Source organism: Nicotiana tabacum, chromosome 11, assembly GCF_000715075.1.
Source record: "Nicotiana tabacum cultivar K326 chromosome 11, ASM71507v2, whole genome shotgun sequence".
NCBI lineage: Eukaryota > Viridiplantae > Streptophyta > Magnoliopsida > Solanales > Solanaceae > Nicotiana > Nicotiana tabacum.
Genome location: NC_134090.1, coordinates 180,527,944 through 180,672,122, shown reverse-complemented (window position 1 = coordinate 180,672,122; position 144,179 = coordinate 180,527,944). Strand labels below are relative to the sequence as shown.

General features: G+C 36.7%; 8 protein-coding genes and 1 non-coding gene across 14 annotated transcripts; 4 read left to right on the top strand and 5 right to left on the bottom strand.

The window, feature by feature from the left end:
• The first annotated feature begins 22,473 nt into the window (after nucleotides 1-22,473).
• LOC107828721 (calcineurin B-like protein 4) lies at nucleotides 22,474-32,058 on the top strand. The gene is made up of 8 exons (XM_075224586.1): nucleotides 22,474-22,552; nucleotides 24,736-24,818; nucleotides 25,166-25,225; nucleotides 26,002-26,098; nucleotides 26,254-26,306; nucleotides 30,890-30,964; nucleotides 31,054-31,150; nucleotides 31,863-32,058. Exons 1-7 carry the CDS (start codon nucleotides 22,474-22,476, stop codon nucleotides 31,123-31,125), a joined length of 519 nt encoding a protein of 172 aa, XP_075080687.1. The 3' UTR covers nucleotides 31,126-31,150; nucleotides 31,863-32,058.
• A 1,486-nt stretch (nucleotides 32,059-33,544) lies between these two features.
• Nucleotides 33,545-37,945, top strand: LOC107828726 (calcineurin B-like protein 7). 5 transcript variants are annotated; one of them, XM_016656092.2, is made up of 9 exons: nucleotides 33,545-33,804; nucleotides 35,836-35,949; nucleotides 36,025-36,107; nucleotides 36,238-36,297; nucleotides 36,484-36,565; nucleotides 36,690-36,742; nucleotides 37,278-37,358; nucleotides 37,457-37,569; nucleotides 37,792-37,945. In XM_016656092.2, exons 2-9 carry the CDS (start codon nucleotides 35,871-35,873, stop codon nucleotides 37,844-37,846), a joined length of 606 nt encoding a protein of 201 aa, XP_016511578.1. In that variant the 5' UTR covers nucleotides 33,545-33,804; nucleotides 35,836-35,870; the 3' UTR covers nucleotides 37,847-37,945. The 5 variants fall into 5 exon arrangements, with proteins under 5 accessions (XP_016511578.1, XP_075081919.1, XP_016511574.1 ...); XM_075225818.1 differs by having other exon boundaries at nucleotides 33,546-33,799; nucleotides 36,457-36,565; XM_016656088.2 differs by having other exon boundaries at nucleotides 33,547-33,804; nucleotides 36,457-36,565.
• A 12,894-nt stretch (nucleotides 37,946-50,839) lies between these two features.
• Nucleotides 50,840-55,301, bottom strand: LOC107761452 (E3 ubiquitin-protein ligase SINAT5). The gene is made up of 3 exons (XM_075225817.1): nucleotides 54,762-55,301; nucleotides 52,105-52,491; nucleotides 50,840-51,416 (listed from the first exon to the last, which is right to left on the bottom strand). Exons 1-3 carry the CDS (start codon nucleotides 55,014-55,016, stop codon nucleotides 51,054-51,056), a joined length of 1,005 nt encoding a protein of 334 aa, XP_075081918.1. The 5' UTR covers nucleotides 55,017-55,301; the 3' UTR covers nucleotides 50,840-51,053.
• Nucleotides 55,302-61,312: 6,011 nt separating this feature from the next.
• Nucleotides 61,313-63,648, bottom strand: LOC107760823 (cyclic pyranopterin monophosphate synthase, mitochondrial-like). Of its 2 annotated transcripts, XM_075225815.1 has the most exons (3): nucleotides 63,505-63,648; nucleotides 63,162-63,297; nucleotides 61,313-62,367 (listed from the first exon to the last, which is right to left on the bottom strand). In XM_075225815.1, exons 2-3 carry the CDS (start codon nucleotides 63,264-63,266, stop codon nucleotides 61,771-61,773), a joined length of 702 nt encoding a protein of 233 aa, XP_075081916.1. In that variant the 5' UTR covers nucleotides 63,267-63,297; nucleotides 63,505-63,648; the 3' UTR covers nucleotides 61,313-61,770. The 2 variants fall into 2 exon arrangements, with proteins under 2 accessions (XP_075081916.1, XP_075081917.1); XM_075225816.1 differs by lacking the exon at nucleotides 63,162-63,297 and having other exon boundaries at nucleotides 61,462-62,367; nucleotides 63,505-63,638.
• Nucleotides 63,649-63,722: 74 nt separating this feature from the next.
• On the top strand, nucleotides 63,723-63,794 carry TRNAQ-CUG (transfer RNA glutamine (anticodon CUG)). The gene has a single exon. It is a non-coding gene; the product is annotated as a tRNA-Gln (tRNA).
• Nucleotides 63,795-64,475: 681 nt separating this feature from the next.
• Nucleotides 64,476-70,953, top strand: LOC107760831 (uncharacterized). Its single transcript, NM_001324703.1, is given in 4 exon segments — nucleotides 64,476-64,885; nucleotides 66,394-66,499; nucleotides 69,118-69,208; nucleotides 69,350-70,953. Coding segments are annotated over 4 exon segments (1,785 nt in total). The 5' UTR covers nucleotides 64,476-64,498; the 3' UTR covers nucleotides 70,551-70,953.
• A 16,523-nt stretch (nucleotides 70,954-87,476) lies between these two features.
• Nucleotides 87,477-90,030, bottom strand: LOC107760838 (transcription factor MTB2-like). Its single transcript, XM_016578947.2, has one exon. It carries the CDS (start codon nucleotides 89,490-89,492, stop codon nucleotides 87,669-87,671), a length of 1,824 nt encoding a protein of 607 aa, XP_016434433.1. The 5' UTR covers nucleotides 89,493-90,030; the 3' UTR covers nucleotides 87,477-87,668.
• Nucleotides 90,031-99,148: 9,118 nt separating this feature from the next.
• LOC142166159 (secreted RxLR effector protein 161-like) lies at nucleotides 99,149-99,811 on the bottom strand. The gene has a single exon (XM_075224585.1). It carries the CDS (start codon nucleotides 99,809-99,811, stop codon nucleotides 99,149-99,151), a length of 663 nt encoding a protein of 220 aa, XP_075080686.1.
• An 842-nt stretch (nucleotides 99,812-100,653) lies between these two features.
• On the bottom strand, nucleotides 100,654-103,478 carry LOC142166158 (uncharacterized). Its single transcript, XM_075224584.1, has 6 exons — nucleotides 103,313-103,478; nucleotides 102,771-103,219; nucleotides 102,312-102,704; nucleotides 101,970-102,155; nucleotides 101,636-101,867; nucleotides 100,654-101,096 (listed from the first exon to the last, which is right to left on the bottom strand). The coding sequence occupies exons 1-6, from the start codon at nucleotides 103,476-103,478 to the stop codon at nucleotides 100,654-100,656; spliced, it is 1,869 nt and encodes a 622-aa protein (XP_075080685.1).
• Nucleotides 103,479-144,179: the final 40,701 nt, after the last annotated feature.

Here is a 144,179-nt window from a genome sequence, read left to right as displayed (position 1 = left end):
AGAGCGACGTCCGACCTCGCTCGAATCGACTCACATTCGTCCTCGTTCGAATTAATTAAGAGTCAACATTCGACCTCACTCGAATCAATTCACATTCAACCTCGTTCGAATAAATTGACACTCACATTCGACATAGTTCGAATTAGTTAAGAGTGACGTTTGACCTTGCGCGAAGTAATCAAGGACACTCGATCACGATCGAGCTAATGCCTACCAACACAATCTTTTAATGAAGGCAGTCAATTGAGGAAAATATTCAAGGAAAAAACAGGAGACTCAAAGATAAACAGCAAAAGTAGCATTCCAAAAGGTATTTTACAAGGGCCGAATAGACGCCCACAAAAATAAAAACAAAGATTATAAAAAAATACTACTCGGTAGCATCGCCCCCACCATCGTCCCCGCCATAGTTCTCGTCATCGGAGTATTCGTCATTATACCAAGCACCTGATTCAAGCCCATCCAAATCATCTTTGCCATCACCGGCCCCCGGTATAGAATGATCATAACCATATGCGACCCGAGCTGTGCGCGCCTTAGCACGAATATCTTCAAACTCAGCCTTAAAAACCCTCTTTGTCGTCATCAAACCCCTGAATATGTCTAGTTGAGCCTCGCCATGAATCGATTTCTCGTACAAATCCCGTGGAACATCAAGATAAGTGGAAGCATGAGATGAAGACGGTTGAGCCAATAACTGCACCTTTTTGGCCTCAAGAACGATGATCTACTCATTTAAGTTAGAAATCTCTTTCTCAAGACCACCAATCCGTTCGTCAAACCTCGCCTCCCTGAGCGCGGCCATCTCCACATCATTCGCTCGCTTAGATTTGAGGACACGGATGGTATCCTCCAATGCCTCTACCTTCGCCAAAGCCGCCGCCTTGGCCTCCTCGGTCCTCTCCGACTTTGCCATTCTTTCGATCAACTCGTCACTTAGGCCATTAGCTTTGATCGAGCTCTGCTCTAGATCGGCCTGTAGGGATGCCACTTGAGCTTGAAGGTCAACACACTTAGCCACGACCCCCTTGATCACTTCGAGCTCGTCTTTCTTGGCTCTAAGTGCTCCCTCGAGCTCGTTGCATCTGCCGATGACCCTCACGAGCTCATCGTCCTTCTTCCCCAACTCATCTCTAAGGGACTAGAAATTACCGTCCGTACTGAATCGGGCACACATCTTATGGTACTTGTCACGATACTTGCATACTTCAAAACCATTTTCTTGAAAACAAACATCCGCGACTCCTCTCGACGGACGTTCTCTGATAGGTTTTCAATGTCTTTGACTTATGTTTTGATGATCTAACAAACTTTGTCAAGAATCAGATAGGGAAACTGACATACTTGGGTTGCACTACAAGTTAATAGATTCCAGCTCAATATGAACTGTTATAGCTTCAAGGGATAGAGAACCAAACAAGGACCTAATACCCTTGTTTTTCCCTCATAGCAGTGCGAGGTCAATGGGACACAACTGGAAGACGTGACTGCTTACACTGTTTCTGCCTGCACTGCACTGCTTCCAGTGCCCACTTATTCCCTGACCAACTAAAGTGTTTACATCATTTCAAGTGATGTCATCAAGATGTACCAACAATGAGTTTATATCAAAACATCACTTGAACATATCTATTTCTCATTCAAGCCTTTTGCAAAATAGAGAAATTAATTCTCACGAGCTTGAAGAACAAAGTTAAACGCTACTACGGACCAGTTCCTAAAGTTAGTATTTTGTTGTCCTTAGTTGAGTTGTAACTTTGTGATGGTTCTTATTATATCTCCTAAACTGCTTAGCTAGAGACGTAGATTAGGAACTCTCTTGTAAAATCCGTAAACTCTCTGAGTTTATGTTGTGACTAAGTTTAGTCATAAGTTAAAGTCTTTGTTACTAGAGAGTGACAAAGTGGCTTGTGGTGAGAGTATCACAAGTTAGTCAAAGTCTTTGTCACTAGAGAGTGACAAAGTGGCTTATGGTGAGAGTACCACAAGTTAGTTGAGTTGAATCTTTTGTAATAGAGTTATTACAAAGTGGCTTGTAATAGGTGTTTACAAGTTAGTAAAGTTGAAAGCCTACAGGTGTAGGTCGTGGTTTTTGTCCCCTTGAGTTGGGATTTTTCCACGTAAAAATCCTGTGTCTCATTTACTTATAGCTTTACCAGCATTCTCAATATAACCTCATAGAGGACCAGGTACTCAACTGTTTGGTGGACTCATACAAACTAACAATTGGTATCAGAGTGGGTTCCTCCTATCAGGCTAACACCTAGGAAGGATCCTTATGGCTGTTCCACCAAACTTTGAAGAAGGTCAATCTACATACCGACCACCCAGGTTCAATGGACAATACTATGGTTGGTGGAAGACAAGAATGCATGATTTTATCATGACTGAGGATTCTGAGTTATGGGATATCATATGTGACGATCCTTATGTTCCAACAAAGGTACTGGAAGAACTTCCATTTTGAATGCTAAAAACCAGTAAATATTATACCGACGCAGATAGGAAAGCTGTGGAGAAAATATTTCGTGCCAAGAAGATTCTGGTATGTGAAATAGGACCTGAAGAATATAATAGAATCACTGCATGCGACACTGCTAAGGAGATATGGGTAGCTTTGCAAACATCTTATGAGGGAACCACCCAAGTAAAACAGTCTAAGATCGATATGTTCACTACTGAGTATGAACTCTTCAGGATGAAGGACGATGAATCTATTCAAGATATACACACAAGATTCACTTCCATCATAAATGAGTTACACTCACTTGGTGAAACCATTCCTACAAACAAGCTAGTGAGGAAAATCCTCAGTATTCTACCTAGCCCTTGGGAAAGCAAGGTGAATGCCATTACTGAATCAAAGGATTTACAGGAGCTGACCATAGAAGAGCTGATTGGAAATCTAAAGACCTACGAGATGAAGAGGGAGATAGACAGTCAAAGAAGAGAACCAAAGAAAGAAAAGAACCTGGTACTCAAAGCTGATAGCAATGACACAAGTGAGGAAGACAGTGACATAGCCTACTTAACCAAAAGATTTCAGAAGATGGTCAGAAGAAATGGAGAAATACTAAAAAGGGGCAGTTCTAGCAAACCAAAAACCCATGATCTCTGTCATAAGTGTGGAAATCCTGGACACTTTATCAAAGACTGTCCTCTCTTGAAGTAAGATTTCTCCCAGAACAACCTTGTAAAAGCAGCAACGAGGAACCCGGTTCCTTTCAAGGACTTCAAAAGAAAGAGATCTGCTGACAATATGGTAAAACAGGCTCTTGCAGCATGGGGAAATTCTTCTAATGAGTCTGAAGATGAAATTAATGCCGGTGATATCTCTATGATGGCAGTTGAAGGCAAGGAAAATGAATATGACTCAACTTTTGCTTTGATGGTCCAATCAGATGATGATGAAGACGAGGACAATAAAGAGTTAAATTTCAGGGATGTTCAGAGAAATCTGAAATTCTACTCCCATAAGAAACTTGTGTCTTTAGCTAGAATATTGATTGATGTCTATCATAGTCTTGTGGAGGATAGGGATTCCTTGACCTTAGAACTAGGAAAAGCTGAACAAACTAAAGATGACTTAGTGGCTGAAGTTATTGACCATAAGAAATCCATTGAAAACTTCAGGGAGGAAAGAAATGATCTCTTGGCAGTAATTGCATACCTAAGGGAAACAATAGAGAGACCAAGGATTAAGTCCAAACTTGGAAAGTCTAGAAAAGGAAAAAAGATAGCTAGTGAGGAATACATTAGGCTTGAAAATGAGTTGAAAGCTGTGAGAACTAGGATGTGTGTTGAAACTGAGAATAACAAGCACCTCCTAACTGATCTGGAAAGAGTAAAAAATGATCTTGAAAAGTCCCTAAAGTGGACCTAGTCCTTAGAAGCTATCACTACCTTGTACACTAATAATGGTGTTAACATGCAGGGAATATAGTTCCAAAGGGAGAAAAACCCCTACAACTCTCATAGTAGGTACGTCACTATTTTTGATAACTGGCTTTGTACCCACTGTGAGAACAATGGGTAATTCAAAGAAAATTGCCAGGCCAGGGTTCAATCTGTTCAGAAAAACAAAGTGTTTGCTGAAAAAGTGACTACAAAAGAAGGACCAGGTTCCACTCACAAAAAGCGCACATTACCTGCATGGACTAAGAGAGCTCTTATTCATCCTCTTGCCTATTACAAGGGACCCAAACTTTCTTGGGTTCCTAAAACTAACTCTTGATCTTCTTGTGTAGGGAACAGTGAAATGAAGTGGTCAATAATGGTTCATGGATAGTGGGTGTTCAAAACACATGACTGGGAACACTATGGACTTTCTTTCACTAAAAGCCCTGCAGGGAGGGAGTGTATCCTTTGGCAATGGGAAAAAGGGGTACATTCTTGGAGTTGGAAAAATCGGTAAGTCACTCACTCATTCTATTGAAAATGTGTACTATGTCAATGGCCTTAAGTACAATCTCTTGAGAGTCTCTCAGCTCTGTGATAAAGGAAACAATGTGGAATTTTTGTCCAAGATATGTACAATTACGAATTTGGTAATTGGTGAAGTGGTACTTATGGCCAAGAGATACAAGAACATCTATGTTGCTGATTTTGAGTCCTTACAAAGTGGTGATCTGAGTTGTCTGAAAGCTTTTGATGATGATGCTGAACTGTGGCATAGAAGACTAGGGCACGCAAGCTTTTCTCTTCTGAACAAACTAATTCAGAAGGACCTGGTCCATGGTCTGCCCCATGTCAAAGTTCAAGGTGCAAAAGGTTTGTGATGCCTGTGCTAGAGGAAAACATGTAAAGTCTTCTTTTAAGTCTAAGAAGAATGTAAGCACCTCAAAGCCACTTGAGCTTCACATACGGACTTATGTAGTCCTATGAGAGTGCAAAGCAGGGGAGGAAAAAAATACATTTTTGTGATAGTGGATGACTACTCCAGATTCATATGGACTCTGTTTCTTAGAACTAAAGATGAAACCTTTGGTTGTTTGTGGCCTTTGTGAAGAAAATCCAAGTGAAGATAGAGTCTACAGTAGCATGCATTAGATCAGATCATGGAACAAAATTTGACAATGTAAAATTTGATGAGTTCTGTAATAAAAATGGCATCACTCACAACTTTTCAACTCCCAGACTCCCCAGCAAAATGGAGTAGTAAAAAGGAAGAACAAAACTCTGGAAGAGATGGCAAGAACAATGCTAATTGACAGTGGAATTGCAAAGAACTTCTGGGCTGAAGCGGTCAACACTACCTGCTACTTGGTGAACAGGTGCATGATCAAATTCCTTCTAAACAAAACCCCATATGAGCTGCTGAATGGAAGGAAACCCAAGCTGACTCACCTAAGAATATTTGGGTGCAAATGTTATGTTCTCAATAATGGAAAAGAGCAGCTTGGTAAATTTGATGCCAAGAGTAATAAAGGAATATTTCTGGGCTACTCTTCTCAAAGCAAAGCATACAAGATATATAATAGGCGGACTCAATGTGTTGAGAAAAGTGTTCATATTATTTTTGATGAGTCTTATTCATCCTGTGAGAAAAATGCTAAAGAAGATCAAGATGGAGAACCCTTACTAGTCCCTGGTGAAGTCATTGACATGGCAAATGGAAAAGCAGATATGATGAGTCAAGTAAAAGAGCTGAGTGAAGACAATGCTGTCTCATCTTCAATGGAACCAGGTATTTCAATTACAACCACTGAAGCTGAAAAAAGAGTGGTTGATGCAGTTCGGCGTACTCCACTAGCACCTGAGAAAAGAACTCAGGAAAACCAGTCAAATGTACCCACACTCTCTTTAAATGAACCTCAGACATCTAACTGGAGATAGAAAAGCTCTCATCCTCTTGACAACATAATAATCCCTCTAGATTCTGGAGAATAAACCAGGCCAAAGCCAGAAATTCACTTGCCTTCTCAGCCTTTTTCTCCCAAAAAGATCCCAAGAATATCAAGAAATCCTTGAAAGATGAATATTGGATTACAGCCATACAAGACGAGTTACATCAGTTTGAAAGGAACAATGTCTGGCACTTGGTACCCAGACCCTCAGATCAAACCATTATAAGAACCAGGTGGGTATTCAGGAACAAGCTTGATGAACATGGGAACACTACAAGGAACAAGGCCAGGCTAATGGTTCAAGGCTACAATCAGGAGGAAGGGATTGACTATGATGAAATATTTGCTCCGGTCGCTCGCATGAAAGCTATTAGAATTCTAATCGCTTTTGTATCTCATATGGAATTCACCTTGTTCCAAATGGATGTCAAAAGTGCATTCCTGAATGGACTTCTTAAGGAAGTAGTCTATGTGAAGCAACCTCTAGGGTTTGAATGTCATGAACATCCTAAGTATGTGTTTAAACTGGACAAAGATCTGTATGGGCTGAAGCAGGCTCCTCGAACTTGGTATGAAAGGTTGTCAAAGTTCCTCTTGGAAAATGGCTTTAAAAGAGGGAAATTGACAACACCTTGTTCCTAAAGAAACGGGGAAGGAACCTGCTCATTGTTCAGGTCTATGCTGATGATATCATATCTGGGGTAGTAGCTGATTCTCTGTGTGAAGAATTTGCAAAATTCATTTGAAGTGAGTTTGAAATGAGTATGATGGGGGAACTGAACTTCTTCCTGGTTGTTCAAGTAAAAGAGTCTCCAAAGGGTATATTTATTTGTCAGCAAAAATACGTCAGAGAGCTCTTGAAAAGGTTTGACATGGAAGCATTAAAGGTGATAGACACTCCCATTGCTACGACCACTCGACTGTACATGGATGAAACTGGGACTCCTGTGAATCAAACCATGTATAGAGGCATTATTGGGTCTCTTTTCTATTTTACTGCTAGTAGACCTAATATTGTTTTTAATATGGGGCTATGTGCAAGGTTTTAATCAAATCCCAAGGAATCTCATTTGAAGGCTGCCAAAAGAATTCTAAGATATCTTAAAGGAACATAGGACCTGGTTCTTTATTATCCCTCAGGTGACAGTTTTAATCTCATTGGATATGCTGATGCAGACTATGCAGGTTATCTTGTGGATAGGAAAAGCACTTCCGGAATGGCCCACTTCCTAGGTTCATGTCTCATCTCTTGGGGCACAAAGAAGCAAAACTCAGTGGCTCTTTCAACAACTGAAGTAGAATATGTAGCCGCTACATCCTGATGTGCTCAACTTTTATGGATTAAGCAATAACTAGAGGACTTTAGGGTAATCACTGAGAGTGTGCCCCCTTCTATGTGATAACACCAGTGCACTCAACATGGCTAAGAATCCAGTTCAACACAAAAGGACCAAGCATATTGATGTGAGGCATCACTTTCTGAGGGACAATGTGGAGAGAGGGTTGATATGTATGAAGTTTTATAGCACAGAAGACCAAATTGCAGACATCTTCACCAAGGCATTAAGTAGGGAACACTTTGAAAGAAACAGAGTGAAGTTGGGGCTTTTAAAACCTAATTGAGAACCTGATTCCTCATTATTTGGCTAATGAAAATCACCTTCAGGAAAAACTGGCTAAAAGTGTTTTCTGGCCATGTCTAATTTACTTCAATACCGTTGTAGGTAAACACGCATGATGAGTATAGAAATTGTAGATGTAGTACATGGATGATAAAAGAAGATTTGATACTTTCAAATAATAGGTCAAGAACCTGGTTCTTGTACCAAAAGTTAGTAGTTTTGTGCATTCTTTAATACACATCTTAAAAAGGGTACAAAACACAACTGTCATGTCATCCAACTTTTCAGAATCTGCTGTCATGTGTCTTCACTTCAAATCATTCCATCTCCCTCTAAAACATTGCACTTCTCCACGCCCAACTACCGTTTCAGAACCGGTCCCTATCTCTCTCTTCATAATTATCCATTCTTAATAAAAAAAAACCTATGTTCTACCCAAACCATAAGTCCTTCATTAGAACTTCCCAAGGCACCTTCATTCCATCTTTCCATGGCTGATACAAACTTCGACCTCCCTGCCTCAATCATACCTGTTACTGAAAACCCTATGGAGTCCTCCATCCCTTCGGAGTCTTTTATAACCACTCCTACTCTTCCTGCTGAACTCATACCTCACCCAAATTCTCCATCTCTTTTTAATTCAGAAAACCCTAAAAATACTGATATGTCCTCTCTATCTTCTGAGATACCTACTAATCAATGAACAAGTGGAGAACAAAGTCAAAGGCATGAGGTCGTAGAGGGTTCCTCCATTGTTGCTACAGATTCCATGATGGTAGTAGTGCCGATTGAGAAAGACAATGTTATAACCATCTTTGTGGTATTTGTTGACGGTGTTCTTCAGGAAATAATCACTCGAAAAATATGGTACATGGTATGGGGGGGAAAAGGAGATAATGCTATAGTGCCAGTTGAGGACGCTGCACTAGCAGAAGCTACTGGGCTCTCACATGAGGAACCTGATCCCTCTCTGGAGGACCCAGGTCAGGGTTCTCATTCCCAAGACAGTTCTGCTCCTGCATTTGATGTTGTGCTTCTGGAAATTCAAGCTCCTGAGATGAGGTCAAGTGATGAGGAGGATCTAGATGACCTGGATCTCGACGCATTCATCGTTAAGCAGAGGGTTGTGTCCACTCCTGAGTGTTTCACCAAATGACCTACTACCAGGTTGCAAGCTAAGGTGGCCTACAATTCTACCCTTCAAAAGAGCAGAAAAAGTAGTAAGAAGCAAAGGAGGAAGCTGGTGAAAGATAGTGTGCTTGTAAGTGATAAGGCGATCCCTATGATGGAGGTGGATGAGGAAACACCGGACTGGTTAGACGGTCTCAGAAAAGGAAGCAGCCTGCTTCAGTAGAGAAGGTTTCAACCTCTAGTTCCCAGTTGAAGGATGTTGTGAGTGGGTTCTCGATGTCTGATGAGGATGTGTTAGTCAAATCCAAGGGAAAAGAGAAATCAAGTGGTGGAAAGTCCGGCAAAAAGTCTGAAAATGTTCAGGAACCTGGTTCTGTGAAGCGGATAAGAAGTGAAGTCAGCTTTGGTTCAGAACACCTGAGGCACCAAAAGGTTCTGCTGGGTCGCACATTTGACCCAGCAATCTCTGAGATGGCTGGTATGCGACAAATTCTTAAAATGGTTGAGTTTCAACGATGGGGGCATCTATTCCAAATAGATGCACCCAAGGCATATGAGGATGAGGTACAAAGCTTCTTTGCTAGCCTCTTTCCCGTTGAGACCGACCACATCTGTGCTTTGGTGAATGGAATAGATATAGTGTTCGATGTAAAGTTGCTTGGAGAAATTCTTAAGGTTCCTACAGTTGGTGTGTCCAGTGTATAAGATGTGTGTCAGTTTAACTTCATAAATGTTGTGGTAAAAGTCAATGCCAACCAAAAGGGGGACCAGATCCATAAGAATGCATTACTCCTTGTCTATCAGCTGCTTTTAGAATTGGTCAACAAAGTTCTATTGCCTCGTGCTGAAAGGGGGTCTGTGACTTTTAAGTCTAACCTGTTCTTGATGGAGCAACTGGATAGCTTTACTCCTGTAAGCCTGCCTGCTATTATGATTGAACACATGCAAAAGGTAGTCACCTTCAAAGATGGTAATCATGGCCTTCCCTATGGTTTCTTGCTTACACGAGTGTTTAAGTTTTTTGAGGTGCCACTGGGGCAAAGCAAGTTGGGGACTAAGAAGCAGACTTTCTCACAGACAACATTGGAAGAATGCGAGTGCATAGAAAAGAATGGGGGGGGGGGGAGTAAGTACATCAATCGTCTCACAACTTATTAATGCTCAGAACAGTGCAGCAAAAGAGATTCATCGGTTGAAGGCCAGGAATGCTATCCGGGAAGGTCAGCAAGCCCAAGGGGTTCCGGTGTCAAATGATGAAGTAACTCATTTGACAAAAGAGAATGCTGATCTCAGGGCGCAAGTAGAGAACCTGAAAGCAGAACTTCTCAATGAACAAAAGTCGGTCAATACTCAAATAGACCTTATTCTCCAAACACTTGTTGTAGCTTCCAAGCCCTCTACTCCTAGTGCCTCCTAATTACCCCTCAGTGACCAATTTCTGGAAATGTCCTTTAAGTTCTTTTTTGGCAGTTATTTTTTTTTTGATGTGATTGTGATAAAACAGTACTGCTCCCGTCTTAACAGTCCAATGTTGCCTTTGCTGTTTAAGCAAAGGCATATTAAATTTTATTAATATTAAATCTATCTTCTTTTATTATCTCATTGCTTACATTCTATGTTTCTCTTCTCTATCATGTTGTGTGCACATATGTGGCATGAGTTAGTTTGGATAGACTTCTTTATGTTGTTTATCTGTTTGTGCCTTTTTAATGATGCCAAAAGGGGGAATAAATAAGTTAGGGGGAACTATGAGAAATAAGGAAGGCATAAAGTCAGGGGGAACTTGTGAAACTTGTGTTCTCCTGTTACTTAATCTGGTTCATTTTGCTCTAAATAACAACGTTATCTATTTAAGTTTGTCATCATCAAAAAGGGGAAAATTGAAAGGTTTTTCAATGTTTTTGACTTATGTTTTGATGATCTAACAAACTTTGTCAAGAACCAGATAGGGAACCTAACATACTTGGAATGCACTGCAAGTTAATAGATTCCAACTCAATATGAACTGCTATAGCTTCAGGGGATAGAGAACCAAACAAGGACCTGATACCCTTGTTGCTCCCTCATAACAGTACGAGGTCAATGGGACACAGCTGGAAGACGTGACTGCCTACACTGTTTCTACATGCACTGCACTACTTCCAGTACCCACTTATTCCTTGACCAACTGAAGTGCTTATATCATTTCAAGTGATGTCATCAAGGTGTACCAACAATGAGTTTATATCAAAACATCACTTGAACATTTCTATTTCTCATTCAAGCCTTTTGCAAAACAGAGAAGTTAATTCTTACGAGCTTGAAGAACAAAGTTAAACGCTACTACGGACCAGTTCCTAAAGTTAGTATTTTGTTATCCTTAGTTGAGTTGTAACTTTGTGATTGTTCTTACTGTATCTCCTAAACTGCTTAGCCAGAAGCATAGATTAGAAACCCTCTTGTAAAATCCGTAAACTCTCTGAGTTTATGTTCTGACTAGGTTTAGTCATAAGTTAAAGTTTTTGTTAATAGAGAGTGACAAAATGGCTTATGGTGAGAGTATCACAAGTTAGTCAAAGTCTCTGTAACTAGAGAGTGACAAGTGGCTTGTGGTGAGAGTACCACAAGTTAGTTGAGTTGAATTCTTTGTAATAGAGTTATTACAAAGTGGCTTGTAATAGGTGTTTACAAGTTAGTGAAGTTGAAAGCCTACAGGTGTAGGTCGTGGTTTTTGTCCCCTTGAGTTGGAATTTTTCCACGTAAAAATCCTGTGTCTCATTTACTTACAACGTTACTAGCATTCTCAGTAGAACCTCATAGAGGACCAAGTATTCTACTGTTTGGTGGACTCATACAAACCAACACTCTCAATCTCCAAAATGAGAGTCTAAGGGAAGAAGGAAGAGCCTAAAAGAGTCAATAAAAATAAAAAGAAGAAAGGACGTAAGGTACAAGAACAGCAAAAATAAAAATACCAACTCACCCTCAAAGCCATTCCAGATATGCCTAACGTCAGATCGACATCCTTAAATGACCATAAAGTCCTGTTCTTGGGGCCAGATATGAGTGTTTAACGGGTGGGCCGGTCCGGTCCGGATTTAGAAAAAAGGTGACCGACCGGTTTCCAATTCAGGCAGGTTACCAATTTTTTCAAACCGGGCTTAACGGGTCCGGGTCCATCCGGGTAAAAAGTAATCCGGCAAGGTTACGAGTCCAAGGGGCCGGACCGGGTTAGTGTTATTTTTTTATTTTTTGTGTATTTTGTATAACTATCATAATTTATATTAATATAAAGTAATAATATAAAACAAAAAAGCAATCTTATAGAAAGAGTGTTTGAATAAAAGGATGCAAAGGCTTTAAAATATTTATATTTGAAATTTTGAATATTTTATTAAGAATTTAAGATAATAGAATACAATGAAGATGGAAAAAAAATTGCACTTATAATTTGCAAGTGCGTTTTTTTATTTCAAACTTACAAATTGAAGTTTACATTTAACAACAAGTAAATTAACAAAAAAAGAGTAAATTCAAAGGTTTGCATTGCCTTAGTAAGTTCTTCATAATCAATATGAACTTCTTGGCCATCTTCTGGAGTGTTAAATTCAGATGGGTTACCATGTGTTAATATATCTCCAAGTTTCTCGTCTTCTGGTCTATCAACATTTTTACGTCCCTGATTTCTTCGTTCCGATCTAATCCAATCTCTGAAACATACTAAAACTTCCAAAGCACTGCTTCCCAATGAGTGACGGGTGTCTTCAAGTTGTTGTCTTGCTTGACTAAATGCACTCTCTGATGCAATGGTTGAAATTGGCACATTCAGCACGTCCCAAGCCATAACGGAAAGAACAGAAAATTACTTTTCATTCTCATGCCACCATCCTAGCGGTGAAAATTCCTTTATGCGAGGCTTTTTTTGAATTAAGTAAATCAGAGGAATTGGAAAGAAATATTTTTTGAATTTTGCTTGCATTTTTTCAACAACATCCTTATATTTTTCTTTCTTCTTAAATTCAGAGAGTAGAAAAGAAATTTCAGCTATATGTACTAAAGCCATAGTAACAGTAGGGTAATATGCTCCAGAAAACTCAATAGTAACTGTATAAAATTTATGTAAAAATTTAACAACATCATTAATAGCCTCCCTAGTAGTAGTTGTTAACATATGGTTTAGATCAGTACAATGCGCATTAGCAATTTCATTTATTGGAAATCTATATTTGTAGCAAAATTTTAAAAATAAGTATGTATAATTTCATCTAGTAACAATTTCGTCTAGCATGAATCTGGGGTTAAGGTTATGCTCGGTACACTTATTCTTAAATTCCCTAATTCTAGATTGTCTATTATTTCCTTGAATAACACCAACTGCTCTTCTAACATGAGTAATCTCAGTTGAAAATAAATCAAGGCCACTTTTAACAATTAAATTGTAAACATAACATGCACACCTAACATGAAATTTTTTGTCAAATGGTGGATGCAAATGCAGTTTTAATATTAAAATTGCGACATTATTGTTAGAAGCATTATCAAAAGACATACACAACACTTTTTTCTTAAGATTATAAAATTCAACAACTTCGCAAATAGTAGTACTTATAAACACAACAGTATGACTCTGACCTTCATCATATTTAAAGCGATAATATGTTTTTGCATACAATAATTATCATATATTCAATGACATGTAATTGTCAAATAATCATTTTCATTAACAGCATGACCAATATCAGAAGTTAGAGAAACTCTATAAGGAAGGTGGTCAAACAAATAACATATGTATGTTTGATATTATCCATGAAGTCTAAAGATATCAGATCTACAAGTACTTCTAGGGATACCTTTAAATAAAGGATTATAAATCCTTTGTATATATATAATAAGATATGATGAAGAAGCAAAATAAAAAGGTAGACAACCCAAAAAAATCATTTTTGCTAACTCCTCACAATCCTTCTTTTTATCATATTTCATAAGTCCTCCAGTACTAGGGTTTAGAGTTCCTTGATTTTGATATAAATCAGAACAACATTCTATAGGATGCTCAACTCTCATATGTCTACTAAGTGTCCCAGGCCCCCTAATTATCCTCCAGTCTTATGTTTAAAATCATCTTTACAAAGTCTGTTCTAACTCTATCAGTATTCTCTATTTCGTCAAAAAAATTTCAAACCTTACTTCTTTTTCTCCGATTAGTAGTCGAGACCACATGTGGTCTATTACTAGCACCACGACCACCACCACCGCTACCAACTCCAACGCTACTAGGTGTAAGTGATGTCTCATCTTCAATTTCTAATTCATTATCTTCTATACCGAAATCTTCCAGTAATTGTTCATAATCTATATTATTATCAGGTAATGTTTCAGAAATATGTGTAGAATCATTTAAATTACTACCCGATGTTGAAGTAATACCTCTTTTTCTATTTCCCCGATTACCTCGATTAACAACCTTATTACAAACTCTTTTTGCAGCATTAAACATATTGTAAAAATTTAACTACTAGCAAAAATTAAATATGCAAATAAAATAGTAAATAATAGAAAGACTTGGAGGGAGTGCACCGAATTCGGCAATAAATTGAACACTTGATAATTTTGCAACTCCAATTGAACACTTAAAAGAGTTTGAAGTTCAATTGTTCAAACTTCAAATAATAAATAATACGATAAATTAAATTCCAAAAATAATGAGAGCCAAATAATTGATTGCACTTTAGGTGAAGAATGAGAGAATGATAATTGAGAATATGAGTTTGAGAAATGAGAGATGAGTGAAGAAATAAAGAGGGAGGGGGGTGTATTTATATTTTTTCAAAGTAATTACAAAAAGTGTTATTTTTTTTAAAAAAATGCCCAAAAGGGGCTATTTTTGCAATCCACCGATTGGGCAACGACATTGAAGTTGATCGTTGCCAACGCTCATTTCACTTAATTTTTTTTCCAGATTTATAGTCGTTGAACCAGTTCAGCCGGTTAACCAATTCAACAGTAATTTTCGTTGACCGGATTTGGCTGGTCCGGTTAATCGGATTTAATTTATTAAACAAAGCAACCCCTTAACCCGGCCCACCCGGCCCCCTAACTACCGGTCCGGATCGGTCCGGGTTTCAACCGATCTGGAAACGGGTCAACCCGACCCATTTGGCAGGCTTAGCGCCAGAGCAAAGAGGGACTAAAGAAGGGACTGCGCTCTCTGTGTTTGTCAATAGGTCGCAGTTCAAGGGAATGACTATAGAACGAGTAAATCCCTCTATTCTCACCTTCACCCAGGTAAAACTCTCATCGAACATACTTTCCTCTTCGGGGTCGACGTCGGAACCGAACTCAAAGTCATCTACGGCCACACCTTTTTCCTTATCCTCGGCAAAGGAAGGAATGTCGGCCGGTTCTGACGTTGACGGATACTCCTCAGAACGACCTCCGCGGACTCTGATCGCCCCCTCCTTCCACGACAACTTCTGACAAGGGAGCAATCTCCACATCTAAAGGAGACACAGTTCTGCGACCAAATCCATGCCACCCACGGGTGCGACTGTGGCCGGCTCGGGATCGCCCCTCGTTGGCTCTTCGTTCCTTACCGCCTCGCTGTCGACCTTCACTCTCCGCCTTTTTAGTGGAACAGTTTCCTCCTCGCTCGGCAATTTCTCGTCCACTAAATGCAATATAGGAGAAGTCGAAGTCTTCGTTGATGGGGCAGTAGGCAGGGTCGAGGCCTGAGAAAGAGCAGCAGTCTGTGCGGACTCGCCTACAGCCACCAAGAGCAGAGACCCGATCAAGGTACCCAATTGACGAAAAGTAGGGGTGGGAGCCTTCTCTTTCCTCGGAACCCTCAGACCTAACAACAAAGAAAAACCACAAAGTGAAAAAAGAAGACGGTATTAAGGTCGAAGTAACTGAAGATCGAAACTTGACTTTACCGGTCGAAGAAGGTTTACGTCCAAACTTCTTGTTGAACAATGACCATTCACGGATTCCCACCATTTGGGAAAAAGCCACCCAGTCACGAATATAGGCAACAAACATAGAGGCTCTTTCTTAGCTGCACAGAAAGGAAGAAGAACGATTAAGCCACCGAAGAGAGAACAAACAATCAGTTAGCGAAAACACTTACGGGCGAAGTTCCATGCCTCAGGGAATCCATTGGGGTTCGCCACCACTTGCTCGGTTTTGATATAGAAAAAGTTGAACCAAAATTGATGATTCGTCTTATCGTCCATTTTCACTACCAGTCCTTTGGTCCCACGGTGGCGGAGATGTATCATCGCACCTTTGTGAAAGCTTGGCCAGCTCCGCATACTTTATCAACATAACAAAGAGTTTGTAAATATAGGGGGAGATCTGGGCCGGACAGATGCCATAGTAACGACAGAATTCCTCCACCAACGGGGGAAGTGGAAGAGAATATCCCACTTGGAACGGGTATGTGTAAAACACGTAATATCCAGGATGATGAATCTTGATCACGTCGTTCCTAGCTGGGACCAGATCGATGTGGGAAGGGGTATTGTACTTGGGCCTAAGCACCGCAAGATGGGTTCCTTCCATCTCGGATTTTGCAGGCTCAGGCTCGTCCGCAGGTGACTTCGAGAAGTCTGACCTGGAGCTTGAATTACGAGGAACGATTTCCTCCACCATAGGAAAGTTTTCATCCTCTACAACAATGGCTTCCCTTTCATCAGAACCGGGTCGGAGGTCCACTCAGGGTTGAAAGATGCACTAGCCATCTTTCGTTATGTGTATGCGTAGTAATTGAAAGTGTATAAGAAGTGGTGATGGTGGAAGTTGATGAAAGTAGGAACACAGAAAGAAGAAGAAGAGAAGAAAAGATGCAGGTTCAAAAGATCAAAAAATGTAAAGGTTTATTCAAAGGGTTTCTCCCGTTTTTATTTATATAGAACATCGGCGCTTGGATCGAGACAAATAACCGCCAAATGCATTGGGATTGAAACGACAGGGACAGAGGAAACAATGCAATGTATCGGGAAGGTGCGTAACTATGATGCGTGAGGCTGTGACGTCATTCTGAACCAACGTCATTAAGCGTGGCTCTCAAAGCGCCACGTCACCATCTCGGCCGCGATTCTCACTACTCGACCTCCCCATCCAAATTTTTCAAACTGTGACTAATGAAGTCCGTTCATTGAGGTCAACCAAAACGCGACCTCGATAAGCGGATGGACTAACTGTATGGGTCAAAATCCGACCGAGGAAATTTAGCACGAGGAGGCGATTATCGTAAGAACTGTAACTTATCATGGGCAGTTTGGCTGAGGTCGATCAGTGTCATTTCCACCAGATCTGAGAAATTGTATAATATTCTCTCATATTCTTGCCATTCATCATTGTCAGAAGAAAGAATCATTCACCTATTTCATTATTGGGTGAATCTTCCTCTTTATTTACATTTTGTGTCATTTATTGTTATTTATTACTTATTCTCATCCCATTAATAACAGAACACTTATTGCATATTGCATTAAATCTACTTTAATGTGGTCCCACATTATCCACATAAAATCGATTTTAGATCTAGGGTTATTATCTTTAACTAGGATTAATCCTTTATCCTTTTATTTAATTAGTTTAACAAAGAATTTCATACTTTTTGGTCAAACAGTAACGAGGAAAAACTAAATCCTCGTAACTTTAGGGAAATACGATGTATAACAAGTTTATATTTTGAGTTTGGAAAACTTGCACTTTTAATCTAAAAAATATGGAAGATATTCTAATTTTGATAATTGTGATATCCGACTAAAATATAATCCTTAATTAATTGAAATGTGCATGTTTGTTCGTTCTGTTTGTGAACCTTCAATAATTTAATATGTATCATTATATTAATTGATTAATCATTAGTATTAAACTTGTACTGTTACTCCATATTTAAAGGTAATATAACTTTAAAAATAGTCTTTTTTTCTTTTGACAAAACAGGGAATATATATTATAACTACGGAATATTGTTTGTTACATCACCATAAAAGCTAGTCGACTTAAGGACACTAATATTGCCTAAGTTGGGAAGTTTACAACAGACATCAGTTAATAGAGACTTAACAAAATAAACATAGTCATCCCTATCTACATCAAGCTTATTTATAACATAAGGGGGTGGCCTATCTAGCAGAAGATGGTACTTTGGATTCTTGAGAGCTTCCTTTGCTAGATTGTGCGCTACTTGATTTTCATACCTGAAGTTATGCTGAATTGTTGGATCCTTCAACTGGTGTATTAACCACCTGCAAGAAGAAATAGTCATGTAGTTAGATTCACATCCCTGATGCAACGCCTTGATTACCTCTGTTGAGTCAGTTTCTATAACTAATGGAATAAGCCCTTTTGTCATGGCTAAGTTCAGACCCTCCTTGAGTGCTTCTAATTCTGATTGGAGTGCGGATGAGGCTGGACATTGGTGTTGGAAACCCATTATCTAATGTCCGCTGCTATCACGAATAGTTCCTCCTAATCCTACCAAATTATCTTTTTCACGAAAGGCACCATCAATGTTGAACTTAAGAAAATCTTTATGAGGTTTGTGCCATGCAACGTTGATTGCATGGGTGTGAACACTCAATATTTCCTTTTGAGTGAGAAGCTTATATTCAGTGGCTAACTTAATAGAACTTCAAGGGAGAATTTGTTAGAGGTATTGTCAATATTGTTATTATTTCGTTTAATCCAAATATTACAAATGATAAAGGGAAATAGATCTATCCATGAGAGAAAAGGAGATAACATGGGAGTATTGAGGTCTCTTATACTAGTGAGAGGATTTCTAAGAAGGGAGGTATTAAAACCACTTAGTTCCCAGATTTCATGCACCGCTTTGCATTTAATAAAAATGTGCTCAGTTGATTCATTTTTAGTTTTACAGTCAGGGCAAATTGGGTCTATGTTAATACCAATGTATTAGAGGTAGGAATGAGTAGGAAGTTTGTTATGGAGACATTTTCACAGAATTTTTTTTTTATCTTATTAGGACAATGGAGATTCCATATCCAGTTGAAAATCAGGGTAGTTTGGATCTTATGGTGTAATAAGTTTGTAGCATGATTTTGACGTAAATTTTCCATCTCCTGTTGGAGCCCAGGTAAGATTGTCTTTGTGACAATACTTTGGAACAATTGACAGAATGTTATTTGCTAAGGGTTGAGGTAAGTCAAAGGATATTTTTTGGAGAACCCATGAGTTGTTAACCCAAATGTCCCTAATGGTGAGGTTGTTGACTTGTTTTGTAATTGGCCCTTCAATGGTTTGCTTAAGATTTGAAAAATTTGGAATCCAAATGGATTGCCATATGTTCATTTTTGAAAGGTTACTGAGGATCCAATAGATTCCTTTGTTGCAAATTTTCCAACCCTTCATAATGCTTTTCCAGATAAATGAGGTGCCTTTAAGATTTGTATTGGAGCCGTAAATGGAGGATAGGATTTTGACCCAGGGGGAATGAGTGTTGTGAATTAGCCTCCAAGAAAGATTTGCCAAATTGACAATATTTTTATCTTTGGCAGCATGAATGCCTAGGCCCCCACTACTTTTTTCACTAGTGATGGTTTTCCAACTAATGAGGTGAAGTCTTTTTTTTTTGTGATGGTTGTATCCCAAATAAAATTTCTTTGAATCTTGTTAATATGCTTGAGGATTGTAATGGGGAGGAAATTGTATTACATAATATGATTGGACATACTATTTAAAATAGAATTTGCTAGAGTAGTTTTGCCCGCTATATTGAGAAAATTTGATTTCCAAGATGCTAATCTCCTGAACATGTTATCTAGGATGAATTGATAGTCGGATGATTTAGGTTTTGTATTGGTGATTGGGAATCCCATATATTTCCCAAAGTTTTTGCTGATTTTAATGCCAAATAGTTTGGCTAGATATTTGGAGGTAGCAATGGGACAATTCTTGGAAACCATGATTTTTGATTTAGAGTTACAAATTTTTTTCCCCGATAGGGAGCAGAAACTATTAAGGCATGAGAGGATTGTAGTAGGGGAGTTACTATCAAGGTTACACACTAAGGTAAGATCATCCGCATAAAATAGATGGGATAGAGGGCAATTATTTTTCCCCATCCTAATGGGAGACCAACATTTAATGTCTATATTATGAGATATTTGGGTTGTTAGCATATCCATACAGAGAATGAATATATAGGGTGACAAGGGATCACCTTGTCTAATACCTCTGCTAGGTTTGAAAAACTTGCTTCCATTGCCATTTATTAGAATAGAGATTCTACTAGTGGTAATGCAATTCATTATTAGTTTGGTGATCTTAGGGAGAAATTTGAAGTGGCAAAGGGTTCTATAAATAAAAAACCATTCCAAACGATCAAAAGCTTTTTCAAGGTCGATTTTTAAAACCATGTTAGCTTTCTTACCAAGTTGTTTGTCCATTTTTAATATGAGTTCCTGAATGATAATAGCATTATCACTAGCCCTTCTGCCCTTTAAGAAAAGCTAGCTTGTTGAGGACTGATAATGTTAGTCAGGTGGGATTTTAATCTATTTGCAATCAATTTGGTAACCACTTTATAGATGGTATTGCATAATCCAATGGGTCGAATTTTTTTTAGGTTGTTAGCATTAGGTATTTTTGGTATGAGACAGAGGTAGGTATCATTGATTTCGTTTAGGAAAGTGGCTGATTCAAATGCCTTTAGACAAAGATTGGATATAAAGGGTTTAATAATGTCCCAGTATTTCTGGAAGAAAAAGGGGTGTAAACCATCTGGGCCGGAAGATCTAAAAGGTTTGAATGAAAAAATTGCATCTCTTATTTCATGAGAGGATATGGATTTGTCAAGAGATGAAAATCAATACATTTGTGACTAGGTGGGTCAGATTTGATAGAGCTCCAGTTTGAGGTATCATGACTTGTGGTAAACACTTGTTGAAAATATGAGTAAGTATGATCCATAATTTTTGATGGATCATCAATCCACTTTCCATCTAAATCCTTAAAGGAGATAATTTTATTAGTTTTTCTTTTATTGGTAGCAGTTAGGTGGAAAATTTTTGAGTTAGAGTCACCCTCGTTTAGCCATTGAACTCTAGCTCTAAGTTTCCAATAATCTTCCTCCATCCTAATGCAATTATTAAAATCTTTTTTGAGAGAGTCCTCCAGCTCATGTAGGAAGTGACTATAACCATAAACATTAGATTTTTGATTTCCATTTAGCCTAGCTAGTAACCTTTTCTTCTTTTTGAATATATCTTCAAAAGTGTCATTCTTCCAAATAGAGATCATATCTTTAAAAATATTGGAAGCGGTTGTAAAATCATTATTCAACCAACTGTTATTGACTATAGTACTAAACTTCGGGTGTCCACACCAAAAGGATTCTAATCTAAAGGGTTTAGGAAATACATTTTTCACTTTTGTAATTAATTCTAGGAGAATAAGGTTATGATCCGAGTATGTTTTAGGAAGGTGAATAACAGAGGCTTTAGGAAATATATTAACCCAGGAATCATTTGAAAAGATCTTGTCAAGCCTTTCCATGATAAGATCAGATCTATATTTCCTATTGTTTGATCATGTGTATTTACAGCCTTTAAAACCTAAGTCCATTAGATTACAATAATTAATTTTAGCCAAAAGTTTAGCTACCCGTCTCTTGTTAATAGGGTTACTTCCAAATTTTTCGTTGGCTTTCCAAACGTCATTAAAGTCTCCTCCTAAATGCCATGCTCCTTTATAGTTATCAAATATGTTAGTAATATTATCCCACATTTGATTCCTATATGTTATGTTAGTACTAGCATATATAGAAGAAAAGAGCCAAGGGTGACGAATAAGGGGTACCTCAATTAAGGCATGGATTTCATTGTTCCTCCTTACAAAATTGTTGACATTCACCAAGCTCGTATCACATAAGACATCCATACCACCAGATTGTCCCTCCTCTGGGACCTCGATCATATCCGTAAAACCAAAGTCGTTCATTAGATTGCCATGGCTAGTCATTCTAGTCTCCAATAAAGTGACCATGCATGGATGGTGAGTATCAATCATGTCGTGAAAATTTCTCCTAAAATCTTTATTGTTCCCTCCCCTAATATTCCAGAATATAATATTTTTAGCTTGATTCATTGATTGGGTGTGAGATTAGTTGAGACCATTCACTTGACTTCCTAGGAAAAAAATTGGATTCCTCCTTAGACTGGGTACTAGGATCATTGCTAGTTTCCCCACTGTTGGGTCCTGGGGTGGACGGATGTCCATTGTTCACTTGAAGAGTGAATTTTGGCAAGCTATAATATGCTTCTTCTCCCGCATATCCTCGAATAGAAATATTTTGATTTCGTTTAGGTTTGAGGATTCCACCATTGATTTCCCTATTAGGTTGATGTTCCTCCATTGGATTTCCCACCTCCTGGGGTACCGAAGCTTGAGGTTCCTGATGGCCCATATTTTCTACGTTTACTGGAATATGGGCTTGCATGGGTTTTGGTACCCATGGCATCAGTATTGGATTGATAGCAGTTATCTCCTGGGGAGGGAAGAAAGGGAGATCCAACCGCATGTTTTGAGGTAAGTATAGATTTTGGTGCTTGGACTAAGTTGTTGTTCATCCCCAGAGCTAGTGGTTGCATTATATTATTTACCCAAATATGATTCATATAGTTGCTCATTGCTAGATGGAGCCCCTCGGATACTAGCTGGGCTAGGAATTGAGGATTTTGGATTAGGATTATGGTCACTTGGCCATTGATATTGAGCTGACGAGAGAAAGCTCTCCCCATTAGACCCAGCTCTATCCAAGAAGTTGGATGATGGTCATGGGGTAATGGAGGTTGAGTATAGATTACTGGAAGATTTGGTTGTTGTGGAGGAAATGGGGGAAGGTTGTTCATCGTTAGTGATCGATGGTTTCTCAGAATTCAGATCAATCTGAACCTCCTCCAGGGATTGAGAGGGATTCTTGGCATTTTGGGAGGGATGAGGGTAGTGTTTTAATGTGTTAGGGATTGGAGAAGTAGGTATGATTGCACCTATTTGCATGCTATCTGAGAGGGTTAGCGTGCATGTCTTATTAGGGGATTTTGCACGTCGCCCATGTCCAGTGACATTTGTAAGGAGGTTTCATTTTGAGTGGTCGGGTAAGCCATAGCATGCAAATTTATTTTGGTAATTGATTGGTTGTTTGTGTTAATATGAGTATTAGGGTCATTATTAGATCTAATAGAATAGTTGGCACTAGCATTAGTGTTTTCAAGGGGGTTAATTAATTTTTGGACGTTTGTGGTTACAATTTTGTCTTCTAGTGGGATTAGAGGTGCATGAACAAAATTTATTTTTTGTGACCGGTTCATGCATACTTGATTAGTGGTATTATGAGTATTGTTGTTAGTAGTTTTTTCAAAAATTATTTGTTGGCTATCCAAGTGGATATTTGAAAAACGGTTTTGTGTTTCAATGTGATTTTCATCACTATAGTTCATAGAAGAATTTTGTGCAAGATTAATAGGGGAAGTATTGATTTTCCCAGTACTAGTGTCCTTTGGAATGTATTTAAATTTTTTAGCATCAATGTACTTACTTGTGGCCGTGTTAAATAATTTGACATCAATACGTGAACTTAGCTTTTGCTACCTGGCTGTTGTCCTGTTAGTGTGGGCATTATACTTTGTTTTTTGTTTCTTGTGAATGGCACTGTATGCCAACCATCTTCTTGAGCTGGTGACATGCTTTTATTGTTATCTTTAGGAAAATCCATATAACTGGCAGATGGTTGAATATCACCATCAATTTTGTATTAGCACATTTTGGTTGCATGACCCAATCTACCACATTGTTTGCATAAGTATTGGTCTGCTTCGTAATGAATTTGTTGTTTGTGTATTCCAATATAAATAAACTTCACAATCGGTTCCTCCATTGGAAGTTCTATGCATAATCTGGTATATCTTCCCCGTAAAGAAAATGATGTGCATGCATCCACTTTTAGTAATCTTTCTACGGCTCCTCCAATTTTTTGAAGTATTAAATCATCATAAAATTCAGTAGGGAGCTAAGGGAGTCTTATCCATACTGCTGTGAAATTTTGCACAGCCTCCATTGCAACAAAGTTTGGTTGCCACCTTTGTACTGAAAGAAAGTTTCCATAGATAAAGTATGGTCCCTTTTCGAGAATTTGGTTCATACTTTCTTCTTTTTGTAATTTAACGGTAAAGTAGTCATTTCCAAGATATATAAGAGGAAAATTTTCGTTTATTCTCCATAGATCTTGAATTTTTTGTTTCAACAATTGATGAAGAATTCTTTTTCCTTGGTGAGAATCTTCATGGGTGGTATATTCTCTGCCTGTCTTCCAAGGATATATGGATAGTAATGGGGTATTTGCCGCTATCGTTCATGGGTAGGGAATTCATATCACAGTCTTGAATATCCATATCCATACGCAGGGTAGGAGATGGTGAGGGGTCTGTGGTAATAATAATTGCATTATCTTGTTTCAAGAGTTTATCCCATTTTTATTTTGAAAGCAACACAATTGACTTCAACTACCTACTTGATTTGTCTTCATCACATTTGATAACGATGATGATGTTTCTTCTGTTCAGAAAAGCCGAAAGCATTGACTTGGGACCCGACTCACACCGCACTTTGAATCTCCTCTTTTCATTCTCCTTTTGTGCTTTAATCCACTCACATATTCTGCGTGATTCTTCACTGGTATAGATATTCTCCTGCTTCTGGTTCTTTATTCATACAAGTAAAAATTGCTCCTTTTCTATTATCAAGCAGTATCTAATTGCTTTTCTTGTTTATCTTCTCAAGTTGAGTCTTTTTTATTCACGAGCAAATTGCCATTTACGTCCATCTTTACTTGTGAGCAAATTGCCTAATTTTCTACATATTTTCAACAGCATACACCTACTAAGATCGTGCTAGCATTGCCGTTACGGGTTGCAAAAATTCTAAAAAAGATAGGGTAAGATCTGTATTAGCAGATCCTGTTGCACTTGCTTCTGAAACAATTTGTAAGTTTCTGACTTCTCTTAGAATAAAATTTTCATGCAATGAGAGTTTGCTTCCAAGTGATAGCATTGTGTCCATTTCTTGTTTTTCTTCTCTCCTTCAATGAATTAGCTAGTATAATAATCCGAAAACATTTACCTTTTCAGTCACTGTCAGTGAAGTAGAAGCTTTACTGAATCTATACAAGAAATTGAGCTGCTCTATCACTAACGATGGGCTGATCCAGAAGGTATCTCATCTGAATACGAATGTCCATCAGAAAGCTAATCTATTTAATCTTTATTTGTCGTCCCTGTCTTTAGACAAGAGGGGTTGCTCTGATGGTAAGCAACTTCCACTTCCAACCAAGAGGTTGTGAGTTCGAGTCTCCCCAAGAACAAGGTGAGAAGTTCTTGGAGGGAAGGATGCCGGGTTTCTATTTGGAAACAGCCTCTCTACCTCAGGGTAGGGGTAAGGTCTGCGTACACACTACCCTCCCCAGACCTCACTAAATGGGATTATATTGGGTTGTTGTTGTTGCCGTCCAATTTCTTAATAGCAGCTGTGACTGATTTTTCCTTTGTCGCCTTATTATAGGAAGAACTCTTGCTGGCACTTTTCAACAACTATAAGAAGAAAAACCTTTTTGCAGACAGGGTATGTTCTTTTACCAACTTCCGAACCCCCGGAGGAAGGAAGAATGGATATACTTAGGTTCATGGTCAGGGGCGGAGCTAGTGTCCAAATGGAATTATACTAGGTTGTTATTGTTGTTGTCGTTCCTGTCTTCTGTCCTTAGATTTTCAAGCTAATTTCTTAATAGCAGTTGTGACTGATTTTTCCTTTGTCGCCTTATTATAGGAAGAACTCTTGCTGGCACTTTTCAAGAACTATAGTGTGTGGGTTACGAATTCGGCCGAGCCCAATAACTTTGGTTTAAATCCTGTATTTGTCTTAAGAAATCTATTGGATATGTACAAAATTATTAGCTTTGAACCCAACAACTTAGAAGGACTAGAATCTCGAAACTATAAGGTTCAAATCCTAGCTCCGCCTATGTTCGTGGCAGGTCTAAAAGGGTGTGCACATGTCTGAGAGTTCTGCGTTCTTTATTCTGGAGTGTGTTTCTTGATTATTTAGTCGTTTCAGCACTCCCGAACCAGCAAGACTAATGTCTACTTATACCTTTGAGAGGTCCACTTATACTATTGATAAAGTCTCTTAATTAATAAGGCCCCGGTTGTTATATAAGATTCAATTCAATCTAACAAGTGGACTACCTTCGGCTACTACAAGATCTTTATAAACCAAAGAATGAGCCTACTTTACGCACTTCCGCACTAAGCAGGCAAGGCCTACTACACAAGCAAGAAGGCATCGCCTGTGGCTTCCAATCCAATGACAAGCAAAAGACGAAGAAGTAACTTACTATATTTGATGCCGAGCAGAATGGGCAAATTGACTTTGAAGAATTTGTACGAGCATTGAGCATTTTCCATCCAAGAACTCCTGAATCTGAGAAAATTACATGTGAGAAATGCACACCAGAAGTTAGAATCTTTAGGAATTCAAATTATTGTGTTTTGGATGCCTATATTCAGTAATTTCTTCTTGTTTAGAGCCTCCATTTCTTTTAATCTTCTGCCTATTCACAATGTTATAAATGTTGAAACTTTATGCTGCAGATGCATTTAAATTGTATGATCTTGGACAGGCTGGCTACATCGAGCGCGAGGAGGTAATTTGATATACTATTACATTTTCTTGCTTGATTATCTCCGCTTGGTCTATTCAAGTTTTTGCTGAAGCTCTTACCAAAGAAATGCAGAAGTCTTTCTCAGAGAATCGATTAGGCAATTTATAATGTTAAAGCATTTTACCATCAACCTATCAAATTACCAACTTGCTTAGCCATTCTAGCATATGTTTAAAGCATGATTGGCATTTTCAAACATCATATGGGCCTCGGTTGCAATATGGGCTAATTTTATGGATTTCAGGCATTTTGTGTGTGGGTGGGTGGGGTGGGTGGGTGGGGGGGGGGAGCGGGTAATGTTTATCATATTTGAAGGGGTTCTATGATTGTGTTAAAAAAATCATATGTGCCGAGCTTGTTACAGATGTAACTAATACGAGAACCAGTAAGAGACTTAGTGAAAATATCTGCTAGTTGATCATTCAACTTTACAAACTTTGTAACAATATCTCCTGAGAGTATCTATTCTCTGAAAAAGTGACAGTCGATCCCAATGTGTTTAGTTCTCTCATAGAATACCGGATTTGACGCAATATGAAGAGCAACTTGATTATCACACACTAGTTCCATCTTGCTAATTTCTCCGAACTTCAACTCCTTGAGCAACTGACTAGCTCACACATTGCCATAGTCATGGCCTGATATTCGGCTTCAGCACTAGATCGAGCAACTACATTATGTTTCTTGCTCTTTCAAGAGACCAAATTCGCTCCTACTAGAACACAATATCCAGACGTAGAACGTCTATCAAAAGGTGATCCTGCCCAGTCAGCATCTGTGTACCCAACAATCTGCTCGTGGACTCGATCCTCGAATAGTAACCCTTTGCGTGGAGCTGACTTTATATACCGAAGAATGCGAACAATTGCATCCCAGTGACTATCACAGGAAAAATCCATAAACTGACTTACAACACTCACCGAAAAAGAAATGTCAAGTCTAGTCACTGTGAGGTAATTCAATTTGCCAACCAACCTCCTATATCTCGTACGATCTCTAAGAGGCTTCCCCTGTCCAGGCAGAAGCTTAGCATTCAGATCCATAGGAGTGTCAACAGGTATACAGCCCAACATTCCAGTCTCCTCAAGAATGTCTAAGGCATACTTCCGTTGTGAAATAACAATACCTGAGCTAGACTGGGCGATCTCAATACCTAGAAAATACTTCAATCTACCAAGATCCTTAGTCTGGAAGTGCTGAAAGAGATGCTGCCTCAGATTAGTAATACCATTCTGATCATTGCCAGTAATAACAATATCAACAACATAAACCACCAGATAAATACACAGATTAGGAGCAGAATGCCGATAAAACACAGAGTGATCAGTTTCACTACGAGTCATGCCGAACTCCTAAATAACTGTGCTTAACTTACCAAACCAAGCTCGAGGGGACTGCTTCAAACCATATAGTGTCCTGCGCAATCGGCATACAAGACCACTAGACTCCCCCTGAGCAACAAAACCAGGTGGTTGCTCCATATAAACTTTTTTCTCAAGCTCACCGTGGAGAAGTATTCTTAATGTCTAACTGATAAAGAGGCCAATAACGTACAACAACCATGGACAAAAAGAGACGAACATATGTTACTTTAGCCACGGGAGAGAAAGTGTTACTAAAATCAAGCCCAAAAATATGAGTGTATCCTTTTGCAACAAGACGAGCCTTAAGACGATCAACCTGGCCCTCCGGGCCGACTTTGACCGCATAAACCCAATGACAACTAGCAGTACACTTACCTGAAGAAAGAGGAACAAGCTCCCAAGTGTCACTCGCATGTAAAGCATACATCTCCTCAATCATAGCTTGTCGTCATCCTGGATGAGATAGTGTCTCACCTGTAGACTTAGGATAGAAATAGTGGAGAAAGATGATATAAAAGCATAATGAGGTGATGACAGACGATGATAACTTAAATCGACATAATGTGGATTAGGATTAAATGTGGATCGTATACCTCTGCGGAGTGAAATTGGTTGACTAAGAGGAGACAAGTCCGCAGTAGGTGCAGAATCTGATGCAGGACGTGAATCACCTAGGTCTGATGTTGGACGTGGACGACGATGATAAGTCAAGAATGGTGGAGCTGCAGAAGGTTGAACTGGACTAGGTGGTGGAATTGGAGCTATAGGTGGTGGAGTTGCAACTGGAGCAGTGGGTGGTGGAGCTGGAGTTGTAGAGGAAGATGAATGGGAGATAGTGACTGAATCTCCAAAAGATGAAACTTGTAGCACCTCAGAAATATCTAAATGATTACCTGGACATGTGAAGTATGATTGCGTTTTGAAGAAGGTAACATCAGCAGACATAAGGTACCATTGGAGGTCAGGAGAATAGCATCGATACCCCTTTTGTATTCTCGAGTAACCCAGAAATACACACTTAAGAACACTAGGAGCTAACTTATCTTTTCCTGGAGTAAGGTTATGAACAAAACACGTGCTTCCAAAGACACGTGGTGGAATAGAGAACAAAAGTCAGTGGGGAAACATGACAGAGAATAGAACTAGATTCTAGATAGCTGAAAATGGCATACGATTAATAAGATAACAAGATGTAAAAATTGCACCCCCCCACAAAAACACAACGGAACATGAGATTGTATGAGAGGTACGAGTAGTTTCAATAAGATGTCTATTCTTTCTTTCAGCTACCCCATTTTGTTGAGATGTGTACGGACAAAATGTTTGATGAATAATCCCATGAGAGTTCATAAACTGTTGAAATGGGGAAGACAAATACTCTAGGGCATTATCACTACGAAATGTGCGGATAGAAACCCCAAATTGATTTTGAATTTCAGCGTGGAAGGTCTGGAAAATAGGAAACAACTCAGACCGATTTTTCATCAAAAATATCCAAGTGCACTTGGAATAATCATCAATGAAACTAACAAAGTAGCGGAATCCCAAGGTAGAATTGACCCGACTAGGACCCCAAACATATGAATGGACTAAAGTAAAAGTAAAAGGTGACTCTGCTCGATTATCAAGACACCGAGTGAAATGGGAGCGGGTATGCTTACTGAGCTTACATGACTCACACTCTAGAGTGGACAAGTGAGATAAACTAGGTACCATTTTCTGAAGTTTTGACAAACTGGGATGTCCGAACCATTTATGTAATAAATCTGGTGAATCGGTAACAAGACAAGTTATTGAAGGAAGACAAGTTGTGAGTCTATGTAATTGTAGGGATAAGGTAATAAAGTCCATCCGATTCACGCCCGGTACCAATGATTCGTCCCGTACTGCTTTCCTGTATAAAAACAAGGTCATCAAGAAATAAAACAGCGCATTAAGTGATTTGGCTAAGCAATTAACGACTATGAGATTAAAAGGACTATTGGGTGTATAAATGACTGAATCTAAAGGTAAGGAAGGAAGTGGGCTTGCTTGACTTATTGCAGTTGCCATGTTTTGATACCCATTGGCCATTGTGATTGTTGGAAGAGATTGAGAATACGAAATACTAGTGAAAAGAGATTTGTTACCAGAAATATGATCAAATGCACCTAAATCAATGACCCAAGACTCAGAAGTTGAAGATTAGGAGACACGAGTCACGCTACTATCTGTTTGAACAACGGAAGCTATCCCTGAAGATGTCTGTTTACATGTTTTGTACTGAAGAAACTCAATATAATCTGGTAAAGAAACCATCTGGATTGGATTCAATGCATTAGATCCAACAGATTGTGAGTTAAAAACTTCTTATACGAATGCCATTATAATATTGTGCCGGAAAAAGTAGAAATTTTCTGGGAATCACTGTTCACGTCAGAAAAATAAAAAGGTTGTCGAAATTTGATGAAACTTAAATGACAAGACTCCAAATAACCTCCTGAATAATTGTCCAAAAGAAGTTTGTCGGAAAAATCACTGTAGCTGCTGGAAAGTCCATGTAGTTGCCGAAAAAAATCTCAAAGTGATTGGAATAAAAAGAAAAAGGCATGAGTAGGCTCGGAATAGCCACGCGAACAGGCTGTCTGAAAGAAAAAATTTGAAATCTGGTCGGGAAAAGGCCACACGTGCCGGCGCGTGGGGAAGAACTAGCCGGAAAATCTGACTTCTGATGCGTGAGGGGTGTGTGAGAGGTCGGTTGCCGGAGATCTTTGGTGGGGTTTGGTTGCAGAAGCCTTGGGGACCCTGTGGTGGTGTTGGTTTTTGTACAACACCAACGAAAAGTGATTTTGTTACGGACAGCCTCTTAAGTCGCCAGAAAATTGCACGGAGACGAGGTCTTTCTTCCCGGAAGTCGCTGGAATGATGCACAAAGATAAGTTTCTCACTAATGCTCTAATATCATGTGAGAATGCACGAGAGAAAAATATTATTATTGATTAAGGTGTTGTGCAACCCTATTTATATACAGTGATTACATAATAATAGGTATCTACTTCCCGATGTGGGACACTAAACATGACTAACTACTTAACACAATGTACTCATAGCATACTTATTGGTTCCAAGTATGTATGTCTTATAGCTTGTGTTGTTCTATATTTTGCTTATAATCTTATGTAGTTTGTGCTAAGATTTATTTTTCTTTTGCTAATAAAGCAGTTGAAGGAGATGGTCTTGGCTCTTCTAGAAGAATCGGATCTTCACGATGATGTTGCTGAAGCCATTGTCGACAAGGTCAGGATTTCTATTCTGTTTGCTGTACCTTTAAGTCTCGTTTTATGCACTAAATCAATAATCCATCGTGCAAACATTTAAAGAAACAGATACAAAAGGTGATGGCAGGATCGTCAAAGAGGAGTGGAGAGAATATGCTGATAGAAATCCAACGTTGTTAAGAAACATGACTCTTCCGTATTTAGTGTAAGTTTTCAACATCTACTATAAAACAAGATCCTTTGCATATAATTTCTGGATTCATGAAACATTAGTAGGATTAAATGCTTCTCTCCTTTGCTTTAATTACACTTACGCGTCCTGGAACTGAAGCTGCTGGTCTCAAAGTTTCAGCTTCGAAAATTGATATGCTATGCAGTGGCAAAGCTAGAAATTTTTTAAGGGTATTCAATTTGAAAGAAGTGAAAAGAAATTCTCGACAAAGGGTGTTCAATATGTGTTATATACCTGTAAAATGTAATATTTTACCTATATATACACTGTAATTTTTCGACGAAGGGTGGTTAGTTGACCACCCTTATGACCATGTGACTTCGCCACTGATACGATGCTAGATATCAAGGATTAAAATCGTTATACACACATACACACACTAATATTATGCATATATTCATGCATCTGTTTAAGCTTCCACCGGATGTGTTGTATGCTTTGTATTGAAATTACTGGTTTCACCAATGATGAAGTGAGATCTTTCTTTTCTTCACATAGATACATAGGAAGAGTATACACTAGATTTCTTTTATTACTGTTTGCCAAATTTTATTCAGACTCATAAAATGTACTTTTCTGAACCAAGATACACTTTGACCATGGTTTGTGTTGCAATGGGCATGAGTTTGTCCAAACACTTGAAAACTCCTTCATATCTTAACTATTTCTTTACATGCTTTTTCAGGGATGTAAATTTAGCATTTCCAAGCTTTGTCTTGGGCACAGGATCAGAAGACTCAGAATTTACAGACTAATTGATTTGATAAGCGCCAGAATATATCTCCCAGTCCCGTGTAAATGGTTCATTAGTACAGAAGAAAACATGAAAGGGAGTCTTGGCGTAACTCGTAAAGTTGCTGCCATGTGATCAGGAGGTCACGGGTTCGGCAATCGGAACGTACTGAGTTTAGCCCCATGCGCACGGCACCTTGCGGCGCTACTTGCACGAGGCCTCGCCGTTCCATTGCCAAAAGCCATCAGCCGCCACGAGCGATGTCGCCTCCCGATGTTGCCCGCAACAACCGATGACAATCGGCATGTACTTAGCTTAGCGGTATGTGCACGGCACCTTGCGGCACTACTTACACGAGGCCTCGCCGTTCCGTTGCTAAAAGCCATCAGCCACCACGGGGCTGCGTACAATAGACTCTTGTGGTCCGACCTTCCTCGGATCTCGCGCATAGCGGATTTAGTGCACCAGACTACTCTTTTTAGTATAGAAGAAATCATTTGCTCTGATGTGTTTGCATTGCTATGTATTAACATATCATTTGTCAAATCATATATCTAAAATGGTGGCAAGGCGCTTTTAACGATCAAAACTTTGTTAATTATCATGTTGACATTTATTAAATTTAAATCAGTGACTTGATTCGCTTCAAAATAAATATTATTCAAAACAAAACGAAACATAAAGAGATTTGATATTAGTAATGCAGTATATTACATTACAGACTGTATTTGTTATATACAATTTTATCGGAGAACAATTTTTCTTAGACAACCAAATGAACCCCTAAGCTAAGTCCCATTTGGTCATAGATTTGGTTACTTTCTTTATTAAAAAAAATTTAAAAACATTATGATCCTATTTTGAAAAAACAAAATTCAAGTTCACATGGATAAATAATTTTCTTTCACTCACAAAACTTTAATTTTTTTTAAAATAAAATGCATATCCAAACGCAACTTCAAAAACTGTTTTTTCAAGTTTCAATCAATTCTACGAGTAAACGCTAGCTAAATCGCAATTACCTTTTCTAATCATCAAACTATTTCTTTCGTGGTAGTAGTATTAGATTACTGTATTGATGGTGTAAGTTTTTTTTTTTTACACAATTAGGTCACTTGAAAGGTAATTGCGCTATATTTATTAGAATAATTAATTCAAATAGCCGGTCACTCAACCGCTTAAACTTAATATAGTCGGTGAAGGTATAATATATGTGTATAATCTATGCATATGACTAGAAAAAATAAACTATGAATATTGTTATTTATTAACATCAATTAATAATATAAAATAAATAGTAAGTAAAGTATAAAATTTACACAGTGGTTATAACTTAGTGGGTGTTTGGATATAAGAATTATAAAATTCCAAATTATACGAATTTTTTTTAAGTGAAAATGATATTTGAAATTTAGAGTTGTGTTTGGACATAGAATATAATTTTGGGTCGTTTTTAAAGTTTTGTGAGTGCAAATTTTGAAAAATAATCTTTTAAAATTTCTTAAATTTTCAAAAATTTCCAAAATGCATCTTCAAGTAAAAATTAAAAATTTTATGAACAAACGCCAATTTCGAAATCTTTTGGAAGAGAGGAAAAAACTTCTTATGTTTGGGCTAAACCCGACTTTAGTAATATTTAAAAACAAATCATTTGTTTTCGGCGCTTACTAGATTTTGTCTGAAACCGATGATGTTTTTTCCTGCTCAGAAAAGTCGAAAGCATTGACGTGAAAATCGACAAACCGCACCTTGAATCTTCTCTTCTCCCTTCGACCCGTCTCAGGTATATATGCTATTCTTCTTCATTCTTTTGGGTTGCTCTGATCGTAAGCAAGGTGGGAAGTTCTTGAAGAGAAGGATGCCGGAGTCTATTTGGAAACAGGATAAGAGTAAGGTCTGCGTACACACTACCCTCTCCAGACCCCACTAAGTCACTACCCTCCCCAGACTTTATACTGGGTTGTTGTTCTTCTTCTTCTTTTGAATTTTTTTTAATGTCCATAGAAGTAAAATTTGGTCCCCTTTTTTTGACAGGTAGTAACAAATTCCTTTTGTTGTTTAGTCCCTCAATTTCACTCTTTTTAACTTTCATATGCTTCCACTTTTCCTTTCATGATCCATAGTTGGAATCAATGCTTTATTAGTTGGAAAAGTAAAAAAGATTGATCCTTTTTTGTTTTTCTTTATAATTGCATACTCCCTCTGACCTCTGTCCCAATTATATGACATAAAAGTAGTATATTTTTATGTTTAGAAATAATAATTTAACTTTAAACTTTTCGTCTTAATGAGATAATAATTATTTTTTGTTTCTTTTTCTTTTTAACCCCTCCCTAGGAGCTCCCCACCGGCTCCCTTGGTGACTCGAACCCGCAATCTTCGGATTGGAGGTGGATGATGCTTACCACTTGAGCGACCCTCACTTGTCTGATGAAATGATTTATAGCCATGTAAAAGTCTTTTATTTTTTAAAATTCATGTTAGTCAAACACAACCATATAAAATGGGACAGAGGGAGTACAATTTATTGAATGTAGAAATATTGTTGATGTGAGGATGAAGGTGTTATCTTTATGCTTAATGAAGCTTGTAGTAGAGAGAAATTGTTTGGGTTATTGTCATGAATTGGAAAGTGAAAAAAGTACTTTGGATTTCACAATAATGCAGATATAGTGTGGACTATCGGAATAAACGAAGTTAAAGGACAATTTGAGTAGTTAGATTTTGTTTAAGGAGAATGACTTGTTGGAAGAATCTGGTTAAAGGGTGTTTGAAGTAGTGTTTCTAAAAGCAAAAAGCGCAAACACAAGTACAAGCTTTAGTGGGCTTGAAGTGAAAAGCTGAAGGGAAAGGCACACTTCTTTGATGTGAAGTACACATATATAAAATTTAGTACTATGATAATCAAATTAATGACCCCAAGCTAAGGTTTAGTGATAAGAGTGTATTTTTTGATATGCGGGTTAGGGACATGTCAAGGACTCGAACTCTGTTGCAGACAAAAGCCTAGTTTTTAAGCGGAGAAGGGTTAAGCAGGGGCGGAGCTAGAGTTCCGGAGGCGGGTTCGCCGAACCCAGTAAATTTGATTCAAACCTTGTATTTGTCTTAAAAAATCCATTAAACAAGTATAAATTATTAATTTAGGACCCAGTAACTTTAAACGATTAGAATCTTGAGCCCATAAGCTTGACACTCTGGCTTCGCCTTTGGGGTTAAGGGGCGGGTCCATTACCTATCGAGTTTCGAACCGGTGCATCACTTACATACGATACTAATTTGAATCCTTAAAGTTCTTGTCGGCATCACTTTGCACATGACTTTTTGAAGCGTTGAAGCGCATGACTTCATAACCCTTGCTCCACATCTTATAGGTTTAGCTACAAAGAGGTGGGTGTTAGTAACATTGGTTTAGCATTCAAATTTTCATTCTTTAATTAATAAAGTCTAGATATATTACTTAGTTGCATTGTCACGATAACTATGTAATATTCTATATGCTAAGTGTCATCTGACAGTCCATGCCTTACGCAAACCTTAACTAGGATTTATGCTTTACGTTCTTTACTTGGCCTTGGCTTTGGTTGAAAGGGTCGCGGACAGAAAGTAATTCTCAAATGGTGTAATGTCCTTTTGAGGTGACAATGTCCACTTTAATGTTATATCTATCTCAGCATTCAGTATGCAAATTAGATTATACATCAGATATAAATACAGTTGAATGTTTAGCATGACGAAAGTAACGGAAATTTTTTTGACTGCTAGACTAATTGATAAAGTTGAAGAAATTTTTCTATTGTTAATCTTATCTTTGGCTTCTTCCGACTGTTTGTAAGTTACTTCAAATCTTAGTTTGATGAGGTTGCAATCCTGGTAATTAATATGTTATCCAAAACTGTATGCCTAATGTTCTGAATTTTCTCAACAGCTTATACCTATTAGGATCGTGCTATCGTTGTTGTTATGGGTGGCAAAGCTTCTAAAAAAGATACAGCAAGATCTGTATTGGCAGATCCCGTTGCACTTGCTTCTGAAACGATTTGTAAGTTTAAGACTTTTCCTTTGCTTGTTTAATTAATTAGCTAATATGATAATTTAAAAAGCTTTACTTGTGCAGTCACTGTCAACGAAGTAGAAGCTTTGCTTGATCTATACAAGAAATTAAGCTGCTCCATCACCAAAGACGGGCTGATCCATAAGGTATCTCATCTGAATTCAGTATGGCTATCAGAAAGCTAATAATTTTTAGCCTTAATTTGTTGTCCCTGGCTTTTATCCCCCGGAATTTCAAGCTAATTGCTTAATACCAGCTGTTACTGAATTTCCACAGGAAGAACTCTTACTGGCACTTTTCAAGAACCATAAGAAAGAAAACCTTTTTGCAGACAGGGTATGTTCTTTAACTAACTGTCAAAAACCCAGAGGAAGGAAGAACGGGAAAGATCGAAAAGGGTGTGTGCATGTGTTGGGGGTTCCGATTTCTTTGTTCTGGAGTGTGTTTCTTGATTGTTCAGCCGTTTTGTTTCTCAGCATTTCTCATTCTCTTCAGATATTTGCCCTTTTTGATGCCAAGCAGAATGGACAAATTGACTTTGAAGAATTTGTACAAGCATTGAGCATTTTCCATCCAAGGACTCCTGAATCTGAGAAAATTGCATGTGAGGAACCTAAACCAGAAGTTAGAATCCTTAGGACTTAAAAATTATCTTGTTTTGCATGCTTAGAATCAGTAAATTATTGTTCTTGTTACAATTTTAAAAATGTTGAAAACTTTTGCTGCAGATGCATTTAAGTTATATGACCTTGGGCACACTGGGTACATTGAGCGCGAGGAGGTAATTTGATATACTATTACATTTTCTTGCTTGATTGTCTCTGCTTTGTTTTGGTCTACACAAGTTGCTACTAAAGTTCTTATGGAAGAATTGTTTCTCAGAGAATAAATTAGGCAATGCAGAATTTTAAAGCATTTCACCATCAACCTATCAAATTACCGACTTGTTTAGTCATTCTAGCATATTTGTTGCTACCATTTGTTACTTTATTTTCAATGTTCCTTGAGCCGAGGGTCTATTGGAAACAGCCTCTCTACCTTCACAAGGTAAGGTAGGGTAAGGTCTGCGTACACACTACCCTCCCCAGATCCCACATGTGGGATTACACTAGGTTTTTTTTTTTTTTTTTTTTTTGTTGTTGTTGTTGTTGTTGTTGTTGTTGTTGTTGTCGCGTATGTGTAGAGCATGACAAGCATTTTCGATAAGGCAAAGGTGTATAAACTCTCAGTGTATTTTCTAGTTTTTGTGGAATTATGTGCAAATTTGGTAAGTACATTCTTGTCACGTATATCACATGTGTATGCCTACAAAGCAGTTGAAGGAGATGGTGTTGGCTCTTCTCGACGAATCTGATCTTCGCCTTTCAGATGATGTTGTTGAAGCAATTGTCGACAAGGTCAGGATTTTTATTCTGTTTTTGTGTAGCTTAAAGTCTTCATTTTATCGAAGTTAATGCAATTGTTAATTGCACTAAATCACTAATCCATCGTGCAGACATTTAAAGAAACAGATACAAACGGTGATGGCAGGATCGACCAAGAGGAGTGGAGAGAATATGCTGCTAGAAATCCAACGTTGTTAAGAAACATGACTCTTCCATATTTAATGTATGTTTTCAGCTCCTATTGCATCAAGATCCTTTTCGTCTTGGACTTGTTCGTATTTAATCCAACGTTGCTTTCAGCTCGCTAAATTGCATTCAGACTTGTGCATTACATTCGAGATCAAGATATACTGAGTTTTACCATATTTTGTGTGGCAATGTCACGAGTGTGTTCAAACGGTTGAACTCCTTCAGATTTTAACTGCTTGTTTACATGCTTTTCCAGGGATGTCAATTTAGCATTTCCGAGCTTTGTCCTGGGCACTGGCGCGGAAGACTAACTTTAAAGGTTAATTGTGATATGAAGAATTCTCTTCCTCTTAAATGGTGCATTGTCGTAGTGGAAAATCTGTTTTAATGTAGTTACTATAATTTTCTAACTTCTCTAGCCGAGGGTCTACCGAAAACAGTGTCTCTGCCCTTCCGGGGTAGGGGTAACGGCTGCGTACATCCTACCCTTCCGAGACTCTACTTGTGGGAATACACTGGGTTGTTGTTGTTGCTATAATTTTCTAAGAATAAAACCAATGTCCAAGTAGTGTCAAAACCTCGCCGAAATTTTCTTAAAAAAAATGAAAACAAAATTGGTCTTTTAGTTAGATTTATTAAAAAAAACATATATAATACAAAAAAATATATTTCCTTTAAATCACTCTCAAAATCCAAAAATATTTGTTTAAAAAAAAATTAAAAAAAAAAGAAATTCAAAATCCAAAAATATTTTTCTTTTGTAGTATCTCTTTCATAAATTCAGACTAATAGTCCAAATGCTTCCTTAGAAAATTTTTCGAAATTTCAAAAATTGAAAAGGAGTTAAAATTCAAAGGAAAATATTTCTTTAGTCGTCTTTTCTTCTCAAAAAATAATTAAAAAAAAATCGAAATCAAAAAAAATATTTTCTCTTTTTCTTTGTAAGTATTTTATTCAAAAAAAAGGTTTAGTTTATTTCCTCTATTCCTGATCAGAACGAATTACGCGGGTCTGATTCTCACCGGATGTGAGATACGTAGGCAAACCTTATCGGTTCCGACCTCAATTTTCAAAAAATCCAAAAATATTTTTCATTAGTTCCTTCTTTAGAAATCTTTCCTTAGAAAATTGAAAGGAAAAAAAAAGAAGTTTTCAAAACTCAAAAAAAGAAGAAGGTAGTTTCCTTCTTTCTGAAGTATTTCATACGGAAAAAGAAATAAAAGAAAAAAGATAATAATAAAATCAAAAAAAAAATCAAAATCCAAAATACGGGTTTTCTCTATTTTGAAGTATTTTCCCAAAAAAAAAACAAAAAAAGAGAATCAATATATATATATATATATATATTCGTTCTTTTAAAGACTTTCCTTCTTTAAAAGTCTTTCTTTCGTAAATGTCATTGAATTAAAAATTAAAGTCCAAAAATATTTTCATTTTTCTTTAGAAGTACTTTTGTAAATTTAAAAACAAAAAAAAAACTCGAAAATCCAAAATATTTTCTTAAAAGTGCCTCTTTCGAAAATTAAGAGGCGACGGCCAAAATCCAAAGAAAATATTTTCTTTCTTATTTAGAAAAAGAGAGAACAAATGAAAATTCAACAAAAATATTTTTTTTTTACTTCTAAAATTCTCAAAGTTCCAATCAAAAGAAAATGAATTTTTAGAAGTCTTTCTTTCAAAAATAAAAATAGAGTCAAATTCAAAAATTCAAAAAATATATATATCCTTTTCTTCTTTTAAAGCATTTTTTTAGAAAAATTCAAAAAAAAAAACCTTTATTCTTTTAAAGCATTTTTCTTTGTAAGTATTTTATTCAAAAAAAGGGTTAGTTTATTTCCTCTACGCCTAATCGGCCCGAACTACGCCGGTTTGATTCTCATAGGGTGTGAGATACGTAGGCAACCCTCATCGGGTCCAACCTCCCCTTTTTCAGAAATAGCCAAAATGTTAGAATTTTAATTTCATCATAAATGAGTCGGGTGATGCCGTTTTATTCAAATGTAGCCGAATGTTCCCGAAAGGGACGCGCCGAAAGGCTGACTTTGCGTAAACAACCGTTTTTGGTCATTTTTTGAATTTTGACCAATTTGCCCAACAGCCTTAGAATCCTCGTCCCCGAGGCTCTGTGAGGCCGTGTTCCCAATGTCGGGCCACTATTTTGAAAAAAAAGAGTCATAAATAAATCAAGTGATGCTGTTTTTGTCAAAAACAGCCAAATGTTCCCGAAAGGGACGGCGGAAGGCTGACTTTGCATAAACGGCCACTTTCGATCATCCTTTAGAGTTTTGATCAGGTTGACCCTCACAGCCTTAAAATCTTCATCCCCGAAGTGCTGAAAGGCCGTGTTCGAAAATCGGATCTTTCTTTCTAAAATATAGTCAAATCATTTTTGCTCAAATCACCTTAATAAATGTGCAGGATGAGCACAATGCAAAATGAACACTTGTTTCTTTATGTTTGCACTTGTTTGTCCCGAACTACGCAATATCTGATTCATGCGGGGTCATGATACGTAGGCAATCTCCATCGGATTCGATCATAGCTATAAAATAAATTGAGTGAAAAAATAAAGAAAAGGAGAAAGAAAATTGAGTGAAAAAGAGAAAAGAAAAAATAGTGAAAAAAAAGAAGGAAAAAGAGTGACAAAATAAAAAAAAAGGTGCAAAAAATAAAAGAGCGGCAAAAACAAGATCAAGAGTAGTTAAAGAGAGGCAGGAATAAAAGAAAAGAGGTACATAATGAAGAGGGCTAGTTTAAGGCCGGGATGAAACATGCAACCTGTTCAAACACATGGTAAAAACGTTTAACTGTTTAGGTGCATTGCATCCCAACGTGCGATTTCCTATATGTTAAATGCCTCAAAACTAACAAGGTTGTGTGTGAGAGTAAATTAGCCAGGTTCTGTTCAGGTGATTGGTTTTGTTGGTATGCGGTTATGAACATACAGCCCTCCACGCGGCCACAACATTATACACAAAACTGATCTCCACCTCCCAGAAATGCCCATCCTTACCAAGCTCCATATAGTCCCCAATCAAATGTTCCTCAGTACAATCCTCACTCAAGAGAGTCAGTCAAAAGGAATCAGTTCACCCCTATTGGTGAATCATACTCAGGCTTGTTCCAAAAGCTAGTCAGGCGAAGTCTGCTGCAGCCAGTGGCCCCAAATCGGCCAAACACCGAGTCCCCCCCACATCGAGCTGATACTAGATGTGAATACCACTCTGGAGAAGTGGGACACGGTACAAAGGACTGTTGGTCATTTGGACCCTCAAAATGGCAGTTGAAGACTTGATTGAAGCTGAAAGAATCGTTCTCCGGGACGAAAAGGTTCATAATATGATGAACATTCCCCTGCCAACTCTCACAAACGGGCCAATAGACGGAATGATCTGTGAAACTGAGGAATTTGATCCGGCACTGAAGGCTATTGCAGCTATTGCCGAGACAGAAGAAAAGCCAAAACACGATTGCCAAGCCTGAAAGTTCCCCATTAGACGGGAGTCTCGGTAGCCAGTCTTGCTATCTTTTCTGCATCTGGATTGTCTCAGGGTGTGATCCAGATGTTTTACTTTATTGTCTTACTTTCCGATGTAAACCCTTCTATCTTCAAAAATTAAAAAAAAAAACAAAAAAAATCAAAAAATCAAATGAAATTAATATTTCATTTTCCCGGAATGTCTCTTTTCTTAAATCTTGTCAATTTTCTCATTCTCTTTTAGTTCTATTAAATGTAGATTTCAATAATATGACATGCTTGCAGACTTCATGCCCGGATCTTAAAACTCTGTCAGACCTCGAAATAATGAATCAAGAATTGGGTCACAATGAAGAATAGCTTAAGGAAACAAGACAAAGATTTGGAAAAGCTGAAAGAAGATTGGGTCCAGATTGGAAAGGTACATACATTGCAACAAGAGTACTGCCAAAAGAGTGCGTTGTACTTGGGACACATCGAAGGAAATGCCCTTGAAATAACTATCAATGCAAATGCAGTCAAAAGGTACTATGTTGGATCCTACATATAGTTCTAATATTTTTCCGGTTGAGATGAAGAAGGCTTTCATTCTCGCTACCCAAACACTATCAACCCTTTGCAAATCTATTTGAGCTGGTTACTCTTCTTTGATTACCCTATTTGGAACCTGAAAGTATTATTGAAAAAATAAAATAAAATAAAAAGAAATTGAGATGAAAAAGAAAAATGAAGAAAAAAAAAAGAAGAAAGAATTGGAAAAATAAGAAAATATATATACAAAAAAAAGGAAGAAAAGAAAATGAAAATGAAAAAAAAAAGGAAACGGAAGGGAAGAAGAAAGTGAAAAACAAAGCAAATCAGAAAAACAAAAGAAAATCAAAAACAAAATGTTTTTCCTGAACTACGTTTGACTTGATTCCGAAAGGATACGTAGGCAACCTCTCCTTGGGGTTCAGTCACACCAAAATAAAAATCCAAAAGTCCCCCAAAAGTGAAACTGGGGCAGAAGTTATAATGGTTTGGCAATGATCCCGCCCAAAAGGTTCCAAAGTTGTAGTTCAATCCAAATTCTTTTCACCCCAAACCTTGTTCAAGTCCTTCTGATCTATCGGCAAAGCGGTTCAAAACGGGAGGATGGAGTTATTTGGATCTGATACAACAAAATGAGAGGAATAAAATGAGAGAATCTTACTGGTGAAAACCCACACGGGCACCGTAAGGCGGCGATAAGCAGAGAAAATCAAAATGAGAGTTTTGCCAGTGAAAACCCACACGGGCACTATAAGGAGATGGCAAGAAATGAAATAAAAATTCCAGCTAGCAAAAACCCACAAATGGCGCCCATGATCGAAAATAAGATCCTTACAGCCATCGGCATCAACAAAGTCCTGGCAAGGTTCCTCGGTATTCAAGGCAAAGTTGTGATGAATTTTTGAGAGTCGGACGGTTTACACAGATCAGGCATCCAGTCCAAAAGGCATGTCATGTTCATTGAAGTCCGCATGTACTCCAGATAAGTCCTTCTCTCCTTTCCCCGAAAGGGACACTTCTAGTTTTAAACTCATTCTCCATTCAATTATTTGTTTCTCTTTGAATCCCTTTTGGTCTAACACTGTTCCAAAACCAAGACAAAGAAAGGATGGCAAGACTGATTTACAGGGCTTTCGTTTGATACACGCTAATGTGCAAAAGGCACCCAGCCTCAGCAGGTGCATCAAGTCGACCTCGACTGGCCATGGCGGCCGATGCTCAGGAATCAAAACTCTTGGAAGGATAAAATCAAATTAAAGCGCTTATAAAGGCAATTGAAGTTGAAAGGGTTGAGTTTCACATGGCTAATCGCCTCAGCGAAGTTGAAGAAACCAAGGTACCCCCAAATGCTCTAAAATTGAAGTTGGAAGAAAGAAGACAGAAAATAAAGGACTACAAAGGCAAAATAAAGTTGGAAAGGTTAAGTCCCACGCGATTAGCCACTGCAGTTAGGTTTGAGGATTAAAAATCCCTGATGCTCCGAAAAAAAAAGAAAAAAAAAACAAAAAAAAAACAAATGATTTGCCTGAACTACGTTTGACTTGATTCCGAAAGGATACGTAGGCAGTCTCTCTCTGAGGTTCAGTCACACCAAAAGAAAAATCCCAATTCCTCCAAAGATTGAAACTGGAGCAGATGATATAATGGTTCGGCCATGAGACCGCCGAAAAGGTTCCAAAGTTGTAGTTCCGTCCAAAATCATTTTACCCCAAAGACCTTGTCCAAGTCCTTATGATCAATTGGCAAAGACAGGAAAGTGGAAAACGTCATTGTTGGAATCCGATACAAGTCAAATTGAGAGAAATAAAATGAGAGAGTCTTATCGGTGAAAACCTTCGGGCACCATGAGGCGACGGGAGTGGAGAAATCAAAAATGAGAGAGTCCGCTTGGTGAAAACTCGTAAAGAGCACTATCGGGCGACGGTAAGAAGAGAAATAAGAGAGGTCGATTAGCGTAAACCCGCAAAGGGCGTTGTCGGCCGAAAAGAGGATACTTCATCACTAAAAGTCCTGGCAAGGTTCTCTGGTTTGGAAACACGGATCAATAGGTTCATGAGAAGCTGGAGTTTGGTGCGGGTCGGGCATCCAGTCCAAGAAGCATGTCATGTCAGTTTGAAGCCAGCATGCACCCCAGATAAGTCCTTCTTTTCCCCCGAAAGGGACGCTTCTCTTTAAACTCATATGATTGCCTTTTGCATAGTTTTCTTTGAATCCCTTTCGATTTAACTCTGATTCTGTAACAATTACAAAGAAAAGGTGGCAGGACCGGTTTCACAGGGCCCCGCCTGGCAAGAGTCAAAGAAAATACCCAGCCTCAGTGGTGCGTCAGTCCAATCCCGACTAACCATGGTGGTTGATTGCTTCCAAAGTAAAGACGTTCGAAAGGAAAGAAAGTCAAAGGCAAAGTTCCTAAGGGCAGAATAAAGCAAAAGGACAGAGCCCACACGGGCGAGTCATCATGTAATCCTAAGGCTGAACCCGGTCAGTGTGAAAGAGATTCACCCTCAAGGCCAACAAGCAGCACAGTTCTCAATGGAAATGGGGACGGGATCAAGCGATGGAGATGATCAAGGCCACAAAACCAACCACCGTTTCAACTAATAAATTGTTCTTTGTTGAAAACAGGTCTTACTCAAAGCAACCGTGCAAGAAGCAGGTGTAGCCCAAAAAGAAATGAAATGCGCGAGCGTTGAAACAGCTTTGCAGCAGGAAAACGACCAAAAAGGAAGTTTCCCCAGAATTCTTTCATGCATTTTGATAAATAAAAGGAAATATAGAAGGAAAACCAAAGAAAAGAAAGAAGACAAGAAATAAAAATGAAAATCCCAAAAGAAAAACAAATCATGGTAGCATAGGACCTCATTCCTCAACTATCCCGATATAAACCGCGGATCTCCCTGGCATAACCCAAGGAGCTTTTTCTATCCAAATCCCGACCAAAAATCGAGGATCTCCCGGCCAAAAGACTGCAGAGCCTTTTCTATCTAAATATCCCGGCCAAAAAACCGAGGATCTCCCGGCCAAAAAACTATGGAGCTTTTTCTGTCAAAATCCCGGCCAAAAAACCGAGGATCTCCCGGCCAAACAACCGCGGAGCTTTTTCTGTCAAAACCCCGGCATAACCCGAGGACTCTTTCCCTTTTTCGGTATAACCCGATGACTTTCCCGACATAACTCGAGGACTCTTTCCCTTTTCCGGCATAACCCGATGACTTCCCCGGCATAACCCGAGGACTCTTTCCCTTTTCCAGCATAACCCGATGACTCCCCGGCATAACCCGAGGACTCTTTCCCTTTTCCAGCATAACCCGATGACTTCCCCGGCATAACCCGGGGACTCTTTCCCTTTTTTGGCATAACCCGATGACTTCCCCGGCATAACTCGAGGACTCTTTCCCTTTCCGGCATAACCTGATGACTTCCCCGGCATAACCCGAGGACTCTTTCCCTTTTTCGGCATAACCCGAGGACTCTTTCCCTTTTTCGCTATAACACGATGACTCCCCGGCATAACCCGAGGACTCTTTCCCTTTTCTGGCAAAACCCGATGACTTCCCCGGCATAACCAGAGGACTCTTTCCCTTTTCCGGTACAACCCGATGACTTCCCCAGCATAACCCGAGGACTCTTTCCCTTTTTTGGCATAACCCGATGACTTCCCCGGCATAACCCGAGGACTCTTTCCCTTTCCGGCATAATCCGATGACTTCCCCGGCATAACCCGAGGACTCTTTCCCTTTTTTGGCATAACCCGATGACTCCCCGGCATAACCCGAGGACTCTTTCCTTTTTCCGGCATAACCTGATGACTTCCCCGGCATAACCCGAGGACTCTTTTTCGGCATAACCCGATGACTTCCCCGGCATAACCCGAGGACTCTTTCCCTTTTCCGGCATAACCCGATGACTTCCCCGGCATAACCCGAGGACTCTTGCCCTTTTCCGGCATAACCCGATGACTTTCCTGGCATAACCCGAGGACTTTTTCCCTTTTTTTGGCATAACCCGAGGACCTCTTTTCTTCACGGCATAACCCGTGAACCTCCCTAGCATAACCCAGGAGCCCTTTTTCCTTTTCTCCCGGCATAACACGGTCAGTTTTCCGGCATAACCTGACAATCCTCCCAATTTAGGGCTCCAATCCCTAAGTTGAGCGAGTTTCCTTTAGCCGACATTAGGGCTTCAATCCCTGAGTTGAGCAATTTTCTTTTAGCAATTAGGGCTCCAATCCCTGAGTTGAGCAATTTTCTTTTAGCCGACATTAAGGCTCCAATCCCTGAGTTGAGCAATTTTTCTTTAGCCGACATTAGGGCTCCAATCCTTGAGTTGAGCGAGTCTCCTTTAGCCGACATTAGGGACCCAATCCTTGAGTTGAGAAAGTTTCCTTTAGCCAACATTAGGGCTCTAATCCCTGAGTTGAGCGATTTTCTTTTAGCCGATATTAGGGCTCCAATCCCTGAGTTGAGCAAGTTTTCTTTAGCCGACATTAGGGCTCCAATCCTAGAGTCGAGCGGTTTTCATTTTTTAGCCAATATTAGGGCTCCAATCCCTGATTTGAGCATTTTGCCTTTTGCACACATTAGAGCCCCAATCCCTGAGTTGCGCCTTTTAGGCTTGAGGTTTCCAATCCCCTCATCAATTCTGTAGATTTTTATGGCAATTAACTCACGAAATTTTCCTAGTGAAAACTGGGGCAGAAAATTTCGTTTGTTTGTTTGTTTGTTTTGATGTTTGAGCAGGTTGCCCTCGAAACACAAGGTACAAGATGACTGATGGAATGAATCTCAGTCCGGAATAAAGAAAAGAAGAAAAGAACAAAAAAAAGAAGTGAATTCATAATATTGAAGTGGAGAAAGATGCGGACTACTCAAGATACGTTTGAAGTTACAAGTTTTCGCATGTCCCGCCTTGATCCAAGCTGAGGAAAGAATCAACACCTACAACTAACAAGCATCAAGATTCAGATCGGAGTCTGCAGCAAGACCTAGCCAAGACTCAAGATCAAGCTTCAAGAGATTTATAGATAGGAATCTTGTAACTCGTAGCTGATAGGCTTAGTTAGTCTTTTTAATTTTGATTTTATGTAATAAATAGGACATCGGACTGGAACTTCGACGGAACCTCGCGCGACTCTCAACCTCGGCACTTCATCGCCCCATTCACTTCTGAACTACACCTGACCTGATTCCCTTATAACCCGGGATATGTAGGTCGTCCAAAACCAGGACTCGGTTGCGCCTTTCCTTTATTTTTCTTCCTCTTTTGAATAACGATATGGTCAAAAATTAGTCACATGGTTCACTTTATCATTGCCCAAAAATTCTTCGTGTTTCCGAGCAAAGAGGGGCAGCTGTTGACACCTAATTTTTGACCCTATTTGAATTTATTCCCACTTTTTCCACTTATCTCGTCAATACCTCACTTTCACTTTCCCTCGCCACCACACCGGTCCCTTATCCCACTATTCCCATATTCCCATCCCACCTTTTTTTGTCCCCCGTTTTTTCTTGTCCCCTCTCACTTTATCCCTTTCCAACTCACCCATGTTACACTCCAACAACAAGACAACTTTTACCTCTCCCACTTTTCCTCATTTCTTAAGCTTCTTCAACACACACACGGTCATAGGCAGCAAGGGGAGCTCCCCAACTCTCTCTTATAACCATTTTTTCTCAAACTACACTCACCCTCCCAAAAATGCAGAGAGAGTATACCTTCGATATACACTCGATATACCGTGGGTATACACGGGCAGAACACCCCCTCCCCAACGGATCTCCTTCTTTCTTTCTTCTCAAACCAGAAAACAATGACCTTTTCACCATCAAGACCAGCCTTGAAAGTCCAGTAATTCAGCTATCAAAAATCCGTTCAAAACACATCAAAACAAGCTTGAAAATAGCTCCATTTTTTTAGTCAAAACGACCTCTAAAATAGCAGCAAAAACCTGTTGCAAACAGCCATAAAATCCACCCCTAACACCACCCAAAATGAGCCAAAAGATCTGCTGAAATCGGCTAAAATAAATCGGAACAGATGCGTTTGGATTTTCATTGCCGGTCGAAGTCGCTAGTCCGGGTTTCCGTTTGAGTCTCCTTCTAGTCCGTATGGTTTTGCTTGGCTTTATTTCGTTTTGGAGTAACGATTGTTGAGCTGTATCTATTTCATGAAGAAGGTTGTCTTCTCAGTCTATTGATAGAATATTCATATCAAAGGTTCATTTCCTCTAAATTCTTGTTTGCATTAGATGAATGTTTCAGTTTTGATTTAGATCTATTTAAATGTTTCATTATTATTTCTTTTGTTTCTGTTTTGATTTATGTGTGTTTGATTAGAATTAGTTTCTCAAGTCACTAAATAATTAGCTTCTCACCTGTTTGTTAGATTAATATGATTTGAGAAATCCATGTTAGACTTGAACGTAAATAAGTCATTATTTTAAAGGAAGTTCTTTTTTTTTAAAAAAAAACAATTTTTATGTTAGCATTTTATTCCTTAGTTGATGTTATGTTTCTAATGTTCAATTATTTTAATTTCTTGTTTCATGAAACAATATATAGCTTTAAGTTCAAAATTATTATAAAAAATGGAGTCTTACGCTAAAGAAACTATGGTATATTAGAGCCATTGGATCTTTTAAATTTAAAGTGAGATGAATGGGATTTTGGGCTTTTAGATTTAATAAGTCATAGCAAGGATTATGATCCGGGCTCAAATACAAACTGGGTAAAGAATAAAAATCTACACTATATCACTTTTACCACAATAATTCCATAACTCTCGGCTTTGCAATAATCTCAAAGTAGTTTAGAAAAAATAATTGTATATTCGTAGTTTGCTTTAGGCGCGATTAATAAATTATCGTGGCTATGGGAACGGTTCCCGTGGCATAGTTGCGATACCAAATCTCCTAAATTTGGGTGTGCATTTATGTGACCCAAATCCAAATCTCAACGGAGTCGGAATGTATTAACAACCACGAGTGCATTGATTGCGACGTGGTTCGAGATGCATTTTCACGACGTTGCAATTCTATTAAAAAATAATAATAATAAAAGCGGTTTAAAGTTGATAAAAGCACATAAATTATAATATGTATTAAAATCAGATATTTAGCCATTACAACAATTTAAGCGACCGTGCTAGAACTACGGGATTCGGGGGTGCCTAACACCTTCCCTCGGTTCAACAGATTTCCTGACTTAGAATTTCTGGTTCGTAGACTTCATTTGGAAAGTCGAATATTTTTCTCGATTTGGGATTCAAGATAAACTGGTGACTTGGGACACCAAAAGCCAAACCTTTCCCAAGTGGCGACTCTGAATTAAATAAATAATCCCATTTCGAATCTTGTCACTTAAATTGGAAAAACTCCCTCGTGCATTTACCCTTCGGGGCGGGCGCGCAAAAAGGAGGTGTGACACCATATACATAATTACTTCCTATAGCTACTATTCAGTTGTTACGGTAGTGTATTTGCCGTATTCGCGAATACAACAACAAAAAGAGCCTAAAAATCAGGGTAGTCCAGCTGTACGTGCATGTATTCACATGCATTCGCACCATGTATCCATGAATACAGCAACAAAAAGCGCCTAAAATTAGGGCAATCCAGCTGTACGCGCATGTATTCACATATATTCGCGTTGTCGTATTCATGAATACAACAATAAAAAACACTTAAAATCAGGACAATCCCGTTGTACGTGCATGCATTCGTAAGTATTCCACATTAATTCACTAGAGCAAGATTCGAATGTGTAACGTGCGCCTAACTCATACATCACACATTGCGCTCTTACTACTAGATTAAATTATAAAGCCTTGAGGGAAACAGTGGCATTATTTCCTTGGTATGGATTATAGGTCGCATCATCAAATGATTTATAAGTCATATAATCATCAAATGCAATCTATCAGTCACATTCCTCGAATGGGATTTTCAAATCAGCATTCCAGAAGTTTCTTACCAGTCGAATCCGAAGTTCAAATGTCCGAGAGTTTTTTGCCCGAGCTTAAATAAGTCGCAATTCAGAATTTCAAAAATTACTTCAATAAGTGAGAGCTACAAAATCGATTTATAGTATTCATTAAATGCGACTTATAAGTCGCACTCATCGCCTTTATAAATGGATTCACCAAATGAGATTAATTAATTAGTGAAAAAATGACACAGTATAGTCGCTGTAAAAATAACAACCGAAAAAATGTATAAAATTTGTATATTTTTTGTATATATATACATTATGTATGTTATATACAAAAATTATACAAGTTTTATACACTTTTTCGGCTACAAGATGTAAATAATTTCTGGTGCGGCCTAAAAGTGATAATACCCCTTAATTAGTCGCAATCAATGAATATGATTTATAAGTAGCATTCCCCAAATGCGTTTTATAAGTCGCATTTAGCTTCCTTGAACCTTCAGTTTTTAGAAACTTATGAGTAAATGATTTACCAGTAGGGCACAAAAAAGTATTTCTGAAATTTAGCAGTATATTTTTCTAAGAATTTCTTGAGTGCACCTTTGATAGTTTCTGAAGCTAAAGAATCTCGTGTTGCTTTCTGCTCCGATCCTGCAAATGAGCACTGTAAATGTTCATGCCAGTCATGTTCTTTTTCTACATATCGTCTTTTTTCTATTCAAGATTGACGATAGATGCAAAGACAAATTGTAGAGAATGTGTAGATTTGGAATATTTCTTATGGCTGTTGCTTGTGTTGTTTATTCCTCTTGGATTTTGAGTTCTTTACTACTTAAACTATGATGCAGTTTGAACATGTCACATTTGATTGGCCCTACTGGTTCAGCCGAATCCCCTTCGTTTGAAAAGCATACTATACATATAAGGTAAAATCCATTTTATGCCTCTACATATTTAAAATCCCCATGGAACAACCCGAAAACATAGCTCGATGGTCAAGGAAGTTCAGGTTGTTGGTACAATTTTCACTGGCCAGAATTCCTTTTAATTGTTTTACTTTTTTCTTTTGAACCCCTTAGCGGAAATCCTACCTCCGCCAATGACCACAAGCTCGTCAACCTTTTAGGTCTGAGACCATTGAGTACATTAAATCACTTGATGCAGAGGAAGATATAGACCACAAGCCCGGGGTCTTTCGGAAACAGTCTCTCTACCCCGCCGGGTAGAAGTAAGGTCTGCGTACGCTCTACCCTCCCCAGACCATATTTGTGGGATTTTACAGGGTGGTTGTTGTTGAAAACCGCTCTGTGTCATCAATGCATTTAAGTACTACCATTGCAATGACACCAGAAACTTGAAATAGCACAGGCACACAAGTAGTTATCTTCATTAGGAAAAACAAGTTAGATGTTTATGGTACATGCTCTTTCAAGCGTTAATAACAAAAAAGCTCTTGTCAATTCATGCACATATGAACTAAACTTTCCACACATTTTTCAGAGAATTTTTAACGTCTGAATTCACTTCTGTCCTGAAAATTCAGCACATGGTACAACAAAAATAGCAGAAATCCAATTAGCATTAAGTACAGAGATTCGGCATGCATGCTCCTCCATCAGGATTCTGCTGTTCTTTCCATATTCTTCCAGTTACTCGTAGTTTAAGCTCTTTTCTCTCCCCGCCAGAAAAGAAAAGGGCCATGTTACGTTGTATAACGAGTCCATCGTGGCTATCCCTAACTTTCCGGTGACTGTCTCTTATGCTTCGGGGCGTACCTTCCCAAGTAAGTTTCCTTCCATTGCCTCCAACTTCCAGGCTGTAGCTATAGTTTCGAGCCTCGATCTCATCTCCCATAAACCGAAGAAATGCCATGTAAACAGGAGCTGTTCCGAGCTGAAAGGCTTCAAAATGGAGACAGAAGCACTGACCAAAACAATTAAAAACCTGAAAAGAAACAGAAAATATAGCACTCTAGCCTTAGGCAAACTTCTTTTGAGCTCATGTGAAGTAAATTAAAATAGTTCATAAAGGAGTAAAACAAGCACAATGTACTAGGCAGCGGCAGAGCCTCTTCGGCTACGTGTTCGGCCGAGCCCAATAGCTTTGGTCCAAACGATGTATTTGTCTTAAGAAATCTATTGAGTATGTACAAATTATTAATTTAGAACTCAGTAACTTAAAAAAATTATAATCCCGAACCCATAAGCTTCAAATACTAGTTCCGCCTCTGGTACTAGGTATAAAATTATATCTCAGGTACTGAGTAGCAAAAGCAGGAGTGTACTTCTTGATCAGAATACTCCCCCGGTATCAAATTAAACTTGTAAAGGGCAGAGTATCTGGATTAAGGACTAAACAAAGTCACGCAACAATGGATAGGATACGTCCGCATATGACGAACCACTTTATCAAGTGTTAAGAGCATCATCAGGTGTGTAATAACAAATCAGATGTAGCAGATGACAGCTAAAGTTTTACGTAAGTGCAGGTGATAGTTATTATGCACCTTCTAAATGTTGAGACCCTTGATCAAACATCTCAACTTTTGAAGAACATGCTAAACCTCAACCACAAGGCTAAAGTCCTTTTAATGAATATACCGAAAATAAGAAAAGGAAGATTTCCAACTTACTGTTAACATCCACGTCGCGTTCTCCACTTCTCGAGGATTAGATTTGACATAGCGATGGTTAAAAGTGCACCCTGAATGCATGTCTACCTTGTGATCATCCCTCAAATGAGCAACCAAGTAAGGAATATCACCGACAACCGAGCACTCAGACCCAGCATAAGGGCAGTTGTATGGTCTAAAGTTGCAAACTGCTTCATGTTTTAGCTTACTGTAATAAGGAAATATCTCAGGACACCCAACAGAACCATATTTGCAAGGGAGTTCAAGCGATTCAGCCACTTTTTCCAGTGCTAAGCATCTGATATCTCCAAGCTCTTGTCGACAAGTGGGACATCGGTTGTGTGCCCTGGCTTTACATGTCGAACAAATCGTGTGTCCATTGTGACACTGCAGCGACAACATATAGAAAATGATACATTAAGTTTATGACAAAAAATAGAGCAGCACAGGCATTACTAAATTCATTAAGCAAGACGAACAACAATGTTTCAGTTGAGCCTTACATACCGTCACGCAGCACTGATTACGAATATGTTACTAATGCATAAAGTTAAAACCCATGTCAGTTTAAGCCATAGTTACAATCAAAAAGCATTCTTAGAAAACATAAGCTGCGGAATGTAGGATACCACAACGTGCGCAGCTAAAATTCATAGTATGCGGGGATCGCATATGACCTAATAAGAAAGCATATCACTTTTGAATTTTGATGGAAAGGTAAAACATAAACAAGATGAAAAGCCTATATAATAGTACATAGTATCAAAAAGGATCACATATGACCTAATAAGAAAGCAAAGGACTTTATTGAAAATTTTATCATTCAAGACAAACTAATACCTAAAACATAAGAACGAATTGCAACCATTTGGAGTAGATCCTTATGAATATGTTAAGTTGTCTTATTCTAAAAGATAAAGATTATAAAAAAATGTGTCCCACCCCATTCTTTGGTAAATCACACACTAATACGTGGATTTCCTACACATGACTGCATACTGTTGGTTAAGTTCACAACTCTGTTTGGCCATGCTTACTTTTGAAATTTGATCTAACCAAACAAGAAGAATCACATGTTCATTAAACAACTCTTTTTTGGATGGGAACGTAAAACGACAGTCTTCTAAACCAGCGGTTAAACAGGTGAGAGATTTTAGCATTACCTGTATTCACATTGAATGAGATGACAACGAAAGAAGGATAATCACAATTTGGAGCTCTGAGAGTAAATTCATTGTGAATATATAACCCCCACTGCTCCATGCTTAACTTCTCTCCAAGCTGCCGGTTACCCAAAATGAGATCTCTATTCATAATATAACTAGCTCGTGATAAAGAATTTTGACATCCGGATACGAAAAGTTATATAGACTCGGACAAATCTACTATAGATATAGACCACCAATGTGCTCATCTGGATATAAACAATGTAGTGCAACTTATTGAATTTGTTGACTCTTTAAGTTTTACATAAGATCCATTTTTTTGTACCTGTTTGCATCCTCTCGATGCATTTAATAAAATCATCACCTATTTGGAAAAATATATTGTTACGCCATCTTTGATTCAAGAACAAAGTTGCTTTCCCTACTCAACTTACATATAAGTTTTGGGAAAAATACACTTAAGTCAAATAATTGACGGCTTGAAGCCACTTTTAGCTTAACCACCAAAGGATTAATTCAGCTAACTACTACCAGTTGATCCAGAGTCAATAGAGAACAAATTAACGGAGTCCACCTAAGATGCCAGGCTCCAAAAGCTGGCAACTAAACCTAATCTATTTCATTCACCAACCACAAACAAACTCCCTAGTTCACACCACTCCCCCCTCCTCAACTCTCCTTATCAAGCCAATAAACAGGTTCAGATAAAACCAAAATCCATAGCTAAACTACGTGAAATATGATCCCCCATAAAAACAAAGGAACTTTTAGCAAAGCTTTATATAAAGGAACATTTTAAGAGAGAGAACTATATAACTTGCAACAATGAAAGCATTCAAATGGGTACATAGATCCCCAAAATTAGCCTATATATCATTTCAAGAAACTTAATGAATCTATGCATCAAAAGATCGCACAAACCCAAACAATAAAAATTCAATCTTGGCTCAATCTAGCCAATAAAGGGGTTCAGAAATAACCAAAAATCCTTAGCTGGACAATGTGAAATATAATTTCCGAGGGAAAAAAGGAATTTTAGCAAATTGGAGCTTCTAATATTACATATCTTGTAACAACCAAAGCATTCCAAAGGGTACATAAATCCCCAAATTAGTCTATATAGTACTATCCTGTTAGAAAATTAATGAATCTACACATCGATAGATGGCACAACCCCAACAATAAAAATTTAATATTGGCTCAAACCAAACCAGTAAACTGGTCCAAAAATTCCAAAATCCAGAGCTAAACAATGTGAAACCTAATTTCCCAAAAAGAGTGAATTTTTAGCTAAGCTTCTTAAAAAGGAACAAACCCAACAATAAAAATTCAATCTTGCATCTATCAAGCCAATAAAGAGGTTCAAAAAAAAAAAAAAGCAAAATCAAGAATCATAATTCTAACCCCCCCCCCCCCTCCCAAAAAAAAAAGAATGAATTTTTACCAAGGTTTCTAAAAAAGGAAACATTTTTAGGAGAATAAAAAACAAACCTGATGAATTGGAGGGTACATAGAATTGGTACAAACAGGGCATTCAAGAAGCTCATGAACACTAGTTGTAGAATGAATTGAAATGCCATCACTATTATTGCTGTTGCTATTATTGTTAATATTGTTGTTGATATTAAGGGGTGATTTTGAAGATGGGAATTGAGAATGAATTATATGTGGATGATGTAAAGGGATCTCATCTTCATCTATTATACCATCTGAAGATGATATACATTCAATACTATCCAATTCCATTCTTGCATAAAAATCAAATCTTTATTCAAAAATCAAGAAAGATTCAATCTTTTGAATTCAATAATGTCATGAATTTATGGGTTTTTGAGGGAATTTATTGACGGGTTTCCATTAAAAATGGGATTCAAAATATGGGTTTTTTTTGAATCAGAGATTGAAGAGACAAAAGAAAGGGAAAAAAGGAGGACCATTTAGCTTTGGGAAGGAGGAAAGAATGGTCCTTTTTCCACTTTATTTTTTTCCCCACTTTATTCCTTTGCTCATTTTGTTTTGCTTTAAAATCCTACTATAGGTATTTCATATTTGTTCTATAAAGAATGATGGGTTTAAGATCATTGCATATCATTTTTAATATTTTAAAAAAGAATTGGATTTACATTTTATAAAACTATTATAAATGCCCGCAAGAGTGACATAGTTGGTTGGGTGAGTGATTTTTCACATGGGGAAATTTGGGATTATTTCCTCATCAGCAGGTTCCTCAGTCAGAACACGTTGCACCGGGCTTGCCTAGTGTGATTTACATTTTCTATGTGATTTGCGAGCTATTGCATAGTAATCAGGTTACTCAGTAAGCACTCGACACATTACGGCTGCGGGTTTCTCTGAAAAAAATTCAAAAAAAAAACTATTACAAATGATAATTTTATAGTTACAGTATCTTTGAACACATGTGAAAATATTGTTGTCAAAGTTGTTTGATTTTTCAAATAGGAACATATCTGCATCTAGTATTGTTAGTTTTTAGAGAAGTTACATATGAGCATGTTATTTGACTATTGGAAGGATTTATAATTACCATCTTCACTTTTTCTGTTTGTTATATGAGAAAATAAATACTCCAAGTAGATAAAAAGAAGATCAATTTCTTTAACTATTTAAATAGAAAAAAATTTATTCACACTCTTTTTTATATCAATTCACTAAAATATTACTCAATTAATTATACCTATTTTTCTTTTATTTTTACCCTTAAGTACAAATAAATTAATGTAATTTGATGTAATATTGAATACTATTAGTTTTTTGTCCCAAAAAAAGGCATGACAGTGACTTAGCTAAGAGCCCATTTGATTGGCTTAAAAAAGTGGGTTCGCAACAAGAAATAGCTTTTAAGCTAAAAAATAATAAGTTGTGGTTGACTGACTTATTGTTTTTGACTTATTTTAAGCAGTTTTTATTTATTTTAAGCATTTTATAGCTCTGTCAAATACTGAAAAGGGCTAAAAAGAGCTTAAAAGCTGATTTAACAAACTTAAAAGTCAATCTAAACACCCTCTATGTAAGCTTCGATTTGAGTTCAGAAAAATAAAGTCGTCACTATTAGAAGCGCTTTCTTTTTAATATAAGATTTTCCGACGCAAATCTAAATTTAATCGAATTTTAAGACGCATAGCTAATATTGTGTGAGAAAAAAAAAAAGTGAGCTCCACTATATCCATCAATGTCACATTCCAGCCCAACAGGAAACCATCATTACTCATTATTGCCTGCCTCCCCACCATATTGCATTCTGCAAATCAGAATATGGCACATTTACATACATAGGCCAAAGGAATTACAAATTGCATAGCACAAAACAACAAGCAAAAAATTCGTAAAAATAATGCGGACTAGTCAGTTTTCGGATTAGTCATTCAAAAATAACTAGTGTTTGCAAAGTCATTGAAAAATAGTTACTATTTTACTGCAATACGAAAAGTTCTAGCATAATATACTGGAGATCGGTGCACCCAGTGTATGAACTTCCAACATATTATGCTGGAACTCCAACATGCGGAAAGTTCCAGTATAATATACTGGAACTCCAGTATATTATGCTGGATCGGTATATTATACTGGAACTCCAGTATATTATATTGGAACTCCAGTATATTATACTGAAGTATTTTTTTGGATTTTGAACAGCGATTTCCTTCAAATTTATCTTTACATGAAAAGTGGCTAAATTTCGATAACTTTTAAAATTGTGATTATTTTTGAATGACCACTCGTAAATTTGGCTATTTTTGAATTTGAAAAAAAAAAGGCATGCCCCCTTTCCTCCTTGAGTTTCTTGCTCTTTTGTGACTGCTGCTCACGTTCTATCGCCAACTACTTGAGACTTTATCACAAAGCACGTATTCTCCCTTCTGACATATTTTACGTGAAATAATATATCTTAGGATCGAAAATAGCGGTGGAGTCAGAATTTTTCATCAAGGGATATCAAAATATAAATAATTAAATACATCGAAAAGTCAAGGGGAGTCAACCTATAGTAAATATACATAAAATAAAAAAAATTATCTAGTAATATAGTATAATTTTTCTAGCGAAGCCATTGATCGAGAGAGGGTAGAGTGTATACAGATCTTATCTCTACCTTGTGTGAGGTAGAAATATATATTGTTTTTAATAAACCATCGGTTTAAAAAAATGCTTTCAAAATATGTTAGAAAAAATACGAGTGAAGGAGCTATAATGAAAATATTGAGGAAAAGAAAAGCATTAACGACATAGTAAGATAACCAATGCAGAGGAAACAATAACATTAATTAAAATTAAAGAAGTTTTACGTGAAGGTTTTTGATTTAATGCATAGTTTAAGTTTTTAATGAAGATTTTTTGTACATAACTTAAATGTATGCAAAATATCAAAATTATACTTTTAAATAAAAAGTAGTGAAGATTTTATATCTTTTTCATTTTTCTCTCCTTGTAAAAGAATTAATATTTATTGCACGTTGATCAATCCAAGTCATATGCAATAAATATTAATTCTTTTACAAGGAGAGAAAAATGAAAAAGATATAAAATCTTCACTACTTTTTATTTAAAAGTATAATTTTGATATTTTGCATACATTTAAGTTATGTACAAAAAATCTTCATTAAAAACTTAAACTATGCATTAAATCAAAAACCTTCACGTAAAACTTCTTTAATTTTAATTAATGTTATTGTTTCCTCTGCATTGGTTATCTTACTATGTCGTTAATGCTTTTCTTTTCCTCAATATTTTCATTATAGCTCCTTCACTCGTATTTTTTCTAAGCCATTGATCGAGAGAGGGTAGAGTGTATACAGATCTTATCTCTACCTTGTGTGAGGTAGAAATATATATTGTTTTTAATAAACCATCGGTTTAAAAAAATGCTTTCAAAATATGTTAGAAAAAATACGAGTGAAGGAGCTATAATGAAAATATTGAGGAAAAGAAAAGCATTAACGACATAGTAAGATAACCAATGCAGAGGAAACAATAACATTAATTAAAATTAAAGAAGTTTTACGTGAAGGTTTTTGATTTAATGCATAGTTTAAGTTTTTAATGAAGATTTTTTGTACATAACTTAAATGTATGCAAAATATCAAAATTATACTTTTAAATAAAAAGTAGTGAAGATTTTATATCTTTTTCATTTTTCTCTCCTTGTAAAAGAATTAATATTTATTGCACGTTGATCAATCCAAGTCATATCAACGGTATATGGAAATATTTAAAAAAAAAAAAAATCAAAGGTGAAATCTATTTTTGTTGGACAAATTAAAAAAGAAAGTATGTCACATAAAAAGGCATAGAAAAAGTTTCGATTTCTTAGCTTTATTATTTATCATGACCCCAAAAAAAAGAACACAACATAAAGAATATGTTTATGGGAAACAATTATAGCCGTAAAATAGAGATCAAGATACAAAATAAATATAAAAGTCTTGAGTCAGCTTATGATCACGCCCAATTATGCCTTATAAAATAGATAAAGCGGTCGCTGCAAATATATTCGGGTTAACAAATCCGGAGTCGAATCCCACATGGAATTAACCTATCAATCACAACTATTGGACTCACAGAAATTCACGTATTCAATCTTCGGGATATTTAAGTAACAGATTGGGTGTTTACTAACTAAATATTACGAAATGAAAATGCAGTAATTAAGAACTAACTGTGAACGATTTGTAAACAAGAATTGGAGGATCTAAGGTTGTGATTTCCCCTGTTGTCGGAATCCTTTCCACTATGTTTTCTATAAATTTGCCTAAGTCTTCTCTATCGATCATGAGCACTCTGACTGTCGTAACTCTCTCCCGAGTAATACAACAATATACTAGACATATTCTCCCGAATTACGCTAGCTAGCTTTTAAGTACATCTCACTTAGATCGCATCCAAAGTTTCGTTATCCCTAATCCCACCTTTAAACCCTTCATATTGATCCCCCATATACGTTAGGAGTGATGATGTTCAACAACTACCTAAATATGAACTCTCTCTCTCGAGTAATCCACACTAAATAGGAACAGTTAATTGAGGGCTCTTCAATCAACAACAATAAACATGTAATTGAACAAATAGAGATAATTATGGCAAATTTATATTAACATAACGAGAAAATCATCCTTCAACAGGTTCTATCAAAACCCTAGATTAGGAATTTAGCTACTCATACAGTCATACTCATAGTAACAATTTTTCAAATAATTTGCATAATTAAATTACAAAGCAAAGATGAAGTAATGAAGATTCGATGCCAATCTCCTCCGGAAATTGCTCCAAACGTTTTCTCCCTTCCGAAATAGTCTCCCTAGGTCTAAGATATGTCAAAAGTCCTCAAAAATAGCGTTTTTATATGTATTTATACCAAGTAGGGTCAAGCCTAGACGAAACACCCTTTCCTACGTGAAATAGGACTTGGCTCTGTAAAAAACGTACAGTTGCGCTGCATCATGCGGCACGTTAGTGGATTTTATCAGCAACTTCTCACTTTCTTGTCAGACCAACTTTTGTACTGCTGCGGCACGTTAGTGCAATTTCCTCAGAGTGAAATTATTTCGTCCTCTTTTAACATCCAGACTTGGTACACGATCTCTGAATACGATCCCGGCTTAATATATTGGGCTTTTACTCAGACTTCAAAGCTCCAGATTGATCGATTTAGCTCCAAATTAACTTTTGAGCTCAGGGTCACTTCCTGCAAAGCATAAAACACGTACTAAGTGTAATTCACTATCATTTGAGCTCAAACACACATAAAAATACAGTAATTGGAATGTAATACTACGGCTAAAACACAGGTTTCTAGCCTAACATCAGCTTATAATGAAATACATATGCTCTATGGAGATAAACATGTGAGAGATTAATCAATGTTTGAGATTAGTCGAGACAATTTTTATATGAGCGTATACTCATCAAATGCCAATAATCAATTAAACTTGAATTAATCCATACAAATAATTTTAAAATTAATAAATCGAATCTCATCTTATTTTTCCATTTAGGACAAGTCACTATCCTTTTAAATTATAATCATGTTTTCCCATATGGCTGTATTAAATGCAATTAGGGCTCTTAAAAAAGCAAAAAGAAAAAAGAAAAGACACCCTGAAATAGTGCAGACATCAGGAAAACGATTGTGAAAGTCCTTTCCCTTTCACTTGTAGTGTTTTCGAAGGGACACTTTTTTAATTTAAATTCTGTCACTAACTTTCTTTACTATCTTAAAATCAAAACTGACTTATTTATAGAATGTCAAAACGTAAAAGAGAAATAAGAATAAATTCTATTCTTGAAGTAAATAGACTGGAACTTATTCATCAAATTGGAAAATAATGACAAAAAGAATTAGAAAACAAGCAAATTTTTGTTTGTCTCTAAGTTTGATATTGTCAGCACCCTGAACTGCCTTTTAACTAGTCTTAAACATGATTTTTCTTTAATTAGTATCTACAACAACAACAACCCAGTATAATCCCACAAGTGGGGTCTGGGTTAATTAGTATCTACCAACAACAACAAAAAAAAAAAAGCAGTCTGATGCACAAGGCATCCCACAATCATGCAGCGTCTGGATGGGTTAGACAAAATATAAAGAGCAATATATGAAAGATTAATGCCTAAAACCTTTAAATCTCAGGGTTACTACAAAGTAAGTTTGAAACGTCATAGCGCTTATAGAAGCTAGCATAAAATTAGCTAAATGTCAAGCTTCTTAAGCTATCAAGTATGTTTTCCTAGAAAAAGATAAAGAAATTCCTTCAAAGGCGAGCAGATTAACACAGCACGGGTTCAGTTGGAATCTCGTCTTTACTGAACAAGAACAACAAACTCAGTGTAATCCCACCAGTGGGGTCTGGGGAGGGTAGTGTGTACGCAGACCTTACCTTGCTTTGTGAAGGTAGACCCTCGGCTCAAGGAAAGCATAGTCACAACATTACAGCAGCGGAGAAGCCATAGAAAAGGAGATGACGAAGAGACTCCGGAAAAAGAAGGAACAAAGTTGTTAGTAGCAAAAGCTTTTGATAAACCTACAATTGGTTGTGTGCAACACATTATTGAGCCATCTCTTTATTCAGCATCATAATCCCTCTATTCAAATACTTCAGTCACCTTAGCTATGCGCCATACATTGACACACCAATAAAAACTCACAACTTCAAATACTTCAGCGACATATGATACCTCAGTGACATATGATACCACAGTAAGTACTACCAACACTATCTGATGAAAGCCTTGACATATGTGGGCTATGTTGTTTTAATAAGGTGAATGTTTCTTCAACTAGAAATTCTTAACACACCCTAGTTAAAATCAAGTTCAGAAGTATAATGACTTTGTGTTTATCAACCATGTTTTGACAAGCCATCTACTCATATCATATAATATAGACATACCACATCCTATAGAAAACGAACACTAAATGAAAGTGGCGCACATCATCTCAATCATGCCCTTAATGCATTTGCCTTCTCACTTCTTTATATAGTGATTATTTGTCCCTGGACCAATCCCCACTTTTGCCTCCAGTTTTATGTTCAAGCCTGATATCTGTAATCTGGATATACTTCGAAGCGGCCTTGCACATGTCATACACTGTTAGACCGGCAACGGTTACTGCTGTAAATGCTTCCATCTCCACACCAGTTTTTCCATCTGAAGCAGCTTCTCCTTCTATTTCAACGCTAAAATCATGAGGGTTCAGAGCCAAGTCCACGCGAACATGCGTCAAGTTGATGTTATGACATAGTGGGATGAGATTACTTGTTTGCTTCGCTCCACAAATTCCAGCTAACTTTGCTACACTGAGGACATCTCCTTTTCCCATTTGGTTAGCTGAAACCAAATCAAACACCTCCCGTCCTAAAATAACCTTGCCACGCGCAATGGCCACTCTCTTGCTAATATCTTTATGAGATACATCCACCATTTGAGCTTCACCTTTGCTGCCAATATGTGTCAGTGCAGCGAAAGATTCTTTTCCATCCATTTCTTCAGTACTAAACTTCACGTCTTGTGCCATACTTTGATTGTCAATGGAACTAGAAAGGCTAGATGGAGGTGGTTCACCAAACACAGATTCCATTTCCTGGTAAGAAGATGAGCAAAATTTTTCAGGAAGCTTCAGAAAGTATCCAGCGACGTTTTTACAAGCTTCTAGCTCAATTATGCAACTAATATCTCCCTCATGAGTAATAAACAATTAGAATGTGATATTAGAAACTTAACTTCTTCTTTTGCAAAATAATAGCCCCGTATCCCCCCCACCCACCCACCCACCCACCCACACACACATATTCTCTCTTGATTAGTAAGAGTCCTCTATTATCTTTCAAGGCTCATCGTTTACACTCCGCAGACCATGTCATTCTCAAAGCTCTGATTGAGAAATAAGCGAACATTCTGATCCAGACCAACTAAGATAAATGGTTCTTGAACAAACACCACGGTTTACTCTATAGAAGCGGCAAGTGGCCTTTTATCTGCATCTTCTCACACATAAAGTGGCATTTTTTATAAGAAAAAGACTTTCTTGGAAGAACTTATTTTATTTCAAGAAAGAGTTTAGAGATCGGTACTTATCGACACCCAACACATCTGATCCGTCAGTTAGCACAGATAATAGACGATGAGATTCTTGTCGATTGTTAAAAAAAAAAAAAGAAGCAGAAAAATGTCGATCAGCTGATATAATTTAAAAATGTGTTTATCATAACAATATCCAGCCTTCAAACAATGAAATTGCAAGTTCTTTATTCTTTTAATGATCCTCAACATTCATTTAGGAATAATTAAAACTTAAGCCTAGAAGTCTCCAAAAGAAACATGTTAAATCCTTGAGACAAAAATTTAAGCACATAATTATGATATACATATATAAACCTGATTAAGCTCAGAAATAGCTTTGGATATATCATGGCTACCAATACTGCAAAATAACCTTCTCGACAGTGGTAATGTTGCTGATCCAACTCGGCGAAGAAACATCACTATTCAACTAACCAAGCAAATCCCTTAACTGAAACAAAAGCAGCAAAGTAAAATTTTGACACAAAGTTATCAACTTTCATTGAGACATTTTCACAAACACCTTGATAATTGTCATTTCCTAATAGTACTAGTACTAAACAAGTTGTGTAATAAAAGTTCGAAATGAGTATTTACTAATTTTGAGAATTAGAGCTGAATAAGTTGAGGGATTCATGTACGAAAGCGAGAAATTAACCTGGTGTTTTGCAGATGTAGTGGTGGCTTTGTCTTTTATCAAATGGTGAACTCAGTTCAGGACCAATATAGGCCATTTTATAAAGAAACCATTACACAAATAGCCACTGGTCTGGTTGCTTGTTTGGAGAGTGGTTGTATTTTAAAGCACCTCGTACTAATTTTATACGATTAGCTAAATTATTCAAAAGTAAAAAGCTGCAATAACATACCAAAGATGGTTCCATGGTCTAGTGGTCAGGACATTGGACTCTGAATCCAGTAACCCGAGTTCAAATCTCGGTGGAACCTTTCCCTTTTTGGAAAATTTTTCACTTTTTTTTTCGAAATCAACATCTGTTCATAAAATTTCACTTGAAGATGCATTTTGGATTTTTCGAAAATTTAAAAAACTCAAAAAAATTATTTTTCAAAATTTTCACTTAGATTACTCACAAAACTTTAAAAACAACCCAAATTATATTCATGTCTAAACACAGCTCTAATTTTCAAATACCATTTTCACTTGAATTTTTTTTTCCACATTTTTTTGGAATTTTACAATTCTTATGTCCAAATGTCCACTTATTCAACTGCTAATTTATCTATCTTAATACTAAGAGCTCCTTTGGACATAAGAAATTTTTCATTTTTTTTTGAGATCAGTGTTTGACCATAAAATTTTCAATTTTCGCTTTAAAGATGAATTTTGAAATTTTTCAAAAATTTTAAAAACGCCAAAAATTTATTTTTCAAAATTTGCACTAAGATCGCTCATAACAATTTAAAAAAACCCAAAACTATATTCATATCCAATTACAACTCTAATTTTCAAATACCATTTTCAGTTTAAAAAAATTTCACTTTTTTTGGAATTTTACAATTGTTATGTCCAAACGCCCACTAAATGTTTCAATCTCTAATCCCTAATCCCCTAATCAATTCTTACTAATTCACTTTAACACTTCTTCTCTTCTTTCACTCCCTTTTTCACACACACACACACACAGTGAATAATGGAAGAACAACTACCAGAACACAAACGCCGAAAAATCCGAGAAGTTGTGTTGGACATCCTTAAAACAGCTGACATAGAAACAGCAACAGAGTACAGTGTTCGAACCACTGTAGCCCAGCAACTTGGTACTGAGATTTTGAACATACAAGAGAAGCAGTTTATAAGGCATGTTATTGAGTCTTTTTTACTCTCAACAGTTGAAAACCCCACATTGGATAATAATAGAAGAATCAGTACAGCAGAAAAAGGGGTTAATACAGATTTTGTAGCTGAAGAACAATTGTCAGCAGACCACCCACCTACTCAACATCAAGAAGCAGATGGTTCATTGCCTAATGGGAATTTGGTTGATTCCAATGAGAATAATTGTCGAACTATTTGTAAGGTTAGTGAATATCAGCTAATTTTTCTTTTGTTATCGCTAGGTTATATCTGTGCTGCTGGTGGGAGGTAGCAGATAGAATAGTTCAGGTGCGTGCAAATTGACTAAATCCACTAGGTGCCTAACTCTGCCCAATAAGCCTAATGTTATATTTATGTTTTTCGATGGAAAATCTAAAAATTACGTCTTTATTATGTGTGGACTTAAGTTAGGAGTAAGTTCTGCGTATACTTTACCCGCCCTAGGGTGTGTATACTTTACCCACCCTAGACCCTGCTTGTGAGATTTCACTGATTTTTTTTTTTTTTTTTTTTTTTTTTTTTTGTTGTTGTTGTTGTTGTTGTTGTTATCTATGGAGTCTTGCAAAGTAAAATCCTTATTGTGAAAAATTAGTGAACATTTTTTAGCCCATTGTACAACACGAAAAAGCTCGATTTTTGTCTTAGGGAAAAAGTAGAAAGAGGGGCTGAGTAGTTTCAGTTGAATGGATGTTGACACGACACTAGTACGGGTACAGGTATGGGATCCGTACCGGATTTGGTTAAATAATTTCGGGTACTTTGACCGCAACAGAAGGAACAATTCGAGACGAGACAATTTGATTCCCGAAATCAAAACCAAAACTAGGGTAAATTTGAAGAAAATAGCATTTCTTATCTAGAAAATCAATACTTTACTTATCTACAACTTGAGAATAGAAAAGAAATCCACACTTTACAAGCTATAAGTAAGTATTCCACAAAATTTCTCACAATTTACAGATATTTTTATATTTTTGAACTATTTTTAGTCAGATCCCCACACCCGTATCTATACTAGGATCCATATCCCTGAATCTTCGAATTTACATCTCGAAGGATCCGACCTCTAGATCCGCACCTGTGTCGGGCACCCGTACCCGTGTCCGAGCAACTTAGATTATCAATACAAATTTGATGAGTTCTTAACTTTTATTGGTGAATTTTGTGACGAAACAAAATCGAGGATAAGCCTGTATCCTTTGCTGGTCTAGTTGAGTAGCTTTGCTTGTAACTATCCCATTTTGTAAGTGGAATATGAAGTCGCAATAGGAATGCAGAATCCTATATCATTTGCTGGTTGTAGTTGCAGGGATTCATGCGGCAACTCATGATCACTGTATTTCCATTCTCAACTCTAGCTACTATATTAGCTGTTTTGCACTTGAAAAATAACATATCTGGTCAAATCAAAGGGATAACAAATGAAAAAGAATAAAGAATTTGCAAAAGGATATGCTGGATTTCTTGTATATGGTTAAAATGCTTGTGACATATTCCAATAGTTCTTGGACACAGACATGACATTTGCATTATGCTATGCAATTTTCATTTTTGTGCTATTGCCTGACCCAATTATAGCTTGTATAACTGAACCCCAGATGAGTGACTTCCTTTTCCAAATTTAACTCAATTGATTTTAAATTGTTTTAAAACTTAAAATGAATGTATATATTCTATTTTTCCCTAAGTTTGCTGGTTCCTCTTGTGTAGCTGTCAGACAAGAGGAGTGTCGGGATTCTTGACATTCACGGGAAGCCCTTTGTGGCAATACGTGACTTTTATGAAAAAGATGGAAAGCTGGTTCCTTCTTCCAGAGGTTAGATTACTTGGCTAATCATGTATTGCTTGATTTTGTTACCTGGTTGATTGGTTGATTGTTTACTCTATATCCACACGAACCACTAATACCAGAGTTCCTTTGTTTTCCTGATGCTGTTTCTTAAATATCTCGTCAAATTATAGCTATTACCTTAATTTCCTTTCCCTACTTAAGGAAGAAAAGACACTGTTTTAATAATTTTCGTGAACCTTTTTCTGATTTTGGAGAAGAAAACTTAGCAGACAACCACTTACAATAAGCTTTTACAGATCCTCAAGTCCAGTGGCGGAGCTACAAGTGTAGCTACGGATTCCGTCGAACCCAGTAACTTCGGCTCATACCCTGTATTTATGTTAAGAAATATATTTAATAAGTGTAGATAATCTAGTCCGAACCCACTAAGTTATTCTGACCTAAATTCCAGAACCCATATACTCAAAATCTTAGCTTCGCCTCTGCTCCAGTCTTATCTACACTCTGATTTAGACTTTTCCGGGGTAGATATATAAGCATTTATCGAAGCATTTTAGTGTTTTAAGGTCACAACTATAGTTAGAAAGCAAGGACTATGGAAGCGTACAAAGCTAACAAGTAGTATGATATTTGACTAAACACATGTTTGAGATTTGTCGTAAGATAACCAAGGAAATTTTGACAACTTGAGTCTGTTTGTAATTGATATTCAAGTTATATAGATAATTGTTTTCGATGAAGAAGTTATATAGATAATTAAATTAGTAACATTTGACTTCTAATTAGTTAACCTCATTAACTAGTCAACTTGGTGCACCCATGAGGTTTAATGTGTATAGTAGATTTGTTATCATTCATAGAGGATCATATATTATGTTATAGGTTCTTTACTTTTTGGTGTACTACTTATCAATAAAATATCATTCATATAGTTTCCCATTATCAATAAAATTATTTACATTATCAAAAAATAATCTTGTACACCAGATGGAATAAGGGAAGATGGCGAAACCCCCGGATTGGTATCGTATAAGGGGATTATAGGTTGTAGAGGATTATTAATTCCTTTGTTATTAAACCATCGCTGGGTTGCTACCCTTATCCTACTGTAAAGTCTAGCCCACTTCTTAGAGATTTTTTTTTCCTGTTTCATGTATGTCCGCTAATTGTACTTAGTTAATAGTGAGATAGAGTGCGTTACATTTTCTTTACCTTTTCCTTGACAAAAGTGCTCAAATAATGGAACTTTGATCATGATATGGCTCAATCTCGTAAACTTAGTTAGAGACTAAATAGGTTTTTTTTTTTTTTTTTTTTTTTTGGGGGGGGGGGGGATAAGGTGGGAGTAAATAGGACCATTTATTTTGGATGAAGTCTGGGCAAGCATGTTTCCGTAGCGCTTTTTGACCTGTTAGCAATATATGTGTTGTGTAAATTAACAACCATTTTCACTGGGAAACCATTTTTAAGTCGCCCGAATCATCTAAAATCTTCCATACTTTCGTACTTAGTTCAATTGTGTATTCAACAGAGCCATTGTTCTTGTAGTTGTGTCTAAGTGTAACATGATGCACTTCACTGTTAGAATGTATGTCTCGCATTGATGGAGTGAGCGAGCAGTTGCCTCCTTGTATGATCTTGGAGAATTCTCGCCTCATGTAAAGGTTCATTTTCTTTACATGGTATCCGAGACAAATCCATCCTTATTCCTTGTTGATCCAATGTTGGGCCCCCATGTTGTATTGTCTATGCTACAAATATCCAGTCTTCCGTGTGCGTGGAGAGGCGGGTGTTAGAATGTCTCACATTGGTTGAACAAATGGGTTGTTGTCTTCTTAAGGTCCATTTTCTTTTCAACTCTATTGTGGAAAAGCAGGAGAAACCAAAGAGGTCTCCAATTTCTCGTTCTTCTGGGCTTCTCAAGAGTTGAACGTCATTAATTTTCCTACCTTATGAGTGAACCCTCCTCCGCCTCTCCCCTATTAAGTCACCATCAGACTTGTGCTTCCAAATCCGTCTAAAGCAAAGAATCTTTTATTGAGGCATCCTTGTGTCAGTGTTATTTTGTGTTACATAATATTGTAAGAATATTGTAAACATATTCTCTAACCTTATATAGCTAGCTAAATCATAGGAGAGATGTGTAGGATATTTACTTACTTTAGATAGGGCCTGTAGTAATTGTATAAATACATATACTTCAGAGATAGTGAAATACAACTTCTTCCATTTGATTTTATGGCATCAGAACCCCGCCTATCCAATTCTTGTTTCACCCGATGTTGGGCCCTCATCTTATATTGTTCACGCTCGTGGGGTTGGGGGTTGGGGTTGGGGTTGGGGGGTGTTAGTATCCCACATGGTTGGGTGGGAGGCAATTTGTCTCCTTATATATGATCTTGGGCAATCCTCATCTCTTGAGCTAACTTTTGGGGTTGAGTTAGGCCCAAGGTCGATTTCTTTATCATTCTGAAAAGGCTTTTCAGTGAATATTGTCTTTTCTTTGCTTTCTCACTGCATTAAATTGTTCGATGGTCAAGTGAAACGCATAGATATTGTTTTAATTTTTCCTTTATTTCTCTTCTTATGTGTTACACTCTTTTCATAAGAATTGACAATTACAAACCTATATATGAAATCAGGAATTAATTTGAGTGTTCAACAATGGTCATCATTCAGGAGTAGCTTCCCAGCTATTGTGGAAGCCATTGCAACGATGGAGTTGAAAATAAGGTGAGAATCCTGGTAGCCAACTGAAATAAACACCGAAATCCATTTCAATTTATACTGAAAGACAACTGAACTCATAAACATAAAATATTTTTTGGTTAGTCTTATTTGATTTGCGTGAATGATCCAATTTATCATTTCTAGATCGACAACTTGTGAAAATCAGACTGCAGCAGACGTGGCTGCTCAAGGAAGAGAACAAATTCAGACCAATATTTCCCAGTCAGTTAACCATCAAGAGGGGAAGCTTTCTGCCGACAGAAACGAAAATGGAGATGATGTCTCTAATTCAGCAATAATTACTAACTCTCAGGTGCAGATGCCTATTGAGAGACAACAAACAGAAGCTGGTATTTCTAATTCCGCCCCTTGCTTCGCACCTCAGGGACAAATACAACAGAGTTCTCGAACAACTTCTCTTGCCCACAGCCTTGTTCCTGTTAAGACTATTCGTCTTGATGGAAAAAATTATTATTGCTGGAAACATCAGGCAGAATTTTTCCTAAAGCAATTGAATATTGCATATGTGCTCAGTGAGCCTTGCCCGAACACTCTTGAAAACCGACAGAAATGGGTTGATGATGACTACCTTTGTTGTCATAACATATTAAACTCTCTATCCGACAAACTGTTTGAAGAATACTCAAAGAAGAACTACAGTGCCAAAGAACTGTGGGAAGAGCTTAGATCAACTTATGATGAGGATTTTGGAACGAAGAGTTCCGAAGTTAACAAATATTTGCAGTTCCTAATGGTTGATGGCATATCGATTCTTGAGCAGGTTCAAGAGCTTCACAAGATTGCCGATTCTCTCATGGCATCAGGAATCTGGATAGACGAGAACTTCCATATTAGTGCTATTATAGCAAAACTTCCCCCCTCTTGGAAGGACTGTCGTACAAGGTTGATGCATGAAAATGTTCCGTCTCTCGACATGTTAATGCATCATCTAAGAGTGGAAGACGATTGTCGCAATCGCTACAGAAATGATAAACATGAGAAGAGAGTTGGAGCACGGAAAAAGGACCTGTCAAAGAAGCAGTGCTATAATTGTGGGAAGGAGGGGCACATCTCAAAATATTGTACAGAAAGAAACTATCAAGGCTGTGAGAAGAGCAACGGGAGGGAAAGCGAAACCATTCCTGTTGTCACAGAAGCTAAGATTAACGGGCAGTGCTATAATTGTGGCAAGGAGGGGCACATCTCAAAATATTGTACAGAAAGAAACTATCAAGTCCTTGAGAATAGCAACGGGAAGGAAAGCGAAACCATTCCTGTTACAGAAGCTAAGATTAACGGGCAGTGCTATATTTGTGGCAAGGAGGGGCATCTCAAAAAACTGTAGAGAAAGAAACTATCAAGTTTCTGAGAAGAGCAATGGGAGGGAAAGCGAAACCATTCCTGTTATCGCGGAGGCCAGGATTAATGGGAAGAGAGACGAACTTGTAGCGATTGTTACTGGTGTTAAGAGCAATGGGAAGGCCGATAAATCGTAACAGATATTGGGATAGCTGAGGGACCTTAGAGGGAGCAGCCAGTTCAATTTGCTTGGTTGCTTTTTTTTTCCCCCTTCTTTTCATTTAGTGTATTGTATTGAGCTGTAGTCAAATCTTGTTCATACTCAATGTGCTTCCTGTGAGGATGTCAAAGAATTGAATCATCTAACCTTGTTAATAAGAGTTGGGTGCCTTAATTTTGAATGTCATTACATGTAATTTCTAATAGTAATATATTAAGTAATTTGAAAACCTTTCTTTTTTGGTTTTCGACTCGGTATTCAGTATATGTCTTGGGACCTAAAAAATATGGATTCGTGCTGGAAAGTCCAACATTGGAGGTAAAGTGTTTCCTAACAAAAGTGACTCCATAACTAAAGTTTGAAGTTGAGACTTCTAGTTAAAGATGAACGAATACTTACTCCACCACAACTCTTGTCGATAACCTCTGGTTAAAGATAAAAAAATATCTTTAAAAAATACTTAGTCCAGCACAACTCTTGTTGATAAAAGGAAGCTTGAGAACCTCTCCTAGAGCTTCTTGTGCACATCTTGAGTAGATTAATAATTTGTTGCCTTGTTCTTTCTTTTGTGAACTAGGGGTGTGTTTGCTACGAAGGAAAATATTTTCCGCGAAAATGTTTCCGTCGAAAATGAGTGATTTCATCACTTATTTTCCCTTGTTTGGTTGGTAAGTGGAAGGTTGAGAAGTAGTTTTAGAAAATGTTTTCCTTTCTCTTGATAAGTTCACGAGAAAAATATTTTCCAAAACATTTAAGCCAATCAAACATAGAAAAATTGGAAAACATTTTCCGAAAAATATTTTCCTTCATACCATACACACCCTAGATGTCTAGATTTGATCAAACTATTAATTTGTTGATTCACAGGCAGTTGTTTCCAAATCTTGCATCAAAACATAACTAGATCCAGCTATCAGGTGCTGCCATTAATTTGTATATATTTTTCTTCCCATTAATTATTTAAATTTAAAGTGGTCGTTATCCATGACATAGACAGATTCATAAATCATGACAACTGAACAAGAAAAAAATTAAAAGAAAAGGTCCTTCCCTGCCGCGTAAACTAGAAATATTTTGTACACCAGACTATCTTTTTTTTTTTAAAAAAAAAATACCTGCATAAACGAGGAATATTTTGTGCACTAGACTGTACTTTTTAATTTAAAAAAGAAAAGGTCTTCACATGCGCGTTGATAAATCGTTAATCTTTATCAGTCAACTAATAATCATTATAATTGCAACATTTTAGGTGTGCAATATATTATATGCACTATAATTATATTATTTTCTCTGAAGTATAAAAAAAAAAAAGGAAAAAAAATGCAAGACCTAACGCCTGGATTGTTCGTGAATCTTGATTTATGAAAGAAGCCAGCATACGTTGACTTTGGGTTTCTACATAATATTTAATGAATTTGTGCTTTCCATTGAAAATAAAAGAGGAAAATATATTCCAATAAAACGAAAAAATAGTTTAAAATAGACAGTAGAGTTTCAGAATAAGTTATGAGAGAGTTGGGGAATAGTCATCCCAATTCATGCGGCACGTGTTATCATGAGGAAGTCAATGGTTCTATCGTAGCATATGCTATTCGGAGGCAGGATTTTAACATTATGAGTTTTAAATTTTAGAACGACGATTTCAAATGTTAATAATTGAGTTCAAAATTTAATATTTGTACATATTTATTGATTTTTTAATACAAGTATATTGTTTGTGCAAAAGTTAATGGGTTCCGCCAAATTTGTATTCATGCTTCTAACTCCGATCCTGATGCTATTTAAGCTTAATTTGAGATGAAAAATTGCTTCCAGTTCGACATGGTATTTTTTTTTTGTTTCTCCCAGTGTCTGGTACCACATGGAGACTCCAACTAGTTTTAATTCGTGTTACGTAAGGCCCGTGAAAGAGGGAACTAGTGCTCCCTATCATAATTTTATCATTTTAAGGACTCAAACTCGAGACCTCTGACAAGAATGGAGGGATCCTATCCATTACATAACAACCCTTGGTGGTGTCCTACATGGCTAAATAAAATGAGCTGGAGGGAGGATCATTCAAGCTTTGAGTTTGAACATTATAATTCTCTATGCCAAGAAATGCAAAGCCAAATTAAAGTTGGACTTGGACCACATGATCTGCTATAACTTGAAATTTGACAATTAGTTTACCAAGATCACTAGCTACTATTCAACTTCATATTGTGTAATAAAAACTTTAGGAAATACTTAAACCAATGGTATTGTATAAAATGCAAAAAATGAAGAAAGAAAAAGGTGCATGGACCATTCAAGAGCAAAGCAAACAAAGAAGATTTAATATTTGCAAAACAAATGGTTTTGCCGGTGGTGCGAGGTAACAAGTAGTCAGTAGAATTAGTTGAGGTGTGTATAAACTAGTCCGGATACCACTATTGTAAAAATATTGAAAAAACGGTACAAGAAAAGGATTGAATGTGTGATGGAGCCGCAAGGGCCACCCGATGCACAATCCCACGTTCATGCAGGATTCAGGGAAGGACCGGACTCCAAAAAGGTGTGATGTAAAATAATCTATCCTAATGCAAGTATTAGTGGATGGTTCCAAAACTCGAACACGAAACTTATAGATCATACGAAGACAACTTTTCTGTGGAGCCATGAGCCATTTCTATTTGATGGAGAAGGTCATTATGGGATTTGAAAAGATTTTGTAGGGGTTTAGACAATTTGGTTAAAGTTGAAAAAATATTAATAAAAGGAAAGAAGCCAGCATACATATTTGACTTTCAATTGCTTCTTAATATTCAACCAAAATTTAGTGTATTGACTTGCCTTATGACGAGATAGACACCTCTGTTTGATAGAAGTATATTCTCTTAAACTCCTTCCGTTGACATGGCAAATTTTATGTGTTACACTTTCATCTAAGCGCGTGAATATCTTGAAAATTAGGTTTATTTTTTTTTCCCTAAAATCAATGTGGACCCCACCACCTCCTCCAATTTTCTCCATCTTATGTGTTTGCCTCAATTATCTTCTCCATCTTTACCCTCCATGACAGAAAAAAACACAAAATTTCTATCACCACCACAATCACCATCTTGTGGAGTCCATCCCCATTAAATAATATATAAGAAAAAAAAAAGGAAAAGCAATAATGATACCAAATCTAATTTTTGTTGAGTGAAATTTATAAGATTTCAAAAGTCAAGATTGGTAGGCATACCAAATCTGCAGAAGAGAAAAATGTCAAAAAACAGTAGGCGTGAGAGAGTAAGATTCCGCCTATAAAAGGAGAGCTTCAGCTCTCATTTTATACACCAACAAAGAGAGAAAGAAAGAGTGAGGTTTCACAGATAGGGTATAAGAAAATAGTCTGTGAGAAAAATAGAGAGTGAGTGATATTGTAGTGAGATGGGAATATCAAAAGAGAGTTATTTCTTTTGAGTGTTGTAGTGGTCTTTGGAGTATTTTACTCGAACCTACAAAGTGTAAAATTCCTTACTATAGTGATATCAGTTACTCCTCTCGGGGCCGTGATTTTTTCCCTTATTAAAAGGGTTTTTCCACGTAAAAATCTTGGTATCGATTTTACTCTTTTATTCTTGTTAATTACCGTATCTCGGTGCTACATTATTATTCCGCTTTTATTACCGTAAATATTATTTCTGTGGGGATTTATTTCCAACAACTGGTATCAGAGCGCAGGTTCTGCTCGTTCATAGAAATACTATTCACTGTCGGTAGTACTATACTCGGTGAAAAATAAAAATGTCCGGAGTAAAGTACGAGGTACCAAAATTCAACGGAGATAACGGTTTCTCAACATGACAAAGAAGGATGAGGGATCTGCTCATCCAATAAGGATTACACAAGGTACTAGATGCTGATTCCAAAAGGCCTGATACCATGAAAGCTGAGGATTGGGCTGACTTGGATGAAAGAGCTGCTAGTGCAATCAGGTTGAACTTATCAGATGATGTGGTAAATAACATCATTGATGAAGACACTGAATGTGGAATTTGGACAAGGTTGGAAAGCCTATACATGTCCAAAACATTGACAAATAAATTGTACCTGAAGAAGCAGTTATACGCCCTACACATGGGTGAAGGTACGGATTTTTTGTCACATTTAAATGTGTTTAACGGTCTAATCACACAGCTTGCCAACCTCGGAGTAAAAATCGAGGAAGAAGATAAAGTCATCTTGCTATTGAACTCGTTGCCATCTTCGTACGATAATTTGGCAACAACCATCCTGCACGGTAAGACTACTATTGAGTTGAAAGATGTCACATCGGCTCTTCTACTCAATGAGAAGATGAGAAAGAAGCCTGAAAATCAAGGGCAAACTCTCATCACAGAAGGTAGAGGCAGGAGTTATCAAAGAAGTTCAAGAAACTATGGTAGATCCGGAGCTCGTGGGAAGTCAAAGAAACGATCCAAATCAAGAGCCAGAATTCGCTACAACTGTGATCAACTAGGTCACTTCAAAAGAGATTGCCCAAATCCAAGGAATGGCAAAGGTGAAACCAGTGGCCAAAAGAATGACGACAACACAACCGCCATGGTGCAAAACAATGATAATGTTGTCCTCTTTATAAATGAGGAAGAAGAATGCATGCACCTGTTAGGTTCAGAGTCAGAATGGGTGGTTGACACAGCGACATCTTACCATGCCACACCGGTAAGAGATCATTTTTGCATATATGTAGCAGGTGATTTCGGCATAGTAAGAATGGGTAACACAATTTACTCAAAGATTGCGGGGATTAGTGACATTTGTATCAAGACAAATGTCGGATGCACATTGGTTCTAAAGGATGTGCGGCATGTACCTGATTTGCGGATGAACTTTATCTCGAGAATTACTTTAGACCGAGATGGATACGAGAACTATTTTGCAAATTAAAAGTGGATACTCACTAAGGGATCATTGGTGATTGCAAAGGGAGTTGCTCGTGGCACGTTGTACATGCCAAATGCAGAAATATGCCAAGGTGAATTGAACGCGGCACAAAAGAATGGGTCATATGAGCGAGAAGGGATTGCAGATTCTTGCCAAGAAATCACTCATTTCTTATGCCAAAGGTACAAAAGTAAAACTTTGTGACTACTGTTTATTTGGTAAGCAGCATAGAGTCTCATTTCAGACACCGTCTGAAAGAAAATTGAATATACTTGATTTAGTATATTCTGATGTTTGTGGCCCAATGGAAATTGAATCAATGGGCGGTAACAAATATTTTGTTATTTTTATTGATGATGCTTCACGAAAATTATGGGTTTATATTTTGAAAACCAAAGATCACGTGTTTCAAGTTTTTCAAAAGTTTCATGCTCTAGTAGAAAGGGAGACGGGTCGAAAACTAAAGCGTCTCCGAAGTGACAATGGAGGTGAGTACACTTCAAGGGAATTTGAAGAGTATTGTTCAAGTCATGGGATCAGACATGAAAAGACAATTCCTGGAACCCCACAGCACAATGGCGTAGCCGAGAGGATGAATCGCACTATTATGGAAAAGGTGAGAAGCATGCCCAGAATGGCTAAACTGCCTAAGTCATTCTGGGGTGAAGCAGTTCAGACAGCCTGTTACCTGATCAATAGGAGTCCATCAGTTCCGTTGGCGTTTGACATCTCACAGAGAGTTTGGACCAACAAGGAGGTGTCCTACTCGCATCTAAAGGTGTTCGCTTGCAGAGCTTTTGCACATGTAACAAAAGAGCAGAGAACAAAGCTGGATGATAAATCTGTTCCCTGCATATTTATCGGATATGGAGATGAAGAGTTCGGGTACAGATTGTGGGATCCTGTAAAGAAGAAGGTCATTAGAAACAAAGATGTAGTCTTCCGAGAAAGTGAAGTTGGAACTGTTGCTGATATGTCAGAAAATGCGAAGAATGGTATAATTCCTAACCTTGTTACTATTCCTTCTACTTCTAACAATCTCACAAGTGCAGAAAGTACGACCGACGAGGTTACCGAGCAGGGGGAGCAACCTGGTAAGGTTATTGAGCAGGGGGAGCAACTTGATAAAGGTATCGAGGAAGTGGAGCACCCCACTCAGGAAGAAGAACAATCTCAACCTCTAAGGAGATCAGAGAGGCCAAGCCCTTCCACAGAGTATGTCCTCATCAGTGATGAGGGGGAGCCAGAAAGTTTTAAGAAGGTGTTGTCCCATCCAGAAAAGAACCAGTAGATGAAAGCCATGCAAGAAGAGATGGAATCTCTACAGAAAAATGGCACGTACAAGCTGGTTAAACTTCCAAAGGGTAAAAGACCACTCAAATGCAAATGGGTCTTTAAACTCAAGAAAGATGGAAATAGCAAGCTGGTTAGATACAAAGTTCGATTGGTGGTTAAAGGCTTCGAACGGAAGAAAGGTATTGATTTTGATGAAATTTTCTCACTTGTTGTCAAAATGACTTCTATTCGAACAATTTTGAGCTTATCAGCTATCCTAGATCTTGAAGTGGAGCAGTTGGATGTGAAAACTGCATTTATTCATGGAGATTTAGAAGAGGAGATGTATATGGAGCAGCCAGAAGGATTTGAAGTAGCTGGAAAGAAACACATGGTGTGCAAATTGAATAAGAGTCATTATGGATTGAAGCAGGCACCAAGGCAGTAGTACATGAAGTTTGACTCATTCCTGAAAAGTCAAACATACCTAAAGACCTATTCTAATCCATGTGTATACTTCAAAAGATTTTCTGAGAATAACTTTATTATATTGTTGTTGTATGTGGATGACATGTTAGTTGTAGGAAAAGACAAGGGGTTGATCGCAAAGTTGAAGAGAGATTTGTCCAAGTCATTTGATATGAAGGACTTGGGCCCAGCACAACAAATTCTAGGGATGAAGATAGTTCGAGAGAGAACAAGTAGAAAGTTGTGGCTATCTCGGGAGAAGTACATTGAACGTGTACTAGAACGCTTCAACATGAAGAATGCTAAGCCAGTCAGCACATCTCTTGCTAGTCATCTAAAATTGAGCAAAAAGATGTGTTCTACAACAGAGGAGGAGAAAGGAAACATGGCTAGAGTTCCTTATTCTTCAGCAGTCGGAAGCTTGATGTATGTAATGGTATGCATTAGACCTGATATTGCTCACATATTTGGTGTTGTCAGCAGGTTTCTTGAAAATCCTGGAAATGAACATTGGGAAGAAGTCAAGTGGATACTCAGGTACCTAAGAGGTACCACAAGAGATTGTCTATGCTTTGGAGTATCGCATCCAATCTTGAAGGTCTATACTGATGTTGATATGGCAGGTGACATTGATAACAGAAAATCCACTACTGGATATTTGTTTACATTTTCAGGGGGAGCTATATCATGGCAGTCGAGGTTGCAGAAGTGTGTCGCACTCTCTACAACTGAAGCGGAGTATATTGCCACTACTGAAGCTGGCAAAGAGATGGTATGGCTCAAACGGTTCCTTCAAGAGCTTGGATTGCACCAGAAGGAGTATGTCATCTATTGTGACAGTCAAAGTGCAATATACCTGAGCAAAAACATCATGTATCATGCAAGGACGAAACATATCGACATGAGATATCATTGGATTCAAGAAAGGATAAAGGATGGGTCTATGCAGGTAAAGAAGATCCATACAAGTGGGAATCATTCGGATATGATGACCAAAGTGGTACCAAGAGATAAGTTTGAGCTATGCAAAGAACTTGTTGGCATACACTCAAACTAGAACATCCGATGTTACCTCCTTCAGGTGAATGGGTCTGGAGGGGGAGATTGTGGGGTCCATCCCCATTAAATAATATATAAAGAAAAAAAAAGGAAAGCAATAATGATACCAAATCTGATTTTGGTTGAGTGAAATCTATAAGATTTCAAAAGTCAAGATGCAGAAGAGAAAAATGTCAAAAACAGTAGGCGTGAGAGAGTAAGGTTCCGCCTATAAAAGGAGAGTTTCGGTTCTCATTTTATACACCAATAAAGAGAGAAAGAAAGAGTGAGGTTTCACAGACAGGGTATAAGAAAATAGTCTGTGAGAAAAATAGAGATTGAGTGATATTGTAGTGAGGTGAGAATATCAAAAGAGGGTTATTTCTTTTGAGTGTTATAGTGATCTTTGGAGTATTTTACTCAGACCTATAAAGTGTAAAATTCATTACTATAGTGATATCAGTTGCTCCTCTCGGGGCCGTGGTTTTTTTCCTTATTAAAAGGATCTTTCCACGTAAAAATCTTGGTATCGATTTTACTCTTTTATTCTTGTTAATTACCGTATCTAAATGCTACATTATTATTCCGCTTTTATTACCGTGAATATTATTTCTGTGGGGTTTTATTCCTTATACATCCGCCATTAAACAAATCCAAAAACAATAAATCTCCACTATTACACCACCACATAACCACTAACACTTCCTTAAATTTCCCTTATCGACCCCAAATCTGAAAAACTAAAAAGAACCCATCTAAAACCTTCGTCTGGTTTTGTTTATTCTGCTCATTTTGGCATTTCTCGATGTGTTTCTGCTTCCCCATACGGCCGTGAATTTTGCCTGTTTTAACATCTAACTTGAGAAAGCTACCGTGAAAGGTGCAACATTCGTTAATTGTATAAAGAGAAAACTGCAACTTCCATGGTGTCCAGCATCCATGGTGTTGGTCTAAATAGGTTTTATGACTTTTTTTTATTATTTTATGGTGGTTTAAGGTGTGATTCGGAAAAGTAGGGTCTTTTTCTTATTTTTTTTAATTAAAAATAATAACTATTTCTTGATATAGACTATAACTTATTTAAGAAATACACGTGTCATTTAATAATTTGTCAGATTGACATGTCATTAGGGAGTGTAACTCACATACGAGGCATGTTGAACTCGAGTGTTCACTCTTACTGGTCATATGACAAATTAAGGTGTTCAAATGATCGTTGGGGACAACTTAGGGCGCTTTATGTATTTCGCCGACAAGTTATGTGGGAGTTAGTAGTCGTCATCTAATTCATGCTCTACATGTTGTCAAATCATACATTAATACTTTCTACTTAAATATAGAATTATATATCTTAATCCAAAATGTCCACGTATCAACTGCATAAAAGGGCAGCATGTTAGCATAAAATATCTCGCATTCATGTAGAGTTCGAAATTGAGGGTGTTACAAACAAAATAATTATTAATGAATTAAGTAGCATTATATATAAATTATATATTGATCATATATAATACATATATTATACGTATATTATAAGCCGTCGGCTATTTTGGTTTAAATGGTTGGGTGAGGAATTATTTAGGTTATTTTTCCATAAATTCTATATAAAAAGGATTGAATGAGAATGTAAGATAAAGCTATCCATCTGCAATTCAATTCTATTTCTATTTCAATAAGGGGAAAAAACAATAATTCCCGACCAGATATAGCCTTCTCAGTAAGCTTATTGGCAAGATTTAGTACTTCGCCAACACAAAGACACTGGAATGGTATTAAACATATATTCAGATACCTCCAAGGGACCATTGATATGGGTTTATTTTATATTCAAATGAATCCAAGCCATCATTGATTGGTTATGCAGATGCAGGATATTTGTCTGATCCACACAAAGGTCGATCTCAGATAGGCTATTTATTTACAAGTGGAGGTACAGCCATATCATGGCGTTCGACAAAACAAACTATGGTTGCTACTTTTTCAAATCATGCAGAGATAATAGCCATTCACGAAGCAAGTCGAGAATGTGTTTGGTTAAGATCTATAACTCAACACATTCAGCAAACATGTGGTCTTTCTTCGAAAGAGAATATTCCAACAATATTGTATGAAGACAATGTTGCATGTATAGCTCAATTGAAAGGAGGATATATCAAAAGAGATAGAACAAAACACATTTCACCGAAATTCTTTTTCACTCATGATCTTCAGAAGAATGGTGAAATAGATGTACAACAAGTTCGTTCAAGTGATAATTTGGCTGATCTGTTCACTAAGGCATTACCAACCTCAATATTTGAAAAGCTGATATATAAGATTGGAATGTGTCGTCTTCGAGACATTAAGTGATTTTTCATCAGGGGGAGTAACTACACGCTGCACTCTTTTCCTTAACCAAGGTTTTGTCCCACTGGATTTTCCTGGTAAGGTTTTTAATGAGGCAACAAACAATGCATATTATAAATAACTATGTACATCCCAATATTTTTTTTGTAAGTTTTTAGTGAGGCACATTATCTTACATGGACATCCAAGGGGGAGTGTTATGAATAGTTTGTACATTGGATACTACATTGGATGCCCATGTTGTGAATAACTTAAAGATTAAATTTCCTATTTTATGTCCATCATCTTTACTTTTTATGCCTATAAAAGGCCATGTAATTGCAATGAAAAATTACACCAAAGTGAAAGAAGAAAACACTTCTCCATTCTCTCTATCTCTTCTTGTTTACATTTTACTGCATTGCTTTTATTTTATAACATGTTATCAGCACGAAGCTCTAATTTTATTCTTAACTCCTGCTAAGTTGAGCCATATTTTATTAAGGTATGTATCATTATAATTATTTTATTTATGGCAGTACATATCATATGCTCATTGTTTGCAGATTACGGCAGCATATTAACACAAAATATCTCGCATCCATGCAGGGTTCGGAATTAAGGGTGTAAAAAACAAAATAATTATCAATAAATTATGTAGCATTATATATAAATTATATATTGATTATATATAATACATATATTATACGTATATTATAAGCCGTCAGCTATTTTGGTTTAAATGGTTGGGTGAGGAATTATTTAGGTTATTTTTCCATAAATTCTATATAAAAAGGATTGAATGAGAATGTAAGATAAAGCTATCCATCTGCAATTCAATTCTATTTCTATTTCAATAAGGGGAAAAAACAAAACTCTTTGTCCCAAACTCCCAGCATTGAAGGTATTACAGACAGGATAATTATCTTGTTTTTTTTTTCAATTTTTTTTTTTTTTGTGAGCGTTTGATTGAGTTATAAAAATAATTATCTTTAGATTTACAAAAGAAAATATTATATTTAGCCGAGAGTCTATCGGAAACAGCCTCCCTACCTTTTAAGGTTTGCGTACACATTATTCTTCCCAAATCCCACATATGGGATTCCACTGGGTTGTTGTTGTTATTGTTGTTGTATTTATGTGTCAGACAAATTATTGTTTAGAATTTTTTTTTTTTTAAAAAAGGAATTCTTTTGAAAAATAATTTTGTATACAAAACCATATCCAATGGCTTGTACCTTATCCTTTGAAACGACATTTTATCACTGCCACATGCTTATCTTTGCAACTTTATCAGCTTTTTCTTTCCTAAATATTTAGAAGTGTCCCAACAATCTGTATGGGCAAAAGCTCAAAAGATATACTATATAATTCTTCCCCTAAATCTAGCCAAAAGTACATTACCATTTGGTTTACTAATAAATATTACTCTCTTAGGTTATTTTAGTTGTCGTGATTATTAAAAATAATTGATCCAAAATATTCTCACTGTCTCAAATTATTTGTCATGATTTCTAAATATAGTTGTGTCAAATTATTTGTCATTTTATAAGTTCAAGATTAAATTAATTTTTTTTTTCTATTTTACTCTTAATATTGATTATTCTTGAAAACTACAAATCCCTCAATTTTGAGTAAAAATTAAATGAAGAGAGATTATATCTTAAGACATAACTAAGGGTAAAACAATCAAAAAAATCTATTTAATATATTCTTAAGAAGCATGTAAAAGAAAAATACGATAGATAATTTGGGACAGAGCGAGTAGTAGACATTTGAAAAAATCAAGATAAAACTATTTTTTTTTACCTTTACCCTTACTCTAATAAATGCGGAGAGAAATTAATATAGTGGGCGGAAGAGTAGTATTAAATTGGGATAAAACAATAAATCAGGGTAGTTTGCTCAAATTTTTAGTTTAATTAATGATTCTTAAGAGACGTAAAAAAGACAAACATGACAAGTAAAATAGATCGCAAGAAATATTTATATCATCGCCCAATAAAACTTGGACTTACCTAACCTTATCTTTCATAACCAAGGCCCGCACGTGGTGCTCTTCTTTAGGTACCGTCTATCCTTCTATACTTAAATATCATGTTTTTATTTGTAGCCAAGGCCCGCACGTGGTGCTCTTCTTTAGGTACCGTCTATCCTTCTATACTTAAATATCATGTTTTTATTTGTAGCAGTGTTTAAATTTGTATTATGCGCCTAACCTACACATCACACGTCACATGTTTACCACTAAACCAAATTATGTGTTTTTACCACTAGACTAAACTACTAGGGCGCAAGTGGTGCTCACTGCTCTTAAATGACATTAAAAAAAGAAAAAATATACTGTAGACACTATGTAAAAATAATAGCCGAAAAATATATAAAATTTGTATATTTTTTTTGTATATATATATATATATATATATATATATATATGTATATTTTTATATAAAAGCTTATACAAAATTTATACACTTTTTCGGCGATCAAATACTCCCTCCGGTCCAAAATAAGTATTATTTGGCCTTTTTTATGGTCCAAAATAAGTGATTTTTCCAGATTTCAAGAATGAATTAATTATTTTTTTCCTACATTGCCCTTGGAGTAAATAGTGTTGGAGTATGTGTTAGGAGTATTTATGTAAAGATATAGTAAAGGTTAATATGGTCAATTTTATTACTAATTAATGTTAAAAGGTGAATTTCTTAATCTGTGTGAAAATAGCCAAAAAAATCACTTATTGTGGACCGAAGAGAGTAATACTTTTGAAATACTTGGTGGGCGTTTGCACATAAGAATTGTAAAATTCCAAAATAGGGGGAAAAAAAATTCAAGTAAAAAGATCACAAGAAAAGTTTGAAAAAGGTACATATATAGAAACATGAGATATATAGAGCCCGTTTGGATTGGCTTAAAAAAGTAGCTTTTAAGCACAAGTGCTTAAAGCACTTTTTAAGTGTTGGAGCTGGTTTTATAAATAAGCAGTTATGCGTTTGGATAAAAGTGCTGGAGCTGAAAAAAACTGTTGGAAATGTTTGGTAAACAAGTGCTGCTAAGCACTTTTTCTATTAAAATGACTGAAATATCCTTAAAGCTGTTAACACTATAAAGAAGCTTATTACTATAATATTTATTTCAAACTTATTAATATAAATACGAAATAATTAATATTTGAACTGATCACCTAAGATAATTTTTATAAATATAATTTGTTGAACTCTTATTTTTCACTTCTTTCAACCATGTAAATTTTTTATTTATTCTTGAAATTCCAAGCTTACTGGGAAAACATATGAAATGACTATCACATTTTATTATTCTATTCCTTATTTGAACTATGTAAAAATTCCTAATATTTAGGAAATCAAAATAAAATAAACTTGTACTTTTTAAAATTATTTGAAAATTGTACGTATAGTTAATTAGAAATTACAATGCAACTAGAATTGTTGGTCGCACACGAGTTTAAATTCTTAGGAAAAAAAAAATCAAACACAAGTACAATACTACAATCTATGTAAGAGATATTAAAGTTAAGTATGTTTAGCCAGCTTCGTCTGTTATGACTTCGCATGTATATCAGTTTTATTAATTTATACATTTTTTTATAAAGATTTACAGATGATTATTATATAAATAAATGTTTAATCATTTTTATACTAATATTTAGGACTATTTTTCCTTCCTTTTAGGTTTAGGAGTCCTATTTCCTATCTCATGTTTTAATTATTTAGTAAGAAAACTTCATTATCAATGGCGTATTCACCTTTCAAAGCAAAGCTAAACTTCAAAGTAAGTTCACGTTCTGACAAATTTTAAAAGTTTGAGTTGGATATTATAATTATTTCAAAAGTTTGTGAAGGACATTTTTGGAATAATAAATATTATTAGGGACAAGAGGGTAAAATACTTGGTCAAAGATAGTTGGCTTTTAAGCTGGAAAAAAAAAATTGGAATCAGCCAACTTGTGGTTTTTGGTTTTTTTTAGGCCAGTTTTAACTTTTTTTTAAGTTATTTTCTTTTTTGCTAAACACTCCAATATCTAAAAATGGCTTAAAAGCTGATCAAACAGGCTCATATTATTGAAAGGTGGCTAACTAGCTAGGAATGCTTTCACGGTTATAGCCAAACTTGTACTAATTGTGGTCATATCTTAAAAAGTCAAGTACATAATTACAGACAAATACAACCCCCTCAACACATTTCTACCATATTAAAAAGAATTTTTTCCTAACTATACCATATATGAAACCTTATTACCGTAAATGTGCATAGTTTGTTAATTACCCGCCCAGTCCACACTTTAATTACAATTTATATACCATTCGACTATTAGGCATTAAAAGGGCAGAATATTCCCTAAAAATGCGCTAAAATTAAGGAGAGAATCTTGGTATTAATTGATTCTACATTAAATTCAATTTTTAAAAAGGGAAAGGAGATTTCTCATCTGCGTATTTTTCTCCCGAACTACAATTCAAATTCTCGAAAAAAAAAAAAGAACGAACAATTCAAATTTTCGAGTTTCAACAACTCAAAGTTGAAAAAATCTGTTCTTCCATATATTTTCCACCATTGATAGCCATTAAAAAGCTTGAAAGCTTTGAATTCAAATTTGGATTTTCAAAAATTATTATTTGTTTGGATTGGGTGTTGTTGTAAATAATTCGGAATATGTTTAGGAGTTTATATCTCAATTTTGAAGGATTTTGGTGAAGATTAGACTTGGTTTTGACTGAATTTCAGATTGAAACTCGAAGAAGACGTATTTCCAGAAATTGTAGATAAATTGTAGAATTGTAGATAAATTGTAGATTAAGAAGACTAAAACTTCTACAAATCTTCTACAATTATGTCGAAAATGCCAATTATGCTACAATTGAAATGAGAATTGGGATATTAAAATTCAATGTATCTAGTTTGTAGATATCTACAAATTTTCTACAAAAAATCTACAAAGAAACTACAAATCAGTTTACGTATGTATAAAGCAGTATTGTTTTGAAGGGTATCTACAAAATTACTATATTTATAGTACAATTACACTACAATCTATGTTGAAAAAAAATGTTGACTACAAAATTTTCTCTTTATCTACAAAATTTCTACAAATAAACTACAAATCAATTTTTTCAGGATTGATGAAGAACAAAACAGCAGAAGATGCAGAAGATGGGCCACCGGAGTTGCTCTTTATTCATGGTGGCCATACAAGTAAAATTTCTGACTTCTCATGGAACCCATGTGAAGACTGGGTCGTCGCTAGTGTTGCTGAAGACAATATACTACAAATCTGGCAGATGACGGAAAACATCTACCACGATGAAGATAATATACTCAATGGGTCTCATCTCTGTATTTTTTGAGAAGAAGAAGGAATGGAGAAGAGAAAGAAATGGGAGGGGGGAAAACGAATATGGTCAGATCTTCGGAATTAAGGGGAGAGAGAAACGTGAGATATATGAATACCTTTAATTAAGGAGTAAAAACTGCCAATTAATTAGATCCTTAATTAAATATGGTATAAGATTGGTAATTTGGTATACGAGTTTGTAATTAAATCAAACCTTAAACATTGAGGGTAATAATGTTTCATATATGGTATAGATAGGTAAAAATTCCATATTAAAAACGTTTAGGAAATTTCTTTAATCACTTTCTCCTCGTTGAAAACTCTATTTTCCCAACCCACTACTACCATTCCACTTTTATTCACATATTTTTATCACGTTATACTTTGGAGTCATTCATATCCTTATCGTAAGCAAACTGTCTCGTATATGAATTGAACGGATTTCACGTCTAATACTGTTAAAAAAAAAAAGGAAGTCAAATTTACCCATCTACTTTTGATTATACAGTCAGTATTATCAAAGGCGAAAAGTGCAAAATAGCTCTAAGGTCCGTTGGGGCTTTAAGCGCAAAGCGCAAATAAAATATGGGCTTTAATGAAAAAAGACGCAACGGGAGAAAAAGTAAAAAAATGCATGTAGTCCAAGACTAATCACTATAAGCATGAATAACAAATGTATAGACAAAGAAATTGAAAAAAAAATCACGATAAAGTGAAACATCAATTGTTTAAGGTTGTCTTTTCAGCATTAAACTCATTGGCAAGGAAAAATATGCCATAGAGCTTTGATGCGACACTAAAGCGCCTACAAAGCGAGGCGAAGTGCTCAACGTGTTTTCAGCCTCGCTTCAGGGCTTAAGCGCACCTTTGATAACACTAACTACAGTCAAACATCTCTATAATAGCCTTGTTTGTTCTGAAATTTTTTTGCTGTTATAGTGAAGTGTTGTTATAAATGACATATTATAACATAATATAATATTCAGTTCCGAGAAAAACTCCTTTTTATAATAAATGGCTATTATATAAGGATGCTATTATAGAGAAGCTGACTGTAGTTTAAATTATCCTCCGTGAAACTTTCGGTTGGAATGCCGTTAAGGTCAACAGAAAATAGTAGAAATGACACCAAGTAGCCACTCTAAAGAGTGGCTATTATTTTAGTTTTTCAGTTCAAATTTTCAGGTCAAAAATGTCCTGAATTGTCCTGAAGTTAGGATTTCTAATATCTAAACAGTATCCCTGAGAACAGCTATCTCTGCACTTGCCCCGAGAAAATACCAAACAATTTGTTAATGACAAAAGGATAAAATTAAGATATTTCATATAGTAGAGGGGTATAACAATACAAAAATTCTAGCCTAATGCAACTGGTAGTTAATCTTGCAAATTGATTCATCTTGCTTTCTTATGAATAAAATGTAATATACTATAAACAAATACAGAAGAAAAAATTGCTGATACTTTGTTTATAGCTAGTTATTCTCTATTCCTGAACTGAATTGTTGTATACTAAAACCTTTGCAGAAATAAAGAAATGGATTCTCAACTACATTTTATGCCTAGAGTCTATGTCAAACATAATGCTTTTATTATCTTACTGGTGATGGCCTTAGCGCGTTTGATTCGCCAGAAAATGCAGCCATTAACTTTTCCTTCGTCAGTTGTTCGGATCCACTAGACTCCACCACAAATGTATGATATACTGTATCATTCCCAGCGGCAAGTTTTGACTCGACAACATTGACCCGTGCCTCTTTGAACGCTTCGATGACTCTTGATACAGGATGAGTTTCCAGCGCGCATCTAACCCTTACAACGACTTCATCATTGGCAGCTTCAATGTTGATATCAGGTACTCGGTTTTGAGTCTCTGAATTTGGGCAATCTGAAGCTGATGCATTTGCATCCCTAGACGTGCTTCCTAATCTTTCCCTCTCGGATTCCATGTCCCTGAGCTTCTTCTGCAGCTCTGTGATGTGAGCAATGGCATCTCCTAAGAGGGAAGCTTTGTCCATTTTGGAAATATTTGGAACGACAGCTCGTAACGCATAGAACCGCTGGTTCAGCTTTTCTCTCCGCTGTCTCTCCGCCTCTACATGATTGAGTGGCTCTTCCCTTCCATTGGCTGGTTTTCGTCCACGCTTTCGAGGCCTCTTGTCGTCAGCTGGCCCGGTATGATCTTCCTTACATGAAGCTTCAACATCTGAATGCTCGGATTCAACAGTTTGCGCTGGAGAAATAACGGGTCTTGAGTTAGTGAAATCTATTTGCATACTAGCACTCTTTTGATGTTGGAAGTTGTTTATATGGAACTCTTCCCTTGTGCCATTGACAAAATCTCGTATGTTGTTTGCTGGGATTTGAGGCCTATAGGGATCCATAGAATTCACTGGCTTCACATTACTAAATGAAGCCCAAGATGCAGCACGTAGGCCGTTTCGTGCATTCATAAATTGAGCCCTGTTTCCATTTTGGTACATTTCCAACGCCCTGTCCTCCGCTTTCCTAACCGCAAGTTTTTCCCTAAACGGTGTACAACCAGAATTCAAATTCTGCCCAAAAATCTTAGGAATTCCATTTGGCTGCTCACTTACGAAAGAGCTGGAATACGGAGAACCATTTCCATCCTTTTTCTCCGCTACAACTGTTACAGAACCCGCTTGCTTAGCCCTAACAAGAGATAGAAACGACGAGAAGCAAGATTCTATCGACTGCACAAGTTCCAAACTTTCTGATATGGCTCTAACCGATCCCAACTCCACGACCCCTACATCAGTAGGGATCAAAACAATTGTTTGCATACCGGCAGACTTCATTAGAAAAGATCTAGAACAATAATCTACTGAAGACTTCATAACATCCGATAACCAAACATGCTTACCCGAACCAAAACACTTCCCTGGACCACCTTCCCCACGAGGGAACGAAAAGTACATCGAAGCAAGAAAGAACATTTCAGTATCAGTAACCTTATCCAATCCAAAAGCATAGTTATCTTCATCTGTTCCACCAAACAACATATGCAACTTCTCAAGTACCCTTTTCCTCATCCTCTGTTGAGCCTCGTTCTCGAGTCGTAAATTAAGAATCCTACTAACTTCAGATCCTTCTCCTTCCCTAGGTTCCCTACAACATCCATCTCCCCATCCTAACACCAATTCCCCCGACTTAGACCGCGAAATCTGCCAAAAAATCGCGTAATTCCAGCTAAAATTAGCCCCATTCGGGCGTTCGACAAGATCTGACAACTTATTTTGCAAATTCTCATCATTTCCCATTGCCATTAAAGAACATTCAGCAGAAACTGAACTTGACATTAAATAATCAAAAGCTTTTGTTCCTAATACAGCTGCAACCATAGCTTTATCCTCATCACCCCATAACATTTTCCCTAAACCCATCTCTATTTTCATTTTCTAACAAATAATAACAAATTATAACAAATACCCAAATGCTAAAGATTGCAACTTTATCTTCCAATATGAGTTAAAACCCAAAAAGATTGAATCTTGATTGAAAAAAAAGACCCCTTTTTCTCCACAACTTGAACCTAGTACCCTTAAACTACAAATAAACCAATCCAAAATACTATCTTATCCTTATAAAAATTTGATCTTTTTCTTGAATATCCAAAATTCAATAGCTCTACATTCAGATCTCAAAATCTTGGAATCCAAAGTTACCATTAACTATAAGAAAATACTCAGAAACAATATATAACTTGGATATAACAATGAATATATGGATAAAAGATTGGTTAAAAAAAGAGATACAAACCAGTATCTGCAGTCAAGAAACACACCAAAGTTTGCAACTTTAGCCAAAATTCAATGAAAATAAATATTTATGTTGCCCCTTTTTGAGAAATACTCCAAAAAAATTATTGCAGAGCAGAGAGGGGAAAAAATAGGGGAGACAAGAAGGGGCATTGGGGGTATGTTTCCTCTAAATCCAAACTGCATGTGTTTGTGTAAACTATGGTTATAGGTTTTAAGGGTTAAGGAAGTTAACCATAGTTGGTTTAAGGGGCGTTTTCTTATTCTCTTTTTTTTTTTTTTTTTGTTGAGAAAATGACAATGATAATTTTTTTCGTATATAGCATACAGAAATGAATATTATATACAAAAATATACAAATTTATACACATTAATATCTTCCAGATGTAAATAGTTTCGGCCGCAGACTAAAAATGATCTTTGCTCCCCTCCTCCTCCCCCCCCCCCCCCGTTTTTGTTTCGTGCATGGGTTCATTACTCCTATTGAAGTTCACCTAATTCATATTCGTATTGTGTAAGGTCCATACAAGAAGAAAAAAAATCAAAAATGTTTGCTGCCAAAAAAGAACATCGAGGATTGATTCCCCTCACTAGCACCCTCTTCAATGAGAGCTCGTCGTACCGGGTTTGTTTAGTGCGATTTATATCTCCCGTGTAATTTACGAGCTATTATGCAGTGAGCAGGTTACCCAGTAAGCATCCGAAGGGTGACGGCTGCGAATTTACCTAGAAATTTTTCAAAAAAAAAAATTATTAATTATTAAAATGGAATTTGTTATAGTAATATTTTTCTTGATTTGTTTGAGAAACAGTCGGCATGGCTTTTGATAGAGTATTTTAAAACAGGATAAAAGGAAATTATTTTTTAAATGAGGAAAAAGCGAAGTTTCACTTTGACACGTTTGTGAGAGGGGAGATGACAAAAACATGTGCAACAACATTTATGGCGTGTGCATTTTTTTGGTTCTTTTTTAGAAACTCTTGAATTTAAATCCTAGCCGCTTTATAGCTTTCTAATTTGGGTTCAGCATCTTCTTCTTTTTTATCTCCCTAAAATATAAGAAAACATTTAATTTACGGTCTAGTTACGCAAAAATTATAAAAGAAATTATTTATAAGATAAATAATTATTTGGTTTGGTAACATTTCCTGCCCTCTTCCTATATATTTACTATTTATAAGATATGTTGTCCTTTCCTCCCTTTATTTGGACCCATTTGACCATAAACAATATTTATTTTTTTTGCTTTTTTTCTAAATTAGTATTTTACCATAAAATTTTTTAATTTTCACTTAAGTTGAATTTCGGAGTTTTTCGAAATTTAAAAATTATAAAAAGCTATTTTTTAAAATTTTCACTTCAAAACACTCACAAAAATTCAAAAACAATTCCAAACTATATTCATGTCCAAACACAATTCTAATTTTCAAATACCATTTTTAATTTGGAATTCTTTTTCACTTTTTTTTGAAATTTCACAATTCTTATGTCCAAACGCCCACTCATTTTTTTTTTCTTTTCATTTTTCCCCTTTTATGTTCCCCTCCACTAAGGTAGCGTTTAGATTAGATAACACTTCATTTTTGTTTCTATTTCGTTCATTTTATGATGACTTGAATTTTTTATGAAAAAATTGTTTTAAGTTTGTTTTTTAAGAAGAATTTATTTCTATTTTTGTAATTAGTTGAACATCCTGCAAAAAAGGGATAAAACAACAACAACAACAACAACCCAGTGTAATCCCACAAGTGGGGTCTGGGGAGAGTAATATGTACGCAGACCTTACCTCTACCCCGAGGGGCAGAGAGGCTGTTTCCAGGAGACCCTCGGCTCAAAGAGGCAACAAGAGACACTATATTAGTACTATCAATAGACTCATAATAAAACAACATAAAGTACCATAAAATCCATAACATAGCATAAATACCATAAAAAACAAAGTAACAGCAATATAAGAGATATAGGAAATACGAGAAAGATGTAAGGTATTAATACACAGGAGATAAAGCTCATCATCAGTAGTTGATCAATAGCATCCTAAGACTACTTCCTAACTGGCTAGTCTCACTCTAGTGCGCTGTAACAAAGACATCACAATTTCCCTAACCTACCACCTTAATGCTCGATCTCCACAATTCCCTGTTTAGGGCCATGTCCTCAGTAACCCTAAGTCGCGTCATATCCTGCCTGATCACCTCTCCCCAATACTTCTTAGGTCTCCCCCTACCTCTCCTCGTACCCACCACCGCCAGTCGTTCACACCTTCTCACCGGTGCATCAGTGTTCCTCCTCTGAATGTGCCCGAACCATCTGAGCCTTGCTTCCCGCATCTTGTCCTCCATGGGGGCCACACCCACCTTCTCTCGAATATCTTCATTTCTAATCTTATCCTTCCTTGTATGCCCGCACATCCACCTCAACATCCTCATCTCTGCAACTTTCATCCTCTGGATGTGTGAGATCTTCACCGGCCAACACTCGGTCCCATACAACATAGCAGGCCTAACCACTGCCCTATAAAATTTACCTTTCAGTAACAGTGGCACTTTCTTGTCACACAGGACTCCCGTCGCTAACCTCCATTTCATCCACCCCACCCCTATACGGTGTGTGACATCCTCGTCGATCTCCCCGGACCCCTGAATAAACGACCCCAGGTACTTGAAATTCCTAGGAAACAAAAAGATGAGATTAGTCTATAGATTTGGAGTGTATATGGGGATTAAGGGACATTGTATTAAAGCTTTAACTACATATCATGGGCCTAAATTATGTATAATCTAAATTAAAGCATCTAAAGTTGGCCAAAGGATTCCTAAACTAAGTGGTTAATCAAAATGTGGGACTCCTTAATCAATTTTTAATAATCTAAACTTTTCCTTCATGTGATATTATTGATCCAAGTTAGCTTATCGGCCAGGGTAGTTCAAGACATGGTATCACTTTTCTTCAGTATTTATATCAAATTAATGAATATAAAATGTGTTGTGCATAAAATTTTTTTTTGTAAAAATAGCATAGGCTAGCCAGTTTTCGGACTGGTCATTGAAAAATAACAAACATTTGTAAAGTCATTGAAAAATAGCTACTATTTTGCTGCAAACACGGAAAGTTCCAGTATAATATACTAGAGATTTGTGCACCTGTATATGAACTTCCAGCATATTATGATGGAACTCCAACACGCGGAAAGTTCCAGCATAATATACTGGAGATTGGAGCACCTGTGTATGAACTTTCAGCATATTATGCTGGACCAGTATATTATACTGGAACTCCAGTATGTTATGCTAGAATATTTTTCGGATTTTGAACAGTGTTTTCGTTCAGATTTATCCTTACATGAAAAGTGACTAAATTTCGATTACTTTTGAAACTGTGGCTATTTTTCAATGACCACTTGTAAATCTGACTATTTTTTAATTTCTCCCAAGTTTTTTATTACTAAATCATGAATATAAGTGATATGTATATATTCTCATTTTTATTATTGAAATTCTGAGGTCAAAGAAGTATTGGGGCGAGGTGATCAAGCAAGACATGGTGCAGCACTAAATTTTTGAGGATATAGCTCTTGATAGGAAGGTGAGGAGGTCGAACATTAAGGTTGTAGGTTAGGGGGTAGTCGAGCATTTTTCCTCTTTGTACCGGCTATTCAGCTAGTATTTTGTCTAGGACTGCCAATGGTTTATGTTGTGTTTCACTTTTTTCCAACTATTTGTGTTAATCCTTCCATTTATTGATTGTCTCGCACGTTGCTGATATTATTTTTCTAATTTCCGCTGTTATTACGGATCTTTTGTCTCTGAGTTAAGAGTCTCCCCAAAACAGCCTCTCTATCCCTCCGAAGTAGGGGTGAGGTCTGCGTACATTCTACCTTTTTTAGATCCCACTGATGAAATTCTACTAGGTCGTTGTTGTTTGAGGTCAAATGTTAAATTTATCTTAACTAAACGCCAAATGTGTATAAGTATTTTTCGTATAAATAAAATTCCTCAAATTATACTCTATGTGGAGATAGCTCGGTAGTTAAAACGTCAACATCGAAATCGCATATCACGAGTTTAAACAGGTCACGGCTTGTCAATTGAATGCATACTTTACTCGTAAAAATAGAATTAAGTAAACCATGTGATGCAAAGTTAATATTTATTCGAGTGCTTACATCAAATCTAATAATATAATTTTAAAAATTAAATTTAAAATGAAAATATATATCGCTTAATCAAAGTTAATTAATCAAAATTAAGGGATGAATATCCCTGTACAAACATATGTTTTGCATTGATTAATTTGGTATAAATATTCCACGCGAATAAACTACATTTTAACATAACCAGGGTTAAAATAAATATTGACAAAATACTTATTCACACTCAACATTTATAATAGCATATTCAATGTGAATTTCCTTAGCTTGTTCGATAAAATCAAAAGTTTCCAATATGAATTCTTCGCTTTCAACAATAGTAATCCCCTATATGTGTGCGCTAATTAAATAAGTAGGACTAGAGGGAGAGTATCAATTATGAGTTCGGACGAATCGAATAACTATCATTTAAATTTTGTATTCTTATTAAAAAAAATTATTAGATATGTATGAATAATATTCAATTGCGAACCCAGTAACTATGATATCTATGAGTTCAGTATCAATTCAGAACCCATAAACTTTAGATTCTGGCTCCGCCTTTACAAAATTAATATGTTTAAATTAGATACATATTTAAGACTTAAGGCATAAATCATCTTTTTTTTTTACATGCTGTTATTTTGTGTATGAGGAATATATTTCGGATTGAGATTTGGAAATTAAGAAAAAAGGATGGAAAAATTCGAACAATAGTTATGAGTTTAAATATTATATTTGTTAAAATTTTAGTAAATTTTTATATATAAATCTGTACTTTGTGTCGAAATTTATAGATTTAATTGAACCCATAGCCGAAACGCTACGGCCGCCCCTATGCGGAAAGTTATGAGTTTAAATATAATATTTGTTGAGATTTTAGTAAACTTTTATATATAAATCTATACTTTATGTCGAAATTTATAGATTTAATTGAATCCATAGCCGAAAGGCTAGGGCCACCCTTACGTGGAAATAAACATATATTGCTAACTACTATAATTAATTTCAAATAAAAATAAAGAAAAAGGAAAAAGCAATGGAGATATTGAAATCACGTGAAGAATGAGATGGGTGGCAGGTTTAACACATGAGGTGTCACGCACGCGAGCTTGTAGCTCATGCCTCATGCACTATTTTGGTAGTTGTAGTTATATCCCTGATTTTTTTCTTTTTCTTTTTCTTCCAAAAATTAAATTAAAAACTTCACGTACAAAATATAAAAATTTCACATATAATCAGATTAAAAGTTTACCTATAAGAACATCTAATTATCTGCAATAAGTTTAATATTATAATCTAAAAAATAAAATATATAGTCTACTGTAACATGTAAAAGTATATTAATAATATAACAATTTGTTAATATATATTCAGGGGCGGCTCTTTCATAAAACAAGTAAAGCAATTGCTTTAGGCCCCACATTTGTGGGGATCCCATTTTTTGTTACACATAATAGACTATGTATAAATTTTAAAAAAAAAGTTCCGGGAAGTGAAAAAGTTTGATTTCTTTCTTTAACACGTATAGAGAAGAAGGATTTGCAACTGCTATAATTTCTGCCAAGAAAATTGCACTTGAAATGAATATCGAACCCGAATTTTATAAGAAACGTGTGATATATAAGAAGTAACAATTTGATGAGTATGTTAAAAATAAATCTCAAAATCTTTCAAAAAGTACATAGTACACAAAGCTATTTTTTTTACTTTAAAATAGATTTGAACAATGCGAAACATATGAAAATATTTTTGGTTTTCTATTTAGCGGTAAAAATTAAGATCACTAGATGATGAAAATTTGAAAAAATATTGCCTTAATCTTGAATGTTCCTTAAAGCATAATAATCAATTCGATATTGATGGTTTATATTTATTTTCGGAATTAAAAGTATTAAGAAAAATAGTACAATTAGAAGATAACAACTTAATTGATACACTCGGTCAAATAAAAAGATTTGATTCTTTTTCTAATGCCTATATTGCTTATGAAATAATGTAATAACTCTTGTTACTCTCGCTTCAGCGGAAAGAAGTTTTCAAAATTAAAATCGATAAAATCTTACCTAAGATCAACAATGTCTCAACAAAAGTTAAATAAATTAGCTATATTGTCAATTAACAATGATTTATTAGGAGTTACTGATTATAAGAAAATGATTAATAACTTTGTATCTAAGAAACTCTAGAAAAATAGACTTCAAATAAATAAATAATTTAAAAAAAAAAATTAAGGCCCCTCATAAAGTTTGGCTTTAGGCCACAAAACTCGTTGGGCCGCCTCTGTATATACTCCCTCCGATCCATAATTAGTGGCCTTTTGATCTTTTTATTTTGGTCCAAAATAAGTGTGGTTTTGCATAATCAAGAATGAATTAATTTTATTTTTTTAAAAGTTGCCCTTATTTACATATCTCAATGTGTCAAAGTAATAATTAATTAAGAGTAGCATAGTGAATACATATTTTCTCTAAAAGTACGTATTTTCTTAAGAGGTATGCCAAAAACTAAAAAGTTATTTATTATGGATCGGAGGGAGTATTAATTAAGTAAAAAAAAATTATTTGTTGACATTTTTAGTGGAGAGCATCCACGTTTAACATCTCTTCGGTCGTCACTGATTTAATATTTTTTGTAAAGTATTTGACATTTTCCATTTCTTAAGATTAAGATAAGTAATTAACGTATTGTATTGAATTTATCTCCTTTATTTCAGTTTATGTGACTTATTTCTCTATTGTTCATTCATATAATAGTAGTACATTTCTGAATTTGAAATCAATATTTTTTTTTATCATGATAAGAAGTTTTTATAAGCATAAAATTATTACGACATATTTAATATTAGAAGTTTTCAAAAAATTTATAACACATAAATATTACTATTATATGATCTATTTTTACCCACTTCTTTACTTTTAGTGGGCGTTTGGACATAAGAATCGTAAAATTCTAAAAAAGGTAAAAAAAAAATTCAAGTGAAAATGGTATATGAAATTCAGAGCTTTGTTTGGATATGAATATTATTTTGGGTTGTTTTTGAAATTTTGTGAGTGATCTGAGTAAATTTTGAAAAACAATTTTTTGGAGTTTTTCAAATTTTTTAAATATTTTAAAATGTATATTCAAGTGAAAAATTAAAAAAATTATGAATGAACGCTTATTTTAAAAAAATTAATTAATTTTTTTAAAAAATAAAAATTTCTTAATGCTTTATAAACAAATCTAAGTCTAAAACACGTGGCGTAATTTCCGTTTTAGATGCTGATTAAATCTAACAACGGAATCATGTCGGGTCCTTTTCCTGTCTTTGGGCCGTCCGATCCAAAGAACTGGATTGTCGGTTAGGGTTGCAGGTCCAAGTTGTACGGAAACTCAGTGTCAATTTCCCAAATAAAGCCGGTTCTTCCTTTTGTCCAATTATTGCTACTATCTTTTCAATTCATTCAAATTCTCACTACCAGTGAGGTACTGTTGTTAAAAGAACCCGTTTGAATTAGCTGATTATAAATAATTGATAAATTTGAAGTGTTGAAAAGTTTTTTAACGGTTGAAACTGATTTTTAAAATAAGCATTTACGTGTTTGGATACAAATGTTGAAACTGATAATAAGTAATTAATTTGTTTGATAAAAAAAGTATTGATAAGTTATTCTTTTGTTAAAATGACAAAAATACCCATGATTTTTTTTCCCAAAAAAATATAAATTAAGAAAAAAATTATAAAGAAAAGAATTAACAACGAATATGGAATTAAGAGAAAGTCAAGAAATTTATTTTGGGAAAATATTTTGTGAATTAGAAAGTATTATTAAGAATAAACTAGTAAAAATAATGGTCAAACTAAAATTACTTTGGCTAATTTTATTTTATAAGAACTTGACTTATAAGTACTTTGAGTGTTTACCAAATGCGTAGATTAGCCAAACACTCTCAAATACTTGCAGGTCCAAACAATGGCGAATCCAAAAATTTTAAATTATAGGTGCTCAACTACTCTAAATTTGAAATTCATGAAGAGAGAGGGGTGCTCAACAATACATTTGTGTGCATTATTAGTTTCTCTATATAAATAAATAGCATAGTACTCCAAACGTAATGGGTCTTAAATCACCCAAACCTATCAACGTAGATCCATAATTGGGTCCAAGTTGTGCTGAGGTTTTAGGAATCTGTGCTAAAGTTTCAAGCGCTAAAGTAATCATGTTGAGATACTCGTACTAAGCTAGTGTTTGGACATAGATTTAATTGAAACTTGAAAAGAATCTTTGAAATTGTGCTGAAAAATAATTTTTGGATGTTGAAACTGTGTTTGGACATGCATTTTATCTGAAAAAACTTGAAGTTTTGTGTGTGAAAGAAAAAATTTCACCCAAGAACTACCCTAAACCAGATTTTGAGAATTTGAAAAAAAATTGTTTTTTTTTTCAAAAATTGATCATATTCCATGAACAACAGTGTCTTCAAAAAATTTCTGAATTTTTTTTGCCAAAATCCATGGCTAAACGGGAGCTAAGTTATTGGATAGTCATGTTGAGGTTCCAATTATCCGTGTTGAGTTTCTAAAAACTTGTGCTAAGGTTGCTAGTACCTTGTGAGGTTTCAAAAACTTAGTTAAGGTTTCGAGAACCCCTGTTGAGGTTCCAAGTACCTGTGTTGAGGTTCCTAAAACTCGTGCTTAGGTCTTAAATACCCATGTGGAGCGTACATAAGTATTGAGAAGCCGCGTTGAGGTTCCAAATACCAATGATGAGGTTTTGAGAGCCCGTGTTGAGGTTTTAAGTACCCATGCTAAGATTTCAAGTACCAATGATGAGATTTTGAAAGGTCGTATTGAGGTTTAAGTACCCGTATTGAGCATAGGTTGGTACCGAGTACTCATGTTGAGATACTAAGTATACGTGCCGAGGTTCCAAATACTCGTGTTAAGATTTTAAGAGGTCCTATTTGATAGAATTAAAGTTGCATGGAAGATTAAACCTTATATTCTAGAGAATTCAGAGAAGAAGAGAGTGAAGAAGAAGAGAGAAAATTTTATTTCATTCTCTGTTATGCTCTGTTACAAGAGTGAACAATATTTAACCAAAATAACCGACCTACATATTCCTCTCACGCGTGTGTGTGTAATGACCTTATTTAACTATCAACTCTCAATACTCCCCCTCAAGCTGGAGGGTGAAAGATGTCTAACACATCAAGCTTGGAGACTAGGAAGGAATGTTGTGCTGCAGTCAGTCCTTTTGTTAGGAAATCTGCTAGTTGTAAGGAGGAAGTAACATGACATGGAGTAATAAGCCTTGTCTTGATTTTCTCTCTGACAAAGTGGCAATCGATTTCTATGTGTTTTGTCCACTCATGAAATATTGGATTCCCAGCTATTTGTATTGCAGCTTTATTGTCACAGAACAATGTAATCAGTTTGGATACTTTAACTCTTAAATCTTCCAGCAATCCTGTTAACCATGTGATCTCAGCAGTTGCAGCAACCATACTTCTGTATTCAGCTTCTGCTGAACTCCTGCTTATTGTAGGTTGCTTCTTTGATTTCCAAGATATCAAAGAATTTCCCAATTTAACAACATATCCTGTCACAGATTTTCTTGTATTAAGGCATGATGCCCAGTCTAAATCATAGTAAGCAACAAGTTGAACGATAGGTCCTGCTTCCATCAGTAATCCTATGCCTGGTGCCTCTTTGATGTATCTCACTATTTTCAATGCTGCCTCCATATATGACTCTTTGGGCCTTTGCATGAACTGGCTCAAAGTTTGTACTGCAAAACTTATATCAGGTCTGGTGATTGTTAAGTATAGCAACCTTCCCATTAATCATTGATAAGCTGAATTATCTTTCAGCTCTAAATCTCCTGTCTTTCCAACACATGTATCATATTCCACAGTTGTCAATTTTTGATTCAACTCTATAGGAGTTGCAACTGGTTTTGCACCACTTAATCCTACTTTTGAAATTAGTTCCAAAGCATATTTTCTTTGATTGAGCAAGATTCCTTTCTTTGACCTTGATATTTCAATTCCCAGAAAGTACCTCAGCTTGCCTAAGTTCTTAACCTTGAACTTACTGTGTAAGACTTTCTTGGCATTATTGACTAAGTTGGGGGAGCTCCCAGTAATCATCAAATCATCTATATACACCAATATGATGACTATCTCTCCTCCTTGATGCTTTGTGAATAGGGAATGATCAAAAGAACATTGTTTGTAACAATTCTGAACAAGTGCATCAGTGAGCTTTATGTTCCATTACCTAGATGCTTGTTTAAGACTGTAGAGAGATTTCATAAGCCTGCACACTTTCAACTCCCCCTGTTTATGAAATCCTTGAGGTAGATGCATATAAACCTCTTCATATAGATCCCTTTGTAGAAAGCATTACTGACATCCATTTGAGATAGAAGCCAACCCTTGGCAGCTGCTATGCTGATAATGGTCCTGATTGTGACCATCTTTGCTACATGTGAGAATGTGTCATGGTAGTCCAACCCTTCCTTTTGATTGTAGCCCTTAGCAACCAGTCTTACCTGGTATCTTTCTACCTCTCCGTTAGCCTTGTATTTGATCTTGTATACCCACTTGGAACCAATAGCTTGCTTCCCTGTTGGTAAGTCCACTATCTCCCAAGTTTGATTATCTTCAAGAGTTTGAATCTCCTATTCCATAGCTGTAATCCATCTGCTATCAGTGGAGGCCTGCTGAAAGGTAGTAGGTTCCACTTCAGCTGAAAAAGATTGCAGGTATGCTTGATAACATGCTGTGAGATTAGCATAAGTAAGGGTGTTAGTCAATGGATATAAGCATTGGCCAGAGAATTTCTGAGTAGTTTGGTAGTTTTTCAACCAAACTGGAGGCTTGGATGTCCTAGTAGTCTTTCTAGGCTCGTGATCACTTCTAATCACAGGTATACTATTGTCAGGCGTAACATTTACCTCTGACTCAGTGTTTGGAGCTAAGTCAGTGTAGGTATCTTGCTCACCATGCTCAACCTCTGTTGTTTCTGTGTTTTGGTCTATGTGATCAAGGTGTAGGACTTCTATAGTAGGTGTATTTGTGTTCTTTGTGGTTGGTGTATTGTATGTAGGTGGAATGTGAAGGTCTGTGGATATAGGAAATGAGGTATCAAGATGTGGAGGTATAGAAGCTTGTGTGGAAATGGATCTTGTGAAGTGGTTACACTTTCTTTAAAAGGGAAGATATGTTCTCTAAAGCTAACATCCATGCTTACAAAAATAGCTTTAGTTTCTAAGTCAAACAATCTATAGCCCTTTTGAACTTCTGAATAACCTATGAGAACTGATATTCTTGCTCTCTTTGCAAACTTATCACCTTTTGGCAAATTGCTTGCAAAACACAAGCATCCAAACACCTTTAAGTGATCAATAGCAGGTGATTTATTATACAAAACTTCATAAGGAAATTTTCCTTGTAGTATGGACGTAGGCCATCTGTTGATGAGGTAAACAACTGTCTCTATGCTATCTCCCCAAAATCTACTAGGAACAGAACTCTGAAACTGCAATTCCCTAGCCACTTCTAGTATATATCTGTGCTTTCTTTCCACCACCCCATTCTATTGGGGTGTATATGGACAACTTCTTTGATGCACAATGCCTAAGGATGCTAATAACTCATTACAACTGGAATTAAAAAACTCTCTTCCATTATCAGATCTTAGCACTTTCACATTCATGTCAAACTGAGTCTTTACCATTATAAGAAAATCCTTCAACACTGTTACAACTTCACATTTAGTCTGCAGCAAACATACCCAAGTGTATCTACTAAAATCATCCACAATTGTAAGAAAATAGTATTTCCTATCATATGTAGGCATCTTGTGAGGACCCCAGACATCAAGATGAATAAGCTAAAAAATACACTCAGTCTTACTTCTACTGAGAGGAAACTTCAATCTACTTTGTTTAGCTAAAGGAAATACTTCACAATTATGTTGTAAACCATCCATTACTTTATTCTTCAAGGCAGGAATGTACTTCATTGCCATTATTGATGGATGTCCCAATATCATATGCCAAAGACTGCACTCATCAGTGTCTTTTGTGACCAATGCTGCTACTAGTTTATCTCTCCATTTCAGAATATAAAGTCCACAATTCTCTCTACCAATCCCCATCACCTTCCCATTGTAAAGGCCCTGCAATACACAAAAATCAGGGAAGAATAGAGCACAACATAGCAACTCCTTGGTCAGTTTGGAAACTGACAGTAGATTGAACTTAAAATATGGAACATACAACACATCTTTTAGTTCATAGCCTTGCAGAATTGAAGTTTTTCCTTTGTGTGTTACTGAACATTTGCTACCTGTTGGAACCTGTACTTTATGATTCCTGTGTTGCTCAATGTTCTCTATGTGAGATAGAATTTCTTTATCACATGTGATATGGTGAGAAGCTCCTGTGTCTACTACCCATTCATATAAAGATGCATCATACAACAAGGTGGTTATACCTGCCATTAGTGTATGACAATCACCTGTAGGTATTTTATTTAGAATCTCCAGTATCTGCTTGTATTGACCTTCAATGAACAGTTGTCCCATCTTTTGGCCTTGAGATGAGCTTGTAGTTTCTTCTGTCACCATATTAGCATAAGTTCTGTTTCCTTGTCCTTGTTGTTTCTTCTTGCCTTTGAAGTCAGGAGGATACCCTATAATCTTGTAACAATTTTTCTTGAGACGTCCCTTATACCCACAGTGTTCACAAACAATCCCAATCTTCTTACCCTTATATCCTTGATTCTATCCTACCATCATAGTTAAAGGTTCCCTATTTATCTCAAGCACACTTAGTTCACGCTGATTTTCTTCTGGAATGACCAAAGCATAGACTTGATTTACAGTCAATACTGGCGTCTTAAGCAATATCTGACTTCTCACCTGACTATAGCTTTCATTAAGCCCAAATAGGAACTGTAATAAACATAGATTCTTAAATTGGTCAATAAAAGGTCTAGTTTCTTCATAATCACAACCAGGTCCTAGAACTAATAGGTTAATCTCATCCCAGAGGTCTTTCATTTTCGTATAATATGATGTTATAGAGTCAGTACCTTGCTTTAATGATCCAATTTGTCTCCATAGAAGGTAAAAACGAGTGAGATTAGATTTATCAAACCTCTCCTTGAATTCCTTCCATATTGTCTTTGCATTTGAAGCATAAATGATGCTCGACTGCAATTCTGCTGATACTGTACGTCCTATCCATGAAAGAACAACAACATTACATCTCTCCCACTAATTCGCCAATTCTCCTTTGTAAGAGCTTTTCAAGCAAGTTCCTTCTATGAAACCTAGCTTGTTCTTCACCAAAAGTGTCATCCGCATCGATTTACTCCACAAATCATAATTTTCCAGTCCGGTGAGCTTGATATCGTGCAAAGCTACTCCAGGTGTATCTGTAGCTGCTAAAAACAGAGGGTGATTGTGATCAATTGGGAGATTTCTTGTTTCCGCCATGGCTGATGAAATCAAAGCTTCTAATCAGTGTTCGATGTTCAGATCTTGCAGAATTTCAACTCGATTTCAATGACCCGCTCCGATACCATGATAGAATTAAAGTTGCATGGAAGATTAAACATTAGATTCTAGAGAATTCAGAGAAGAAGTGAGTGAAGAAGAAGAGAGAAAATTTTATTTCATTCTCTGTTATGCTCTGTTACAAGAGTGAACAATATTTAACCAAAATAACCGACCTACATATTCCTCTCACGCGTGTGTGTGTAATGACCTTATTTAACTATCAACTCTCAATACTCCCCCTCAAGCTGGAGGGTGAAAGATGTCTAACTACCAAATACTCCTGCTGAGATACCATGTTAAGATTTTGAAAACTTGTACTGAGGTTCCATGTATCCATGCGGAGCAAGGGTATGTATCGAGTATTGAGATTTCTAGCACTCGTGTTGTGCATTGTAGATACCCGTTGAGGTTCCACGTAGTTGTGCTGAGTAGATATAAGTACTAGGTACCCATGCCGAGGTTTCAAAACTTTGTGCTCAGGTTTTAAATATCCGTACGTACGACGCATGAATAGGTTCTGGTATTGAAATTTCAAGCACTCGTGGCGTGCACGAGTAAATACTGTCACACCTCCTTTTTCCGCCCTCGCGGGGGCAAGGGAGTTTTTCCAATTAAAGGACAGTCGAAACGGGATTTATTTCTTTATTTCAGAGTCGCCACTTGGGAGATTTAGGGTGTCCCAAGTCACCTATTTTAATCCCGAATCGAGGAAAAGAATGACTTTCTATTACAGTCTGCGCACCAGAAATCCGGATAAGGAATTCTGTTAACCCGGGAGAAGGTGTTAGGCATTCCCGAGTTCCGTGGTTCTAGCACGGTCGCTTAACTGTTATATTCGGCTTGATTATCTAATATAATACGTATTATAAACTTATGTGCAAATTTTATCCCTTAGCCGCTTTTATTATTTTTTTTTATTTATTGTTATTATTTTACGAAAAATTGCAACATTGTGAAAACGTATTTCAAATCACGTCGCAATCAATGCACCCATGGTTATCGACACATTTCAACTCCGTTGAGATTTAGATTTGGGTTACATAAATGCACACCCGTATTTAAGGAAATAACATTATTAAATACGCGCCTAGAGCGACTAGCGTGTCATTATTTTGGGTAGGGCCGTGAAATTTGCTAAAACGGCTCCTCCCTAATTCTAAGCAATTAACTGTACATTTATTGAGGGCCCCGAAATCTATACATTTCATTAAGCGAGGCTCATCTCATTTATTTTAAATGGACAAATCTTAAAGCGATTACATTTTTTCTATAAAAATTAGTCTCTAAAATAAAGAAAGAAAAATCCTAATTAATTACTAGCTTTTATTATTTTAAGAAAACATGACATGCTAATTGCTTGATTAATACAAATATTGATAAAAAAAAAATTTACTCTTAATTTTGAAATTATAATTAAAATAAAAATTCAACAACTAATATTCAAAATAAACAAATATAGCTAGATTAAAACTCAGCATTGTTATTTTTTTAAAAAAAATATTATTGAGATTAATTATTCACAATCATTTGAAACTAGATTTAACCATAATTACTAAAACTTATTAGAAAGTTTATTAGACTTAAACGTTCTTCTAATCTTGCTTAAGCTCAAGTCATGCCTTAATGCCTAATTTACGATGTTTAATTTAAATTCGTGTTTTAGCTAAATTTAGCTACTTGTTCATGATCAACCTATAATCTTGAAGCCTTCATAACTAGTGAATTAACCTGTTTTGCCGAACTGATTTATTACAGACTAACTTATGATATTATTTTCTTATTCCAGCTATTATTTAGTAATTCATGAAATAGCTTAAATACAATCAACAAAAGGAACAAAGAAAAAAAACGAAATTAAAACTTCAAATTTTCATTCTTCATATGTATTCATGCTTCATATTTCGGATTACAATAACCAGCTTTTCAGTTGTGTACCTGATATTGGAAGCAAAAGAAAAATGAATATGAGAATCAGCAGCAGCAGTAAAATCAGTACAACACAACAACAATAGCCCAGCAACAGTAACAACCCAGTAATAGACCAGTGGAGTAGTAATCCCAAAAAAAAACAAAAGCTTCCAGCTTTGATGAAACAACAATTAATTCTGATTTCAAACAACAAAAGAAAGCAAAATATTTTTTTAGTTTTTCTTTTATTTTTGAAAGTTTAAATATTTTTCTGAATTTTCTCTCTCTTAAATGTTCAGCCCTTTTCTCTCTCTTATTTTTTCTTTCAGATTCGTTTCTCTTATCTGTGTATTTTTTCTCTGTTTCTGTGTGTGTTTTTCTGTCTCTCTCTTTTTTTTTCCTTCCTAAATATGATTTCAAGACTTCATATATATAATCTCATCCCATAAATCTTTCAATTAATTAAAATCAATACTTTTTCTCTACCCAACCCATTATCTTTCCACTCATCCCCATTACATTAAATAAACATATCACACCACCCCATTATATTTTGTCCCCCATGCTTCATTTAAAATAATGCAAGATTCCCCCTTTAAATTAAATCTTGTCCCCCCTTTATATTAAACAACCATATCACCACCCACCCCATTTTATTTTGTCCCCCATGCTTCATATAAACAATTACAAAATGTACAATTCCTAAACTACCCCTCTGACCCTATTGCAAATTACTATTTTACCCCCGAAAGTACTATAAATTACCAAACTACCCATCAGCTTTAACACATCAATTAATCAAACTTAACCAAAATATAGACAATATGATCAATTTCTAACAATGTTCAAACAATAATATGAACACAGATGAACATCATAACAACAATATCACATGAACACGATTTTAACAACATTTCAACAACAAATCACATGAACACAAATTGAACAACAAAGAACAACTAAAATTTGATTGAACAATATTTTAGCAACAAACAATCCTATTTTCGGATTCAACAACAACAACAAACAAAGTATGAAGATTTCTAAATTCAATCATATTGAACTTAAAATTAACTTTAACAACATTACAACAAACAATTCTTATATTAAACTTTAAACAAGATTATGAGAACAACTCAAGAAATAATCATAGATGATAAAACAAGAAATCAAATTATACAAAATTCGGATTCAAGATCATCCAAACAAATTATGAACATGAATGAAAATATTCAATAACAATAACAAACAAACTTTGTTCAAACTTCGAATTAGACTTAAACAAAACAAATAAACATATTCAAATTACTAATCTTCAAATAATCAATTAATCTTTCTTAAATTAAATCCAACCAAAAATATAACAAAGATATATGATCCAAAATTAAAAAGCAAAACATAACTTCACATTAAATTACTAAATTAAAAACGAACTTCAAACAAAGATGACCATGAATTAAATCTATTTTTAAACAACAAAACACGACGGATTCACATGATTTAAACAATGTTAACAATTTCTGAAAATACATAAAACACATGAAACAAATTGAATAAATAGTTAATTAAATTTCAATTTGAATCTAACAAACATCAAACTAACAAATATTTATTTAAACAATAATACAAACATGAAATAAACATGAAAACAACTAATTAAACTTCTATTTTGAAATCTGAAAATTAATTTTAACAAAGCACATGAACATGAACAAACTAGAAAAATGATTTCAACGATAAACAACGAACAAAACAAGAATAAAATATTTAACGATTTTAACTTTTAGAAATATAAGAACGAAATATGGACAAAATAAAACTCAAAAACAACTAACCGGAGATGAATCAACGAAGAACTTTGATTGTAAACAAATCTATCCGAGCCTCGACCAAAGCTCGAACAAATGACGACGAAGACGACCACGAACGGACGACCAAAGAAGGTGGTCGTTTGGCATCGTTTAAAAATGAAACAATGGCAGTCCGTCACAAGCAAAAGGCAGCAGCAGGCTGATCGACGCAGCTGGAAGGAAGCAGCAGCGATATGGCTGAAGAAGAAGCAATGTGAAGCAGCAGCACGAAGAGAAAAGACGCAGCAACAGCTGCTCGGCAACGCCGTAATGCCGCAGCAAACGCAGCCATGGGTGGTCGGAGAAGATGGAGTTCGTTGGAGCTTCTGGTCGTCGACTTTAGAGCTGGATGTCGACGAAAACTGGTGGTCGTCCGGCTGTGTTGACGACAAGGAATGCAGCAGCAGTGGTGGAGCGACGTTTGGTCGGGGAATATAAAGCAAAAGCAACGTCCGCCATGGACGAGCTTGATGAAGAAGATGAGACAACATCCATGGCTGCTCAGAGGCGACGACGAGGTGTGTATGTGTGTGCGTGGTGAAGGCATGAGAGAGGGGCAGCCATGGTTGGAAGGTTTGAAGCTTTGGGGAAGATGAAGAGAAAGGAGGGGGGGGGGGGGCGGATTGGTTAGTATAGTTTTAGGGTTTTCTCCTTTTTTTTTTGTTTTTGTTTTGTAAAATGTAAGATAATAGGATGTTGGGTTATGGACTGGGTCGACCCAGTTCGAAATGGACTGGGTCGTTTGGGAAGATAGGGTATTTTTTGGGCCTATGGCTTGAAATTGAAGAAGAGACCCAATTCCGACTTTCTTTACATTTTCGCTCTTTTTTTTTCTTCTTTTATTTTTCTAAAACTAAATTATAATAATACTTAAACTATTATTATGAACTAAATTAAGTTATAAAAGCGCAAATTAACTTCCAATAACAATTAACGCACAATTAAGTATTAATTAAGCATAAAATCGTATATTTGGACATTAAATGCTAGAAATGCAAACGATGCCTATTTTGTAATTTTTAATTTTTGTAAAACAAATTTAATTACTAACAATTGTAGAATTAAATCCTACATGCAAAATGTGACATATTTTTGTATTTTTTGTTAATTTAACAAATAAACACGCACAGACAAATGCCAATAATTATTCAAAATATAACAAAATATCACAAAATTGCACACCAAAGAAAAATCATTTTATTTTTGAATTTTTTGGGAGTAATTCTCATATAGGGCAAAAATCACGTGCTTACAGCTGCCCCTCTTTGCCCGAAGACACGAAGGGTTTTCGTGCAAAGATAAAGCGAGCGATTTTTGCCCATCCGAGTACTCCGTTGAAGCATTTTTTGAAAAAGATTTGACCGAACCTTCGCTTCAAAGGTTTCCTACATATCCTGGGCTAAACAGGAATCAGGTCAATGTAGTTCGGGAAATTTTGGTAGCTGGGATTACCGTGGGACTGCATTGTTACTGTTGTTGTATGTTATTACCACTGCTTACCGATCTCCTTTTTACACCATGCTTAAAAGAAAACAAGAAGCTAGGCTAGAGTACAATTTGTTTTTGTTGTCTTGCTTCCTTGTCTGCTTGCATTCCTTCCGGTGCTTTTCTTCCTTTGACACATGTACTTGAGTTTGTACTGTGACCTCTTGTTGCAACCTTCTATTTCCCAGTGTCGGGGAATTTTATTGTCTCCTGCTGGGGATTCCTATTGTAACCCTCTGTTTTATTGTCCTCTGACTTGATCTTGAAATGTATGCCTCTTGTTCTATGGGCGGGCTCCCAACTTCAATACTTGAAATTAAAGACTGAATGTATGCCTCTTGTTCTATGGGCGGGCTCCCAACTTCAATACTTGAAATTAAAGACTGAATGTATGCCTCTGTTATCTGGGAGGGCTCCCAACTTCAACACTTGAAATGAAAAGACTGAATGTATGCCTCTGTTCTATGGGCGGGCTCCCAACTTCAACTCTTGAAATGAAAAGACTGAATGTATGCCTCTGTTATCTGGGCGGGCTCCCAACTTCAACACTTGAAATGAAAAGACTGAATGTATGCCTCTGTTCTATGGGCGGGCTCCCAACTTCAACACTTGAAATGAAAAGACTGAATGTATGCCTCTGTTATCTGGGCGGGCTCCCAACTTCAACTCTTGAAATGTAAAGACTAAAATGTATGCCTCCTGTTCTATGGGCGGGCTCCCAACTTCAACACTTGAAATGAAAAGACTGAATGTATGCCTCTGTTCTATGGGCGGGCTCCCAACTTCAACACTTGAAATGAAAAGACTGAATGTATGCCTCTGTTATCTAGGCGGGCTCCCAACTTCAACTCTTGAAATGTAAAGACTAAAATGTATGCCTCTGTTCTATGGGCGGGCTCCCAACTTCGACAACAACCTTAAAAATAAACGCCATTCCTCTCTTCAGGCGGGATCCTGACTTCAACCAATAAATCACCATTCTGTTATTCAGGGGGGCTCCTGACTTCAACCAATACTTGAACTGTGTGTCTCCGTTCTTCAGGCGGACTCCTGATATCAGACTTGAAAAGTATGTCTCTGTTCTCCAGGCGGACTCCTGATTGCTAAATTCGAAATTGAATGTCTCTATTCTCCAGGCGGACTCCTGATTTTTGAAATTTAAACCGTATGTCTCTGTTCTTCAGGCGGACTCCTGATATCAAACTTTAAAAGTATGTCTCTGTTCTCCAGGCGGACTCCTGATTTTTAAAATTTAAGCTGTATGTCTCCGTTCTTCAGGCGGACTCCTGACGTCAAACTTGAAAAGTACGTCTCTGTTCTCCAGGCGGACTCCTGATTGCTAAATTTGAAATGAATATCTCTATTCTCCAGGCGGACTCCTGATTTTTGAAATTTAAACTGTATGTCTCCGTTCTTCAGGCGGACTCCTGACGTCAAACTTGAAAAGTATGTCTCTGTTCTCCAGGCGGACTCCTGATAACTTGCATTTTATCCTGATTAGTGCTTGTTTTTCCCCCCTGGAGAATTCCTCTTCAACAACTAACTTTTCTCCCCCTGCTCAATCAAAGAAAATTTTGTCAATTTAAAACGGTGGTTAGTTGATGGCATTCTTGCTGAAAAATCCTTCCACTGCCTTGCTTTGTGTTGACTAATTTCCACGTACTGACCCTGAACCGCTTGACTTTCTGACCAACTTTTAGATTTCCCAACCTCTGGCGACCTAAATGTTTTACACCCCTGCTGTTATTTCACTTTTCTGACCTTTTTGTTTGAGCTTTCGCCTTTCCCACGACATTCCCCAATCATTTCACCGATGAAACTTTCGTTAATTCCCTGTATTCTACTTGACATCAAGTTGTTTTTGACATGCTCTGACCACGTTGTGCTTTACAATTCTAGAAGCTGGTAGTGAACTTTGAAGTCCTTTCTGCTTGTATTGAACAAAACTGGCACTGAAACATCTCAGCTAGATAAAACCCTCAAAAGAAAATTAAATGCAATGATTCTTGAGTTAAGGATAAGAAGAATCCAAAACCAGGTGACTGTTTGAAAAGAGAAGGAAAAGAAACTTATCTGAGCGAGACAACTAGTACCAATGGTCATGACATGCATTTTGGATTAATCAGCCCAATCTGTCCAACCAAACAAACTCTCAATTGTCGTACCTCATTGCCCAAAACTTCCATCACTTGTTTGATTTATCCAGACCTTAACCTTGTTTCCCTACGGTACCGCGAAACGGTTTCTATCAACAGACCTTTCTCAGTTTTCCATTTCTTATCTCACCTTCGCCTTGAGGTGCCCGTAAAGGTTTTCACCAACAAGACTCTCTCATTTATTTTTCTCTCAGCTCCCGTCGCCTTACGGTGCCCGTGAGGGTTTTCACCCATAAGACTCTCTCATTTCTTTTTGTTCTTCTTGCTCGAACCAGAGTATTGCCCCTGTCGTGAGTTATTCCTAGCTGTTCATCTTGGCATTTCTCAAAACTGATCATAAGGTTTTTCTTTGGACCGTAATGTAGGCTTTTGGATTAAGCTAGAAAGAAAGGTATAAAAGGCTCAGAATAATTCAAATGGGTTCAAATTACAACTTTCGGAATCCAACTTTCATAACAATCACCACTTCTGCCCCAGCTTCTTGCTTGGGGCTTTTTGGATTTCTATTTGGTATGACTGAACCTCGGAGTAAGGCTGCCTACGTACCCTTTCTGGATCAAGTCAAACGTAGTTCACTTCATAGAGACTACGTTGTTATGTTTCTCTTCTTTCCTTTTTTTCACTTTTCTTTCTTTTCTTTTTCTTCTTTTCTTTTTCTTTTTCTTTTTTTTTTTTTCTTTTCTTTCCTTTTTTTTTCTTTATGTTCGGCACTTGTGTTTTCGGATAATGCCGCTGATTCCGAAAGAGGTGCATGAAAAATAAGTAAGGCTCGAAGGGGATAACAAGGGATATGAGTGTTTGGATAGCAGAACAAAATGCCTTCATCATTTCAATCTTTAAGATATGCCAAATACGAACAGATACATTTAGAAAATAAAGAAATCATACATAATATCTCTTGACCGCATCGGAATTGATGGTCATTTCTACACATTTTCCTTCTACATCTGTCAAATACAATGCTCCATTAGACAACACTCTGGTTAATACAAATGGTCCTTGCCAGTTTGGGGCAAATTTTCCTTTTGCCTTAGCCCAATGAGGCAAGATCCGCCTCAGTACTAATTGCCCGACTTCAAATTTCCTTGGACGTACTTTTTTGTTGTATGCTTTTGTCATTCTTCGTTGGTACAGTTGGCCATGACACACTGATGCCGATCTTTTCTCATCGATCAAACTCAACTGCTCAAGACGGCTTTTCACCCATTCATCATCATTGATTTCAGCCTCTGCAATGATTCGCAGAGATGGGATTTCCACTTCTGCAGGTATTACCGCCTCAGTACTGTATACCAATGAGTAAGGAGTCGCCCCTACCGAGGTACGCACGGTAGTGCGATATCCTAACAATGCAAAAGGCAATTTCTCGTGCCATTGTCTAGATCCTTCAACCATCTTCCGGAGTATTTTCTTTATGTTCTTATTGGCCGCTTCAACCGCACCATTTGCCTTGGGACGGTACGGAGTAGAGTGCCTGTGAGCAATCTTAAACTGCTCACATGTCTCCTTCATCAAATGGCTATTAAGATTAGCCCCATTATCTGTGATGATTACCTTTGGGATCCCAAACCGACAGATGATATTTGCATGCACGAAGTCAACTACAGCCTTCTTGGTCACAGACTTGAATGTCTTTGCTTCCACCCATTTGGTAAAATAATCTATAGCTACCAAGATAAACCTGTGCCCGTTTGATGCTGCTGGATCAATTGGCCCAATAACATCCATGCCCCATGCAACAAAAGGCCATGGCGCGAACATCGTATGTAATTCTGATGGTGGAGCATGAATCAAATCTCCATGTATTTGACATTGATGACACTTACGCACAAAACTGATACAATCTCGCTCCATCGTGAGCCAATAATAACCTGATCGGAGAATCTTCTTTGCTAGAACATACCCACTCATATGCGGTCCGCAAACTCCGGAATGCACCTCAGTCATGATAGTTGTGGCCTGCCGTGCATCTATACATCTCAACAAACCGAGCTCTGGCGTTCTTTTGTACAGTACTCCTCCACTAAGGAAAAACCCACTTGCCAACCGTCGAATTGTTCTTTTCTGATCACCGGTGGCTTGCGTTGGATATACTCCCGCTTTGATGTACTCTTTGATATCATGGAACCACGGCTCTCCATCGATTTCCTCTTCTATTACATTACAGTAAGCATGCTGATCACGGACTTGAATCTGCAATGGATCGACATAGGCCTTATCTGGATGGTGCAACATTGACGCCAAAGTAGCCAAAGCGTCAGCAACCTCATTATGAATCCTTGGAATGTGTCTGAATTCTATGGCCTAAAAACGCTAGCAAAGCTCATGCAGACACTGCCGATACGGTATAAGCTTCAAGTCCCGTGTTTCCCATTCCCCTTGAATCTGGTGTACCAGTAAGTCCGAGTCACCCATGACCAAGACTTCCCGTACACCCATATCCACAGCTAATCTCAATCCCAATATACACGCCTCATATTCTGCCATGTTGTTTGTACAGTAGAAACGAAGTCGAGCTGTAACGGGGTAATGCTGACCTGTTTCCGAAATAAGTACTGCTCCTATTCCCACACCCTTCATATTTGCAGCCCCATCAAAGAAAAGTTTCCATCCCGACTTCTCAGCTTGTTCTAATTCATCAATGTGCATTACCTCTTCATCAGGGAAATAAGTTTTCAAAGGCTCATAATCTTCATCAATGGGGTTCTCAGCCAAGTGATCGGCTAATGCCTGTGCTTTCATGGCAGTCCGTGTCACATAGACAATGTCGAACTCTGTAAGTAAGATCTGCCACTTTGCAAGCCTTCCTGTGGGCATGGGTTTCTGAAAAATATACTTCAACGGGTCCAAGCGAGATATAAGGTAAGTGGTGTAAGATGACAAGTAATGTTTCAATTTCTGTGCCACCCAAGTTAGGGCACAACATGTCCTTTCCAGATGAGTATATTTGACCTCGTAAGATGTGAACTTCTTACTGAGATAGTAGATAGCCTGCTCCTTTCTGCCCGTAACATCATGTTGCCCCAGTACACAGCCGAATGAACTGTCCACAACTGTCAGATATAGAATCAAAGGTCTCCCTGGTTCTGGTGGGACCAGCACGGGTGGGTTTGACAAATACCCCTTTATCTTATCAAAAGCCTCCTGGCATTCATCAGTCCATTTGACCGCGACATCTTTCTTTAACAATTTGAAAATTGGTTCACACGTTGCCGTGAGCTGAGCAATGAACCTGCTGATATAGTTCAGTCTTCCCAACAAACTCATCACCTCGGTTTTGCTTCTTGGAGGTGTCAACTCCTGAATGGCTTTGATCTTTGACGGGTCTAATTCAATACCCCTCCGGCTTACTATAAATCCCAACAACTTCCTAGATGGCACCCCGAAAGCACATTTCGCAGGATTGAGCTTAAGATTGTATCTGCAAAGCCTTTGAATGAATTTTCTCAAATCTCTGACATGGTCAGATTGCTGTCTAGACTTAACGATCACATCATCCACATATACCTCAATTTCTTTATGTATCATATCATGGAAGATAGTTGTCATGGCCCTCATATAAGTTGCCCCAGCATTTTTCAAACCAAACGGCATGACCCGATAACAATACGTTCCCCACGGCGTGATGAATGCCGTCTTTTCTGCATCTTCCTTATCCATTAGAATCTGATGATAACCCGCATAACAATCCACAAAAGAGCCAATATCATGTTTGGCACAATTGTCGATCAGTATATGGATGTTGGGCAGTGGGAAATTATCTTTTGGGCTTGCTTTGTTAAGGTCTCGATAATCGACGCACACCCTGGTCTTGCCATCTTTCTTTGGCACAGGCACGACATTGGCTAACCAAGTGGGGTACCGTGTAACCTGAATGACCCTTGCCTCAAACTGCTTGGAGATCTCTTCTTTGATCTTCACACTTATGTCTGTTTTGAACTTTCTCAACTTCTGCTTGACAGGGAGGAGTGCTGGATCAGTGGGCAATTTATGAACCACCAAATCGGTGCTTAGACCCGGCATATCATCATATGACCATGCAAAAATGTCTTTGTACTCATGCAATACTTTAATTATCTCCTCCTTGAGTTGTGGATCCAAATGAACACTTATTTTAGTTTCCCGTACATTATCTTGGTCCCCTAGATTAACTGCTTCTGTGTCATTTAGGTTAGGTTTGGGTTTTTCTTCAAAGTGGCTTAATTCTTTACTAATTTACTCATAAGCTTCATCATTATTACAATCCATCCCATCATCACACTCGTTCTCTTGTATTATTACTTCTGAATTAGATTGACTTTTAAAATTGGGCCGAAGATTCCTCATGCATGTCATGTCATTGATATCAGCATAAAGAGAATTGTACAAAGAAAAGAAACGAAAATGGAAAGAGAATTAGGGACGAAGAAAATTGCATTTCATTAAACGTAAAGACAACAAGGTTTTAACTCATCCAAACGGACGGAACATAACAACTGGATTACAAACCCTGGAATAATCCAGGTGACAAAAAGGAAAACAAAACCCACTACCACGACTCCCTCCGAACTGGAAGAGGAGTAACTTCCCAATTGCTGATGTTAGCACGTGGTCCGATGTACTGTATGTCTGCTCTGCTTGACCCTTCCCCGGCCTCAACCATGTTTACTTCAGCAAATACTTTCTCAAACACCTTATCCAAATTCCCATCCGCCTCAACTAACGAACCCGATATCTTTGCCAATGACTGTTTCTTGATATTCGGCCTGACGAAGGACCTGGACAATCGAGGAATTGGTTTAGGGAGCACCCAAGCTTTCTTCTTCAATTTACGGGCCTTTCTGACATCTGCCGCTGTTGGTTTGAACCCTAACCCGAAGGTGTCCAGATTTTTGGGCAAAGACACAGGTTGAGTAATGCCCTGCAGTTCAACCCCCAAACCCTTCCCGGGCACGAACCCGTTATTCAACATTTCTGACACTACCATGACGGTCGCAGCTGACACCCTGGGACATGGCATGCTTTTACCCTCAGGCACCCTGCTCACCGGAACCGTGTCGAGGATCTGATACACCCATGGCCCCTTATCATCTTCGGTCTCTATAAAGGGTACAATGGCATCATTCACGGCGCATGTGGGATCTTCCCCATGTAATACAATTTCTTGTCTGTCCCACTCGAATTTGATCATTTGGTGTAGTGTGGAGGGCACGGCTTTTGCCGCATGAATCCACGGTCGACCCAACAAAAGATTATAGGATACTACAACATCCAACACTTGAAATTCCATCGTGAACTCGACTGGGCCAATAGTCAATTCGAGTACAATATCCCCTACTGTGTTTGTTCCCCCTCCATCGAACCCTCGAACACAAATGCTATTTTTGCGGATTCTATCCTCATCAATCTTTAACTTGTTCAATGTGGCTAACGTTCAAATATTAGCGCTCGACCCGTTATCGATTAGTGCCCGAGTAACCATTGAACCTTTACATTTGACCGTCAAATAGAGAGCCTTGTTGTGTTCTGTGCCTTCCATAGGCAATTCATCATCAGAAAATGCTATCCTGTTCACTTCAAAGATCTTGTTGGCAATTGTCTCTAAATGGTTTACTGAGATTTTGTCAGGCACATGAGCCTCATTCAATATCTTCATTAAAGCTCGGCAATGCTCATCAGAGTGAATTAATAATGACAACAACGAGATTTGGGCCGGTGTTTTTCTCAGTTGCTCAACAATGGAATAATCTTGTCCTTTCATCTTTTTCAGAAACTCTTCTGTTTCCTCTTCCGTTACAGCTTTTTTAACTGGCACTGGATTGTCTTTTGCGCCCTTAGCTTTTCTCAACTCTTCGGGGGCGAAACAACGTCCTGACCGGGTTAGTCCCTGTGCTTCACAACTTTCTTCCTCAATTTCCTTTCCTTTGTATGTCACCACCACTTTGTCATATTTCCAGGGTATGGCTTTGCTATCAACCATGGGTAACTGGACTACCGGTTTTATGACAACCGGTTCTACATAGACTCCCTTCACAACCACCACGGGCGTGGATACTGACCTTGGTACCACTATCTTGACTGGCTCCTGCTTTTTCTCAGCCACAAACGGTCCCTTTCCCATTACTAGCACTGGCTTGTCTTCTACTGCTTTTAACTGAACCACTGGCCTTGCACTCACTGTCTTTTCTTTGGTTTCCGTAGAACGAATCACCATAACCACCTGCGAAGGTTTCTTAGGCTCTGCCCCCTTATGTATCAGTTCGATCATATTGGCATCATAATGCACTGGTAACAGATTTTGATTGATGTTCGGGGCCTCTGGAGCCTGTACCTCAATACGGCGATTATCAATGAGCTCTTGGATTGCGTTTTTCAACTTCCAACATTTTTCAGTATCGTGCCCTGGCATCCCTGAGCAATACTCGCAGCTAACAGAGTGGTCCAGGTTTCTGGGAAGAGGATTTGGTGCTTTGGATTCAACTGGGGTCAGCATCCCCAACTGTTTCAATCTGTGGAAAAGAGAAATGTAAGATTCTCCCAGCGGAGTAAATGTTTTTTTGTTTGGGGCCTTCTCATTTCTAAAAGCTTGGTTTGGGCGAAAGCTGGTTCCTGGTCTGTTAGCCCTGGGAGGTGGATAGGTATTTTGTGGGTGTGGCTGTGTATTTTGGGGACTTGGTGTACGCCATTGCGAGTGTACTGGGGGTTGAGTGTAGGTCTGGGCGTGGTGAATAGAAAATTGTGGTTCTGGTGGTGGATAATAGTGTTGCGGTGGACCATATGAGGTATATTGATAGTTTGGGTGATGGGGTCTGGGTTGGTTGTAGTAGAGTGGACGGTTATTGTGCCTGGACCAAACATTAGCTTCAACTGCAGCAACTTCTTCTTTCTTCTTCTTTCCCAGCACACCACCAGTACCGCTTTGGATGGCCTGGGTGGTTGCTTTCAACGCCGAGTAGCTCAAGATCTTGTTAGATTTCAATCCTTCTTCAATCATGGCTCCCATCTTTACCACTTCATTAAACGACTTCCCGACAGATGTCACTAGATGACCAAAATAGGCAGGTTCCAATGTTTGCAAGAAGTAATCTACCATCTCACTTTCCCGCATGGGAGGATCAACCCTTGCAGCTTGTTCCCTCCAGCAGAAACCAAACTCTCTAAAACTTTCCCCAGGCTTCTTTTCTAGTTTCAACAATGACAGACGATCAGGGACTATTTCGAGGTTATATTGAAAATGGCCGATGAATGCCTGGGACAAATCATCCCATGTATACCATCGGCCGGGGTCTTGCCTCGTGTACCATTCTAGCGCTGACCCGCTCAGGCTTTGCCCGAAATATGCTATCAACAACTCATCTTTTCCCCCAGCCCCTCTCATTTTGCTACAGAAACCACGCAGATGGGCTACTGGGTCACCGTGCCCCTCATATAAGTCAAACTTCGGCATTTTAAACCCCGCAGGCAACTGTACATCAGGAAAAGGGCACAAATCTTTGTATGCGACACTAACTTGGTTTCCTAAACCATGCATGTTCCTGAAGGATTGCTCCAGGCTTTTGACTTTACGAATCACCTCCTCTTGTTCTGCATTCTTAACCGGTTTCTCAACTTCTCCCGGGATTTCAAAATGGGGAGAGGAGGTATATGGCTCAGGCGCTTTGAAAGTGGGTTCGGGAGGGTAATATTGGGTGTCGTGAGCTTGGAATAGCGGCTCACTGGATGATCTATGTAGTGGAGCTGGGGGAGGTACCACAAAGACGGGAACATTTGGTAGAGGAGGGTTTTGAGTAGGTGGTGGAGCTTGGGAATCATAAGCCTCTCTTCCCTGATAATAGTGATGGCTTGGGAAACTTGTTGAAGGACCGGGAGAGGGGTATTCCGGCGTGTGTACTGGTTGGAGGGTAGGAGTAACGGGTAGTTCTTGCCCCTTCTGGGCTCTAGCTAAGGCTATCTGCATTTCATTCATTTCTAGCCTCATTTTTTCCATTTTCTCCAGGGCTTCCTTCAGCATCTGATTGGCCGTTTTTTCTGACTCAACGCTGTTGTCTGACCCAGTCATGCTTTCTGGTATAGGACCTTTTGATCTTGTTTGATAATGGTACGGTGCCAGTACGCTCTAACAACTAACTGATATTGGAAAAACAACAAACTTGTCAGTGTTAGAGTCTTAACAGATATTGTAATTGCACGTTAGGGGGATGCAATGCTCCTAGGCATTTAATCATTTCTAACATGCTTTTGCTCTGACCTCATGCATCATCCCAGCTTATTTTTGCTCTGACAAATATATATTCTTTTTTTTTTTTTAATTACGGTCGAATCCTATAGAGATTGCCTACGTATCGTGACCCCGCACGAATCAGACCAAGCGTAGTTCGTGCAGATAAATGTAAAAATATGGGTGGAAATAAAATGCTCAACTTTCATTAACAAACAGACTCTTACAAACTCGACATCTTTTGTTTTGGAAAGAAACTAACAAACGCAATCTGAAAGCAAACAAAAACTCTAAGCTGCAAACATACTCAATCCGGACGTACAAAAGACTGACTCGAAATGGTAGACACTCAAAGACACGGACTATGCATATTCTAGTGCTTCAAACTTAGGTATCCGCGGGGCGTCGTTCGGCCTCGCCGCGGGTCTAGGATCCAAATCCCTTTCAAGCTGCTCTAACTCATTCATGGTTCGCTTCACATAGATCATCACTGCTGAGATAAAAGTAGTACGGGTCATGTCTTCACAAACCCGGCATCTCCTGACAATAGCATGAGCAATGGCTCTAATCCTGTCTTTTGTTTGCTTCTTTTCTATGAGCAAGCGTCTTATCTGATCGCTGCACGTCTTTAAAGCTCGGGAGTCTTGCAAGTGCTGGTCTTGCAGCTGTTGCACTTCTGCCTCCATTTGGGCTAACAAGTTGTAACAATGTCCGCTCTCAGTTTCGAAGTCTCTAGCCTGCCTAACCGCTCTACCTTCAAGGGCAACTACTTTTCTCTTTAAATTGGCAACAATTTTCTCATGGTCCCTTTTCAACTGATTCAAGTATTGGCGACGCTCTTCGGTTCTTGTCGCCCATTGTGCTTTAAGTTCTGCCATGACATTTTCAGCTTTTCCTAGCTCATCCCGCCATTCTCTGACTTCGCTTTCCAATCTTTTTACCAATTGTTCATCGGATCGGCTCCTCGGTTGCTTATCGATGGTTATCTTCAACTGTCGGACTTGGGCTTTAAGAGCGTCATTTTCTATGGCTAGTCTATTCTTTTCACCTTGATCCTCGGCAACCTGTACACTGCTCTCGAATTTCAGACTCTCGACTTGTTGCTTTAATTTACCAATCTCAACTCGATAGCTTTCTTCCTTTGTTAACCAATCCCACTGCTCTTGGGACGACTTGGCGAAATCTTCGAGATGAGGTCTTTTAGCCGGTCTTCCATATGCCACGTCACCTCTGAACCATTCGTGATACCCTGGAGAAATTTCCCCTCTGACCCTATCAGACACACAAGTGTTTGCCATCAGATATTGACACTCACTCCAAATTTGACGAACCTCTTCCTCGGGGAATCGACCGTCAGGACTAATTTCGATCACTTGGGTACTTAAATCTTCATCTTTCGGTATTACTTGATATCTACCGAATTGCCTCAGAACCCGATATGGTGCATAAGGTTGTATGCTTTTGAGTCCCATTAACAAAAAATGCGGTCGGGCTGCTGGCATATATATGACTTCCTCGACAGACAACCATCCAAGCACCTACTGTATCTGGCTAGCCTCGAGGTTCCGAAATAATAATGCCCAAGCTGTGACTCCTTCAGGTAGACCAACCCCTTTGATTCTCGTACAAAATTCCCCTATACAAGTTTTCTCAGCCGAGCCATAACTCAATAACTGAGAGCGCGGGCACAAATGCTCAATCATCCACATTTGTAACAATAAGTTACATCCCTCAAAAAATTTGCCCCCAACTTTGCACGCAGTGAGAGCTCTGAAGATATCAGCCACAATCATAGGTGCTAAAGTGCTTTTCCCCATGGTTTGCAAAGTACTGACGATGCCTGCTATTTTCAAATCAATATTACCATCTTTCCTTGGGAATATTACGAGACCCAAAAAAGCTACCATAAATGCCACTCGCATGTGTTTCTCCCATTTTTGTCGGCTATTTCTGCTGCAAAGCTTAAAGTCTGGATTATTGAACCCGCCCACATGTCCATATCTATCATACACGAAGCGGAAACTGCAGAAACCCTTTGCAAAATCTGGGTGATGAACTGTCCGGGGTACTTTCAAGGAATCCAGGAATCGATGTATGGTAATGGCTCTAGGAGCAATCAAGTATTTGAATCTCAATGGAGCTTGGTCACTTCCAATGTATCCCGCTTCTTCTATTGTTGGGGTGAGTTCAAAGTCTGAAAAATGAAACACATTATGTGCCGAATCCCAATGGGCGACCAATGCCCTGATGATATCCCCCGAGGCTGAATGTCTAATAAATCCGGAAGGTCTTTCAAATATTTTCTCACTTCGTCTTGCCCTTCTTTGCCCAAATCATTCCACCACAATTGCAGCTCAAAAGGGATTTTGGTCATTATTGAAAAAGGCTCATTTATTGTTGTGCTCATCCTGCACATTTATTAAAGCGTTTAAGCAAAAGAAAACTTTTGTTTAACTCCAAAAACTACTATCTATATTATCGACTCAAAATTAACCCTATATTTTAAATGAAGAACTCAATTCTTAATTCTAATATCTTTAGATAAAAGACCCGATATTGCGACACAGCCTTCCTGCGCCTCAGGGGCAAAAATTTTAAGGCTGTGAGGGTCAAAAATCAAAATACGACCAAAGGTGGTTGTTTATGCAAAGTCAGCCCTCCGGTGCCCCGTTTGGGAATATTTGGCTATTTATGACATAACAACATCACCTTACTTATTTATGACTCTTTTTTTTTATCGTTTTTCAAATTAGGAAACTCACTATTGCAAACACGGCCTTTCAACGTCTCGGGGACGAAGATTTTTAAGGCTGTGTGGGTCAACTGGACCAAATCTTAAATATGACCCAAATGTGGCTGTTTATGCAAAGTCAGCCTTCCGCCGTCCCCTTCGGGAACATTCGGCTATGTCTTCATAAAACAGCGTCACCCGACTTCTTAGAAATTTGACATATGTATTTTGCTATTATTATTATATTTTTTTTTTAAAAAAAAAGAAATTTGGACATCACCCGACTTATTTAAGACAAAATTAAAAATCTTGACATTTTTTTTTATTTGTTTTTTGGCTTTTTTAGCAAAAGGGGGGTTGGACCCGATGAGGGTTGCCTACGTATCTCACATCCGGTGAGAATCAAACCCGCGTAGTTCGGGCAAATTAACCGAACTATTTTAAAACATGACTCTTTTTCATTTTTATTTTTTTCCTGGCAAGACAATCTATTTTCCTTTTCTATTTTTGAAAAAGACAAAATAACGATTTTTTTTTCATTTTCAACAAACAATAAAACAATCTATTTTTCCGGAAAAAAAAATAATAATAAAAGACTCTTTTTTTTTATATTTTTTAGTAAAACAAAATAAAATATTTTCCTCTTTTTTTTTCAAAATTTCGGCAGAGTTTCGCCAGTAATTGGTCATTGATTTTTTTTTCTAAAATAATCAATTAACTCCCTAACTGATATATTCTTTTTCCCTTTTTTTTCTTCAATTTTCCAACATTCCCGAGATTCAGAAACCGGTCAACATGCAAGTTCGAAACAAATATATGTACAGAGCAAGTAGGATGCATCAGAATGGTCTTTTCATTTCAGGTTGCTAGTCTTAGACGGACCCAACCCCTGTGTTGAGTCCCCTAAGTCAAATGCAACGTGATGCAAATAAGCGTTCCTACTAGGGATCCGGCATGAAGTCACGTTATTCTATATTCAAAACCTGGGTCAGTGTACTAGACTGTGTACCCGAGCGGACAACTCGAGTCGAGGAGGGGGCAACTTACCGGGAACCAAAAGGCCATCCGGCTTCGTAACTTGTCCGACCTCTTTCTTATTTTAGGGTATAACACTAACAGAATAGGGAGTCTCAACCAGTAAGCACATCCCCGGAGGTGAAGAGAGAAGGGTTCGACACAGTTTATATATATAGTCAAATAATATCAAAGCGATAAAAGCAGCATTTAGCACATTAGGCTCAAACATGTAAAAATCAGATAAAGCCAAATATAACAATTTATCTAAGCTCGAATTTCTAACCCTGAACCAGTGGTTCTGGGCTTCATGCCGCGTTGTTCCCCAGTAGAGTCGCCAGAGCTGTCACACCTCCTTTTTTCGCCCTCGCGGGGGTACAGGAGTTTTTTCCAATTAAAGGACAATCGAAACGGGATTTATTTCTTTATTTCAGAGTCGCCACTTGGGAGATTTAGGGTGTCCCAAGTCACCTATTTTAATCCCGAATCGAGGAAAAGAATGACTTTGTATTACAGTCTGCGCACCAGAAATCCGGATAAGGAATTCTGTTAACCCGGGAGAAGGTGTTAGGCATTCCCGAGTTCCGTGGTTCTAGCACGGTCGCTTAACTGTTATATTCGGCTTGATTATCTAATATAATACGTATTATAAACTTATGTGCAAATTTTATCCCTTAGCCGCTTTTATTATTATTTTTTTATTTATTGTTATTATTTTACGAAAAATTGCAACATTGTGAAAACGTATTTCAAATCACGTCGCAATCAATGCACCCGTGGTTATCGACACATTTCAACTCCGTTGAGATTTAGATTTGGGTTACATAAATGCACACCCGTATTTAAGGAAATAACATTATTAAATACGCGCCTAGAGCGACTAGCGTGTCATTATTTTGGGTAGGGCCGTGAAATTTGCTAAAACGGCTCCTCCCTAATTCAAAGCAATTAACTGTACATTTATTGAGGGCCCCGAAATCTATACATTTCATTAAGCGAGGCCTCATCTCATTTATTTTAAATGGACAAATCTTAAAGCGATTACATTTTTTCTATAAAAATTAGTCTCTAAAATAAAGAAAGAAAAATCCTAATTAATTACTAGCTTTTATTATTTTAAGAAAACATGACATGCTAATTGCTTGATTAATACAAATATTGATAAAAAAAAAATTTACTCTTAATTTCGAAATTATAAATAAAATAAAAATTCAACAACTAATATTCAAAATAAACAAATATAGCTAGATTAAAACTCAGCATTGTTATTTTTTTAAAAAAATATTATTGAGATTAATTATTCACAATCATTTGAAACTAGATTTAACCATAATTACTAAAACTTATTAGAAAGTTTATTAGACTTAAACGTTCTTCTAATCTTGCTTAAGCTCAAGTCATGCCTTAATGCCTAATTTACGATGTTTAATTTAAATTCGTGTTTTAGCTAAATTTAGCTACTTGTTCATGATCAACCTATAATCTTGAAGCCTTCATAACTAGTGAATTAACCTGTTTTGCCGAACTGATTTATTACAGACTAACTTATAATATTATTTTCTTATTCCAGCTATTATTTAGTAATTCATGAAATAGCTTAAATACAATCAACAAAAGGAACAAAGAAAAAAAAAACGAAATTAAAACTTCAAATTTTCATTCTTCATATGTATTCATGCTTCATATTTCGGATTACAATAACCAGCTTTTCAGTTGTGTACCTGATATTGGAAGCAAAAGAAAAATGAATATGAGAATCAGCAGCAGCAGTAAAATCAGTACAACACAACAACAATAGCCCAGCAACAGTAACAACCCAATAATAGACCGGTGGAGTAGTAATCCCAAAAAAAAACAAAAGCTTCCAGCTTTGATGAAACAACAATTAATTCTGATTTCAAACAACAAAAGAAAGCAAAATATTTTTTTAGTTTTTTTTTTATTTTTGAAAGTTTAAATATTTTTCGGAATTTTCTCTCTCTCTTAAATGTTCAGCCCTTTTCTCTCTCTTATTTTTTCTTTCAGATTCGTTTCTCTTATCTGTGTATTTTTCTCTGTTTCTGTGTGTGTTTTTCTGTCTATCTCTTTTTTTTTCCTTCCTAAATATGATTTCAAGACTTCATATATATAATCTCATCCCATAAATCTTTCAATTAATTAAAATTAATACTTTTTTCTACCCAACCCATTGTCTTTCCACTCATCCCCATTACATTTAATAAACATATCACACCACCCCATTATATTTTGTCCCCCGTGCTTCATTTAAAATAATGCAAGATTCCCCCTTTAAATTAAATCTTGTCCCCCCTTTATATTAAACAATCATATCACCACCCACCCCATTTTATTTTGTCCCCCATGCTTCATATAAACAATTACAAAATGTACAATTCCTAAACTACCCCTCTGACCCTTTTGCAAATTACTATTTTACCCCCGAAAGTACTATAAATTACCAAACTACCCATCAGCTTTAACACATCAATTAATCAAACTTAACCAAAATATAGACAATATGATCAATTTCTAACAATGTTCAAACAACAATATGAACACGGATGAACATCATAACAACAATATCACATGAACACGATTTTAACAACATTTCAACAACAAATCACATGAACACAAATTGAACAACAAAGAACAACTAAAATTTGATTGAACAATATTTTAGCAACAAACAATCATATTTTCAGATTCAACAACAACAACAAACAAAGTATGAAGATTTCTAAATTCAATCATATTGAACTTAAAATTAACTTTAACAACATTACAACAAACAATTCTTATATTAAACTTTAAACAAGATTATGAGAACAACTCAAGAAATAATCATAGATGATAAACAAGAAATCAAATTATACAAAATTCGGATTCAAGATCATCCAAACAAATTATGAACATGAATGAAAATATTCAATAACAATAACAAACAAACTTTGTTCAAACTTCGAATTAGACTTAAACAAAACAAATAAACATATTCAAATTACTAATCTTCAAATAATCAATTAATCTTTCTTAAATTAAATCCAACCAAAAATATAACAAAGATATATGATCCAAAATTAAAAAGCAAAACATAACTTCACATTAAATTACTAAATTAAAAACGAACTTCAAACAAAGATGAACATGAATTAAATCTATTTTTAAACAACAAAACACGACGGATTCACATGATTTAAACAATGTTAACAATTTCTGAAAATACATAAAACACATGAAACAAATTGAATAAATAGTTAATTAAATTTCAATTTGAATCTAACAAACATCAAACTAACAAATATTTATTTAAACAATAATACAAACATGAAATAAACATGAAAACAACTAATTAAACTTCTATTTTGAAATCTGAAAATTAATTTTAACAAAGCACATGAACATGAACAAACTAGAAAAATGATTTCAACGATAAACAACGAACAAAACAAGAATAAAATATTTAACGATTTTAACTTTTAGAAATATAAGAACGAAATATGGACAAAATAAAACTCAAAAACAACTAACCGGAGATGAATCAACGAAGAACTTTGATTGTAAACAAATCTGTTCGAGCCTCGACCAAAGCTTGAACAAATGACGACGAAGACGACCACGAACGGACGACCAAAGAAGGTGGTCGTTTGGCATCGTTTAAAAATGAAACAATGGCAGTCCGTCACAAGCAAAAGGTAGCAGCAGGCTGATCGACGCAGCTGGAAGGAAGCAGCAGCGATATGGCTGAAGAAGAAGCAACGTGAAGCAGCAGCACGAAGAGAAAAGACGCAGCAACAGCTGCTCGGCAACGCCGTAATGCCGCAGCAAACGCAGCCATGGGTGGTCGGAGAAGATGGAGTTCGTTGGAGCTTCTGGTCGTCGACTTTAGAGCTGGATGTCGACGAAAATTGGTGGTCGTCCGGCTGTGTTGACGACAAGGAATGCAGCAGCAGTGGTGGAGCGACGTTTGGTCGGGGAATATAAAGCAAAAGCAACGTCCGACATGGACGAGCTTGATGAAGAAGATGAGACAGCATCCATGGCTGCTCGGAGGCGACGACGAGGTGTGTATGTGTGTGCATGGTGAAGGCATGAGAGAGGGGCAGCCATGGTTGGAAGGTTTGAAGCTTTGGGGAAGATGAAGAGAAAGGAGGGGGGGGGATTGGTTAGTATAGTTTTAGGGTTTTCTCCTTCTTCTTTTTTTTGTTTTGTTTTTGTTTTGTAAAATGTAAGATAATAGGATGTTGGGTTATGGACTGGGTCGACCCAGTTCGAAATGGACTGGGTCGTTTGGGAAGATTGGGTATTTTTGGGCCTATGGCTTGAAATCGAAGAAGAGGCCCAATTCCGACTTTCTTTACATTTTCGCTCTTTTTTTCTTCTTTTATTTTTCTAAAACTAAATTATAATAATACTTAAACTATTATTAAGAACTAAATTAAGTTATAAAAGCGCAAATTAACTCCCAATAACAATTAACGCACAATTAAGTATTAATTTAAGCATAAAATCGTATATTTGGACATTAAATGCTAGAAATGCAAACGATGCCTATTTTGTAATTTTTAATTTTTGTAAAACAAATTTAATTACTAACAATTGTAGAATTAAATCCTACATGCAAAATGCGACATATTTTGTATTTTTTATTAATTTAACAAATAAACACGCACAGACAAATGCCAATAATTATTCAAAATATAACAAAATATCACAAAATTGCACCTCAAAGAAAAATCATTTTATTTTTGAATTTTTTGGGAGTAATTCTCATATAGGGCAAAAATCACGTGCTTACAAATACCAAATACCCTTTTTGAGGCTTTGAGAATACGTGTTGAGGTTTCAAGTACCGTGCACAACACGACTAGTTACCAACCCGATTTGATGGCTCACATGGTCACTCAACTTTTGGGTAACTGGCCATCAAAATCATATAAATTTTTTTTGTCTCTCAAAAATCACTCAATTTTACCTAGGTTAATTAAATGGTCATTCTTGACCGATTTTGTATTTTTCCATAAGATTTAGTGACATGGCAAAAATTAATTTTAGAAAAAAATTATTAAAATACTAATTTAAAACCTAAACTATTTTTAAATCCAACACCATTTTATCCGATACTTGACCCGTCTCACATGTATGGGTCAACTTTAACCACATCAATTGAAAAACTATAATTGTGGCAAAAATCGTAAAAACCATGACCCCCCTGAGAAAGAATTGAACAAGCTAAATCAAGTGAGTAATATGTTTACCCTTAAAATGAATAAATTTATACGTAGTTTTAAAGATATATAGATTGATTCAACACAAATAATCAAGAACGTTAGAAAAATGAGTTAAAGACACAATCAATAATCAAACGAGTCGCAACGTTATGGCCTAATTTAAACTTGGATTGGGCAATAGTTTTTTCCCTCGGTTGGGTCTTGGGTTCGAAGCCAATCAAGAACAAAAAATAAAAGTAAAGCAAAGACTTTTCAGTAGCTAGAAAGCAAAGAAATAATTTTGTATTGCCTTGGTTTGTGTGTTACAATGTGTGCTATTGAATTATAAACTTCCCCTTTATATAGTAGGAGAGTTTCATCCCTAATACAAGTCTAAAAAAGGTAAAAATCTTCCTTTCTTGTTAATCGATGATCAATTGCCAACATTAGGCGAGATCTGCACCGTGATATCCGGTTGGACACGGATATCAAGGCCCTCCATTAGTCGTGTGTAACCGTTCATATGCTTCCCGAAGTCTCAGACCCCGTCCGGGTCCGAGGTGCGTCGTTTTATCAAGTCCGATGACGAGCATTTTGTTAGATCCTTGGTACAAGAAGTTCTTAGCCTCGATTCCGATCACGTATAATCATATCCTTAATTCGTTTGATCCACCGAAAAATCGGGGTATATATTACCCCGGTTGCACCCGTATACATAATATAAATACAAAACTGAGCCTATTAATTAATCATGTAATTAAATTGAAGTTACCTTGAAGAAATATCAAGCACACGAAGTCTTATAATACTCCCAACAAATAAAATATGTCCTGCAATAGTTGTGCTTCTAATATTAGTAGATATTTTGTTAAACTTCACATCACACGTACTTGTCGAGGTATTTTCGTTTAAAAAACAAAAAAATAAATATATTTAAACTTTCCTCTCAAGTTTGATTTAAAAATCAGTATCGCCTCTCAATTTGTTTTTTACCACATTCTTTACTCTTATCTTGCATTTTGTAGCTAACGACAGTGGTGAAACCAAGAAATTTAATAAATGGTATTCAAATTTTGAACATCATTTACCAGTGGTCTATATACGGGCATTTAAAGTCTTTTTTTTTATTTTAATTTTTCAGCGAATGGTGTTTAATTGGTCACCCTGTGCCACACATAGTTTTGCCCATGTAGCTAAGAATAATATCAATATTTCTTAGCCTATGCATATAACTTCATAACAAAAAAAAAGGATACAAAATTTATAGTCTGTTTGGGTAATAAGTTTGTAAAAGTTTATCAAATATATATATATATATATATATATATATATATATATATATATATATATATATATATATGTATATATTGTTTAAGAATTACTATTCTACGATTTCTATGAAATTTCATACGTAAACTAGTTTGTTCATAATTATATCACTACTAGAAATCCGATAAATACCGACCAAAAAAATCGATTAACTTTAATCGGTTATGGCCAATTACCGACCAAAATACGACCAAATACGCTTGGACAGTATTTTGATGGTCGTTTTAATATACCGACCAAAGTTGGTCGAAAATTACCGACCAAAGTTGGTCGGTATTTTAATTATGTAATCAAAAGATTCACCATCTGGGAATCGAACCGGGGTGTATACTGTGGCAGGATACTATTCCACCACTAGACCATTGGTGCATTTTGTTTTAAGATTGTCTTATTTTTTATTTATACTCTTTAATTGTATTTTCGCACGAAAATAACCGATCAAAGTTGGTCGTTTTTATGAAAAAATAAAATTACCGACCAAAGTTGGTCGGTTTTTAAAATAACCGCCCGAATTTACCGACCAAAGTTGGTCGTTTTTTTTAATATTAATTTTTATTTATTTTAATTGCAAAAACCGACCAAAGTTGGTTGGCTTTTTGAAAAATAAATTTAGCGGGAATCAAAAATAGTTTCCCGCATTTTTGCACCAAAGAAAAACCGACTAAAGTTGGTCAGTTTCGTAAAAAAAAATTAAATATTTTGATTGGTCGGTTTTTGGCCAGTATTTTTAGCGACTAAAGTTGGTCGATTTTTCTTGGTCAATTCTTGCCGAATTTCTAATAATGTATGCATATGGAATATCGCAATAGACTATGTGAAAGCAACAAGGAGAAGATAATGCTGATTTTTTAATATTATTTTGGACCACCTGAATGTTTTGTTTGTGTCGATGAACTCGTTATTTACTAGTACTATTATATAGGAAGATGTCAGTTTTGGACATGACGATGTGATATATATTATATATAAGTTTGTTTAATCTCTTTTACCAAGTCGAAGGGAGCAACTAGGCTGTGTGGATGATCTGGTGATAGGCTGTTGTAAATTTCTTTGTATAAAATTGACAAAATCTCCATCTTCTATTTTATCGATTTTTGTGGTGTACGCAAATTTTTTATTAAACGGTGTTGATATTTACAGAAGTAAATAAATAATAAAATCATTATAATCACATGTTTTTTTTATGATCACTTTAGTTTTTTGAATAAAATGTTGAGGTTGAGGTTGGAAACTCCCAACTTCTACGTTGTACAAATGACCAAGAAGTCTTTTGTCCAATGGTGTCATTTCTATGTTATCGGTCTCAACTCTTTGTCCTTAACTTTAGGACATTTTACGAACCCTAATTCTAGCACGATCAGTCCAAATTATATAGTTCCATGACTAATAATACTAATCTAAATTATAATATTACAAGTTTAATATCTAGTATCTTCTCACAATCATTAACGAATTAATTTTTCAACTCTCCTGCTAGCTTATTTGTTAAAAGAAAAAGGATAATCTTGATAATAGTGACGTTTGTCACTATTACCAATGAGATCGTGGACCAGATAAATAGTCTGTTTCGCCAAACTTATTTTTGGCCAAAAGTACTTTTTTTTTGCCAAAAGCTCTTTTGGCCTCAATTTGAGGTGTTTGGCCAAACTTGTGAAAGGAAAAAAAGTACTTTTGAGGAGAAGCAGAAGCAGTTTTGGAGAAGCAGGAAAAAATAGTTTCTCTCCAAAAGCACTTTTTTGGGAAGCACTTTTGAGAAAAATACACTTAGAAACAGTTTTTTAAAGCTTGGCCAAACACTAATTGCTGCTCAGAAGTGCTTTTCAAACTAATTAACCAAACACAAACTGTTTCTCACCAAAAGTACTTTTGAAAAAAAAAACACTTTTAAAAAAAAGCACTTCTCAAAATAAGCTGATTTTTGCAGCTTGGCCAAACGGGCTAAAAGAAGAAACAATAGAAAGAATTAGTTCAATACATATGTCAAAAAAGACACGAGTTTTCTTGTTAGATGCGTAATATTCATAATTAATTTGATTATGATATAAAGTACTCTCTAGGTGTATAGTTGATCAATGGTAATATTTACGGTGTTATCAAATCTTAGTAATAGTACGTTGAACAGATTGACGTGCGACTTTACAACAACAACAACAACCCAGTGTAATTCCACAAGTGGGGTCTGGGGAGGGTAATATGTACGCAGACCTTACCTCTACCCCGACGTGCGACTTTCTAACAGACAATTCAAAGGATGTCGGATGTGCTACATGCCCAAAGGAATTGTGGCATGCCTGCAGTCTAAGCAACTTTCTAATTTTGTAGTGAAACATATGCACGAATTCAACAATAGGGTAATATTTGTTTTTCACGAAAATGGAAATTGAAATTGGTTGTTCTCAATCGTCTCTTTCCCAAAGCATAGTCCTTTCACGAGTACAATACAATTCCAAAAACTATGATAACACCGAGTGATTATTGTGTGCCTCACATAACTGATATTAGTTGTGTGATGCCTCTTTTTATCTCATATATTTATATGGACTCTATCTTATATATTTGGGTCCACAAAATTATTGGACCACAAAGTTGTGAGACAAAAAAAAGCCCCACACAACTAGTGTCAGTTGCGTGAGGTACAAAATAAAAATTTTCGATACCACCTATATAACCTATATAACCAAATTAGGAGTGTACATGGACCAGGTTGATTCGATTTTTATCAAACCAAATCAACTATATCGGTTTGGATTGGTTCGGTTTTGTCGGATTTTTCGGATTTTTTATTACTTAAATATTATTTCAATATTACTTTGTTAAGTTTTTTATAAGTAAATATATGTTTAGCAAAAACTTAAAAACTTGACAAACATATTATCTATTAAAATATTCTTATGAGAGAATTTTCTTAGTAACACATTATAGTTAATTTTTTAGTCGTCTGACAATAATTTTTGTTGATGTACCCTTTCAAGGTTAACCGAATTTAGTAACTAAACATAAAACTCAAGATGATACGTAAATAATAATAACCACTTCAAATTCGAAAAAGACATGAGAATTTAATAGATCTTGGCATATGAATATGGAAGAACAAAGAGATTGACGCATTTCAGTAATACTTGATAAGAAAGTTAAAGTTATTGTACAACTCATTATTTAAGGTTAATAAATATGGAGCACTTCATATTCTATTTAATACTATATAAAAGGTCTAAAAAGTATATATAAAAATTATATATTTATATGTCGGTTTGGTTCAGATTTTTTTATACAATACCAAACCAAACCTAATTGATCGGTTTGGTTTGACTTTTCGATTTGATGCAGTTTTCCTGTTCGAGTTGTACACCCCTAAACCAAATTACCAATATAAAATTAGGTTCAAACATATCCTTGATTCTTTAATAGAGAAGAATAAAAAGACCAAGTATTAGTACATAGTAGTACATTATTGTGATACCATGATTAAGGCAAGTAACCCTTAGCTTTCCATTTCAGGTACTTATAGGAAGCCAGAATATTAATTGTATCTCGGCAAAGCCACGACTATTATTCATTAGATCCTTTTTGATGGCCTGCAAAATTTTAGGCGATTCGGATCCAGTATCCAGGATTCATGCAGATGGTGTGGGCTATAGCACACGAAAATTTAAAAATCCACTCGAATTCTTGTTTTTTGCCCTAAAATGCCAAAAAAGAGGAACAGTCAAGCCGAAACCACGACTATTATTCATTAGGTCATTTTTATGGTCCCGCAAAATATTAGGCTATATTGATCCGGGGTAGCCAGGATTCCTGTATATGGCGTGGACTATATAGCGAAAATCGGCTCGAATTCCAGTTTTTGGCACTAAAACGCCAAAACATAAGGAACGGTCATGCCGAAACCGTGACTATTGTTCATTAGATCAGTTTTAATAGCCCTACAATATTTTAGGCGATTCGAATCCGGTATCCCGGATTCATGCAAATGGCGTGGACTATCACACGAAAATTTGAAAATAGGCCCGAATTCTAGTTTTGGCCCTAAATGCCAACAGACGAGGAACGGTCATCCTGAAGCCATGACTATTGTTCATTCGGTTATTTTTTATGGCCCCGCAAAAATTTTAAAGATTTAAATCCGGTAGTCCGGATTTAGGCAGATGGCGTGGACTATATCACATGAAGTTTTGGATAACTTTTATTTTTTGCCCTAAAATGCGAAAAAATGAGGAACGATCATGCCGAGGCCATGACAATTGTTCATTAGGTTATTTTTTATGGCCCCACAAAATTTTAGGCGATTCCGATACAGTAGCTGGGATTCACGCAGATGGGGTGGACTATAGCACACGAAAATTTGGAAATAGGCCCGAATTCTAGTTTTGGCCTTAAATACCAAAAATCCTGGAACAGTATGCCTAATCCATGACTATTATTCATAATTCATTTTCTAAGGCCCCACAAAATTTTAGGTGATTTGAATCTGGTAGCCCGGATTCATACGGATGGCGTGGATTATAGCACAAGAAATTTAAAAATCGACCCGAATTCTAGTTTTTTGGCCTTAAAAGGGCAAAAAATGAGGGACGGTCATGCCGAAGCCATGATTATAGTTCATTAGGTTATTTTTATGGCCCCACAAATATTTAGGCTTTTCAAATCTGGTAGCCCGAATTTATGCAGATGACAATGACTATAACATATGAAAATTTGGAAATTGGTCCAAATTCTAGGTTTTTGGCCCTAAAATGACAAAAAATAAAGAATGGTCATGATGAAGCCATGAATTTTGTTCAATAGGTAAATTTTTTATGGTCATGCAAAAATTTAAGCGATTTGAATCCGACAGCCCAGATTCATGCAGATGGTGTGGACTATACAACATGAAAATTCGAAAATCATCTCAAATTCTAGTTTTTTTGCTCTAAAATGCCAAAATGTTACACCCCATGTTTTTCGTACGTAGAATTGTGTTATAAGTAAATTGATATAAGCTCGGAAATGAGATGTTACATTCCGCATTTTCATACGTTAAGGTTTCGTCGTAAGTTAATCGACGTAAGTTCGGGAATGAGATTAATTTTAGGATTTTAAGTATTACGCTATTTCGAACAAGTGATAAGTTAATTCGTGAAGGTGAGCGGGTAAGCGAATCGAAGAAAATGAGTTTTTGTCAAAGTTTAATATTTTGAGATAAAATACGATTCGAGCTATAATACCTGGTATTTATGAACTAGTACTATACAAGATACTACATGACCATGATAGTAAGGTGTATAAAGTATGTTAAAAATAAATAGTATTTTAAGTAATTTGGGATAATTGGGTAATTAATAACTTTTAGTGGGAGATTAATTAAAATCTTTGGATAATATTAGACCCTCCCCACGTGGAAGCAAACCACCCAAGAATGATGACTCTTAGTCATTATATTATGTGGCAATTTATAAAGAGCATGAGTCATTCTAATTAAATAAAGAAGAGAAACATATCATTCTTAAATAATATGAGTAACATTCAGAATTCTCAATCACCAAACATGTGTAATCACGTCTTCAACTTCATCATCAACACTATTTGAGTAACTATGGGTAATAATCATCCAACAGTATTTTATGATAAATCTACAAACCAAGTCCTTATTGAATCACCAACTGATTTAAATTGGTGATATAGAGATTGAGTTCAGGCATTTGGAGATAGTTGGTCGGAACAACAAAGAGAAAGATCCTTTTAATAAAGAGAGTCACATATTCATGCTAAGAATAGTAAGTCACAAAATCATTCCTATATTCATGTGATATGAATTCAGACGTATGTTTGTGTGTTACAAACACAAGTCACATAAGAAAAATAAGATCTTCAACGATTCAAAGCAATGTAAGATTTTGCAATTATAAGGGAGTATGGTGCAATCTTTCTCAAGAATATCATACGGATTTTTTCCTACTCCATCTTGCCGTCACGTGCTTTGTCGTAATTAATGTTTGTTAGAGGAATTGTCAAGAGAATCGACTCAGGTATGTTAAGGATATCCCTTCTTCTTTTTTTTGGCATGATCTATACGACACAAACGAAAAGAGTAAATGCACAACTCCCATAAATGACTCTATTCATAGAAATACTAGAGATGCTTATGTTCTTGATTTCCCATGTGTCATATTATTCTATCATCTGTTCATGAGTCTCAAACAAACGTAAGTTGGTAAAATTTATTTCATGATATTAATTAGAGGCATAATGGTCTTATGACGTACCGAGAGATTTTATTAACATATTTCATATGCATTTCATGCATTTATACATGCACATTGACACGTACGTCTCATGCATTGAATTCATTTATACATGTATATTGACCCATGACCATATGGCATTATATACATTATGACATTATATACGCACCACCACTTGATCAGCTGGTATACGTTGATGATTTTGCCTACAGTAGCCGAGATGATATGATGGGATGCCCTCAGAGGCTTAATGATGTTATGAACACATGTACCTATGCACGACATGACATTCATACGTATATGCATGACACTATAAGTATTTCAAGATTTACAGAGCTATCTAGACTTACAGGTTGAGTCATGCACTCCATGTTTCTTCCATGTCTTTTATGTACTTATGTATGTGCCTTACATACTCGGTACATTATTCGTACTGACATCCCTTTTGCCTGGGGACGCTGCGTTTCATGCCCGCAGGTACCGATAGACAGGTCGATAGTCCTCCAAGTAGGCTATCAGCTCAGCGAAAGATGTTGGTGTGCTCCATTTGCTTCGGAGTTGCTTGTTTGGTCAGTATGATTTAGACGCGTATTGTTTGGTATGGCTGGGCCCTGTCCAGACCTTTATGTTAAGTGTGTACTCTTAGAGGTTTGTAGACAGATGTAATGTATAAGAATGCTTGTATGGCCTTGCCGACCTACATTTTTAGTTTACAAATGAATATGTTGGCCTTATAGGCTCGTATATCACATGTATAAGTTTTTTTTATCAGGTTGGGTCGTCATGTATCAAGTATTCCCTTATGGTTATTCTTGTTAGCCCATGGCGACCCGTTTGACACATTTGCCAATGAAAGTACAATAAGAAAGATATGTTATGTTGGTCCTCGGTTAAGTAAGGTACCGGGTGCTCGTTGCGGCCCATAGGTTTAGGTCATGACACAAAAATGAGGAATAGTTATGCCGAAGCCATGACTATTGTATGTTAAGTCATTTTTTATGGCCCTACAAAATTTTAAGCGATTTGAATACGATATCTCGGATTCATATAGATGGCGTGCACGAAAATTTGAAAATCGGCCTGAATTCCAGTATTTTGTCTCTAAAATTCCAAAAGAATTGAGGAATGGTCATGCTCAAGCCATGACTACTATTTATAAGGTTATTTTTATGGTCCTGCAATATTTTAGGTCATTTTTTGTGGTTCCACAAAATTTTAGGCGACTCTGATCCGGTAGTCTGGATTCATGCAGATGGAGTGGACTAACATACGAAAATTTGAAAATTAACGAGAATTCCAAATTTTAGTCCTAGAATGTCATAAAACGAGGAACGATCATGCCGAAGCCATGATTATTGTTCATTAGGTCATATTTTATGCCCCCTAAATTTTTTAGGCGATTCGAATCTAGTAACCCCTATTCATGTACGCATCCCCTTTTTCCCTCTTTGCATCGGAAAATCGGGTTTATGATATTTTGGGTATGGGACAACTCATACCTTTTGGGAATTGGGTTTGCATTTGAAGAGTCGCCACCTAATGATTAACGGTGCATTAGGACACCTATAGGGTTCATTTCTAAGTTTGTTTGATAACCGGAGATAGGGTAAGGGCTTGAAATTATCCTAAGGGGAAGGTGTTAGGCACCCCTCAAGATCCACTAGTGTGGTTCCCGGCCAAACATTTGTTGTGAATTTTGTACAATTAGTAGATAGAAAAATATAGACTCAAATAGTGGGGGATTTAAGTTTGAACACATAAGAATTTGAAAACAATTAAAAGGCGAATTTTGAAAATGAGATATAGTTCTACAAATACTTGAGAATATAAAAGGAGGGGGGTCCTAGGTTTATAATTTGGATCATATCAATGCGATACCCGGTATGCCACTCCTCAGAAGAGGGGATACACGTGGTATTAGCGTACCGGTCATCATATCCATATCTACCCTTCCCACCCCGTTAAGGTATTAAAGCGCGGATTGGTCTCGATCTCTATCGTATGCTATAACCTTCCCATTCCTATCAGTCCCGGAGGAATTTAGGACTACTATTCTTATAAGAGGGAGGATTTTAGGCTGACTCTTGGGTTTTAAAGGTAAAAAGGATAAGGCAACATACAAAACACGTAGGACTGCATATTAGGGGAAAACATATAAACAAATAAGAGGTCCATGTATACCTCCGTAGACAATGCACATAAATAGCATGACTTAAACACAGTTAGGGTCAAAATTTAAAGTACTAAGGAATGGGGTGTTTTAATTGTTGAAGTAGACCCAAATTTATTACATAACTCAGATAAGAAATCCGAATCAGGCCTACCTGCTGGTTGTAGCAGTTGCTAATTAACAAAGGCCGGTTCAGTTTTATTATTATTACCTAAGGCTTGCCTAAGTGTGTATTGGAGATGTCCTATAAGCATGATATCTATTACTGATTAGGAATGCAGTAAAGTAGTGGTTAATTTTAAAAAGGCGATTTGGATCCTATAGACATGCTTTCTACGCCGTATTAATTAACACGAAGAGAGTGAATTATTTAATCTGATTCAGACATGCATGAGTCAAACTAATTTTAACTAGACTGATTTAGATCCTATAGGCATGATCTCTATTATAACTGATTTTAATTCCTATAGACATGGTATCTATGTATTAAAAGCTGATTTTGGTCCTATAGGCATGGTATCTAATTGAACATGCACTTAAGTAGGCAAGATTTATTTGATTAAAGCGAAATTCTTATAGGCATGATTTCTATTAAAATAAATTTTAATCCTATGGGCATGATCTCTATTTGTGTGAAAGTAAAGCATGAAGAACTTGAGTTAAAACAGAGCACATCCTATAGGCATGTTCTCTATTTTGCGTGAAAGTAAAGCGTGCAGAACTTGAATTAAAACAGAACAGATGCTATAGGCATGTTCTCTACCCTTCTAATAGCTAAAACATGCATAATTACCCCATCCATTTTCACTAGCCAACCCCAATATTTGTTTTAAATTATTACAGATCAAATACTGAATTCATCAGAAAAGTGTAAAATAAGAAGTTACAACCATAAGAAGCCTGATTCTGACTTCATCTCTGAGTTATGGAATAAACCACCTCAAATGCCACTTGTTTCAAAGCCTTTCTCATACCTGAGTGTGTCAAAGTTTCCTAATGGTCTCAAGGGACCCCGGGCAGTGCTTACACCTAGGTTTGCATAACCAGATAGAGATGAGTGCAGTGTGGAAGGGCCAACCCTTATATGTCCAAGTTTAGAGGAAGCTCAAGGGTCCCAAGGCAAGGCTCACACAAGAGGGACAGAACCTAGGTTCTAAGAATATAGTGGAAGTGTAGAAATAAAGATCTATTTAAAACTGGATTGAGAATAGTAAGTGGTAAGGGTGATTTCAAAACAGTAGAAATAAAACTCAAACTACATAGAATCAACAGTTACACAAAATGGTCAGGGGTTTTGGGATTATATTGCATGAAGCATATGACCCCAGAAAGGATCAGGTTTGGTCATGTACAACAATAGATGATGCTAGCATGCCCACAAACCAGCCAGAGAACACAAACACATAGGGAGATATGGGGGTTTAGGATTCATAAGTCAGCAAATCACATAACAAGTGACTGACAGAGTACATACATAAGGGAAAACATTTATTTAGAAGGGGAGGAAGCAGATTACAACATATTTAGTAATGTAACTTGATTGCATAAACATAAGCAGAAGCAGGCAAGAGTGAAGGAAACTGAAACAGCTAAAGAAACATGTTGTTGTTGATGCTTGAAGATTAACTAGGACATACCAGTAGAGAAGCAAAGTGTAAAAAGAAAGGAATAAGCAAGATTCCACAGTCTAGCTTTGGATTTCAGTCGGCTAGACAAAACAGTAGCACAAGTAGTAGTAGAGAAAAGAGAGAAAGTTTTGAGTGAGTGTGTGTGTTCTTGAACTTAATTGTTCGTGGGTTTGAAAGAAAAAGGTTGCAGGGTATTTATAGCTTCTGAAAACGAGTGAAAAGTAAGGTAATAAGTAAAGACTTAACACAAACATGGAAACAATCACAAGTCAGAATCAATTAACACAAGTGATTCCCTTTAACTAAGGAATCACTACTTAACGGATACTAATAGTGATTAATTAAGGAAAGAAATCTGCTTGATACAGATTGATTATTGCCATATAAGGGGCAGTAAAAGCATGAAGTAAACAATCAAGTCTAAGTACAAAATATGCTTATTTTGGGAAAAGATTCAGCAAGGTAAAACATCACAGTAAATGGAAAGGAATCAATTAATTTTAAACAGGCGAGTGAAATTAGGGTTCATAAAAGAAAAGCTTTTGTAATCAGTCACAAAATCAAGATCAAACAAGGAAGAAATTTCAGTATATAATTAGAGTGAACAGAAGCATCAGACATGCGAGACCAAACACATTAGCAAAAGAGATAACACAAACATACAGTAGTGGTAGAAATAAGCTAGGATTCAGTAGAAAGTTAAATATTTGAAGCACAATAGTCAAGTAGTCACATAGAATCAACAATGAAGAAGAACATAGTAACAGGTAAAGAGAGTCAGAAAAAGGTAAAGGTATCACAGTAGGAATAGGTGAGAAAAGCCCCTTTTAAGGAATTAGGGCTTCGACAGTAGTCGAGTTTGAGAGATGAAAAGATCTCAAATCAGATAAGTCAAACAAGGAGAAGAGAGTCAGAAACAAAAACTTAAAATAAGCATACGTTTAGGCAAACAATTTCAGAACTCGGATATGACAAAGAGGGAGCTAGGGTTTTCAGCATGCTGAAATAGATAGAAGAACAACATGAGCAAGTCGTTTTAAATATAGCAAAATCACAAACAACATTAAAATCAGAGAAGAGATCTTTTGAAAAACTTAAAGGAAAACCTTAATCGTCAGAAAATGAAGAGTCGTTTTGAAAAAAAAGTTGAAGACCTTCAAGAAAACACTTAAGAAATTCATAGCAAGCACATATCTATGGTAGATCTAAAAAAAATGAAAGATCTTAAAGATTACGGTTTCGGAAAACCCAGAAAAGGTGAGAAAGATCTTGAAAGACACCGATCTAACCAGGAAAGTCAAGGATCTGCCTTGAAAGGCCATGAATGGCCGGAGAAAGGTCATGGATGGCCGGAGAAAGGCCATAAATAGAAGTCGAGCAAGGACTGGACCAGATCCCTTTGAGGTCTGGCTATGAAACCATAGAAACAAACACCCAGGAGTCATAGGAGACTGATACACATCTCCAATGGCCACGAGAGGCCATGGATTAGGCAGGGGTTGAGATAGATTAGGATGAAATTATATTGTGGAGGCTAGGGTTCCTGAGGGGTTTTAGAGAGAGTTGAGAGAAGAGGGATTCAAGGGCGACGTTTGGTGAAGAATGAGGTAGGTTTAGGGGTCCTTTGGGTTTAATTATGGAAGGGTGAATGGTGGCCGTTGATCTAAATGATCAACGACCTAGATTCAAAAGGGTAGGTAGGGGAATCCGGGTTGGGCCGTTTAATTGGGTTAGGGGACCGGTTTAAATAAAATTGGACCGGGGAAAGTAGGTTTAATTTGGGGTGGAATTTAGGCTAAAATTGAAATGTAATTAGGCTATTATTTAAATAGCCAATTTTCCCCTTTTAAAATTATAAAAAATAGTAAATTAATTTTTGGATATAAATTGAAAGCACTAAAATGATTTATAATATATACTTAACAAGTTAAAAATACGGTACTTAATTTTATGAATATAAAATATAATTGAATCTTAAAAGAGCTAATAGTGCAATTATACGCAATTTAGCTTAAAAATACTAAATAATTTTGTAAAAATATGAAAAAAATAATTTAGCTATATTTTAACATAAATATAAAATTCCATCAAATGAATTACCAGAATAATAATTTTGGAAATAATTTTTGGGTTTTTTATGGATAAAAAGAGGAAAATAAATTGATTTGAAAACCTTTAAAATTATGAAAAAATAATATAACACTTGGATATGCTTACATATGCATATATATGCTATTTTGAAGGTATTTTTAATATTGAAAATATGTAGGGAAAAATTAGATATCAACAGCTGCCCCTCTTTACCTGGGAAATAAATATATGATGACCAATTTTGACCGAGCGAAACGGTTCGAAGAGGTTTGGGCCGCACCTTGGCTTATGAGCTGCCTACATATCCCTGATTTTACAGGATCAGGCCATATGTAGTTCAGGATCCGTCGGCGGAGTATGCCAATGAAGACTTTTCAAGAACGGACGCAATATCTAGGGCCGAGTGAGTGAAAAGTTTACATGAATGGTTAAGGTTTGATATGGCTGCGGGAACTGGAGCGGGGCCGCTCCTACCGGGATGGCCATTTCTCTCCAGTTTACCTGTAATTAGAAACAATACAAGCGTATACTGTGCATAAATTTAAACATGGTGCAAATTCTCGTTGGACCATGAATGTTGTCTTTGGACGGTTAGGATGACGTCCTTAGACCATCACGTCCTGGGACATGAAGCGTATGATAAAGGATTCGCAGGCCATGAAATGATGCTCTCGGGCTATGAGGATGGTGCCTCCGAACCATGATGCCTTTGAATAATGATATGCAAAAGATTGAAAGGGATCCTCAGGCCATGACATGGTGTTCTCGGGCTATGAAGATGGTGCCTCCGAACGATGATGCCTTTGGATAATTTGGCGATCTTTCAGCCCATGAGATGCAGTATGAGGCGATCTTTCAGCCCATGAGATGCAGTAGCATGATGTGGACAAGGCAGAGCTTAGTCTTGCGAATTGAGGGGCAGAGCTTAGCCCGTAAGAGAAATGAAATAAACGATGCTTGAGATAGTGCTTAGCTACGAAGAAAATTGGAGGCAGAGCTTAGCCTCGGAAGGCAGAATGATAACCTTATGCAAAGATGCAAATGTGGAGAGAGGTAGAGCTTAACCTCGGAAGGAAAAATGGTAGCCTTATGCAAGAATGCAGATGGAGACAGCGTTTAGTCTCGGAAGGTAGAATGGTAGCCTTATGCAAGTTGGAAGGCAGAATAGTAGCCTTATGCAATGCAAATGCAGATGGAGGTAGAGCTTAACCTCGGAAGGCAGAATGATAGCCTTATGCAAGAATGCAGATGGAGACAGCGTTTAGTCTCGGAAGGCACAATTGTAACCTTATGCAAGTTGGAAGGCAAAATAGTAGCCTTATGCAATGCAAATACAGATGGAGGTAGAGCTTAACCTCGGAAGGCGGAATGGTAGCCTTATGCAGGAATGCAGATGGAGACAGCGTTTAGTCTCAGAAGGCAGAAAGGTAGCCTTATGCAAGTTGGAAGGTAGAATAGTAGCCTTATGCAATGCAAATGCAGATGGAGGTAGAGCTTAACCTCGGAAGGCGGAATGGTAGCCTTATGCAGGAATGCAGATGGAGACAACGTTTAGTCTCGGAAGGCAGAATGGTAGCCTTATGCAAGTTGAAAGGCAGAATAGTAGCCTTATGCAATGCAAAAGCAGATGGAGGTAGAACTTAACCTCGGAAGGCGGAATGGTAGCCTTATATAGGAATGCAGATGGAGACATCGTTTAGTCTCGGAAGGCAGAATAGTAGCCTTATGCAAGAAATATATTGACAAATGGTAGTAGAGCTTTCTTAGCTGATAGCAGATTGCGGTGTTGCTATAGACATGGTATCTATGTATTAAAAGCTGATTTTGGTCTTATAGGCATGGTATCTAATTGAACATGCAGTGAAGTAGGCATAAACCTGTGCTTGTTAGAAGCGGTAGGCTCGATTGGTCCAATAACATCTATTCCCCAGGCGACAAAAGGTCATGGTGAGCTTGTTGCATTAAGCTCATTTGTAGGTACATTTATCATGTTTGCATGTATCTGACAATGGTGGAATTTCCGTACATACTGGATGCAGTTCGTCTCCATAGTCATCCAAAAGTAACCAGCTAGGAGTACCTTCTTTGCTAAGACAAAACCGTTCATATGTGGACCGCAGGTCCCGACATGAATTTCCTCTAGTAGCCTGGATGCTTCCTTTGCGTTGACACATCTTAATAGTCCCAAATCAGGAATCCTTCTATACAGGATTCCTCCATTGTGAAAAATATTGTTGGAAAATCTCTGAAGTGTGCGTTTCTAAGTAGGATTTGCAATCTCTGGGTACTCTCCTTTTTCCAAATATTCCTTGACATTATGAAACCAAGGCTTTCCGTCTGCTTCTTCTTCAACATGGGCACAATAAGCTGGCTGATCATGGATCTTTATTGGAATATGATTAATGAAATTTTTTGTCTGGATGTTGTATCATAGATGACAAAGTAGCCAATGCATCGACGAACACATTCTGGATTCTGGGAACATGTTGGAACTCCGACTTCGTGAACCTTTTCCTCAGTTCCTGTACATGATGCAGATACAGGAGTATCTTGGAGTTCTTGGTTGCCCATTCTTCTTGCACCTGATGTATAAGTAGGTCTGAATCTCCAATCACTAGTAACTCTTGAATGTTCATGTCAATGTCCATTTT

What these genes read in the sequence shown, in the direction of transcription:
- LOC142166159 (XM_075224585.1), bottom strand. Translation starts at nt 99,811, where the DNA reads ATGGGAAGGTTGCTATACTTAACAATCACCAGACCTGATATAAGTTTT.
- LOC107761452 (XM_075225817.1), bottom strand. Translation starts at nt 55,016, where the DNA reads ATGGAATTGGATAGTATTGAATGTATATCATCTTCAGATGGTATAATA. An exon ending in TGTACCCTCCAATTCATCAG is followed by an intron (nt 52,492 to 54,761) that starts GTTTGTTTTTTA and finishes TTGTCGCTGCAG; the next exon opens with TGTCACAATGGACACACGAT. An exon ending in ACGCGACGTGGATGTTAACA is followed by an intron (nt 51,417 to 52,104) that starts GTAAGTTGGAAA and finishes GTTTCTTTTCAG; the next exon opens with GTTTTTAATTGTTTTGGTCA.
- LOC107828726 (XM_075225818.1), top strand. Translation starts at nt 35,871, where the DNA reads ATGGGTGGCAAAGCTTCTAAAAAAGATACAGCAAGATCTGTATTGGCA. An exon ending in ACTTGCTTCTGAAACGATTT is followed by an intron (nt 35,950 to 36,024) that starts GTAAGTTTAAGA and finishes TTACTTGTGCAG; the next exon opens with TCACTGTCAACGAAGTAGAA. An exon ending in ATGACTCTTCCATATTTAAT is followed by an intron (nt 37,570 to 37,791) that starts GTATGTTTTCAG and finishes ATGCTTTTCCAG; the next exon opens with GGATGTCAATTTAGCATTTC.
- LOC107760823 (XM_075225815.1), bottom strand. Translation starts at nt 63,266, where the DNA reads ATGTTTCTTCGCCGAGTTGGATCAGCAACATTACCACTGTCGAGAAGG. An exon ending in CTATTTCTGAGCTTAATCAG is followed by an intron (nt 62,368 to 63,161) that starts GTTTATATATGT and finishes TCTTCTTACCAG; the next exon opens with GAAATGGAATCTGTGTTTGG.
- LOC107760838 (XM_016578947.2), bottom strand. Translation starts at nt 89,492, where the DNA reads ATGAAAATAGAGATGGGTTTAGGGAAAATGTTATGGGGTGATGAGGAT.
- LOC142166158 (XM_075224584.1), bottom strand. Translation starts at nt 103,478, where the DNA reads ATGGCGGAAACAAGAAATCTCCCAATTGATCACAATCACCCTCTGTTT. An exon ending in TTTGGTGAAGAACAAGCTAG is followed by an intron (nt 103,220 to 103,312) that starts GTTTCATAGAAG and finishes TTTCATGGATAG; the next exon opens with GACGTACAGTATCAGCAGAA. An exon ending in CAACAGGTAGCAAATGTTCA is followed by an intron (nt 102,156 to 102,311) that starts GTAACACACAAA and finishes TGTGTATTGCAG; the next exon opens with GGCCTTTACAATGGGAAGGT.
- LOC107828721 (XM_075224586.1), top strand. Translation starts at nt 22,474, where the DNA reads ATGGTTTCTCAGAATTCAGATCAATCTGAACCTCCTCCAGGGATTGAG. An exon ending in GCATTTTGGGAGGGATGAGG is followed by an intron (nt 22,553 to 24,735) that starts GTAGTGTTTTAA and finishes TTACCTTTTCAG; the next exon opens with TCACTGTCAGTGAAGTAGAA. An exon ending in GCTACATCGAGCGCGAGGAG is followed by an intron (nt 26,307 to 30,889) that starts GTAATTTGATAT and finishes CTAATAAAGCAG; the next exon opens with TTGAAGGAGATGGTCTTGGC.